At 38.4% G+C, this 144,179-nt stretch overlaps 2 protein-coding genes across 2 annotated transcripts; both read left to right on the forward strand.

Moving 5' to 3' along the window:
- The first annotated feature begins 526 nt into the window (after positions 1 to 526).
- Positions 527 to 44,051, forward strand: LOC130834617 (cGMP-specific 3',5'-cyclic phosphodiesterase-like). The gene is made up of 4 exons (XM_057704965.1): positions 527 to 967; positions 22,386 to 22,974; positions 42,840 to 42,960; positions 43,959 to 44,051. Exons 1-3 carry the CDS (start codon positions 846 to 848, stop codon positions 42,876 to 42,878), a joined length of 750 nt encoding a protein of 249 aa, XP_057560948.1. The 5' UTR covers positions 527 to 845; the 3' UTR covers positions 42,879 to 42,960; positions 43,959 to 44,051.
- LOC130834500 (rho GTPase-activating protein 20-like) lies at positions 43,998 to 90,100 on the forward strand (the record flags this gene model as incomplete). Its single annotated transcript, XM_057704644.1, has 13 exons — positions 43,998 to 44,062; positions 62,030 to 62,197; positions 66,524 to 66,673; positions 69,090 to 69,131; positions 69,763 to 69,847; positions 73,597 to 73,674; positions 76,115 to 76,181; positions 78,711 to 78,911; positions 81,589 to 81,764; positions 83,153 to 83,314; positions 86,752 to 86,861; positions 87,405 to 87,594; positions 88,818 to 90,100. Coding segments are annotated over 13 exons (1,764 nt in total), but the record flags the coding sequence as incomplete, so codon positions are not given.
- Positions 90,101 to 144,179: the final 54,079 nt, after the last annotated feature.

Consider the following 144,179-nt stretch of genomic DNA (forward strand, 5'->3'; position numbering starts at 1 on the left):
CAAGAAAGGGGGCTTAATGCAAATTAAGCCTTTGATGCGAAGGCACATAATTTATAATCATGATTGTTATTATTAACATTAAATCGCGGGAATGGCTTTGTTGGAAGTTACCCACCAGGACCCGCAAATCTATTTCGGTGACACACGCCCCAACTCTCCTCACCGAGGCGTGGTGCTTGGCTGGGGCGCTCTGAGCCACTGCGCTGGCTGAGCTCCGAAGGAGGTGGTCCCCGCTCCTCCCGAACCCACGCGCTGGGCTGGGAGAAAGCGAGGCGGGACAGTCATTGTTCTCCCTGGCCCGGGCTACCAGCACCTCTCACTTTCGGGAGAAACTTCCCCCGGCTGCCGCTCTCTGGGCTTGGGATGGGTCTCCACGGCGCGCCCTTCCCTGTCCTGGAGTGGGACGCTCAGCGAACACACACCCCCACAGTCACCTTTGCGCGCTCGTCCGGGGCCGGCCGGCACACAGCGCACCCCAGCGGCCGCGTGGCTGCCTTCTCGTCCTGGCCACTAGGCTTCCGCAGAGCTCGCCAGTCGCCGCCGCGCGCGCCTCGGAATCTGGGGACTCGAGAGCCTGCGAGAGCCAGTCTCAGCCAGACCCCAGGGAGAGCGCGGGGCTGCGGCACCCCGCCCCGCCCGCCACACCTGGGAGCGGTGAGGACCGGGAGAGGCGGGGCGCGGCAGGAGGCTGGCCCGGTGCCTGAGCAGCGCCGCCGAAAGCCGGCCGGACTGGAGCGGGGCGAAGGGGGAGGGTCTCGAGGCCGAGTCCAGCTCCTCCGAGGGAGGGACCCCAGCTGGGGTGGAAAACCTGCACGGGGGAGCCGCAGAGACGCGCCGCGCTGATCATGGAGTGGGCCGGCCCCGGCTCCGCGCGGCCGCAGCAGCAGTGGGACCAGGAATCGGTCGAAGCGTGGCTGGACGATCACTGGGACTTTACCTTCTCTTACTTTGTTAGGAAAGGCACCAGGTAAGAAGAGGACCCGTGGAAGACCCGGCCGGGGCATGGAGCGTAACCTGGGGCTGATCTCTGTCCCTTATTGAATTTTCCCCTTCGTTAACCATTAAACAGTCTCCACTCTCAGGCCCTTTGCCTTTGAAGTAGGGCCGTGATCCTGTTACGGTGTAGAGACCTCGACTTTAAGGCGAGTACAGCCGAAAACCCCAAGCGTCGGATTCGATCCAACTTGCACAAAGTTCAAATCCAAAATTGAACGTGCCGGACCCCCCTCTCCCTCCCTCCCTCCCCCCAACACGCTGGCAGCCCTGGTATTCCCTGGGAACAAGACTATTTTCCTATGCCTGCGCTCACGGGCCTTCCTCTAGCCCTTCTCTAGCCTCCTGGTTCCCCTAAATCTCCTTAGCGAAACCAAAAACAGTTTTTGAGCCCTTTCCCTGCCGCTCCGGAAGCACCCTTTCCAATGCGGTCCCTGTGGCTCCGCTCCTCCCCCGTCCCCCTTCGCCCCGGCCCTGGCGGGGCGGGGAAGCCCGGGTAGGGCACGAGACCACGAAGAAGCCCCAAGAGCAGCAACATGCCGGAACCTTCCCAACGTGAGTGCTGTCGGTTTTTTGCCCCCTTCCAGTCCCCTGGTTGTCCCGCGCTCCTCCTCTCGGCCGCTTTTGCGCGCAAGGCGGCGCCGCCGAACGGGCTCTGTGGAGGGGTTCGCGGCGCGCACACAAAGGACGGCGCGGAGGCGCGGCGGGGAGCGGACCCTGGGGGGGGTGACAGGTCCCGCGGCCCGGGACAACCCCAAAGGCCAGCTCTTCCTGGTCCGGAGCCAAGCGCCAGGGCGGCTGCTGCGGAGGGCGGGGAGGAGAGAGAGACTATCCTTCGGGAGGCGGCTGCTCAGCGGGCAGTCGGGGCGCGCGTGGGAAACGCTCGCGGGAGACTTGGAGAGGAATCGCGGCTGAAGCCGAGGGGCTAGGAGGGCGAAACGCAGAGTGCCCGGCGGCCGGGTGCCCCGAAGCCGGGGGAGTTGGTGCGAAGCCCGGCCGGCCGCTGCGCGCGGCGCGGGGCTGACTCCAGACGCACCCCTTTGAAGGAGGGGCCGGGATCTCGGCGTCGCCGGCTCCCGGCAGCGGCCCTCGGGCAGCTGGCGCTGGCCGCCTCTCCGGGAGGGAGACGCGAGCGGGGCGGTGATGGTGAAGGGGCCGGCCGGGGCTGGACGCTGGGCTCCCACCCGCCGGTGCACCGCCGCGACTCGGCCGGGCGCTCCCCGCCAGGGGGCGGCGCAGCGCGGGGCTAGCGGGCGGCGGCGGGCGGCGGCGCGACGGCGGGGGCGGTAGGGGAGCCGGCTTGGAGTCGCTGGCCTCACCTGGGCACGTCGTCGGCCCCCAGCCCCCACCCCCACGGCGCCTCCTCTAGTCCAGGGTCCGCCGACGCCGCCTCATCTGCATCTCCAACTCGCCACGTTTGCTATGTTGCCTTTTGGAGACAAAACAAGGTACTTCCTTAAGCATCCTCCCCCTCTTTCCCCACTTTCCCCGGGGGCGCGGTGGGGGCCGGGTGCAGGGTGCTTGCACCCAGGTCACACCGGCGGGGCGATGCTTCGTTGAAAATGTGCTCTGTGACATTTCTGTCTTCCTCTACCTTCCTGCAGATGTAATACTTTGAGGTCTTAGATGGGGCGCTTTTTAACTCCGTTGCTCCTAACGAATGTTCAGTGGGTGTCGAGTTGATCACTTTTGGGGGGTTTTAACAGAGGCGATGGCTTCGGGACAGATCTTATCTCCTCTGTTTAATTACTCAGCCTGCCTTTTAAAATCCTCTTCCCGCTTTCGCCTTCTATCAAAATACTAAATCTGGAGCGAGCCAGGGGATAAATCCTGAATGGAAAGTGGTTCCCTTTCTAAGGGCACTTTTCTGCGGGGTTGGGGTGAGGCACTAAGACCATCTAGGTCTGGAATTATCGATTGCTGGGAGCCAGCAGTTTTGAGAGGTCTCCTCCTCCGAGGCCATCTGTCCCCGTTTTCCTTTCACCCTTGCATACTTCCACCCTTCCGCCCTTAATGAATTATAGCGCATAGTATAATGTGGAGTGGGCAGGAGAACGGGGCTGATATTTTAAATGTGTAGAGGGATGTTCTTTAGGCAGATTATTAAGAAAGAACAAAATTATTTATTTTAAACTCAGCGTAAATGTCCTTTTTCTTTTTTTCTCCCCTCTCCCTTTAAAGACATAAACTTGGGATTGTTTGGTGGCAGCTTTTAACTCATACATAACAACACTTCACTTTGAGAGCCCGCCAAAAGTTTGAGTAACGTTTTTTTGGTTTTTTTTGTTGGTTTTTTTCCGGAAAATAAATTGAACGAGTTGTTACATTTCTTTTCACATTACTTTTTTCTCCCAAATAGCATAGGATTAAAATCCCAGTTCTCAAAATTACACTGCTTAGCGTAAAATGTAGATCATTGAGACTTTGTTAAAGGTTTTCTCTTCAGTTAGGGTTTTTATATCATAGTTGATGTGGACAATACGCTGAAACGCTTTCTGTGGTATATATATATGTGTGTGTGTGTAATCTTGGGAGAAGAGTTTATGTTGAGTTCAAGTTGAAAAACGAAAGTGTAAGATAATCAAGAGTAGTGTAGGCCCTCAGTTTTAGGAGTTATACATAAAGCGCTGAAAGTAGTCAGTGTGAAGAATATAATCTGTCTTGTCTGTAGCCAGAGATTTTTCACGGAACAGTACTCCAGTTTGGGCTTCTATTTGATGGCATGACCTGGAGACACAGAATGAGAGGTTGAACATTAGCAAATTATAAAAATGCCAACCTGCTGAACACAGTGTGATTCACATGGTTGTGGTAAAAGCTTATTGGAGACACTTTGTTTACAGCTGTTTTTTGTTGTGGTTTTTGGTTTTTGGTTTTTAACGAAAAGCTCACATTACTTTGCTTTTTCCCCTTTTGTTAGACTATGTATAAAATGAACACTGTATGTGATTTGGGAAACCCTTGAAAGAGAATAGTTCTGTAGAGGCATTTGGTGTGTTTTAAGATTTAAAATAAATTTGCATTCACTTAGAATGGCCAGCTGTGCCTGTAAACAGGCTGGTTGGTAGAATTATTTCTACCTTATTTGATTTAATTGTTGTTTGACATTCATGCATGCTTCTCTGTTCTCTCCCCAAACTGAATGGTCTGCACTCAATAGTAAGTCATTGAATAGAAGGAAGGTTCTGGCCCTCCTTAACTCTCATGTAAACACCTGTGAATTTTGGTTGACCTTGAAAGCAATTATCGCTGCTATATTTTACATTATTTCCTATAATTATCTTTCCTTAAAAGCTATAGCTTGTAGCACACAAATAGATGCTTTTTAGCAATCAAAACCTGTTTCAGTGAATTTTGAGAGTGTCAGTTGAACATTTCATAATATAATCTATTGGCATAAAAATTAACTTGAGACTAGTAACTAAAACCTATGGAAAACTTCCACCCTCGCTATTATAGAAAACTTTGCAGTCCTGCAGGTTTGGGATGCTGTGTTCATTAAGGGCTTTAATGCTTGTACATTCACAGATGGAGCCTTTTTGGTGCTAATGCCACTTTAACAGCTGTTGTTATTCTTGACAGCATATTAGAATAATTTATCTTTCATTAGTTACTAATCAGCTCTGTGATTGTGGGGGATGTTTTTGATCCTTTAGTATTGTAGGGGTAATATGATTGACTTTTATTGCTTTGTTTTGCACTAGGCAAAAGCTTGAGAATATTTGGCATATACTGGAAATAGGAGATATTAAGTGAGGACAACTTTTTATGACTACTTGGATCAAAGTCCAGAAACAGAAGTTTTACACTCCCATGTAGTTTTCTATGCTAGACTTTTTATTTGACATTGCAAAGCTGTGGTGAATTAGTTGATGTTTCAGGTCCTGTGTTTGGGATTTTCTTTTTCTCTTTCTTTCTTTTTCTTTTTTCTTTCTTTCTTCCTTCCTTCCTTTCTTTCTTTCTTTCTTTCTTTCTTTCTTTCGTTCGTTCGTTCGTTCGTTCTTTCTTTCTTTCTTTCTTTTTCTCTTTCTCTTTTTCTTCCTTTCTCTTTCTCTTTCTTTTTTTCTTTCTTTCTTTTTCTTTCTCTTTCTTCCTTCCTTTCTTCCTTTCTCTCTTTCTCTCTCTCTTCCTCTCTATCTCTCCTTCTCTCTCTCTTTCTCTTTCTTCCTTCCTTCCTTCCTGTGTCTGTCTCTCTCTGTGTGTGTCTCTAAAAGCTATAACCTTTTATTTGCATGATATTTATCTTCAAGTCAGATGATGGGTGTAAAATAAATCTTGCTATTCGATCTTAAAAATGATTGTTTCTGTGATCATATAGGAATATAAACTTTTCACAATTTTCAAACGAGTTGCTAAGCATATTTTGTTAAGCAGTCACTAATACTGAAGATAATAAAGTCCTGTGGGCATTGACTCAGTCTGGCTTTGATATTATTTCTATTTTCATTATGGTAATTCTGGTGTAATAATGTCCTTTTATCCGTGTATTGCTTATGACCAGGGTCCTTATAGCCAGCTCTAAGACACCTTTTAGTGCCCTAAAAGTACTCATGTGGATTGAATTTGCATAGGATTGAATCTGGAAGAATCCATAGGAGCCCCTGAAATGTTTCTCATTGCTCTTCTATCACCAGTGTTCTCAGGGTTTCATATTCAGTTCCATTTTGAAAGCCCCCAATACAAGATCATGATTCCTAAAACTGTGGCAGAACTAATCAGTGGCAATTAGTCATTCAAATCTATTTGCTTAGTGTAACACTTAAATAGGCTTGTAGTACAATTCAGTAGCTTTTTTTTGTTTTTGATCTGAAGATCTATAGAGATTGCCAGTATTTTCTTAATATTGTTTTCAGTACCTAAAGATGAGCAGTTTTTAGCATTTTGATTATGTTGTGCAACCCAATTTCCTTTCTAAATAGTTCCACCTGAAGAAATGACTTGAGTCTGGTTTCTGATACGATTTCTTTTAAAATATGTGAAAATGCTTTCAAGTTGTATGGGTAAAGTTTGTACCTTCACCCTTATCTGATTACAGAGAGTATGTCTTACTAAGATGCATGCTTCCCTTCTTCTAGATTTGAAAACACGAATTAACCTAAACATGCTTGAACTTCCTAATACTTTTTAATAATGCTTGGGAAAGAGTTCTTTCGTATGAGAAAAGTCTTTAAAAAAACTGCTTGGTATTTATTAGTTTGTCCCTCAAATATTTTTCAAACTAACAATTTATTAAACCCCTAACTGTTGCGTTAAGTTAGATTTTTTCTTTGTTCTCAGGGCTAATTGTAGGATAAAAACTCTTGCTTTGGTAAGGGCTTCAGGGCAATTAAATAAATCACTGAGTTGATTGATAGTGGACGGTTGAAAAATGACTAATTTTTGAATTTAGACTGCACACTAGCTACTGACTTTGCAGGACTTCCTATGAGATTACTTTAGCTGGACAGATGTTGATTCAGTTGATCAATGTTACAGCTGATTGATGTGGCCTTGGAAATATCTGTTAAATCAGATTCTCAGTAAAAAAAAAAAAAAAAAAAGTGCCTATGAATTACAACCTAAGAATAAAAATTGAAGAAACTCTTTCCACATGAGTCATTCGTTTGATATTTAGCTCTGTAATCTTATTTACTGACTTGGTATTCTCACTTTATTTTGAATCATATTTTTTTTCATGGTGTGAGTGCTTTATTCATTTTCTCTAACTGGTAGGAATTTCTACTTATTGCCAACTAAATATTTAAGGCAGGTAAGGTAAACTAAGTGTTACGTTCATAAGAATCATCCTGATGAATAGTCTAAAAAGCTTTATAAAAAGCCTTCTGTATATGGATGTATACATAGATGTATATATACACATACCCCATTTTGTAGTTTGTAGTGAACATGCTTTTTAAAGTCTTAGGTGCCATTGTTAGCTTCTGTATTCTTTGAGACCTTTCCCTTATTTCTGAATTGTAAAGTAAAATTAACTTTTTGCAAATTGTCTTCTCGGAATAATTTTATTATATCTAAACTTGAGAAAGAAAAGATCCCTATCTGATCTCATATCCCTGGTAATAATTATTTTTTAAAAAGTCATCATTTCTACTTTCTGTTGAATAAGTATACTGAGGTTATAAGAAGAGAAAAAACCCTGATTTTTTAAGCTGATGAAATAATTAAAACACACAGGATCTTTGAACTGTAGAGTTAGAGGAGATCATGTCCAGTGTTTCTCAAATTTAAGTAATGTTTACCTTGTAAGAAAGACATTCTTATTGATCTCCAGTATCTTCGTTAAAAAGCTTTTGGTCACAAGTGACAGAAACTCATCTTAAACTCATACAAAATTAACTGACAATTGACATTCCTGGAGTTTGGTTTGGGTGTGAAATTCACCTGATGAAATAATCTTGTCAACATTCTTTTTGTCTGTATATCTATCTAATCAATCTTCCTTCCTTCATTCCTTCTCTCCTTCCCTCCCTCCCTCCCTCTCTCCCTCCCTCCCTCCATCCCTGCTTCCCTCCATCCCTTTGGCCCTATGCAGCTTTGGCTTTATTCTCAGGCAGGCTTTCTTTGTGCACTGGAAAAGTTTCTCCTTGGCAAGTTTATGTGGGTCTTAAACTTCTGATGTTTGAGAAGTACCTTCTTATCCATATCAGTCATCTCAAGATTACTTGGCCTTGCTTGCATGACTTGCCTGCTCTGGACCTGTCACTGTGTCGGGAAGAATAGGGGTGTCTCACTACTTTTCTGGGGCAGGTCGCCCATAGTGTGATTCGTCAGTGGGGGAGGAGAAATTCCCCAAAGAAAGTGATGTCAGCACCTCCAGAGGTTCCAGAGATCTGCCATACCTAGTACTGACTTTCTCTTATTTTAATGTTAGTTAAATGTGGAATTCTTAAGAGTAGGTATAAGTTAATCCTAGTTATACCAATTATACAGCTAATACCAAAAAAAGTGTATAAGTTAATTATGAATTAAATGATAAAACTCTAGCCAAATGTAAATTGACAGGCTTCATTAAATCATCCTGGTAAGGGTGACTGTGGCCCTGATTCCCCTGCGGGGGTCTGGTGAGGTCCGCTTGCCTTGGCTGCAGTTGCCTCCTGATGATTGTTTCTCCCAATGGGGCCCTCTTAACAGTCGTGCAACTTTTAGTGCCATAGCACAGTACACCAGCTTTGGGGTTTTATTTGGCTTGAAAGCATATTTGCATATTAAATCTACTTTTTTTTCTCTTTACCCCCGAACCATTGGGCTGCAGTGTGATTGTAAACAGAAATATAAACTTGACTGCTAAAATTGCAGGATAGTGTTTGGTTATAAGGTGGTCATCCCAATCATTTAAAGTATATGTCTTGTACTTTTTTTTTTTTAGGTTTTAATTGTCATTAGTGTGAAAACGCAAAACTGAAGCATTTCCATAGAAAAACTACAGATCTTCAAAACATACTTGCTTTGGACTGTCCCGGCTTCTCGTACCTTAGATTGAGACATGCCAATCTAGTCCAGTCTTTCCCATATCTAAGCTGCAAAACAAATCGGTTTACATATTTACAGTATAGATTTTGCTTATTAGGTTTTCTTTCAGATGTAAGTAGGTTTTCCATGAAAGAACATTTTTCATATATGTGATTGTGAATGCATGGAAAATTATAAAACATGTCTCTTCCAACTCTTGGTCAAATTTGAATGTAAAAATATGAAGCAGTTGTGCATTTTATTTATATTTGGTCCCAGTAAGCGTCTCAGATGTTTTCATAGCTGGAGAACACTTGGGAACATCAAATAACTTTAGGCAGCATTTGTTTCTAAACCATGCCAGAAGCAAAGGAACTACTCACTGTAACATCAGAGTAGAGATTATTGGAGGAATCACTTGGAGGTGTCCCAGATCGCCCCTGTTTCATTTAATACCCTGTTATAGTATGTTAATCTTTTATTCATCCAAACCATTGCTTTTTTTTCTTTCCTTTTTTTTTTTTTAATTGAAGTATAGTTGATTTACAGTGTTGTGTTAGTTTCAGGTTTACAGCGAAGTGATTCATCTTTTTCAGATTCGTTTTCATTGTAGTCAACCATTGCTTCTTAAAGGGGATGCTGTTTGGCATTCGGTAGTGATACTTTTTGTTGTTGTGAGAAACTGTTCCGCGTGTTGCAGGATGTTTAACATCCCTGGGCCCCAGAAACTAAATGTCAGGAGCACCCCGATTATTGTGACACACATTTCCACATGACCCCCAAAGGCTGGCACCACTACTTGGTTAGGAGCCACTGTTCTGAACCCTTTAAAATTTACTTCTATTTATGGTGGTTAAGGGCCCCAGATAAGATAGATTTAAGCTTCAACCCCAGAACTACCGCTTTCTTAAAAGTACCTTTAGGTACTTTATTTGCTTTCTCTGCAAAATGGGAATAATAGCATTGACTTCTAGTGTTCTTAAGGAATTTAAAGGAACTAATACATATTTCCTTATCTTTTTTAGACTGATTTTCAGTAGGTTACTGTTTATTTTACTGAGAATCATCAGTGCCTTAATTATAATTGCAAACTTTGAGAGTCACCCCCTTATTCTGATAAGTGGGAATTAGAACAACAGAACAGGGACTTAATAGACTTTGTGTCCTTCTCATTTTTTAGATGAGTTTTTATTAATGGTTGGAACAGAACCTTTTGTGGATTGTGTAAGGTACTGGAAAGGGAATTGAAATGGGAGTCCAGACCTCCTGCCTGTGTTCCCAGCTTTGTGACTGGCCCAGGTTAATAAATCTTGGCTTTAAAATGGGAGATAGGAGGGGGTGAGAAATCAAAGCAGAGAAATTCATAAATGAGTTTAACAATCTCTTTCAGCTCTAAGCTTTCTTGATTCTCACCAGGAGAGCAGAATATCAGCTTCTCAGATTGAATAGTTTCCTTCTTTAAGTATTTTCCAAGTATGAGTGGTGGATCTAGGTCAATTATGCAAACAACACAACTAGAACTGTGTAAAATTAGGATCCAAGAGCAGAAGAAATATCTAACATTATATTTTATGTGAGTTATTTTTACGTGTTTCCTACAGATCATTTTATCACATTTCCCTATGTTATCAACCATCCCTTTTTAGACAGGAAATTAGTGTACTCTTTGTAATTCTGGTTTTAAGTGGTTAATTCCCATCAGTGATGGAAAAAGGCACTGGAGAGAAAGAGAAAGGGGTCATGTTTTAATAGTAGACTTAAAAACATGATTGTGCACTGTGTTTGTGGATCATTCAGGGCCTGTAACTGTTTCCTTTGTTTTGTTTGAGGCACCCTGCAGATCTCTGTAATGTTACTCAAGGGTAACATCCTTGAGGCCCAGATATCAGCCTACCTATAGAATTCCCCCAAGTAAGCCCCCTTGGGTGGGAGCTAAAGTGGACCAATTTTAATCCCCAAATCTCCTGTAGCAGAGTGTTAAAGCATTGTTTTTATCAAGTGTTGATATTTAAAACCATTCTCCAGTTTAGAGGTATGGTTGTTATGAAATATTGCTATGGTTTTTATCATAAGTAATTAGTTGTATATTTTATCACATTTGTTGTCAAACAGTTTTATTATATCTGTGATGTTTTGAAAAACTCATCACCGAAATTCTAACTTATTTTTAAAAATTAAATTCTGAGCAGTAATAGAAAGACAGTGATTTTTCTCAAGAAACAAAACACAACACTGTTCAGCTCTTAATCTTTGTGCATTATTCAGAAAATTATGTCATATGTAAGTGTAGTTATTGGTCTAGGGAGTCTATGTTTTTTCAGTTCTAATTTGAGAAAATACCAACATTGAAACAATTGTTTTTTTTTGCACAAGTGTTTCTATAGAGAAATTAGTGCTTTTAAACTAGGAGCTTAAAAAGAAACAAATGGGTAACATCTCATTATTCTGTAGAAACCCATGAATACATTATTTTTATTTTTACAAAATAAATTTTGAAAATATATTTCAGTTAATGTTCGATTAACTTGGGAATTTCCTGGTGGTCCGGTGTTTAGGACTCAGTGCTTTCACTGCCAATGGCCCGGGTTCGATCCTTGGTCAGGGAACTAAGATCCCACAGGCTGCATGGCGTGGCCAGAAACAAAAAATTCAGTTAACTTAAAAACAGTAATGACCACATATTAAACACTGTGTACTAGACTCTATGCTATTACTTTATAGGCATCATTTCCCTTAATTTTCTGAAGAACGCGATGAGGGTTAATGCCATTATCTCTATTTTATAGAGAGTGAATAATGCACCTGAGGTCTTATCTCAGAAGCAGCTCTGGGGTTGAAGCCTCAGTCTGTCCCACCAAGAGCCCTTACCCACCAATCTCTACTGAAGTTCAATATTCAATATTAACGGAAGCAAAGCAAAGACTCATAGATTTAATGTCGTGAGGAATTTAACTCAGGAAGAGGCTAAAGTTTCTCCTAGGGCCTCTTAATGTGCAAGCACGTTACTAAATGAGGTGCCTAAAGACTTTGCCCAAGTGGGTTTCGTTTCCATATATAATTTTAGAGTATGAAAAGTGGGACCTCGCCAATGACATTTTAAAATAGAACGGCAGAAAACTTGGGTACTGGACTGTTACCATTGTATTTTTAGTATTAGAACACAAATACCCTAAGTACAGTATATTTTCAAAGAATTTTTATCCTCTGATACATTATTTTAGGCAAGAGTACGAAACACATTAAACTAGTTGCTCTACAAGTAGATTTCATCTAATTATATTTTTAACCCGTGAGAATTATGTTCACATCAGAATTTTACACTGCTTTGTAAATTTTTCTTTGCCTTACTTTTCTAGATGCCAGGAAATAGTCTATAAAACCTAGACAAAGTATTTAAATTATTTTTCCCTTTCAAGGCATCTGGAATACTGAATATGTACTTTAAGGTATTTCTGTCTTTTTAAGATGAGTGAGCACAGTAAAAGCTATTGCTTCGTGGAGCCCCTTTGTACACAGTTGCGAGTGCATGTGTGTTTGTGTGTGTGTGTGTGTGTCTCCCTTTTGCTAACCGTATTTGAAATGGTATGTGAGAATTTGCATCCCACTATGCAGTAAGTTTTGCATATTCTATTTAATACTTCTAGATAGTAAGCATTTGGAAGAAGCTATGACTTGTTTAGATTAGTGGGAAATTTCTAGAACACAAATTATAAACTGTAGTTTTCCTCCCTGGGATAGGTAATAATATTGAGTGAAAATTAGAAATTGCAAAAGGGGGAAAGTTGTCATTCATAACAGAGTATGTGCCATCATCTGGTGACATTCCATTTTTTCAGTGGATATTACTAATCAGTTTATAAAATTTTTGTAGAATATGAGATGAAGCATAGCTCATATCTAAAACTTAAACCTATTTAAATATCCCGTAAAAAGATATTCTTAGCTTGGTACCATTAAATTTAATCATTAACTTAATTGAATCTATCATTTTAAGAATGATACACTTTTCATCTTCTTTAAAAATATGAGCACACAGGATGTGTAGGAATGAAATATGTAGCACTTTGTTTCTACCATGTGTGTAATTTTGATGAGATAACTCTTTGTTACAACCGTTGTAAAAATGACAATTTACCTCCTAGGCTTTCTACCCCCCAGAATTTCTTCGATGCTTTTTTCTTATCATTCACGAATGAATTTATTCTTTCCATTTCTCTGTGTATTACCAAAGATCCCAAATGCCCGACACTGGAAATGTCAAGCTCAGCCTTTTCCTGCAGCAGCTGCTAGAACCTGGCCGCCTGGCCTTTTGAGTGCATGAACTCATTTAGTTTTGTAGGGTGCTCCAGCCACAATGAACATTGTCTTGAAGGATGCAGTGCCGTTGGGGCTTTACAGAAGCCTCCTGAAATCAAAATATGTTAAACGTTATTCCTCATGACACTGATTTTTGTATTAAATCATCATTGCACGGGTGGGACTCTTGAGCTGCAAGCGTCTTCAGTAAAGTAGAATACTAAGATAGTAGACTTCTGATTGGATTCATTGTTTTAAGAGATTGGGGGTTTAAAATCCAAGTCACATTTATGATAACTCATGGCACGTTTTGATCAGCTTCCAGTGGCTGTATTTCCAGCTATCTAATTAATTTCAATCTTTTGGGTTCTTTACTTGCTCAGGAAGGGAAAGGATCCCTTCGTGAGCCCTGAGCAGCATCTCTGGTACCTGTAAGTTTGAAAGCACAGATGGTATTCACATTCATGTTACCTGAGTGAAGTAACTCCCAACATTGATGTTGGCACCCTCCAGGGTTTCTCCAGTTATTTTAAGACATATTGTAGAAGTTTAAAAACAAAACTACATCGAATTTACCCATTTTAAAAAGGTGTATAATGCAACTCATTTATGAGGTGAGAAATTTTGTGTGTAATAAAATGTGGAAGGAAATAACTGACTGGAGAATAATAAAACAGATTTCGGTGAGGAGAGAAGGAATGACTTAGATGGGGTGTTAAACCTCGGGATCTTGTCATCGATTATAAATTCTTGGCGTTAATTTTTATTGCATTTCCCTTGGCTGTGGGTTTTTTTCAAGGGTCCCGGGCCTGTTGTCCTTCATTAACCAGGGCCTGTTGTCTTTCATTAACAGCCTTGTAAAAGTTAAATCAACTCAAAGACTTCAAGAGGTCTGTTCTGCTTTCGATTGCAGGGCAGTTAGCAAGGACTTGCTGATACCTGAAAGCAGAGTCACTAAGTTATCAGTGCTTGTAGGAGAGGGTAGAATACCTTTGTGGAACGTGCATCCATTTTGTTCTTTTCGTTCAAATGGCTAGGATGTAATTTATGTAGAATTATGATGTAACTCTTCTTTTTAGAGGGAGAACTCAGTGGGATTCTATAATGAGTGACAATCTGCAGTATCTGCTTTGGACAAGTACTCTGGATGCTCAGGGTGCAGGTAGTCAGCCTGTTTCCAAACCCTCTTAGGCCCACTCAGCCTGTGGGCCTGTACCACCAGGAATACAACCTTTTTCTCCCTCACTTTCTCTGATTCTCTTGGCTGGACTTTAGGAGGGAGTGAACAGCCATGGCTCCTTACCCCAGCCCTACGTCTCCACTGGAATGAATCCTAAGGGTCTAGGAGATAGCAACATCTTCAATATATGGAAGAGATTTTGAAATGCTTCCACGTGCGTTTTCTAACTTGACTCGCACACCAACCCTGTGCGGTGAGTGAAGGAGGAAGAAGTCTTTTGCCTGTTTAAAAATGAGGAAGCTGAGGGGCAAAAGGAGATGATAAGAGTTGACCAACCTAATCCTCATCACCTACTGGCCCGTTCATCATGTAAGCAGGCTTCATGACCTGTTCATATGGCTGACCGTGTGTACAATGAAGAACTTGTACTCTGGAGAAAATGAACTCCAGAGAAGTTGTGATTGGTTCAGCCTCACGTCTGTGTATTCTTATAGTTGGAACTAGAGTTCTCTCCTGATGGCCAGTTTGGTATTCTTGACTTCATACTCTGCTGAAGAAAGTCAGCACCTTGCGCTTCATGAAGAAGTTAGAATAGGCAGTATTTCCCCTATTATACAGAGGATGAAATCGAAACTCAGAAGAAGGAAATTGTTTGCCACTGGTCACAAATCCCATTGGTAGCAAAAGCTAAGATACAGATTGGAATTTAGGATTTATGGCTGAAAAACACAGCTTCTCGGGGTGTGGTTGTAAGTCCCAAGAGTTTTTAGTACGTAGTCAGCCTCCCTTTTATAAGTAGATTGCAGTTTGTTTTTTTCTCTATTAAATATATGGTATAGTTTGGACAGTAAAATGAAAAAGCTTGATTTTAGGAAGACTTTTATGCCACAAATTATTAATCCAAGAGCTTTCAAAAGGTTCAGTTATCTTACACAGGATCCTTTGTGCTCTTTCAATGATAAAATTAGTATTAGTGATTTGATAGCCTGGAGCTCATTAGCATGCTGCATAGAACCTGCTTTTTTCTTTGTTGTCTACCTGCCAACAGTGTCACTTGGGAAAAATAGAATATCGAGTGACTAGTGTGGCCAGCTAAAATATAGGACACCCAGTAAAATTTGAATTTTAGATACTGCTGATATTAAAAAATTATTCATTGTTTACCTGAAACTGAGTTTTAACTGGATTATCCAGGATTTTTATTTGCTAAATCTAGCAGCCCTGAGAATTATTCTTCTCTTGAACACATTTATTATATATTCTTTTCAGTGAATCATTTTCGGTTTGTAAAACATTTTATGCTTTCAGAGAAACATAGGCATGGGATTCAGTCAGATTTTTTTTCAGGACACTATCCTTAAGAATCTTGGTTCTCTGAATCCCTTGAGGCAGTGTTTTTACCTCAGTGGTTAAGTGTGCTGTCCTTTTATGATCTGGATGGAAAGAATTTAGTTAGAGGATGTGTATTATAGGTGATTTTATTTTCTCTATGCCTTGTGTGTTTAAATTTGATCTTTGACTCTTTCAGATGCAGCTAGACATTATGAAGTGTCTTCGTGACAAACATTGATGTTCTGGGAACTTTTAGGTTCTTGTAGGCCGTAAGACTTGGATTAGGAGACCCAGATTTGATTCCAGGTTTTGTTACCAGCTTGCAGAATGTGTTTGGTTCAGCCATTTAATTTAGCTTCATAATTTAGAAACTGGGATTGTGCATGCCTGCTTCAGGAGGTTTAAATAAAATGGTGCTTTTTTTTCCCTTCCAATATCACTAATGTAAATACTTTTCAAAATCTCAGAGACTCAAGGAAGAGAAAGAAGGGAAAACAGAGATCCTATCTCAGGCCAAAGAAGTGATTTGCCCCATCAGAGCTACCAGCCAGGTTTCTTGAATCCCATCTGGTATATTACCCTCATATCTGACATGTTCATCTTTCCATCTTTTTTCATTCACATGCAGTTACATATAACTTCATATGACAGCAAATTCAGTGTGTGTGTAAATTAGCTGCTGGACACAATATAAGCTTCAGTTTGGGGAGGAGAGGTCTGGGCTTGCTCACTCCTGTATCCCTAGTGCCTGACACACTCAAGGACCTTCATGAGAATAATTTATTCTAGAAAAAAAAGGACACAGAAGTGAATCCAATTAAAACGGAAAAATATCAGTGAAAAGGCTTTGATTGGAACTTTATCTTGAAAAATGGAACCGCGGGTTATAAGAGTAAATTTACCTTATTTTAGATTTAAGAAGATTTAGATTATAATGAAAACGCCAAGCTATTAAAATAAACAATTTTCTGGCAAGGCTGTATCGTAAACACAAGTATCTTTACTTCTTATTTGGCATTCTCAGCAGGATCCTAAAGAGAGTCTTTTTTCCTCAAATATAGTTTTTTAAAATTAATATTTGACGTTTTTCCAGCAGCCTTTCTTAATCTAGAATGCAGTTCTTTGAATAGAATTCTCTTTTCACGTGTTTGTTATATCATGATCCTTGTTGATTTTTTCCAGTTGTTAGCTGTTTTTTAATTGGACTTAACCCTTAATTATCAGTGGCTTTATGTAATATTAGAATAGTTCTCCAATATCACCTTGGTTTCCTTCTAGAAATTCTATATCTTACATAAGAGTGTAAAATTTCAGTCTCCAGGTGATTTGTATTTGCAGAGATTAAAGTATTAAAAAACAATCAACAGGAGATGATAGATATTAGTCTTAGGAAGGAAGGCCCACTTCATACAGCCACGTAGGTCATGCACTGCAAAACCTCAAGGGATGCCTAAAGAGAGAGAGGTGTGAGAGAGGATTTAATTTCATTTATGCTTGGTTTATAAGTGATTGTTTTGATGTTATGATAACATATGTTTTCCTACGCAGGGACATATCTACAGGGACTCAGATAATCAATAATGTGGTCGTGAGAAAACCCTTCCCTCCATGACTGGTAGTTAATAAAAATTGTTGATTGACTCACTGAATATACCAGATCTATTTTTCCTGTGTCATTTAATACTGAGTTCATCTCTCCAAGAAAATATCTAGAGGTAAAACACTTGTGACACAATTAAATATAATACAAAACACCTAACAAAGAATTTTTGGACACTGGCTTAGTTTAAGACATATATTAGGCCCTATAGGATATCCTATAGGGTAAATTAGCCATGGTCAGTTATGAGACTCACATCCAAAGGAAGATGAACATTAATAGCTAAAACACAATGTTGATTTTCTGTAACAAATATACCAGCATTCACATTTTCAAAGGACTATTGTCCCTTTTAATGCAGTTAATTTAGGAGGCTTCATTTATTTATTCCTTCACACAAATAGTTATCAAGGACTTAGTATGTGCAAGGCATTTTCTAAGTACAGACATGCAGCCGTGAACAAGACAGACAAGTATGACATTTACATCTCCTCAGAGGAGGCAGACAATAAACCAACAGATTGGTAAACAAGAAAAATAGACGATAGTAAGAATTCAGATAGCGTGGGGGGAGAACATAGTGTGTCGAGGCCACTTGAGGTGGAGTGATCAGGGAAGACCTGTCTGCGCAGGGGCTGAGGAGCTGCGATCAGCCGGGTGCAGGTGAGTAGAGTGGTCCAGACTGGGGGCAGTTAGAGTTTGATGTGATGAGGAGTATCAAGGGGCCGGCATGGGCGAGAGGGGCTATGGTAGGGGATAGAAAGAGTTTGAGTTTGAGTCTCAATTCAGTGAGAAGCCAAGTAGGGTAGTTAAGATGTTAAGGTTTTCTTTGTTCAAAGATGACTCTGGCTGCTGTGTGGAGAATGGATTGAAGGGAGGCTAGTATAATATCAGAGAGACCAGTTAAGGGGCTGTGGCCACAGTCCCAGGTGAGAGGTGGTGGGCTTGGATCAGGGAGGTAGTACAGGAGATAGAAATGAACAGACTAGAATATAGGGTTTTGAAAGTCACGTAGACAAGACTTGGCTGCTGGATTGGACGTGTGAGTTGAAAGAAACAAATTCAGAGTAACTCCTAGATGTTTGAGTAGCTAGGGAGATCATGGTGCTACTTATTAATATGAAGAAAACTGTCAAGGAGTGAGGTTGAAGCAAGACGAAGGATGGGCCATTAGGAATTCTGATTTCACGATTTTAAGGTGTCTGTTTAGATGTTCACATGGAGTTGTCAAGTAGGTGGTTTGATTAAAAAATTTAAAAGTCGATCACCATTTTTCAATGAGAGGATAAGAAAAGTTGAGGCTGTGTTTCAGGTTTGTAGCTGAAATAGTTAAAATGCCTATTTTTTGTATACATTTGAGAATTTAAGTTACATGTACACACTTTTAAATCACAAGACGAGACGTTAAGTTAAATGTATTCTTTTTTCTGTCTTACATTTTATGAAACAGCTTATTCAAATGCTTCCTGTGCATTTTTCACATACATGTCTGACATCAGTGTCTTTGGCACTGCTGCTGTGATTCTGGAGGTAATGCAAGCATTTCCCAAAGTATGTCCCCCTCATTTCTGTCGAAGTTTTTGAGATACAGCATTATTTTATTATCAGTGTATGTTCTCATCACTGGAAATTTTGTCCTAAGCCTTGTCATGAATTTATAAAACATTAGGCAATTATATTTTAAAAGATTCTGTGCTGTAGATATACAACGGGGATCTGTACAGTATACTTACTACATTGCTTTTCTAAAAATAAATTTATTTATTTATTTATTTATTTATTTATTTATTTATTGGCTGCGTTAGGTCTTCATTGCTACGTGCGGGCTTTCTCTAGTTGCGGAAAGCAGAGGCTACTCTTCGTTGTGGTGCCATGGGCTTTTTAGTACAGTGGCTTCTCTTGTTGCAGAGCATGGGCTCTAGGTGCATGGGCTTCAGTAGTTGTGGTGCACGGGCTTAGTTGCTCCGTGGCATGTGGGATCTTCCCAGACCAGAAATTGAACCCGTCTGTGTTCCCTGCACTAGCATGCGGATTCTTTTTTTTTTTTTTTAATTTTTTGGTTATCTTTGTGTCATTTTTTTAAATTTAAGCTCTTTTTTGGAATATAATTGCTTTACAGTGCTGTGCCAATTTTTAAGGTACACCAAAATGAATCAGCTGTATTTATACACATATCCCCAACCTCCCGTGACTCCCTCCAACCCTCCCTATCCCGGCCCTCTAAGTCATCACCCATCATCGAGTTTGTCTCCTTATGTTATGCAGGAACTTCTCATGAGCTATATATTTTACATTTGGTTGTGTATATATGTCAAAGCTACTCTCTCACTTCGTCCCAGCTTCCCCATTCCTTCCCCCTCCCCCAACCCTGTGTGCTCAAGTCCATACTCTACATCTGCATCTTTATTCTTGCCCTGTCACTGGGTTCATCAGTACCATTTTTTTTTTTTTAGATTCCATATGTATGAGTTAGCATACAGTATTTGTTTTTCTCTTTCTGGCTTACTTTGCTCTGCATGACCGATTCTAGGTCTATCCACCTCATTACAAATAACTCAATTTCATTCTTTTCTATGGCTGAGTAATATTCCATTGTATATATGTGCCACAACTTCTTTATTCATCTGTTGATGGGCATTTAGGTTGCTTCCACGTCCTGGCTGTTGTAAGCAGTGATGCAATGAACATTATGGTACATGTTTCTTTTGGGATTATGGTTTGCTTTGGGTATATGCCTAGTATTGGAATTGCTGGGTCATATGTTAGTTCCATTTTTAGTTTTTTAAGGAACCTCCAAACTGTTTTCCATAGTGGCTGTACCCCAACTTACATTCCCACCAGCAGTGCAGGAGAGTTCCCTTTTCTCCACACCCTCTCCAGCATTTATTGTTTTTAGTTGTTTTGATGATGGCCATTCTGATTGGTGTGAGGTGATACCTCATTGTGGCTTTGACTTGCATTTCTCTAATGAGTAGTGATGTTGAGCATCTTTTCATGTGTTTGTTGGCCATCTGCAGGTCTTCTTTGGAGAAATATCTATTTAGGTCTTCTGCCCATTTGTGGATTGGGTTATTTGCTTTTTTGGTATGAAGCTGCATGAGCTGCTTGTATATTTTGGAGATTAATCCTTTGTCCGTTGCTTCATTGGCAAATATTTTCTCCCATTCTGAGGGTTGTCTTCTAGTCCTGTTTATGGTTTCTTTCCCTGTGCAATGGCGGGCGGATTCTTAACCACTGCACCACCAGGAAGCCCTACATTGCTTTTTTAAAAACTAATTATTATTATTATTATTATTATTACTATTTTGGCCCATGCTGCGTCACATGCAGGATCTTAGTTCCCCAATCAGGGATCAAACCTGTGCCCCCTGCACTTGAGGGCATGCAGTCTTAACCGCTGGACCACGGGGGAAGTCCCTACATTGCTTTTTAAAGAGAACTTTAAAATTTATAACTGTATCTAACACTTGGAATTATGGGGTAATCCTGATCATATCTGTGTTATCTTTTTTTTGACCCATTTCATTCTAGACTGGTGTCATTTCAGGGTAGTACAGTATTTACCAAACAATAGTTGCTGTTCAAAATAAAATAATTAAGGGAACATTCTATAAGTGAAAGACTTAGTAGAGACTCAGAAAAAAGGCTAACTCTTCTTTCTCCCTTCTGGATCTTCTTTTTTCACTTAATAAATTGTGATAACTATTCACATCAGTACCTATGACCATTTTTAAATGTCTGCCTAGTGTTCCCTTTATAAATGTGCCATGATGTGTTTGTTTTTTTTTTTTTGGCACACGGGCTTAGTTGCTCCGTGGCATGTGGGATCTTCCTGGAGCTGGGATCGAACCCGTGACCTCTGCATTGTCAGGCGGATTCTTAACCACTGCGCCACCTAGGAAGTCCGCCATGATGTGTTTTTGCCAGGCTTCTGTTTGTGGTATTAGGTTGCTTCTTATCTTTGCTATAACAAAAAGTACCACAGTAAATAAATACCCTGGTACTTCTTTTCCCACATGCGTAAAATCTGTGGAACAAAGGATAAATGCATTTTAAAACTTGTTAGCTATTGCCTACTTGCCCTCTGAAGAGGTGTTATCAATTTCTATTGCATCCAGAAGGATTAGAGAGTGCCTGTTTCCCTGCACTCTCCAAAATGATACACTGTCAAACTTTTTTATCCTGGCTCCTTGGTGAAGATAATCAGTAAGTCATTGTCAAGTGGAGATTGCATTGCTTTTATAGGCCAGTTCTTTTAAGTATCCTCAGTGGTAGCAAGTTTCTGTCTCTTGAAAGTGAATTTGAGTTTCAGAAAAAGTCAAGTCTAATGCATAAGATATACATTAAGTTAGCTTTTACTCTAGGTTTTTGTGGTTTTACTTGCTTGTTTTGAGAGGAAGGCTTAGTGAAAAACAAGATCTAACTTTAAGATAAAACAAATATTCTTTCTACTCAATACTCTGTAATGGCTTACATGGGAAAAGAATCAAAAAAAGAGTGGATATATGTATAACTGATTCACTTTGCTGTACAGCAGAAACTCACACAACATTGTAAATCAACTGTACTCCAAAAAAAATTAATTTAAAAAACTAATATTCTTATGTGGCTCTTGAAAATTTTTAGAAGTTAGTTTCAAAAGAAGAGTTCCAAAAATGTCTAAAGTAATGGCACCATCCGTTGGCATGAGAATGCAGCTTCCCAAGAGGAATTATTTGACCTGAACAACAATCATTTGGATGCGTATGATCTGGCATATTTGTTTAAAAAAATCACCCACTGTGAAGGCTTTAGCCCAAATGGGTTTTTTTCATGGGATGGCACATTAATAACATAAATAACTTAAGTTTTCTTGGACTGAATTTTCTATATTAGTTATTACCTACCTTTTTTGTTTTCTCCTTTATACAAGGAGTAGATACTCTAGAAGAAGAGATCATCTTTACCATTAATTGAACAAATCTTATTAGGATGATTTTAATGGAAATCTATAATCTTTCTACCACATACCAGATCAAATGGTTTATATTTTCCATTTCCCTTTCTAAATCTAATCTATATGTAGCGATATAGATTAAAACAACTATCTACAATTAAGCATATTAGCTAGCCAATTTTATATAAATTTTTAAAAATTTTTAAATATTTAACTTCAGAAAAAGTTGTATGTTTTAAATAGCAGATACATTTCCATATTTATATTTTCCTAAGACTCTTGTCAAATTTAGTGTCTTTTACTTTAACACAAACTGATTTGAGAGGAGCAGACTTGACAATGTGTTACAAATCAGATATCTGAAAATACACGTTATAGGAGTTAGGCTTTATTAAAATGTTCACTGAAGCAATTGTCCTCTAGAGTTTTTCAAAATAAAACTGTCTTAAATAAACCATCTTGTTTTTATTTTCTATGACAAATCAATCATTACCACATCAGTTTACCATGAGCGGCTTTTTAGAAGCTTTCGGGGGTAGCAATATTTAAGAAGGGGTATTCCTCAAACATTTACTGTGTCTACATGTTCTTTTCTGCAGAGAAATGGTCAATGCATGGTTTGCTGAGAGAGTTCACACCATCCCTGTGTGCAAGGAAGGCGTCAGAGGCCACACGGAAGCTTGCTCTTGCCCCTCGCAGCAGAGTCCCCGTGCAGAGAGCAGCGTCCCTGGAACACCAACCAGGAAAATCTCCGCCTCCGAATTTGATCGGCCTCTTAGACCCATTGTCGTCAAGGATTCTGAGGGAACTGTGAGCTTCCTCTCTGACTCAGAAAAGAAGGAACAGATGCCTCTAACCCCCCCAAGGTTTGATAATGATGAAGGGGACCAGTGCTCAAGACTCTTGGAATTAGTGAAAGATATTTCTAGTCACTTGGATGTCACAGCCTTATGTCACAAAATTTTCTTGCACATCCATGGACTCATCTCCGCTGACCGCTATTCCCTGTTCCTTGTCTGTGAGGACAGCTCCAACGACAAGTTTCTTATCAGCCGCCTCTTTGATGTTGCAGAAGGTTCAACACTGGAAGAAGCTTCAAATAACTGTATCCGCTTAGAGTGGAACAAAGGCATCGTGGGACATGTGGCTGCTCTTGGTGAGCCCTTGAACATCAAAGATGCATATGAGGTAAATAAGAAACAGAGGCGGGGTGGGAGGTGGAGCGTGGGTGGGGCCTTGGACAACTGCTGTGAATTGTGGAGATATTTGAAACTGAGATGTAAAAATGTGCATACTTGTTAAAAATGGGACTGTCTGGTAAGGACCTCCCCATCTTTTAAATGCCAGAGTTTCTTCACTGGGGGCTGAATCAAGGATAGAGGCCTGAGGGAAATATTGTCTTGTTTTCCTGCTTAATGATAATTTAACATAGCTCATCTCACAGTTGTATTCTTTCATCTTTTTACCTCATCACTATACTTATCCCCTATCTATGTTATCTCCACATGAACCTCTGGGGACTTTACTAAGATTCTAAAATGATAGGTCCAAAAAGTGTCAGAAAGCCAAACCCATAGTCTTTTTAAATTCATTCACTCAATTCATCATATTCATTCATTTGAAGTCCCTTTGACACCAAAGTCTGAGTTTCTTTCTTTCCACTCTTTCGTTTCATTAAACAAATAAATGTGTGGATAGCTCTAGAAAATGGACATTTTTGCCCTACAATATTTCAATGGAAAGATTTGATATTTCTTCCACTTTTGCTTCCATTATGAACAGATCTTTATTATGGACTTAAAGTTTACACTGTATGATTTTTCAAATTTCCCATTTAAAATGATTCTTTTATTAATTGAATTAGAGGTTTTAAACAAATCATCTTAATTGAATGACACTTAGTATGTTTATGAATTATGTTCTGGCATCATGCTAGAACAATTATGCTAGTTACTTATCATGTGGTACACTTTGAAGATTCCATAATAATACCAGCTTGAGGCTCCTCTGTGTCATTTGAGGGGTCATAGATGTTTTATTCACTCCTGTACTCCTGATGCCTAATACAGTGCCTGGAACATAGATAAGTGTTAATAAATATTGATTGGGAGAAAATTATAGTAGATGAGATAAATAAGTAGACTAGATAGCAGGTCATAATTGATCCAGGGAAAATGTGTTAGGTTCAGGGAAGCAGGAGATCACATATAATTGGGGAGATGGAGAGAGGTTTCTTTGAGGAAGCAATGATTGATATGGACCCTGGAAGATGGATAAGATTTCAGTAGATTGAGTCGTGTGCATATTGAGATCCAGTTGCAAAAAGAAGTTTGAGGAAGAAACCGGAAGTTGGACCATGGGGTGCTTGTAAGGAAATGTGTGGGTGATAGTATAGACGTTGAGGAGCTACTGGAGATTACTGGGGTCTTAAATGCCAAGCTGAGGAGTATTTATTTGATTCAGAGCCATGAGGACTAATTAAAGATGGTTTGAAAGGGGGACTGGCATGATTCAGACTGTGCTTTAGAAAGATGAATATTATGGTGGCCATAAAATGAATTAGAGGGAAAAATACTGGAAACTGGGAGGACAGGTTAAATAGCCTGAGGGAGTAAGCACCTGAACCAGAGCACTGGCCTTTGAGACCAAAAGGAGGGAATGGATTAAAGATGAAGAAGCTGAATCTGCTAGTCTTGGCAGCTAACAGGAGGTGGAAGTGAGGAGAAAAGAGGAGTTGGAGAAGACTCAGGTTTTGAAGTTGGGTGAATAAGTAATAGTAACTGGTGAGAAATACTGAGGGCAGGTATCTGGGGAAAGATGTGATAGTTCAGATTGGCTAAATCCTGAGATAGCTTTCAGAATCCACTCTATACCAGCAGTCTTTTCAATTTTGATTCTTCACGGAGCTATCTCCATGACCTCTTTGAGCTCTGTAAGTAATGTCACAGCATAGCAGACTCCAAGAGGGGTATTAAGGACACAGCTGAAGGATGGCTGCCAAATTTGCAGAATTCCCTTCCTGTCTTAGGTGACAGCTGGGTTTCCGCTTTTCAATGGCACTATAGTCCCAAGTACAGTAGGACCATAAATATGCTACAGCTTTGCTGAGAAAGCCTTCATCTGTTTGCATGGTCCTAAATTTCTCCAGCCCTGAGAATTTCTTCACTTATATGCACGTTATTTAATCTGTTTACCATCTTTAGAGTTTTGATGGTGTAATCTTTGTTTTGCAGTTAGTAATGATTTAATTCTTGTACTGCCATCTAAAATAGGCTCAGTGTCCTTGATTTGCAGTGACCCCAGACTGAAGCCTCTTAGTCTGTGGATTTCTCATGTTGCTGCTTCACGCTTGACACCCTTGATCTGTGTTTATAGAGGCCTTGCAGAAGTTATTCCCATCCCAGGAATTTCATTAGAAGTTGTGGGATTGATCTGGGCCATAATTTACATTGGTATTAACAGTGGAAATCAGTTGGCTAGTGGGTAATTCATCACTTAGCCCACTCATAATTTGAATAGTCAAAATACTGTCTCATAGCCGTTTATGAAAATAGTCAGACTATGAAAGTACATTCTATGTTTTCTGAGTCCTACTGCTTTAAATACGTGTCTGTGAAAATGACACATTTCTTCAGCTTATGAGACCACAGAACACTTAAAAATTAATAATGTAGCAGTAGAAAACCAAGAAGTGGCCGTGAAACAAAGTAGTGCTCAGATTGAAGCTAAGAGTAAAAAAATAGTCTCCTAGATAGATTAATTGTAAGAAATGGTCAACTTTTGATTCACTTTTTAAAACTTTGTAACAGAATGATATAAATGTAGGGATTCAACTATTTTGTTATTAATAAAATAATACATTAATATGTTTAAAATAGAAGACAAGGTCCACAGTTTAGACCAGTGAGTTTCAATTAGACCACAAATACCAATGGTGTTCAGTCACACATCATCTCCTCCTTCATCAGCCCCATCATTTGTGCAGATTTCTTGAATGTGGCACAGTGTTTATTAATAATAAGATATTAACACATAATAATCAGAACAACTATATAAATGTGTTGGCATTATCCTCATATGTGAAAACTAGATATCATCCAATATCAAGATTGAATTGTGTATTAGTCAGTGTTCTTCAGAGAAACAGAACCAGTAGGATATCCAGAGATAAATAAGTGATTTATTGTAGGGATTAGCTCACTTGGATATGGAGGCCTAGAAGTTCCACAATCTGCCCACCATCTGCACAATCTGGAGAACCAGATAAATTGATGGTATAATCAACTGAAGGCCTAAGAATCAGGGAGGGGTCAATTGTGTAACTCTGGTTTGAGTCCAAAAGCTTTAGTTGCAAGAGCTCTGATGGACAGCAGGAGGGCAAGAGAAGATGGATGTCTTAGTTCCGAAAGCAAATTCGTCCTCCCTCTCCCTTTTTGTTCTGTTCAGGTACTCAAGGGATTGGGTGATGCCCACTGCGTTGATGAAGATCTTCTTTACTCATTCTCCTGATTCAAATGTTCATCTCTTCTGGAGACGTCCTCATAGACACACCTAGAAATTACATTTTATCAGCCACTTGGGTATCCCTTCGCCTAGTCAAGGTGACACAGAAAATTAACCATCACAAATTGCTTTGAACCCCTGGTTCCATGACCTGTGGAAGCCATAAGCCTCCCCAAGATTTCCTATGTCAAAGGATTTACATTGTGTAAACAACCCTTTTTCCTAAGTCAACTGGAATGCAAAACTTGTACTCTTCTCTTGTTTCCTGGAGACAGCCTCTCCATGGATACCATGATTTCTAGGGAGGAAACTTGGAAGGTCTTAGGGAAGGGTCACATTGCCACTCATGTGGCCTTCACCCACCCCTACTTTATTCCTCCCTTTTCAGTCCTTCTCCAGATAAACAAATCTTCACCAGCTCTCATCCTACAGGTCTCACTTGCTACTCAAGTGAATTTCTGATGAATGAAATTATTTCTAAAATGAATTTTCAGAGGAAAGAAAGAACAACAGCAACTGTTTTAATTTTGATAAGTCTTTAATTTATCAAAATTATTAATTTTGATAAATTTGTCATGGCATAATTGTACTCCAGGAAACACAGTTCGGGAACTGCTCTATCTTTGTTCAATGTTCTAATAATCTTTAGGTATTCCACTTTGTGGAAGAAAACCGACATATAATTTGGCAAGTCTACTGTGTTATTTCCATTTTCGTTTTCTTTTATCTTTTATTTTTATATTATTTCAAGCTTACAGAAAGGTTGCAAGACCAGCATCACAAACTTGTGTATACCCTTTACGCAGATTCTCCAATTGTTTATATTTTGTGCCATTTGCTTTATTATTTTCTTTTTCTATGTATAATGCATGTAAGTAATATATGCATATTATTTTTTTTCTGAGCCATTTGGAGACTTTTTTATGAGTATATATTTTCTAACAAGAATATTCTCTTACACAATTGTGATACATTAATCAAAATCTGGAAATTTTATGATACAGTACTCTTATCTGACATTCTATAGTCAAATTTGGTCAGTTGTTCCATGATGTCCTTTATAGTTGTTTTTTCCCTCTGATCAAGGCTCTAATTCAGGACTGCATATTGCATATACTTGTCCTATCTCTTTAGTCTCCATTAAATCTGGAATAGTTTCTCAGGGTTTATCTTTCTTAACATGTATTTTGGAAGAATACAGGGCAGTTATCTTGTAGAATGTTTTCCTTGAATAGATACAAGTTAGGCACTTTTGGCAGGAATACCACAGACGTTGACCTTGAGACCTTGTTTGGTTTTACAAACAACAGTCAGTTCTTCACTTCTCCTGCACCAGCTTTGAGCTACATTGCAGCTCAATTCAGACACTAGCTACGTGGAGTTAGTGCAGACCCCACAGGTTAAGGACTCAGTGCCACAGTATTGTCCCCGCTTCAGATGCCAGCCATACATAGGATCCCCACATCCATGTCTGGCTAGCTACAGATTCAGGAGTTCCCTGCTCAGATTTAATGATTTCTTAAAATGACTCAGAACTCAGAAAGCACTATAATTAACACTACAGTTTTATTATAAAGGATACAATTCAGAAATAGCCAAACAGAAGAGATGCATAGGGCAAGGAACGAGGTGGGGGACACAAAACTTCCATGCCCTCTCGAGTGGGAGGAGGGGCAGTGCATCACCATCCCAGCACACAGATGCCATCATAACCCAAATCTCTGACAAACGGGGCAAGAATATACAATGGATAAAAGACAGTCTCTTCAGTAAATGGCGCTGGGAAAACTGAACAGCCACATGTAAAAGAATGAAATTAGAACATTCTCTAACACCATACACAAAAATAAACTCAAAATGGATTAAAGACCTAAATGTAAGACCAGACACTATAAAACTCCTAGAGGAAAACAGAAAACACTATAAAACTCCTTAACATAAATCATAGCAATATCTTTCTGGATTCATTTCCTTATTCTTTATATATGTGTGCATGTGCTCAAGCCATGTTCCAAGCTCTTTACTCCTCTCTGTAGAATCTCTTATCTTTCTCTTCAAGCTGAAGAGCTTTCATTAACTCTTCTTTAGTACCCGTGTGGTGGTGACCAATTCTCTGATTTCGTTTATCTGAAAATGCCTTTATTTTGACTGTAATCCTAAAAGATATTTTCACTGCCTGGACAATTCTTAGTTAATAGTAGTTTCCTTTCAACACTTAAAATGTTCTGCCACTTTTTTCTGGTTTTAATTTTTCTTATGAGAAGTCAGCCAGCCTTCATTTTTCACCTTATGAGTTTCACAATATATGTCATTTTCACACTATGTGTGTATGTTTAAGGTTTTCACTAATGTTGGGAAATTTTTGGTCATGTGTTTAAATATTTTTTCTGCTCCATTCACTTCTCTTTGAACTCCAATTGTATATATGTTAGACCATTTGATGTTGGACTCAGAGAACACTGAGGCTCTGTTAACTTTTTTATAGATTTTTTTTTTGTCCTCTCAGTCCTTTTGACTAGATATTTTCTGTTGATCTGTCTTCAGGTTCACTGACCCTTCTGTTGTTTCCAGTCTGTTGTTAAATCCATCAATGAACTTTTGTATTTTTCAGTTCTAGAATTTCCATTTGGCTTTTTTAAAATACTTCTTTCTTTCTACAGAGATGTCCATCTGTTCATTATTACCATATTTTCTATTCAGTGCTTAAACACACTTATAATAGCTGCTTTAAAGTCCCTGTTTGTTAATTCCAACCTCTGAATCATCTTGAGGTCATTTTCTATTGACTGCTTTTTTTCTTTACTGTGGGTTTCAATTTCCTATTTCTTCACACATGTTGTGATTTTTTTAAATTTTTTTTATTGTAGGTTGGATATTGTGAATGTTTTGTTGTGGGGCATTTGGATTATATCAACTTCCTTTAAAACAGGACTGACCTTTGTTCTTGTAGGCAGTGGAGTTACTGGAAGAGGCTTTCCGTCTTGTCAGGTTTGGTATTATTATTTGTTAGGATGGATCTACTTTAGTTTTAAATTTAGTCTTAGGAAATGTTGTCTGAATCTAGGGTATGGTCCTTACTTCCAAGGAGTGGCCCTTCTGTGTCTCAACTGAATGCCTGAGGTGCCTAGTAAGGTATCTCCTCTGGTGGGTGGGACCCCAGTGTCTTCAAACATTGTTATAATTGGTATCACCACTTGCTTCCAGGCTTCAACAGGTAATTTTTGCTGCTTCTCTTAGAGTCTTGCCAAATACATGTCTGAAGTGACTAGCCACTCAGTCTTCTGCCACTCCTTTACACTCCCTACCCCCACCCACAACACTGCCTCTCTTATCAGGTACTTTGCCTTGCACATTCCAGCCACTTTAGAAGCCCTGAATTCAGTTCCATTTGGAACTATTACTCTGGATACCAATTGTCTTCTCCTCCTGGGGGAAAAGTGCCCCCAGGAAGAACCAGATTAATGCAAGTCAGTCGTGTGTATTCCCCTCTTCACTGTGTGTGTTTTAGTTATTGCATGTATGTGGTCTAATCTTATATTTTTCAGCTGGAGGGCAAGTCTGGTACTAGTTATTTTATTATGAGAGATGCATATCTAAGCTTTGTGTTTTTTTTACACTGTCATGTTCTCATAAACAGTGAAATAAATAATCACAATAATAGTTGTGCTCTATTTTTCTTTCGATGGGGCTTAGAAGTTCTCTATGTGTTTACAACCCCTGCAGTGGGTGCATTGTTAAAGGAGAATTCTTTGAGATGCTAAAATTCGCTTAAAGTGATTTTGAAGCATACATTCCTCCTACCTCCTTCAATAAAGAGTGAAATCCAGGGCTGCTGTTTATTTTAAACTTCCAGTATGCACAAAAAAATTCTGTGAAAGTCCTTCTAATTTCAGACTCTTGCTTTGCTTAGATAGTTGGGTTGAATCCTCTTTTCTATAAATTGGTCTTGTAATTCAGATATTCATTAACAAAATAATTGCTGAGGATGCATTACTATTCATATTTTGATTATTAGCTTGTAGAATAATTCACTATATAAATTCATAATTTTTAACTTCTTTTACTTCATCCATGTCAGTATCCTGTCTGCTCTCTTTAGATACCTAGCAATATAGTATGTTATTTAAGAACTGCTTTTTGGAAACATTCAGCCAAGGTTTTCTCTGTCTTTCAATATAACTTTGAGCACTTTTGCAGAAAAATTAAAAATGCAATAGTGTTTATTTATAATATAAAATATTCATATTGATTTTCCACCATTTTATAACTTTTCTTCTGAAATTTTCTTTACTGCCAGAGTTTGGCCCTCTCAGGGGAAAATTGGCCTCATTTCTGACCCTAGTTGATGGAATCTAGTGTAATCATTTACTTCATTCACAGCTTTGGCTTTGCGTGACTTTAGACTAATTAAAAAAAAAAACAAACAGAAATGACCTTCAAAGATGAGGATTTTTCCAGTGTGACTATTCCATATTCTCTGAAGGGAATTCCAAAAGCAGAGTTTTTAGAACAATAATGCTATTATTAGGTTGAGCATGTAAGTTCCCAAGGCAGTTGCTTTGAAGGGAACAATATGCATTCAGATGTTTATGTTCTGGTATGTTTGCTTCCATTCTAATTGTAGCTCATATACTGGTGTCTGTCCATTTCCTCAAGTATATTTTTCCTCCTACCTATAAGATTTGCTTTAAACTATAGTAAGCTAAAAATGATCACACTGGATAACTGTGATATCATTTGTTAATGATATCATGATTTCCTTCATTTATTGAACAAATGTTTCTGAGTTCCTGTGCTAATATTGGGAATACAGTGATGAACCAGAAAAAGCCCCTCGTAGAGTTTACAGCCTACCTTTAATCTTCTCAATCTGGTTTAATGGAAAATAGCCTGTATCTTTCTTTCTTTAAGCCACATTTAGAAATTTTACACTTTTCAGAAGTCCTTTGTGATTATTGAATGTGCAAGGATGTATTTTGTAAAAGGGGAGAGAGATTCAAAAGATTGAGAAATTGATTATAGATGAAGGCCATGCAGTTTTATTAGATACAAAAAAGGTAAGATTTTAATTCTTATGCACATCTGAGATAGAAATACAGAACAGTGAGGAAATATATAAACAGTCATTATGAGGGAAGTCAAGTCAGTATTGGAATGGTCATTTTGGAGGTGATGGGTTTTATAGGAAAACTTTCAGACCAAAGATGCGTTTCTTTTTCAGAAGAATCAGTGAGATGGGAATAGGCAAACGGTATTACAGAGGGGGAGAGTTGCCACTTTCCCCCGAGTTTAAGTGAGGCTGTCTAAATTGGTTAATATTTTGAATTTCCTTTATTTCTTCACATTTGTTTCCATCTGTATTTTTTCATTAATACTAGCTGCTAAAAAACCCTTAAATTTATCTTTGTCCAAGATGATGTGTACTTATATGCTTTGATGCCTCTTACAATGATAAAATTGTCATTCAGAACAACAAGGTGAGTCAAAGGTTAGATTTCTCTAATCCTATAAACCAGAAAAATCAAATCAGTCTTTGAACAGGTCAGTCACTAAATTGAATTTCTTCTTCCTTACTAGGATCCTTGGTTCAATGCAGAAGTTGACCAAATTACAGGCTACAAGACACAAAGTATTCTTTGTATGCCAATTAAGAATCATAGGGAAGAGGTAAGCCAGTTTTCCATTTTATAAAAGGTCATTTGGAAACATTTTTCTTTTTTGAAAATAATTTTTTCACTTTGCGCACTTATGAAATAACGCTATAGTGACAAGTTAACTATAAAGTGCTTAAATGTTCTGCTTGATGTGTTTTATTTAGACTTGAGTAATAGGGTTGAATCCTGATACTTTACTTTGACCTAGAAATAAATTTTAGACATGTCATTTCTGTACCTCTCTTTCCTGAGGACCTTACTGACTCCTAAGATACATAATTGCTATTGTGGTTGTAATCAGTTGATTTCATATTATATTTTAAACATCTCAAAAACGCTTATTTCATAAATGGTTATCCATTGCAGTGGTCGTCAGCTGATTTTTTTGTTTGGATGCAAAATGAGGTTTGAAAAAATGGAAATTGCAGCCAAGTCCAAGCAAAATTTATTGTGAAATTATAACAAGCCATTGAAAATGTTAGTTTATATTTCATCTAACTAGAAGGTTTGGATTCTGTAAGCACTGAATTCTCTCTTCATTTTACATTTATTTGAAAAAAATAGTTACTACATTATCATTTAAACTGAGCGCTTCAAATGAATGTTCTCAGTCCTGTCTGCACATTACAATCAACTGTGAAACTCTAAAACATTACCAATTAAATCAGGATCTCTAAGAGCTGGGTCTAGATACTGATACATTTTTAAAGCTCCCCAGATAATTCTGAAGTGTAGCCAGAGTTGAAAATCATTTCTTTAAGTGAAAACAAATAGATTGGAAGAGCCCATGTTTGTGGTTCTTAATCTTGGCTACACATTAGAATCACCTGTGGAGCATTTAGAAGTTCTCATGCCCAGGTTTCACCTTAAATCAGAATCTCTGGGGTTGGGACCCAGGCACATCAGTATTTCTATTTTTTTTTAAGCTCTTTATTGGAGTATAATTGCTTTACACAGTTGTGCCAGTTTCTGCTGTACACCAAAGTGAATCAGCTGTATTTATACATATATCCCCGTATCCCCTCCCTCCCACGACTTCCTGTCCTCCCTATCTCACCCCTCTAAGTCATCACCTATCATCCAGTTGATCTCCCTGTGTTATGCAGCAGCTTTCCACTAGCTAGCTATTTTACATTTGGTAGCGTACATGTCAGTGCTACTTTCTCACTTCGTCCCAGCTTCCCCTTCACCCCCCACCCCGTGTCCTCGAATCCGTTCTCTACATCTGCATCTATATTCTTGCCCTATCACTGGGTTCATCAGTACCATTTTTTTTAGATTCCACATATATGAGTTAGCACACAGTAATTGTTTTTCTCTTTCTGGCTTACTTTGCTCTGTATGACAGACTCTAGGTCCATCCACTTCATTACAAATAACTCAATTTCATTCCTTTTTATGGCTGAGTAATATTCCATTGTATATATGTGCCACATCTTTTTTATCCATTCATCTGTTGATGGGCATTTAGGTTGCTTCCATGTCCTGGCTATTGTAAATAGTGCTGCAGTGAACATTGTGGCACATGTTTCTTTTTGGATTATGGTTTTCTCAGGGTATATGCCCATTTCTCCAGAGAAGACATGCAGATGGCTAACAAACACATGAAAAGATGCTCAACATCACTCATCATTAGAGAAATGCAAGTCAAAGCCACAATGAGGTATCACCTCACACCAGTCAGAATGGCCATCATCAGAAAATCTAAGAACAGTAAAAGCTGGAGAGGGTGCGGAGAAAAGGGATCCCTCTAACACTGCTGGTGGGAATGAAAATTGGTACAGCCACTATGGAAAACAGTATGGAGGTTCCTTAAAAAACTAAAAATAGAACTACCACATGACCCAGCAATCCCACAACTCGGCATATACATCAGTATTTCTTAAAGCTCCCAGGTGGTTATCATGTGCTGCTAGGGTTGAGAACCACTGCCAAGAATACAAGAAACACTTTGCTGGTTCTACTTGATTTATATTCGGATTCTGATATCTTTCCTTTCCCTCCCCCATCCAGTCCTTTACCAAGTCCCGTCGCTTTTTTTTCTGTTAGTGTTTCTCATTTTGATTTCTTTCTTTTCATTCCTGCTGCCTGTACCATAATTCAGATCTTGAAGTAATGCCTAAACTTTTAAAATATTCTTGTAAGGGGTTTTTGTACTTTAAGTCAATTTTCCTTTAATCCACCCTGCATATGCCCTTGGGAATTTTCCTGAAACACAGCTTTCTAAATCAGTGCTTCTAAAACAGTAATGTGCATATGACTTTTTTTATTTATTTATTTATTATTTTTTTGGGGGGTACACCAAGTTCAATCATCTTTTTTTATACACATATCCCCATATTCCCTCCCTTCCTTGACTCCCCCCACCTCGAGTGCCCCCCACCCTCCCCGCCCCAGTCCTCTAAGGCATCTTCCATCCTGGAGTTGGACTCCCTTTGTTAGACAACAACTTCCCACTGACTATCTATGCATATGACTTTTAAAATGCAGATTCTGAGTTCAGGCGGTCTAGGTGAGACCTGAGTGAGGTTCTTTTCTAACAAGCACCAAGTTGATGCCAGTGTCCGCAGATCACAATTTGATGAACAGGATCCTAAATCAGTCACTTCTCAGTCGTCTAAGATAAGTTCTCAGTGCCTTAGAGTTGCTATGTGGTTTCTTAAGAGGGTAGTTACAGCCACAGTTACTGAAAATCCCTGTAGCTAAAACATGCAAATGAGCTTAAATAATTGATTAGCTAATTAATTGTGAATGAATAAATAAAATTGAAAAGGCCATGCATGGACCAGTAGTGTTCTTAATCGGATCGCCAGATAAAGCAAATAAAAACCATGTCTTATGCAATATTGGGGACATAGTTATATTAAAAAATTATTTGTTGTTCATCTAAAATTAAATTTGACTGGATGTCCTATATTTTATCTGGCTGCCCTAGTTATAAACCAAGGACTATGATTGTGTGCACTTAAGAAGATGATGTTCAGCTTTTAATTTGTAAGTATGTTTTAAAACCATGGCCTGAAAAAACAACTTTGTACTGGCCGAGAGACTCAGCTTGAATCACACTCTGGTGAAATATCTCTTCCTAAGTAGCATGAACGGTGGGGATTGGGGGGAGCCATGAGCAACAAAAACCCCAGGGTGAAGCAGGTGAGACTGCCCTTCTGTAAGAGAGCGTCCTCTGGATCCGTGCACTTCTGTCTTTATGGTTACCAGTGAGGGTGATGTAAACTGAAACACCAATAACAAAACCCCCTGCTGTAGTGAGGTGTAAATTACGTACCATATAATTCACCCATTTGAAGTGTATAATTTGATGAGATTTTGACACATGCATGTGTAGTCATATAAACACCACTGTAATCAAGATACAGAACATTTCTGTCACCTCAGATAGTTCCCTGTACCGCTTGGAGTTGATCTGCTCCTCCTCCCTCAACCCCCAACCCCCACAATCACCGCTCTGTTTTCCATCACTATTGTTCTGCCTTTTCTAGAGTGTCATAGAAGCCATATACGTGGAATCATACAGGAGGTAGTCTTGTATGTCTGGCTTCCCTCACGTAGCGTAACGCTTGTGAGACTCATCCATGCTGTTGCATGTGTCCATGGTGTGTTCCTTTTTATGGTGGTTATTCCATGGTATGGGTGTGCCACAATCTGAATATCCGTTCATCCATTGACAGACATGGAGTTGTTTCCAGGTTTTGTCTTGTTAGGAGAAAAGCCGCTGTTGATGTTTGTGTGCAAGTCTTTTTGTGAACATGTTTTCATTTCTCTTTGGTAAATATATGAGGGGAATCTCCAGGTCATGGGTGGGTATATGTTTAATTGTATGAGAAACTTGCAAGCTCCTATCCAAAGTGGCTGTACCATATACTTTCTTACCAGCAATGAATGAGAGTTCCAGTTGCTTCACATCTGAGGCAACACATGGTATTGTCAATTTAAAAACATCGTAGCCATTCAGTTTGATTACGTGAATGAATAACCCCACTCTCAGTCAAGAGCCGTCCGCTCACCTACAGACCTGATTAAAGTGGATTCAGCTACAGGTCCCCAGATTGGGATTGTCCAGAGCTCTCCCTAAGCGTCCTGCTGGGTTCCTCAGGATCCTCAGGGCTGTCTGCCTCCACACTCCCTCATCCTCTCCTGCTGCCTCTGTTTTACCCTGTGATGACTTGATATAAGGCTGGGCTCTTCACTTGTTTCCACAAAAGTTTTTTTCACACCAAGCATTTCATGAGATTACAAAAAAAAAAAAAACCTTCAGTAACTTCACTGGAGTCTTAGTAACTTTACTGATGGGAAGGTTTCCAAATACAGCTTTTTAAACATCTTGCTGACCCTCCCCATTCTGTGTCCTCTCCCCCTTGTTCCCTCTCCTCCCACGCTCACACTGCCCGGTTTGAAATTATTTCCTGTGAGAATTATTTCTTCAGAAAAAAGGAATGAAGAGAAACAGTCGGAAAAACAGGCATACGCTCAGCATGGCTGTTGTAGAATAAAAAGTAATCTGGCTGACTGAGAACCACGGCCCCTAAGAAGATGCAATATAGGACTTCCAGAATTATCTTTAAATTTACAGCTACGTAAACAAACTCAGGGCAATGTTTGCTGTTGTGTACACACAGTAGAAAAGTACTCTTTCTCCCACGAGCGTTTGAAATCAAAATAGAGAGTCACAGTAAGGCTTTTGGGAGTAATTCTTAAGATTGCTTGCTGTGGGCTTGAATCCCATCTTCACCACTTACTTGATGAGTAGCCAGGATGGAATTGGTGAATCCCTTCGTTCTTCAGTTCCCTCATCTGCACAATGAGGGTTATAAAAGGACCCACCTCCTAGGGTTGTTGTGAAGATTAAATGCGTTTGTGCATGCAAAGGGCTTAACATATTTCCTGGCACACTGGAAGTGATTGATAAATGTCAGCTGTTACTTTTGAAAGGAGATCTAGAACTAAGCAAACTCTTAGGAGAAACAAGGAATGATAAGTTGTATGCAGAGGTCATCAGCCACATTATAACCAGTCAGCTGAGATCAAATGACAACCCAGCACCGTCCCTGACTTCACTGGTCTGTTACCCTCTAACACACTTTACGCTTAAAAGAAAAAGACTTTTCATTGTTTTTCCTCATAAATGAGGCAAAGTGAATTTGGTTTCTTCTCTCTGTTGTAGTCCAATTGTACTCATTCCGACTAATTACCAAGGAACCTAAGATGAAATGTGGTTGTTCATAACATGTCTTGGTACCTTTTCGTGACTCTAATTTCTTAAGGTGCCACCTCTGAAGAGCTGCTTGAATGGAGCAGTTGACTATTGAATGCTAAAGTCTGAACTACAACACAGTCCAGAAAATTCAGAAAGATTTTTAAGATTCAGTAAAATCTGTAATCACTGCATCTGCCTCTCTTCTTGGGAAGTATTTCAACTAATTAAAATTTTTCGAGAGTTCTTTTCATCCGTGTTATAACCATAAGTGTAATAGCACAATGCCTTTTTAGAAGTCAGGATCATAGATATTCCTAAAACCTCTATGACAGAATTATTTTTGAATCATAAAGGATAAGCTTTTGCAATTTTCTCCTCTCTGTACTCCCTTCTAAGACAGTGGAATTAATGGGCAGTGTGGTGGGGGTAGGGTGGGGACTGGAGAAGCTAGAGGAAGCTAAAATAATTTATTTTGGAAAGGTCACAGAGCTATTGGCTAGAGAAAATGAATGAAGACAAAAAGTAAAGGGGTCAAGGGAGAGAAGAGAGACAGCCCAGGCTGTATAATAGAATAGTTAGAGGAAAGACGGGGTAGGACTTTGGAAATAACTGCCTATCCTGTGGAAGCTATTCTAAGGACTTGACATATATTCTTTCATTTAATCTTCATAACAACCATAGGAGGTAGTTATTATTTTATTCCCACGTAACAGATGATGAAACGGAGACACGGGACATTTAGGGAACTTGGCCAAAGTCACAGAACTAAAAACTGGCGAAGCTCAGATTCAAGCCTAGACAAGAGGGTTTCTTAAAATTCTGCCGTGGATGACGACTGCACTCTCTTTTCTTCCCCCTCAGTGTTTTCTTGAGCCACTGCAGTCAACATTTAGATTCCTGTTGATTTGGGGGTGGGAGGTACACTGATGGGAGATGCGGCTTCACATATTGTAGAAGCAGGGCTCGAAGGTGGAGACAAGGAGAGCTGGCTGTATCCTGATGGTTCTTCAACGTCAAGTGTTGAGACCACTCTGCAGACAAACTTTTTAAAAAGAGAGAGAGGGGTAGCAGGGAGAAAGAAGGCAGGGGAGCAGGGGCGGGGGAGAGAAAGAGGGATCAGAGTCACATCCTCTGTAATGTCTTAAGAGGACTCCATCTAGTAAACAAGAAGAAATTTTTACCAGGGATGAAAGAGTTACAGGAGCATGTTTCATGTTCATCTGGGCCAGTGTGCTCTGTGATATGCACAGGAAGCATCATGAAAAAAATGTGCAGCAAGTGTGTGAATGTTTAGGGCTGCTGTTAAATTTCTTTCAGGCTTAACGCTGGATTTTTCAGACCTGGGCACTTGGATCCGTTTTTTATTTTTGTCACGTGCGTTACTTATTTCTATAAGCAGACGTTTCTTTTATGTTTAGTAAAGAAGTGCAGGGAAACTCAACTCTTTCTAGCTCAGATGACCTATTTCTGAAATCCTGCCCTCTCTTGAAGTATTGCTTGTTATGACATGGTAGCGATGAGTGCTTTTTTTTCTTTTTTTAATGTGTAGGGGCTGCACCAATGAGGTAGAAGCCAGGACATTGTGAAATAATGCAAGTTCTATGAAAATTTTGTATTGATCTGAGGTAGAGATTCTATCCAATAATATCAGGCTAGGCATAACCTGTTTTCTCTTGGTTGAATGTCAACTCCAATTTTTATTAAGTAAAAATCTAATTTGGAATCAGAGCTCTTATCCTCCTTCTCTGTTTTTATCATTTTGATTTTATTTTATCATATTTGATGATATACTTATAATTCTTTGATGAAATGTAACAGTTATAATAAAAGATTTATGGTAAGTTTTTTTACAGTATAAGGGAGCATTTTTAGCTAAATATCCAGTTGTTTATATATTCTTTTAAAAGAAAACTGACAAACTTCAAAAAATATCAGCTAATTTTATGAGATTTTTATGAAATAAGTACAATACTTTGATGAATCAAAGAGATTTAATGTCTGCTGAAAATCGTAAAGTAAAGCATTAATGGAATCAAATGTGTCATTCTAGCTGCAATATACAAAAGTAAATGTTTTCTAGAATTTAAGGTACATAACTTTATCTGCTAATCCCCTCCTAAATTATCTTGCTTTGAAAGTAATTGTTGAATCACTGCACTAAGTAGAGCCCTGGTCTAGGCAGTGAGGGTATGAAAAAAAATGAAGCAAGGAAGATACTTGAAACTTTTTTTTCAATTTCAATGAGAGGGAGACCTTATATACCAAAAAGCAAATATCAATGCAAGGTAGCAAGACAGATGTTAAATAAGTTCAATATTCAACACATAAGTTCAAAGGAAAGTCTGTGGATTTCAGGAGCTGGAGGAATCACAGAGGAAGGCCGAAAACTGTGGTTTCATACAGCAGATCCCTGCTGTGTTTATCCCACAGGCTTAAGAGAGGAAGCTGGAACATGCTTTCTGTGAGAGGGTGGATGCTTGCCTATGATCTTCAGCTCGCAGTACTGACTAGGGCTTTTCTTAAACTTGACCCGTAAGCTTGGAACAGATAAACGTTACAGCTTTATACATAATCCTACAATTCGAAGTCAGACTAGATGAAAATAGAGCTACAAGAATAAGCAGAGTTTAATTGCAGACTGTCAGTTGATCTAGATCTATTTTAGTCTTAAAGAATTGGCTACTTATGTGTTTTTTTGAAAACTTATAAATTGTGCATTGCATTTATTCCCCTGTGATATTTGTTTTAGAAACAAAACAGAAATACTCCGAAAAGTTTCCATTGGTTCTGGACTTGATATGGTGATGGTGAAGATCTTTTCCTTTTTTTTTTTTTCCACGTTACCCTTTGAATAACAAACAAGTGTATTTTACAAAAAGAAGAAGATGGTAACCACTTTCCTAAGGAAAATAACATTTCTTAAGAGCATCAGATGAAAAACATAGTGCTAGTAAGTTGAATCCCTGAGGCTACACTACTGATCCAGGAGAAGAAAGAATGAATAAAAGCTTGAGACTGAAAGTTAAGTTAGTGGTAGGCTATATTTACCCAAATCTTATTTTCAATGCTCAGAAAATTTGGTTCAGACTGAATGCTATGTTTTATTCAATATAAAGTTAATCTTCATTGGTACTTTTAGAATTCCAGCAGTTGTTGGAATGCCTTGCATTTTTCATTTGATAGAGCATTTGTAAGTTTAATTTTGAGAAGTTTTATATAGATTCTGAATTATGGCTAGTAGAGGTCTGGAACCAGCTGCAGGTAAGCGAAAATAATTTCTTTGTATAATATCTGACCCAGAACCACATAATGAGACCTTGGGATGGATTTTGATTATTAAATAATGTTCATGCATTCTTAAAGAGTTAAGGTAGTTGTCAGTGAAATTGCTGCTCTCAATAGATATATGTATGCAAACATCTTTATTCATCTAAGAGCTAAGATTATATAGGCAAAGTGCTTTAAAAACTATGTACTCTGTATTCCTTCTTATTAAATCCTCACCTAAAAGTTCTTACTTGTTTCTCTTCTACCATAGAGTGAAAATTAATATTCTGGGTGGAATTCAAATAAAAGTATAGAGTTGGTGATCTTATAAAATTTTTGAATCATATCTTATCTCTCTCTTTTTTTTTTTTTTTTTGCATCACTTGGTAGCAGTGAAATAAAGTGAAGATGACCTGGATTTAGAACTTCCAGATGCATTTGATTATTACACATTATTTGATGATCCTGTGTATGACATTAGTGATCTCTTACAGCATAACAGATTACCCTAAGCTTAGTGATTCTGAACACGAGCCTTTCCTATCTCGGTTTCTGTGGTTCAGGAATGCCAGAGCGGCCTAGCTGGCTGGGTGGTTCTGGCCCAGGTTCCCTGCCCGTGGCTGCACTCAGGATGCAGCAGGGAGGCCTGACTCACGCTGGAGCGTGCACTTCCCAGAGGGCTTGCTCGCGTGGCTGCTGGCAGGAGGCCTCAGTTCCCGGCCAAGCAGGCCTCTCTGTAGGTCACTCTGTGTCCTTGACACACGGCAGAGGGTGAGCAAGGAGGAAGCAGCAGCGCCTTGTACGTCCAAGTTGTTCACCTTCGCTTCACGGTAGCTGTTCATTAGAAGCCAGGCCTCACGTCCGGCCCAAACTCAGGGAGGGCAGTTAGGTCCCACCTCTTGAAGAGAGCAGCATCAAAGGATGTGTGGAGATACTGTGAAACCACCAAAAGTCCTAAGAGTACTTTGAGGCTTTAGTCTCTTTCCTTAAAACTGGTCAGATGATAAACGAGGAACTCTGCTTGTTAATTAAAATAATATCTTAAACAATAAGGACCTACTGTATAGAACAAGAAACTGTATTCAATATCTTCTAATAACCTATACTGGAAAAGAATCTGAAAAAGACTATATGTGTGTGTGTGTGTGTGTATGTGTGTGTAAAAACTGAGTCCCTCTGCTGTACACCTGAAGCATTATAAACCAACCATTCTTCAATTAAAAAGATCTTAAAAAATAGTGTTTTCTCAACCTTTCATGTTCTAAAAATAACATCAGCTACCAGAGACAGCATAGACTGGATTTAAAATAAGGTGGTAAGTTGGAGTGTGTGCCCTGCCGGGTTGGCTTGAATCAAAGGGAAAAGAGCAAGTAGAATTACAAGAGGAGAACTGAGGAGGAGAAGAGGAAGATCCCTGCTGTTTGAGCTGCGACAAATGATTGGGGTATTAAAAGTCTTCTAAAATATTATGTCACAAATGCAGGTCTTCGTGAGGTCACTGTTTGTGTGTAGCTTAAGTACTTTGCTTCTTAATACCTATGGAAAATGCTCACTGGTATATCCTTATTATCTCTCTGCACCATTGATTTTCGCCTCCCTCGTGGATCAGGATTGGAGGGAATGTGTCTAGTATTTCGGCACAGTGTTTGCTTGGGTGTAAACTGGAGGCGAGGCCATGCAGGCAAGCTGAGGCGGGATTGTGAAGAGTCGGCAAGTTGCCATGCAAAAGAGGTGCTGGATTTTTTTTTTTTTTTTAAGCCAGGAAACATTTGCTGTCATTTAAAGATCTGTGTGGCCAGAGTGTTAAGGATGAACAGTTTTCTTTGTTTAATCTCTAACCCAGAGCCACATGATTTGACATGATAGATTTTGATTTCCATATTTGTTCATATGCAGGGAAAACCCTGGGTGTGGAAGCAGGGAAGCTGGTAAGGAGGCTTTTGCATAATCCAGACTAGGGGTGGATTTGTTACACTTCTGTTTGGGCAATTGAGGGATTGATTTGATGGAGGGTTAAGTAGAAGGAAGAATCTAGAATACTTTCTAGGTTTTTTAGATAGATGTAATGGGGTAGAATTGTGATATTCCCTAAAGTAAAACATGCTACAGAGAGAATTGGTTTGTGGGGATCAAAACCATTAGCTCTTTTTTGGGGGGTATGTTTTGCTATCTGTTCCTTTCTCCTCTCTCCTCAAATCTCAGTGCTGCATCCCCAACCTCACTTTCAGCCAGTGGTCTTGCTTACTGAGAATTTGAAAACAGGAGCTAGGTTATTGATGGGGCAAGTTTTCTGTATAATTTGGAGGAGATCCATAATAGCAGTGGTAGAAATTTGCTGAGGATCGGAAGTAGGACCTAAGAAAAGAATTGCTTTGTATTTCCGTGAACCAAAAAAGATGCTTTGTTATGTATTACAGAATGGTTATACAAGTGTTCAGTTCAGAAATTGGTGGTAGTCATCTCAAATATTGAAAGTGGGGAGGTCCTTGAAAGATGGCAGTTTGATATTGAGTGTGACAAGACTGCAAAAGATGACAGGTAAGTAGGAATTTAAATTATTTCCACCTTAATATGCTTGTTCTAAAACTTGTTGTCTTTACTAAATGAGTTCTAATGATATTGAACAAGTTTCATATAAGGTATAGTTTTTTCTACAATGTTTAATTTGATCTTCAGTCTCCTGTGGAAAAGAATTGTGCTTATGACTTTAGCATGTCATTAACTTCTAGTACTTTTAACATAATTGCCTTTAGTCTAAATTGGTGAATTTCAGATTGTAGTATTTATGGTGGTATATGCAAAACTACATATGATGTACTAGGTGGCCCATTTAATGAATTGTTTAAAACTGCTTTTAACCATAAGGGATTATCCTAGACTCTCCCAGTTTAAGGTGCAACTCTGTTGCATTGCACTTAATGCCACAGATTTCCTGACACTTCATAAACCCTGAAGTTTCCAGACCATGGGAATGGGAAATGCGCATCATTATATGCTGATGTCTAGCATTGTCCTAGGCATACTTACCTGTAAATTCAGAACCATTTCTCATAATGAAATGTAGTTTGCTTCTGAAGCCTTTGGTCTATTTTAGGAAATGTTTAGCTTATAAAAATAATTTGATATACAATTTAATATCTTATTTTAGACAATAGGGAATTAGACATTTAGGCATTACTAAAAATGCCAAAATGACTATATCCGTTAAACATTTTAGATACCACTGTTATTTTTATTTTTTAAGAGGTGCTGAAGCTTTCCTAACTTGAAGCACTTGGCAAATTTTCTGGTCATCTGATACAGAATGACCTGATACTAAGACCAACCCTAAAAAAATGATTAGAAGGATAAATGAAATAATAAAAATACATAGTATGTCTACTGTGGTATGGGTCCTAATGATACACTCATTTTTTAAAAACACTCCTTTTTAATGTATTACTTCTTTGATTTTGGAGTCATTAAATCAGATAAATAACCTTACAGATGTTTTCAGTAAGTCATTAAAACTTAAACTGATTTGATCTCTTTGATAGTGCACCCAGAGAAAAGTCTCAGAAAGCTATCCAAGATGAAATCCGTTCAGTGATCAGACAGATCACAGCTACAGTGACATTTCTGCCACTGTTGGAAGTTCCTTGTAAGTATTATACAACTTCACATTGACTTAAATTTGTTAGGGAAAAGACTAAGCTACTATTTTAAGAATTACCATTTTATTAAATTTTTTCTTAGTTATCAATATCATGTAATAAAACTAAGGAAGCATTATAAAGGAAAAGTAATGTTATATGCATTCTGTAAAATTTGGAAATGCTGAAAGGAAAGGAATTAAAGTATTCCACAGTACTCACCCTTGAATGTTTTAATGTAATTCCTTCCTTAATTTCTTATACATTTTTATGTATTGATATATATTTAAGACTACAGCTATAATTGTGTCTTACTTGTCTACCTTCCTTACTCCTTCAAACATCACATGTGTCCTGAATACCTACTATGTGCCAGACTCTGTTCTAGGCACTAGGATACTGCAATCACAGAACCAAGATGTCAGTTCTCCTGTAGGTTATATTCATGTTATCCCATGTTACTGATTATACACTTTCTACAAATATCTTTAACGGGTTTCCTCTTTAAAGTAAAGAAAAAAAACTTGAAGTTTTCATAAGATAAAGTGAAAGGAGTGCAATATTTTCTGTACTACAGTAAATTTCCATTGAGGAAAAGCAATTAACTAGTTATTACAGACCAGGCTAAACGACTTTTCTAACACTATGGGTGGTTCAAACTGTGAGGGAGATAGGGCAGGCAGTTTTACTTTTGAAAAAATAATGTAGTTCAATGATTTTATCTGCAATTTAGGTTCATTTGATCTCCTGATTTATACAGACAATGATTTGGTTGTACCTGAAAAATGGGAAGAGTCGGGACCACAGTTCATTACCAATTCTGAGGAAGTTCGTCTTCGTTCATTTACTACTACAATTCACAAAGTAAATAGCATGGTAGCCTACAAAATTCCTGTCAACGACTGAGGATGAGATAAAGACAGTATAATGTACTTGTATTCTCAAATGTGGTTTTCCTGAAACCAAATCAACTGTAGTTGATATGTTTTATTTCATTGGTTAATTTTTAGATGGAGAAAACTTAACATTATGCTTTACTGAATCTGTGCATAATCGTTCCATTCCTTGGTACCTGTTTCACTTTCCATAGGGTTGACGTAAGTTATTGCACACTGTTCCAAAGGGAACTAGCAGATTACATCAGCATTGTAATGTCAGTTCCTTTGACGATGGTAACTGTAGATGGAAAAACTTTTGCGATACAGCTAAATGTCTTTCTAAATCAGACCTTTTGGTCAAGCACCTTGACTCAGAGTATACAGAAATATCTAAATATAAAATAGAGCAAAAGAAATATGAATATTGAAAACATGTGTTTAGATCTTGAAAGGAACTAATGATAGTCCATAAGTAATGAAATATTGATCCTGTTAGGTCCCTTTGCCATTTATTTGTATAGTTTCCATATTGAAAAGTTTTCCAATTATTTGATTTTAATTTATATAACTCGAATCTATGAAGCCATGGATAGTCCTGCTATTCAAATTCCTGTGATACTGAACTTTTCAGAATGTCTTTTTATGTTTTATAAAATCAAGCTTTAAAGGACAATGATGAAATAAAGTTAAATGTGTATGTTCTAAATTTGTCTTAAAATATTCTTATATTGGTGTGGTGTTGATACAGTTAAATAGTTATAATGGATTCAGTGCAGCATATTATTTCTTGTGCCTACTATGGTTAGCCTAAGAATTCAAAGTTGAGTAAGTCTTGAGGTACTTTCACTTTAATGGACAAGCTTTTATTGTACCCCCTTCATCTCAACAGTACATTTAAAATAAATGTTCTTTTTATGAAATGATAAATGTCCTTTGGAATTAATTCAGTTTAGCAAATGTTGAGTTGTAGAACCTTTCTGTACTCTTAGCCTACTGCCAGTCTAATGTTCCATATACAGTTGACCCTTGAACAGGGCAGGGATTGGCTCACTGAGCCTCCAAGCAGTTGAAAATCCCAGTATAACTTATAGCCAGCCCTCCACATCCATGGTTACCCCATACCCATGGATTCAACCAACCACAGATCGTGTAGTACTGTAGTATTTATTACAGTACTGAAGCTTGAGATCTTATGAAGGAGAGGAAAATACACAGCAGAGGACTATGAAGTAACCAAACAGTTTACTTCATTATGTATTGTCTTTGTTGTTTCACCTGGATAATCTTCTCTCTGATCCAACAGTGTGCTTGTTAAGAATAAAGGGCAATGTCTTATATTCTTCCATCTCTTAGAGCTGCTGGACGAATAGGTGCCCGTTTTTGATGATGGGTATCATGAATGCTGTTGCAAAAGGCAGTCTCTGAAGTGTTGTTGAAGCTATCTAACAGGTTCACCCACAAGTCTTCCTAAATAAGAAAGTAGTTACTCGGAAATACTGTTGATTTAGGGATGGTCAAGAGTCAACATTTGAATTCTTGAGCTGTTCATAATCTGTTAACATTTGAAATATGCGTTGAGAAGGAAAGCAGAAATAGAACTTGAGTAAAAATATGGAGAGTGTTGAAAATCATGGTCCTGTTTTTAGGAAATACGCTTGAACGTTTTTATAGAAAGCAATGACTGCTTCAGGGAACGCCGAATGCGCCCTCTGTTAGACAGTGGGAATAATGATGTGGTTCTTCCCCTCCCCGCCCCCAAAAAAGCTCACCATTGTATATTACTGATGACGCTTAAATTTCTATCATGGGTATTTTTGACAAATTAAGTGACCTTTAATATTAGTACTTTTCATTTGTGATTTATTATGTTACTTCTCCTTTAAGAGTTATGTCCAAAAATTAATGCTCTGGATTTGAAACTCTCAATAACAAGCTTCTGCCATACAATCTGTTGCCCACAGGTTACGCTATAGTATCAGGTCTGCATCAGCTAGGCTCTTCTTTTTTTGAAAACAGCAAAAATTGGTGCTGAAAAATTTAATGGAATAATATTAGCTACGTAAAGAATCAAAGGGAAGGCTGAAAACCAGAGGACTAGGGCAGCCCCAGGGATTTTCAGTGACAAATTTGTGCGATCTGTATATCTTTATGTAATAAATGGGTCACTAGTGTTACTCAGTGATCTATCCAAATGACTCAGGTTGATGGTTTAAAAAAAAGTGACAATGAAAAGCTTTATTTCCATTTTAACAAGTTGAGATGTAAGACTAAGAATTCTGGGAAATTGCATTTTAAAATACCTTGATCATTTCATCTCGGCCAACATCCTTAACATGGTTAAATTAGACTTACCACACCATTTGCATGTTAATATTTACTCTTGTGAGAATTCTGAGGAGCTAGTCATGATCTCTCTTACCTCTTATAGATTATATGTCAGTTCAGAATTACACATATTTGAGTTGAGTGGGAGCCAAGCTATAAGCTTTAGTGATTAAATGAGATTGGGAAAGCTTTGGTCTAAGGTTCCAACTGGACTTGTTCCACCCTCTTTCTATACCGTGAGGCACACCCTGGGAGGGAGGTACTTAAACCAACAGATGAAAGAATTGTGACTGACTTCCACACCGTGTTAAATGTAGAGAAGCTAAGATCCCAAGAGTCTGGTGGGCCTCTAGAGCTGCCTGGGCTCTGACTCAGTTTTGCTTACCAAGGAGGTAGAGGAATGAAACCAGGTTCCAGGGGAGCCCATCAAGTTCTGAAATAGAGCCCCAGAAGGGACTGAACCATACCTGGTCTTCAGGATCCTTCTCCCAGTACCATCAATCCGACAGAGAAGCCAAGCCTGTGGGAATTTTTACACATAGGTTTAACAATCTCATGTATCAATTGGCTTTTGTTGTAGAGCAAACAACCATACCATTAGCAACAATAAGCATTTTTTCCTCAAGTCTGCAGGTCAGCTGGGGTGTTTATCTCATTCTCAGCTAAGCCTGCAGGTCATGTGTCTTGTTCTACCACTGAAGGGGCAGTGACTAGCCAGAATTCTCGAAGCTTCGGTTCAGAACTTGCACACTGACACTTCTCCACATTCCACTGGCCAAGGCACGTCTTATGGCTAAGCCAAACGTCAGTGGGGAAGGGAAGTGTACTCCTCCCAAGGAGATGGGGGGAGAGGTATGACAATCCCATGACAGGATCTAATAGACCAGGGGTTGGCGAACTTTTTCTGTAAAGGGTCAGATACTAGTTTAGGCTTTGCAGCCATATGGTCTCTTGCACCCACTCGAGGGATTCAGTTGTAACTTGAAAGCAGCCTTAGACAACAGGTAAATGAATGAGCATGGCTGTGGTCCAATAACAAAAACCAGATGGCGGGCTATATTTGGTCCATGGGTTGTAGTTTGCTGACCCTGTAATAGATCTGTTTGCTGTTTTGTTTACAAATATTCAAACCCCTCCCTGGTTCAGAGCAATTGATTCTATGATATTCAAGGCTCACATTTAAAACAGCATCATTTGTTTTTTCCATCCATGGTACCTCAAATGGGACAGCTCTCTGTCTTATCTCAATCCTGTATTCTGTGAAACACAACTGGCTATTTCTTTAAGGTACTCCTCAGGACACCCCACAGTGAATTATGATCTGAAAACTTGGGAAGGGAGGTTCTTTAGCACATGATGCATACAGAGATTCCAAATAGCATAAAGACATAGACATTACCTTCTGCTACCATTTAATTGCTTCATCTGTGAAATTTACCTTAATTTTATCTGTGAAAGATCAGAATAGCTACAATGCTATATTGTAATACCTGTATTTTCCACCAGGTGTCACTAATGTTGGGATCCTTAAAGTGAATTTCCTCTAACTCTAAAGACTACAATATTCAGCTTTTCTTACTGGAAGTTAACACTGGTATTTCTGTCTACAAAAATGTAAAGATATTGGGGGGGGGGGAACACAGCATCTGTCTTTTGCTAGGCACTTCACATGAACTATTTCATTTAATTCTCATGCTTTAGTGCACAAACAGAATTGCAGAGTCAGTGTGCATGCAAACGGCACCATGTTTTTTAAAGTTTAGATGGTCTCTTTTGACCACAGCCAAGGAAGCTCATTTGACTCCACAACAAGCACATCAAAAGCAATTCTTCTTCCGCCTTTTCTTAATGGTTCTTACCTTCTACATCCTTTGAGCAATTGAGTGTCCTGAACAAATTACTTTTTCTTTACTGGGCTTTAAGTTTCATTGGTGAGTTTGTATTTATGCTTTCCTCAGATGACTTTGACCAATGAATGGAAAGAACCAAAACACAGAGGACTTTATCCTATACCTTATCTATACTGTTTACAGAATAAATCAAGTATGAATTTTCAAGCATCTGTGAAACAGTTTTCCAACTAATCAGGAGAATTGTTCATTTAACCATCTCAGTTACTCCTTGGGGAATTAATTTTTTTGCTTAACTTGTAAATAATAGTTTCTCATTCTTTTTCTATTCAGTGTATGAAGTTGTAAAGTTATTTTGTTCAATGTAACCATGATAAAGGTTTGTGTTGGAATAACTATGAAATAGAACCTGTCTGCTAAACTTCAAATTTTATGAGTTATATTTTCTAAAAACAGATCTTCAGTGATCTTTCCGTTCTTGAATGTGGCTTTGAAAGCCAGCAGTATTAACCTACGCTTATTAAAAAAAAAAAATCTAGCTGGGAAAGCTACTTAATCTCCATTAGAGTTGACAATCCTGTTCCAATCTGGCAAAAACACTGTAGCCCTAGCAACAAAACTATTAGAAAAGGCCTAGAGAGAAAAATGTCAGAGTTGACCCTCTGATTTCACAAGTCAGTTTATGTTACCACTTCACCTATTTTTGTCCTCCTGCCATTTGATCTATTTTTATACTAGAGAAACATAATATAGTTTCATTTATTTGTGTAAAGTCCGTTTTCATCCACGTTCATCTGCATCATTTTGCTATGCAAGCCTGTTTGCACCTAGGAACTTGCATGAGATCAAAATCTTTATTATCTTGGAATTTTATCTGTGCTGGAAAAGGCTGCTGAGCATAAGGAGGCAAACCATACTCTTTCTATGCAAGGGAAAGATCTCAAAATGTCTTTAAAAACTATCTAGATATGAACATATTGAGTGGATGCCTAGACATGGATATGATTTCTGTTTGAATGGCAGTCTCACTAAGTGCAGAAGTTAGTGGTTTTAAAGATTGAGTCAGTGATATCCAAAATATTTCATTTCTAAAATACAGTTCTTGGATCACTGTACTCAATCATAATAGTCAATACAGCTCTGTAGAAAACAGTTCAAAGCTTCCAGATCTAAGAAAAGAAATTTATAGGTAATGAGCATCTACTGTGTGCCAAATACCAGTTCGGTGCTTTACACCTGTTCAGCCTGGTTCCTTCTAGGTGGGGAAGTGGGAGACTTGGGCTACAGCCTGTGGTCTTGGAAACTGATGATGGGACATAGGCAGAGCCACGAAGCAAAGAAAATGATGAAGTCTGAGTTCCAAATGACAAGTCCTCCAGAGTAAGGAATAGCTCCAGAACTTCAGGTCTGTGAGGGGAGAAGAGTGTGGAAAGAGAAGGACTGGATCCAGAATGAAGGTTGTATAACTGCTGATCCCCAGTAAGTCCCAGAGGATAACCGTGAAGGAACACTGAGTAGGGAGAAAGAATCCTTCCTAGAGTATCTTTAGCTCAATTTGTGGGCAGGGAGGGGATCCGGCATCAAGTTAGTACATTACACATGCATTATCTCAGTCCTCTCAACAACCCAATGAGAGTTACTATCCCCATTTTATACCTGTAAACAGTGAGATTCAGGAAGGCTAAGTAATTTGCCCAACTTGAAACATCCAGAATACATCCCCAGACCCGACTCCAAAGCCCATATTCTTTCTACTGTATCTCATTGCTTCTCAGAGACTGGGGAACAAAGAAGGGTTCCCCTGTTTCCCTGTGCAGACTCAGCCAAGGAGACTACAATACCACACGACTCTAACCCCAAGCTGGAGAAGTGAAAACTCACAGCCACAATATTTGAGTGTCAAGGAACATTAACTTTTTAAAAAACTCTTTTGCATAATAAGCTATCACTAAATGTTTATTAACACAAAACATTTTGTTGTGTAACAGGAGCATTCGTTTTCTTCAGTCAACATTTTCTTCTCTCATTTCTTTCACTTGTTTTTGTAACTAAATGCTGTGTTGGAATTTGGGCTTCTGCTTTATGGACTTTAGCCAGGTTGAGAAATAGACCCAGGAAGCAGAGATTGAAATGTATGTCTTATCATCTAAATTATGGGGTTCCCTAGTAAAGCTGAGTAGGAGAATGAGGCTTAGGCCTAAAGCAGAAATAGGTTTGCTCCAGTTCTCCACAAATGAACTTCAGTCTTCCTCACTCAAGCCCAGCTCCAGCATGGGAGTAAGAAGTACTGCTCCCTGAACGCCAAGGGCAGATTTAGAAAACGCTGTACCTGAGCTCCTGCAAGTCTTAGAAACTGAGTTCTTCTTTGTTGCCTGGGAAGGTGTGAGAGAGAAGGTGTAGAGAGGGGCCCCAAATATTTATCCAGTACCACTTTCCACCAACAGGATTAGAACAGAAACCTGAAGAGTGAAGCAACACGCATCCCTCCCCTTCTCTGCCAGGTTTCTCATCTTGTAGCATATTACAGTGTGTGTCCCACTGGCATTATGTCAGTTGATTTCAGGTAGCAGGGTGATGGTGACAGGCATTTTTTTTAATTTTAGTAATTATGCATTTTAATCTGTATTCAGAAAAAAATATATTTTAACATATCATGAGCTCAAGAATTTTAAAGTACACACAATATTTTTAAAAATGTATCAGTATTAGCATGGGTGATGCGCAAATAAATAAAAATCCCAAAGCAGCGCGTATATGAAGGAAGGCTGGGAAACGATGTCATAAGGCATTGTTCTTAAGCGAGTTAGAAGTCAGCCAGGGCTGCCGTCCTCTCAGCAGGGCAGGCAGCTGCTCACAGTGCTGCTGTGCTCTCACCATCGTACACTCTGCTCCTTTCTACACAACGTTCCCCTCTGGAACTGCTGATGGGCATTTCACCTTTTGCCCACAAAAGACTCTAGCATCATGAGTCAGCCAGGATTCCATGCGGCACCCTAAGCTCAAAATTCACTCCCTATTCTATTCTTATCAGTAATTATCTCCTGTCATGTTGTCCAGAATAGATCCACCAGATTTTATGAAATGAATACAAAGACTGGATCAACAACATAAACATGTCCCAAATTTGAACAACAGGAAACTCTTATTATTCAACGTCCTCAAAACGAAATCCCCTTGCAAATAAAAGCCCACAGAAATGAAAGTCCAAATGCCTTCATTCCCAATTTTATACGACTGGCTCCGTCTCAGCCAGAGGGTCTTACTTACTTGTCTGGGTTCCCACATCTGCAGCTGTGTCCCAAGCTGTCTTTCATAGGTATGTAGCTTCTTCAGCCTCTTTAAATTCAAATCTCTGGTTAGTTTTACTCTCCAAGGGGTCAGTAGCCACAAAGGAAACTGCAGCTCCACTGCAGAAGTTATCACAAACAAAATTATGATCCCCAAATTAAATGAATGGTGGAATGTCGTTCGATGTTGCTATTCTCAGCCAAAGAGCATGGCAGGTCACTTAGTGGTAGCTGTGTGGGAGACAGTGAGAACCTGAGAACACCTGGTTTCAGTCCCATGGCAGGCCAGCCAGCTGCACCCGTGTTGAGTCCACAGCCTGGGCATCTGTGTGTACTGACCAGAAACTGCCCAACAGTTGTATTTCTACGTGTATAATATATGTATTTCTGTGTTTCTTCTTGTTTTGTTTTGTTTGGGAGATGCTTGTGGGGATTCCCCCCGTATGTGTTGCCTACTTTCTCTCAGAGAGTGACATGCGAGACATTATTGCCTTCTTATTTAGATATTCTGGTTTCTTCATTTCCTCCTGTCTATTGTCTCATGCAAGACTGTGGTCTAGAGAAAACCTCTACTCCCAGATCCTTCCAAGTGTGTTCTCTGTAGGGGTGAAGTACACTATTCTCCATGAAAACGTGAGGAATGGAGTAGAGACCATCACCCTACTTCCTTCGCACTATGTTTTAACTTAATAATGTACACTGTTTTATTTACTCTGATACTAGTAATTGTCGTCACTTTTCCATAAACGTTTCCTTCCTACCTAGGCAGGCTGAGTTGGACCCAGGTGGACCGTAGGTAACTAGAGTCAAAATTAAAAAAAAAAAAATTAAAACACTAGGATCAGGACTTCCCTGGTGGTCCAGTGGGCATGACTCTGCACTCCCAACGCAGGGGGCTGGGGTTCAGTGCCTGACGGGGGAACTTGGTCCCACTTGCGTGCTGCAGCTAAGACGTCTGCATGCCATAACTACGTTCGCATGCTGCACCTATGACCTGGAGCAGCCCAAATAAGTATTAAAGAACAAAAAACAGAAACAAACAAAAAAACACCAGGATCACAATAGAGGCCAGGGAGTCAGGATTACTCTTGTGCACTGTTGGTAGGAATGTAAACTGGTTCAGCCACTGTGGAAAACAGTATGGAAACGCCTCAAAAATTTACTAGAACTTCTAAATGACCCAGCAGTTCTACTTCTGGGTATTTACCTGAAGAAAACAAAAACACTAATTTGAAAAGATATATGCACCCCTATGTTTACTGCAGCATTATTACAACAGCCAAGATATGGAAACAACCCAAACGTCCAAGGATGGGTGAATGGATAAAGAAGATGCAATGTATATAGACACAACAGAATACCATATAGCCATAAAAGAAGGAAATCTTGCCATTTGCGACAACATGGATGGACCTTGAGGGCATTATGCTAAGTGAAATAAGCCAGAAGAAGAAAGACAAATACCATATAATTTCTCTTTTATGTGCAATATAAAAACCAAAACAAACAAAACAAAAGCAAACTCACAGATTCAGAGAACAGATTGGTGTTTACCAGAAAGAAGAGGGTTGGAGGAAGGGTGAAGTGAGTGAAGGAGAGCAATTGTATGGTGATGGATGGTAGCTAGACGTACAGTGCTGATTATTTTGTAGTGTATACAAATATTGATTTATAATGTTGCATACCTGAAATTTGTATAAATGTTATATACCAATTTTACCTTGATTGAAAAAACAAAAAAAAAGAAGAAAAAGTAACAGGAGGATACCAAAGTTTAGCAAAACTTTAAGGAGATTCTAGATATCACAGATGTAAGTAGTCAAAAGTTAGTATTCCAAAAGGTTGGGCCACTGAAAAGACAGAGCACAAGCACAGACAAACAAAAAATACTTAAACCTAAACTTCAGGGTAGAAACTTTTCTGTTCTTACGCATTCCTGTCTCAGTAGGATCTGACCATCAGTGTAAGGAGAGAGACTGCAGCTGTGGAGGAAAATGGTGCCAAGAGCTGCAGCTGCAGAATTTTTTTTGTTTGTTTTGTGTGTGTGTGTGTTTTTTCACTTTTTACTTTAACCTGTAAAATTAATACATGCACAAGTTAAAAAAAATAAAACAGTACAGAGTGGTACTAAAAAATGTAAGTTCTCTACCTGACCTCGTTCTCCCACGGCCCATTTCTAACCCAGCTTCCTACTTTTTTAATTAATTTTTATTGGCGTATAGTTGCTTTACAATGTTGTGTTAGTTTCTGCTGTAGAGCCAAGTGAATCAGCTATATGTATACATATATCCCCTCTTTTTTGGATTTCCTTTCCACTTAGGTCACCACAGAGCACTGAGTAGAGTTCCCTATACTATACAGTAGGTTTTCATTAGTTATCTATTTTATACTTAGTAGTGTATATATGTCAATCCCAAAGTCCCAATTCATCCCACCACCCCTCACTCCCTATTTTTAAACATCTTTTATTCTGTTGCTGGTTATTACCATACCTCTGAAACTTATGCTAATTCCTCCACTTCTCATTCATCAACTTTAGATAGTATCTATTGAAAGACGATAAACTTAGTTCATATTTCCTTATCCATTACTGAGTTTTTCCAGTTATAGTGCTTTGGTTCTTCTGGTGGTTATCTATAATTTTAAAGAATATGCTTAAACCCCATATTTCGTTACATCAATTTTAGATAGTATATCTGATTCATTACTAGATAACGTGAGAAAAATCTGTCTGATATTACCTTCCACATATCTCTGCTGCCTTAAAAGTCAGACTTCCATTTTTATACATTATCAATGTTATTAATATTAGATTCTCTTTTATAGCTACTATTGTCTTCCAAGTTTTGTTTATATGTTGATTCTACAAACTGAAATAGCATTTACATTATTCCGATTATTAAATTACTCCTTGTTGAAAGACTGAATAGCTCTACCTATTGAGGAAAAAAAGGTAATCTATATCATTAAAATGGAAAGATGAATGTTCCAAGTGTCAAGCTCAAATGGGATTCCTTAAACCCAATCTTCAAGACTTCCTACTAAATTATTCATTTAGCCAAGGATACCTTTAATTTCCAAGAAATCTTTCTTCTTTGATTATTCTCATTTCCCAGCCACCTATTCTTTGGCTTCTTGACTCTGAAGATGTTAGGGTTTGGGGGTTTTTTTTTTATCAATTTTTTCTTCAGTTCTCTTAATTAACTGTTTTCTTCAGGAGTCAACTGTTATATCGGTTCCACTTGGACCCTATCATTTTTGCTGCTGGTTTCTACTACACTTTCTGGGGTTTTTTTCTCATACACATGCATGATGAAAAAGACTGATCAATACTGTTAGCATGATTTTCAACTCTGCTATCAGACCTGTCCCTTGAGTGAAAAGATGGATGGTAGGGTCTATGTACATATAAGATGGTACAGTCAGCCCTATGCATCCATGAGTTCCACGGATTCAACCAACTTAAGGTCCAAAATATTCCAAAAAAAATTCCAGAAATTTCCAGAAAGCGATACTTAAATTTGCTGCACACTGGCAACTGTGTACCTAGAATTTACATTGTATTAGCTATTATAAGTACTCTGTAGATGATGTAAAGCATACAGAAGGATGTGCATAGGTTATATGCAAATACTATGCCATTTTACATAACAGACTCAAACATCTGTGGATTGTAGTATCCACAAGGAATCCTGGAACTAATCCCCCACAGATACTGAGGGATGACTGTATTCTTTAAGGATACATTGAGATATTTTGTTCATCATGTATTTTTTTGGAAATTTGAAATATATTTTAAAGTATTTTTTTGAAATTTGCCTTTTAAAAATAATGCATGAAAATATCACTTATTTTATTTACTTAGTTTTTTTGTGTGTGCCAGGATTCACTCACTCTATTAGGAATCTGGCTTGGACCAAGGGCCTGGGGGTTAAACATAATTCCCAGGTATGGTCAGCAGGGGGCAGAAAAGGGTAGTGGAACAAGTACTCACTGCCAAGGCCTGGGCATCCCTCTTTCCCCTTTCTGCGGAGGTAAAAATCAATTAGTAGGTAGTAGACGGTCCAGAGTGCCAGAATCAGGAGAGAAATGACTCACAGAGACAGTGACCCAGAATGGCGAGTAGGCTGAGGAGGCAGGGGAAAGGTTTAGCCACCATTCACAGCCTGGTCTCTGTCACAGAGACGTGGACAACCAGACATCAGGAGGTGAATCATCAGAGCACTTTCACAGTCCTGACTGCTACTCCCAGCCTGCCGGAAGCCCAAGGTCTGGCTCCTTAAAGTAACAGGAGTCGACGATCCACCTTGGGAGCTGATATAAACTTCCTGTCTGAGAGCTAGTCCATGCTGCCAGCCAAGGGTTCCACAACCAGCCACTTTAAGGAGGACAGAGTAGGGTATGGGCACCAAATGCAAATGCTGACAGTTAATGAAAACACTTAGATACATTCCAATTAAATAATTTGGGAGCCAACCTAAACCTGATGTGGCTTAAATATATTCTCTTCCCTCCTCCAGAGGGGAAACATTGTTCAGTTGTGCAAACATTTTGACTTTGAAATGAGACAAACGTGACTCTAAACTGTTCGGTATATGGTTCTCAGTTACTTAACCTTTCTGAGCCTCAGTTTCTCCATCTCTAAAACTAGAAATAATGATTCTCACCTCACAAATCTGCTGCAAAGAAATGAGATGATGTACATAAACTGCATGGCAAAGAGCTTGGCAACTTGTAGTCAGTCAGTCAACATTGGTAGCTGTTCTAGCTCCCTGTCTTTGTCTTGGAAGAATATCCACCATGCTGCTTGCTATCTTTGAATACAAAGTTTCAGTCTCCTAAAAGTATGACTAACATTAACTGAGGGATTACTGTGTTAGGTACCACAGTAAGTTTTCTGAAGTATAATCTCACTTAATTTTCATGATGTACTTTTATCATCATCTCTATTTTACAAATAAGGACATTGCACACCGATTTTCCTAGTCTTTCCACATGGTAAAGAACAAGGAAGGATTCAAAACTAGGTAACTGGATTCCAGAACTCATGCTCTTGACAATACCCAATCTGTTTTCCAATACAGACATTTAATCAAAGAGTTAAAAATCTAAAGGAAAAAACAGAATAGTCTCGTCTTTGCAACGTGTTGAAATGTTGGTACTATTGTCATAGGATCACCTCTTCTATTTGATACTTAGGGCAAAAGTTCAGTGTTCAATGAAATAAATGAAAACGCGCCTTGTCGCAGACACAGAGAATGGACATGTGGACACGGAGGGAGATGGAGAGGGTGGGACAAATTGGGAGATTATGATTGACATATATACACTACCATGTGTAAAATAGATAGCTGGTGGGAACCTGCTGTATAGCACAGGGAGCTCAGCTCGGTGCTCTGTAATGACCTAGATGGGTGGGATTGGGGGTGGGGGTGTAGGGAGATCCAAGAGGGAGGGGATATATGTATACATATAGCTGATCCACTTCATTGTACAGCAGAAACTAATACAACATTGTAAGGCAACTATACCCCAATAAAAAAATTAAATAAAGTTAAAAAAAAAAAGAAAACACACGTCACTGTTTTTCCATTTAGAATTCTTTCATAAAATTAAAAGAACTAACAACGGTATTTTGGAAGAAATTCAGCTTTAGCTATTACATTTAAAGATTACTATTACATGACTAAGGAACCCTTCCTTGATCTTTCTGAGAAGTGTTCTCTCTTTTGCTTCACTAGAAAGGGAAGATGGTGTAAGAATACTTCTTCCTCAACTGATGCCTAAAAAAACAATCACAGTCCTGGTCCTATGTAAGGATCACGCAAAACACTTTTTATAAATACAGGTTTTCTGGATCTGGTAACTCAACATTTCTGGGAGAGGACAGCCTAAAAAGCTCCTCGACGAATATCAGAACTGATTACCAGTGACTAGATTCTAGAAGAGGAGACGTCTTCCTGGCCCCTAACCTCTCCAAAAGGGAGAGGCAGAGAATGGAGATAATTTGGGAACTGGGGAAGGTGCAGAGATATGTCTGCCTACATTTCTTGCCTTAAATAGATTCTGCCAAATGCTTGATGAGAGGCCAGAAAGTGTTGCCCAATGAGCCTCCACGGTTCTAATCACAGTCAAGCATGTCCAGACCAGCACTGTCCCTTTAAAAGTGCTGAATAGTCTCTGGAGGCCACTGTCTATATGCCGCTTCTATGCTAGTTCATTTTAAGAGTGAAGACCTTAACAAAGTCACAAAGGACTAAAAAGACCCGTGCTTCTGGCCTCCACCCACCTTTCCTGACTTACTTCACCTTCCCGTACCTTCTGTTAGTGTCTCCAATCTACCAAACTCTTTCACGTCTCTGAAATGTCATATATTCAGATTCTATCCCTTCAGCAAGAAATATGAAACATCCTCTCCCAACACACATTTTTCTCTTCTCTTCTCTTCTTCTCCCTCTTTCCCTCTCTCTCTTTCCGCTCCTTCCCTCCAACCCTCTTTACCTCTCTCCTTTCCTCTCCACCCTCCTAATTAATTCCAAATTATCTTTTTAAAAAATCTATTATTTATTTTGGCTATGCCGGGTCTTAGTTGTGGCATGTGGGATCTTTAGTTGTGGCATGTGGAGTCTTAGTTGTGGTATGCATGTGGGATATAGTTCCCTGACCAGGGATCGAACCTGGGCCCTCTTCATTGGGAGCACAGAGTCTTACCCACTGGACCACCAGGGAAGTCCCCCAAATTATCTTGTAAAGCTCATTTCACAGGAGCTGTTCAAAGAAGCCTTCCTTGCCTGCCCTCTCCACAAAGTCAGGTGTCTGGTCCGTCTTGTAATTGCTCATCTCACTCTTTAATTTTTCTTTGTAGTACCTACCAGAGTCTGACATAAGAGTTATTGGTGAGATTCTGTTTAATTTCTGTCTCCCCCATTTAAATCTAGGTTTTGTGAGAGAGCTGGGCCAGAGTCCCTTTTGCTCCCTGCTGCCCACACCTAACCAAGTGCCTTTCCTTCAGGAAGGGTTCAAATACTCTCTGTTAAATGAATGAAGTAAAAGGAAGAGAGACTTTTAGATTCTCTCTTTTTTTTCCTTCATCCAGGGCAGAAAGCTATATCATTGATTTACTCAATAAAATGTTTTGAATTCCTCCAATGTGCCAATGCCTGTGAGAATTTAATGATACATCAAAAAATAGACTCATTCCTTGAGGTCCTTAGAGTCTAGTGGGGAATAAAAGACATGTATTCAGATAACTATTACAGGAGCCTGCCAGGGAAACCACAAACTTTCTTACATAATCAAATTTCAGTCCTTCACTGTTGTCAGAGCAAAGAGACCATCCCTGTGAGAAAAGATTAGGGGCCTCACTGCCCAGAGGCTGTGTGACCTCCAGAGTCAGCGGGATTTGAATCCTTCCGTTACACTGTGGCTGCTTGGGTTCATGGTACCTAAACTATCTGTGCAGCAGCCTCCTCAACTGCACAATGGTCAATTTTCTAGTGGAAAGAGAAAGGTGTCTTTACAGGAAATGTTTTTAGCAGATTACCGTAGGTTCGTAAAACTGAAGAAGATATACAGATGGCAAATAAGCACATGAAAAGATGTTCAGTGTCATTAACTATTAGGGAAATGCAAATTAAATCCACAATGAGATGGAGCTACCCAGCTATCAGAATGCCTAAAATAAAAAATGACACCACCAAATGTTTGTGTGGATTTGGGGAAACAAACACATACAGTACTGGTGAGAATGTGAAATGGTACAGCCACTCTGGAAAATGATTTGACCGTTTCTTTAAAAACAAAAGGTACAACTACCATACAACCAGACATTTGCACTCCTGGGCATTTAGCCTAGAGAAAGGGAAACCTATGTTGACACAAAAATGTGTACACAAGTTTTTGTTGTGGCTTTATTTGTAACAGGCCAAAACTGAAGACAACCCAGTTGGTTAAGCAAACTGTGATACATCATTATCCTGGACTACTACCAAGAGTTACAAAGAAACGAACTATTATACCTGCAACAATCTGGATGAATCTCCGATTATGCTGAGTGGACAAGAGCAAATCCCAAAATGTGACATACTGTATGATCCCATTGGTATAACATTCTTGAAAATGGCAAAAATTAAAGAAATGGAGAAAGATTAGTGGTTGCCAGGGATTAAAGAGGTGGTAAAAGTTGGAGGGAAGTCTACATAGCTGTAGAAGGGTAATTTAAAGGATTGCTGAGGTGATGGAAATGTGCTGTATCTTGACTGTTTCAATGTTAATATCCTAGTTATGATATTGTATCATAGCTTAGAGACATGTTACCATTGGGAGAAACTGAGGAAAAGGTTATAGACTCTGTATGATTTCCTATAGCTACATGGGAATCTACAGTTATTTCAAAATAAAAAGAGTAATTTTAAAATATGAAAAGGTGGAAGCAAAGTCAGCGAAACAAGTATGGCGTTTGTCAGTTATAGCATAAACCTCAAAACTCTGACATCATAATGGCCAGTGATCTTGACTACTACGGAATCCTGAGCTTTCGTGGATTTGTCCACAGTACTCTGCCAAGTGCTGTAGACATACTCTGGTTTCAGTGCCAAGAATTGGAGAAAAAACGATGTTCGCGTCAATCAGAAAGCACTTTGAGCTTTTTGGTGGTCATTCAAGGTTTCGCCGCCTCAGGTAGTCTTTTAATATACTATTTTTGATCATCAAAACAGATGGTGGTCACAGGAAGTGTTTTGTTTTATTTCCTCAAAGACATATGAACTAATTTTTAACTTCAGCACTGGTTTCATGAAAAGCTACTGGTGTTCATAGGATTCAGTGCTGCTGAACACAAGTGAGCAGCTTTACATTCCTGGGGTGGAGTGGGGAGTAGGAGACACTTTTTTGGCTCCACGGGGGAGAACTTTCTGTAGATCTATGAAAACGTCTGTTCTATTTATCAAAGAGTATTTTCTGTTCAACTTAGTTGTTTTACCTATCATGACCTGAGAGTTATGTTAGAGCGTAGTCATAGCTCAACCAAATAATAGCTAAGCACTACCATACTTAGAAACTTTTTGATGTTTCCAGCATTATTTGCTGATCTTTGAGAATTTTCCCCCAAATTTGAATACTTAGATAAGATTGGGGTCAATCTTCCAGAATCCTCAGTTATCTAAAGTTTTATGTTCACGTGAAACTGAATTGTAATTACTTCTTTGCAAATCTCCATATCCTTTTATTTTATCTATATGAGGCCACAAATTGTCCTGTTTTGGTTGGTTGTTGTTGGTTTGTTGGTGGTGGTGGTTTTTACCTTCTTGTCATACTCTCTACCTTTGGCCTCTTGGTTCTCCTCTTCCTAACAGTTCCTGAGCAGCTTTGCTGCTTTCTTCTTTTCCCCACCTTTAAGAGTCCACATGCCCCAGGGTTTTGTTCCTGAAACTGTTCTCTGTCCATATCAACTCCTTAGGTGACCTCATTTCTTTCAGTAACTTTCTATAACTTACTGACTCCTGAGTTTGAGCTATGAAGCCCTGTTTGGGAGATTGAGTCTAATTTTTAGAGGTGTGTCGAGCTTGACATTTAACATAAACTCCATCCCATATCTGACCAGCGACTAGCTGTTCTATGGTGTTTGTGTTTTGCAGGAGAAGCCCTTCCGTTGAGGTGGACACCCACAGCCAAAATACTACATCCTCTGAGGGAGCCAATCATACCCTGCTGATCCACAGCCCCGTAGAACTCAAAAGAGGCTGGAGGAGGCAGAAGCAGCACCTCTTCTTATACAGTGATGTGTTGCTTATATCTAATACCAAGTGCGTATACATGACATGCTCTCCCGAGGATCATAAAATTGCACATTCGCTAACCCTTATTGTAGGAAAATATGACAGTGTCTCTCTTGCCCGGGGCTTGCAGACAGATGATAAAAATAAGAGGGGGAAATTACAGATTGTGATGAGTGCTTCTGATACAAGGGAGATAGGGTACCGTGTAGAGGATGGGACCATCTTAGAGAGGGGTTGTGCAGGAGAACCTCTCAAGGCGGCAGCCTCTAAACTGGACCTGCGGGGTGAGCAGCAGCCACCATCCCCAGCCAAGGTGCATGAGTCTCCTAGGCGTCTAGGCCCAAGTGGCTGCGGCTCAGTCCCCTGGAGGGAGGAGTTCAGGGAAGGCCAGTGTGACTGGAGCCTAAAGCAGGGGGCGTGACATTAGATGTGATATGGTAGTCAGGTCACAGAGGGTCTCCACAGGCCTGGAAGGGGTTGAAATACTCTGCTGAAGGGTGTTTAACTAGGATAGGAGCCATATCTAGTGTATATTTTTAGTAGAATTTTCTAACTATTGGAAGATGATGGACTTTTGGGTAAGCAAGAGTGGAAGCAGGGAGACTAGTTAGAGGAGGCAACAGTCCTGATGAACAGGAACAAAGGCTCCATCGTGGGGTTGACAGTGAAAATGAAAGATGAGGCCAGACAGATCTGGAATACATGTTGGAGACAGAACCAACTGGGTGCACTTTGCTCTCAACCCTGAATACAAATGCAACTAATACCATAGACTTGATGGCTTAAACAACAGAAACTTATTTTCTGATAGTTCTGGAGGCTGGAGGTCCAAGATCAGGCACCAGCGTAGGGAAGTTCTAATGAGAGCTCTCTTCCTGGCTTGCAGATGGCTGTCCTCTCACTGTATGTTCACATGGCATTTCCTCAGTGCATGGATGTGGGGAGAGTGGAAGAAAGCTCTCTCCCTCCTCTAACAAGCCCACCCATCCTACTGGATTAGAATCTTAGCCTCATGACCTCATAAGCCTTAATTACATCCTAAAAGCTCCATCTCCAAATATAGTCGTGTTGGCAGTGAGGGCGTCAGGGTGTGAAGGTGTTGGCAGGGAGCGGGGGGAACACAATTCTTCCATTGCAATAACTAGCAGGACTGAGTGCCGCCAACCTTGCACACATTTTCTCCACAATTTTTAGAAAACGACCTACAAGATCATTCCCATAATACATTTAGGTATAGTCATGATCATTATTAATATGAAAGAAAAATTGTTTTTTTTTATTCCAGAAAGAAACAACAAAAAAGAAATAGCCGTCTGTGATAACAAACGTACTTCTTCCCTGTCGTGCCTCATCTTTTTAGATGGAGGACCATGTTATGCCCTGAATCAGTCTGTTCCAATTAATAATCTGAGTTTAGCACCCAGTTTTTCCACTTGCCGTAAGAAGGGGTGGAGGGACTGAATGAAGTTTCCTTTTACCTCAGCTCACCTTCAGACTTCAGGTGAAAACTCACTCATCTTTAGACTGATGCTACAGAAATCAACACAAATGGAATAAACAGCTGATTGCTACCTATGTAGTTGGTCAGAATAAGTAAATTTTAGCTTGTATGTAATAATAAGGGGGATTAAAATGTTTATTTCTTCACAAAGAAATTATATTTCTCCAGTTGTGTGGGATGTTAATATTCAGTGAAAATTGTTTTGAGGTTTTTGTCCTTTCTTTTTCATACTACATACACTAGAAAATTCTGTTCTCAAGAATTAAACTCAGATGAAACCTTCAATATCACTTTTGATATTCATTAGAATGCTTAATAAGTTATTTTTCAAATAAAATTATTACCTCTGTTGTTTAGAACAGGATCTGCTTTGTAAATACTAAGATATTAATACTAGTAGAGGTCCATGAAGAATTTACAAATGGGAAGGGACTGTACGTAGCTCACACCGTCTTTAGACATCACTATCCTCATGTTTAGTTACTGAAGAATACAGAAACAATGAAAAAATGAATTTTATTTAGGTCAAAAATGACGATTACTATTAATTTACCAGTGAAATGACAGATACTTACAGAATACACCACAATCCCTTCTCCTAAGCATCTAAGGGGACACCCCTGTGTAAAGAGAAATCTCCCTAGACTCCTATAAATTCCACAAACCATTGGGGCTTACTCCCTGGTATAAAGGTTGAGGTAAAGGAAAGGAGAGGGGTATCCATAGTAAGGGACACACGATAGAAATTAAAACTGCAGCCCTCCTCTCCCTTCTTCTCAAGTTAGTTTACATTAGCTTTGTTCTTTCTGACTTCTACTGAGAAAATCTCACTGAGTTGTGACTGAGTGTGAAGAAACACAATGAGACCCTAGGAGAATCACTGTAGTATAAAGCTTTGTTGTGATACAGTTTAAACATTTCCAAGCTAGCGTCTAGCTCTGTTGGTATAATATCATGAGATATATCATCTCACTCCACAAATAAAAGAACAATCCCATCAGAAAGCCTGGTGGCTCTGTGGGAAGAGGTTGGGGCTGAGGACAGGCAAGAGGAGGAGGCTTCTTCAGGGACCCACAGGTCAACACCCATGGAGGCCAAGTGGTTACGAGCACAGGCTCATGAGTCAGGTTGTCTGAGTTCAAACCCTGTTTCTGCTGCTTTTGGCAATTCACTTAACCTCCCTGTGAGTTTCCTCATCTGTAAAATGGGGCTAAAAAAGACTGCCTGGTGTGGTTGTTTGACAATTAAAGGAAATAGTGTTTATAAAATATTTACAACAGTGCTTGGCATATGCTAAGTGCTCAATGTTATAGGAGAGTGGAAACCATGCTCTGGACTTTTGGATAACTCCTAGGTTTGGTTTCAAGGGAGTGGATAATTTTGGCACTTCATTTCACTAAGAAGAGAATTACTGAAATGACTTTTGCAAGGTCAGTGTATTGGGAAGTTTCTGCACAGTACTTTGGGTGTCAATACACATGGATATCTACATCAGAAAAAAAAATCTATAAAATCCAGCAGATATGTGTCTATCTTCCCCATTGGCCATATATTTTTAGCTTCATAATGTCTTTAGAGTTACTATGTAGAAAAAGAATTTTATCTGATAATTGTGTTTCATAGAAATCTTAAAATACACAGACATAGGGTAAAACTGTTGAAATTAAGTGTAGAAAAAAGCCACCTTGAATTATAAGGTATGTTTCCATATATATATATATATTCATAGTGCCCACTGAATCTAGATTATCCTTCAAGTGGGCTTCCTGCAAAATTATTTTCATTTCATAAATCCCACTGAAGAGTTGTAGCTTTAACTGTTCCATGAATCAGTGGAATCACAGGGATTTCTGCACGTGAGGTGTCTTTGATCTCATTCTACCTTTAGTGTTTCTACATGTGGTTCTGGCTAGTGGGGAGTTCCAGAGCAGTGTGCCCAAGTCCCCTAGGCATCTTTCATAGGACTTGTAAAGATCTAAATCCTAGGCCCACCTAAGTGTTCAATTTGTGAATTAACCAAAAGATATGGTAGTTTCCATATCAGAAGTCAAAAGAGAATCAGCAGAAACTGTCAGAAAGCAGTTTCACTGGTGACAATCACCTTCTGACTCCCCAGAGATAAATGGGAAGTATGTCTATCACTTACACATGAGACACCCTAGCCACTGGTCTGAGATTGACTGACTGATTTTTCAGTTGGGGTTCAGCCTGTATGCTAACAGTTTTTCAGTTTTAGCTATAATCAAAGAGAAAATTGTATGAACAACATCTTAAGAAAGGAAACTTAAAATAACCTATACTAAAAAATATTTTTAAAAATTAAGGTTGAAAATGTATTTTAAATCTCTCAAATCCCAGCTTTTATTTTGCCTGTCTCTGCTAGGAAAATGACTGTATAATTATTTTTACAAACCATGTACCATGTATCTTTGTTCAGCCCCTCAATACTTTTTGAAGTAGGCAAGACGTGAGTGTATAATAAATTATAATTACAAAAATACATATATAATATATAGTGTCATAAATAACAAATATAAGAATGAGTTAATGGTTCTCTAAAAAAAGCTCTAAAATATAAACGATGGTCCATACTCAACACTCAACATTCAGAAAATGCCTATTTCCTGCCATCGAGGAAGTGTTTTCAGGGCCTTCCTGGACCAGCCTCTGCTCAGCACACACTTTGAAAAGGTCTATCAAACTACTCGCTATGCTGTGCACACAGAGTAACAGAGATGAAGGAGACATGCTTTGCCCTGGAGCAGTGAGAACTAGCATCCTTAGCATGAACACAGCTTCTCGCATTACATTTAAGAAACAGACTAACAGAAGTGTTGTTTGGTTCTTTCCAGGTATAAAAAGAACTTGAAGGTAAAAAATGAAATACCACTGAGCACCATGTGGACTGCCAACTGTACAGACAAAGTTGCTGAAGCCAACATTGGTGCCAGGAAGGCCTTTGTCCTAGGCTGGCCCACGGTGAACTTTGTGGCCACCTTCAGGTAAGACCTACAGCTTGGTCCTGTATTTGTAAGGGTTAAAAAAGGAAAACATTTAAATCTGATCGTATATCACGCCAGTGACTCACCTTTTGACAGCCCATGACACTTGTATGCCTTGTACTTTCCCCAAAAACAGTTTTTATGTGCAAATACGTGCATATTGATCATAAATAGTGGGAACTACTGGAATAACTTCCTTTGGTTTTGACCAGCGGTTTTTCAATGGGCCATGTGAGCTTGGGAAGTTGCATCTTCATGTGTTCATGGTGTTCGTGTATCGGGAAGGAGGAGCATGAGAGCAAGACCCTAGGAACCCGCTCCAACTTCCTGCCCCCTAATCTCAAGGGAGTATCTGTGTCTTTAAATCACTAGAATATCTTTCTTGAGCAAGTACAATTACATTTGAAAAACTGACTTTATATTCCCAAATTAATTCCCTTAAAAACAGGATTTAATTAGACACATAACATTCATCATTTCATCAAATACTAGGTCGCCTAAATTGCTGTGTACAGGTTATCTTATTTGGTGTCTGCAGAGGGGTGACAGTCTAAAACAAAGGTATGATTTCATGGAGTACAGGTCAGTTTTCCAAGATGCATCCTTAGGCTGGAGTGAGGATGGGGAATGTGGACATCCTAGGTCGACACTGCTGGGTTCCCAGGGGTCACGCAACACTTATGCCTGCCCTTCGGGAACAACCACACCTCAAGTCTCATTCTTATGCACACTGAGTGCTCATCACAGGCACTCAACACTCCTCTTTCTTGTCCCCCCCGCCGCACTCCACCAAAATCTCTGGCACCATCACAAAGACAGGACAACGAAAATGTTGCCAAGTTGTTAATTTATACTCTATTCTAGAATGCAGCTGTTGACTTCAGGAACATTTTCAAAGCTTTTTGGGAAGAAACATGTATTTGTGTCATTCTCTACATGTCTACTTTCCATGACTTACTTCTCGAAAGATCATCAGCTCCTATGGCTTAACATCCTTTCCATGTTGCAAGTGAAAGGAAGCAGTTTCAACTGGGAATATTCAAAGATTATGATAAGGGAGGGTCCAAGATTCTTGTTTTCTAGTGAGGGGGGAATGCGAAAGGCAGGTTCACACGTGTCATACTGGCTAAAAATCTGTGTAAGAACATATACGGCATGTATGACAATGCCTGGCACCTAGCGCTTTTGCCATTGGCTGTTTTGCTCTCCCGCAGACTGCCATGAGTAATTAGAAGCTGTGTCATGTACATATGTCGGTTGCGGAGATAAGTGGGCATTTCCACTTCCTGATTAAAACACGTCCTGAAATGGTGATGGAGGGGGCAGGAGCAGCGTTGCGGACAGGAAAATAAAATGTGGCAGCCCCTGGAGAACATATATATTCTGGGTATATACCCAAAGGAAATGAAAACACACATCCACACAAAAATCTATACACACATGCTCACAGAAGCATTATCCACAATAGCCAAATAAACAAGCCTAAGTGTTTATCAGCTGATGAATGTATAAACAAAATGTGGAACAGGGCCTGAGGGTGGGGGGATGGGGAGTGACTGCTTAATGGACACTGGGTTTGCTTTTGGGTGACGAAAATGCTCCAGAACCAGATAGTGGTGAGGGTTGCACGATACTGTTAATGTACTGAAGGTCACTCATGGTCAATTTTATGTTATGTGAAATTTACTACAATAAATAAAAGCTAGTAAGTGATAAGTCCACACATGAATGAGACTTAAAACATTTTCAGCTTTGGATAGTAAATGCTGCACAAACTTTAGCAGACAAACTACTACTCTTTAATAACTTAGCAGTAGGTAGATTGATCTCGATCAGAGGATCACAGTACTGAAAAACGTGTTTTCTAGAAACTAATTTAATGTATTACAATCTGCTATACGCTATACATATAAAGGAATAAAATACTGTAGGGTTTTTTCCCTAAAAAGATACTCTTGTTTCTGGGACAAGACAGTTCCATCCAAATGCCAGTTCCTAAGTATGATGTAATCTGAATAATAATGTTCTTTATACCTGAATCGCACTTCCAGCTGCAAGAACACTCTGAGGTATAATTAACCCTTCTTCAGTTCTGAAAACTGAAGCTCAGAGTGGTTAAGCGACTTGCCCGTGATGACACAGCTTGCATCACACAGCTGCAATCAAGTGTTTAGATTCCAAACCAGTTTCTCTTAAGATCTACTTGCGATCGCTGTAATACTGCTTGAAAAAGAGCAGAGTCCATCCATCAAAAGCCCAGTTATGAGGAAGGTACAACTTACACATGCATACACATCGGTTAACAACTGGCTGCTGATATTTTTATCTGGAATGGCACTTGATATGTTAGTACAAGTCTTAATATGTTAGTGTAAGTATTTCATGTAATTTTTTCTCCCACTTTTTAATATTACAGTTTTTCCGAACTAAAGGAAAAATGGCGCTCTTTCCTTCAAAGGTATTTTGCATACGTATCTTAAATCTTTAATCCATGATAGAAGAATACAAATCTCTTCAAGGCAGTGCCCCCAAACTTTTCTCCCTCTCTTTGGTAGGAATTGTTAGACTACCCTCTTGTGTAGATTTATCATGGCTCCTGCTGCAAATACTGTTCTCTCATTTACATGTACGTTCTGCTTATTTTTGAGGAAGTTCTGATGATCACTCTCATCTTTCCCTTTTCTCCATCCTGATGGCCGGAGCTAACATTATTCTCAAAACATATATTAAATTTCCATAAGTGCAGGTTACTGACTGTACTGAATGATTCTCAAAGCAACTGCTACTTCCTACCCTTGAACCCAGGAAGGCACTGGGCCTGCCAACCTAGGCAGGAAAGCTTTGAGGACTGGATCTGCTGCCCACATCTCACATGACAAAGGAGACCTGTTATTTTCTGGGTCATATCTTATTTTCCGGAAACATTTTTGCATATTTTCTTCCAACCCCTAATTTGATTTTGTTGAGTCTATCTATATGCTTTGAGAATAAAAAAGACTATTTAAAATATTAGCAACACAGATTGATTTGAAAATAAGCTAATAGCTAATTCGTCTACTCTGTTTTGGGTTATTACTGAATTTTATTAGGTACATCAAGTTAGCCAAAGAGAAGGACCAGCCAAAAAGCATTCCCCTCAAAATCTTCACTGAGGACATCAAGAACTGTGCCTGTGTAAGTGTTTTTAAGATCAAACAAGAAATTCCAAGTTCTTGGCTTAGCAAAATGAAACTGATAGAGATATACAGGAGAGAGAAAGAGAGAGAGAGAGAGATGGGATGGGTGGGAGGGAGGGAGAATGAAAGAGAGTGGAAAGAGAGAGGGAGTATTTAGAAAGTACTATGTGGGAACATGTATTTTCCTATAAAAATGTGTGTCTTCACACACACACACAAGTGTGAGTCAGAAATGATCTGCACTCTGGCTGTAGAATTTAACTTTCAGAAAAGACAAATACATCATTTTTCGATGTAATCTCCTCGCTTTTCAACACACTTTGTCCATCTGTCAACAAGCTTTCGTATTCCCTCATTAAAAATGTTCAAATGCACTGCTGTCTTCACTTCTTCATCAGAAGTGAATCTGGCTCCTTCTTGATGGCTAACACTTGTGTGACCTTCCTTGAACTCCTCTATCCATTCATACACACTTCGTCACAACAAAACACTTTCTCCATACTGCGCACAAAGTCTTCGATAAATATCGGCACCGGGTACACCCTCAGAGCACAAAAAACAAATCACTGCACGCTGCTCTTCTTTTGTGCAGATCACAAGTGGGGCATCCATTTTTGCTTGCACTGCAGTTACAAATGAACTGATGTAACACGTTCACACCTCCACACCAGTGACTGGGGAGACAGTAGCCTTGAACAGAAAGCGCTGATAAGACAGTACAGCCAACAGAAGTTTTAATATAACCGGAGTGCGGATAATTTTTGACTCTCCCTCATAAAAAGTGAATCCTAGGCAATATGAAGCAAGAGGAATCCACGACAGCTACACTGTTTAAGCATGGAAAGAATACTGACCGTTAAGTGTCCATAATATTTCTCTGGATTCTTCTAATAACGACTTTAGTGGTTCACTGTAATAAAGTAATTTTCATAAGCAGGTATTTCCTATCGAAATTAAACATTTTTTCTTCTAATTGTTGCTACTTACATACATTGTGGTTTGGATTGTTTCCACAGTTTTCTTTCTTTCCTGTGATGTTTTTATTTGGAATAATTGCAAACTTACAGAAAAGCTACAAAAATAAAAACAGTGCAAAGAATACTCCATATACCCTTGACCTAGATTCATCTATTTATGAACACTTTGTTCCATTTGCTTTATCATTTCTCCCTCCCTCTCTCTCTCTCTCTCTGTAGGTGTATGTGTCTAACTATTTTTGAGGGTCATACATACACCATGGCCCTTTATGCTTAAATACTGAGGTATCTCCTAAGAATGAGGATCTTCTCTCATATAACCACCACACAGTTATGACCTTTACTAAATTTAACATTGATGTAATACTTTAATCAACCATTCATGTTCCCATTTTGTCAGCTGACCTCAGTGCTGTCCCCTTTCCAGTACAGGATCAAGGGGATGGTGTTGCTTTTAGTCATGTCAAATGCAGAAGACTTCTGAAAGGTCTTTCATTCTGAAGAATGTCAGGATCGAATTGAGCTGAAAGGGATGACACTCTGAAATTACCAGCATATTTCTACCTGATTTTGTTTACGCTGTTGGAGGAAAAAAAAAGTCACACCATTAGCCCCAGTTATCTGTATATAATTTAATTTCTGAACGTGTACTGTAGTAGCCAAAACATTTACAGTGACAAGATATTCTGGGTACTTTTTATGACATTCTGTTCTGCTCCAGTTTACAGTAGCTCTAGATCACACAAAATAGTATTTGCAGACAGAAGAAGAGGTAGTTTAAGACAGTTATTTCCTGGCCAACAGCAAAAGCCATGCAAATATTCTGATCTGTTTCTGAGCACCAGATAAATGCAATGGTTGAGGGAGATGAGACTAGAGAGTTCTCCTGTAGCAAAGCCCACTCTTTATCTCTGCCAGCTTTGATTTGTGGCAGCAGGTTACACTCAGAATTTTTCACAGAAAATCACCTTGAAATTTTAAAAAATCAACTTTATATATAATTTACACAAAATAAACATTTCTGATGTTTTTCATTCCTGAAGATCCAAGTTTCCCTCTGGTACTACCTCATTTCATCCTGAGGAAACTGTCCTTAGCTTTTCTTGTACAGATCTGGTGCTAACAGATTTTCTTAGTTTCTTTTATCTAAAAATGTCTTTACTTTGGGAGACTTCCCTGGCAGCCAAGTGGTTAAGACGTTGCCTTCCAATGCAAGGGGTGCAGGTTCAATCCCTGGTCAGGGAGATAAGATCCCACGTGCCTCAGGGTCAAAAAAAAACAAAAAACATAAGACAGAAGCAATATCGTAATAAAGTCAATAAAGACTTTTTAAAAAGTCTATCTCACCTTAACTCTTGAAGGCTATTTTTGCTGGCTATAGAATTTTGTTTGCAAATGTTTTCCTCTCAGCACTTTAAAGATGTTCCATTGTCTTTTAGTCTCTGTGTTTTCTGATGAGTATTCTGTGCTCAAACATTAATCCCCTGTATGTGATTTGTCATTTTTCTTTGGCTGCTTTCAAGATTTTTTCTTTATTTTTCATTTTTAGCAGCGTGGCGATGAAGTTTCAAAGCATGGTCTTTTTTGAATCTGCCTGTTTGGCATTTTCTGAACTTCTTGAATTTGTAAATTTATGTCTTTCACCAAGTTTGCAAAATTTTAATCATTATTACCTCATATTAATTTTCTATAAATTGTCTTCCTATTTTTTTGGAGCAGCTTCTTAATGTGATGTGTGGTAGAGCTATTATAAATACCCTATTCACGGGCAGAGTTCGAAATGGAACTGGAATCTTTAAAATTTACAATCTCATTTCCTAGATTCATTGATTTTATTTAATTGACTCAACAGATTTCTTTTTTTTAATTAATTAATTAATTTGTTTGTTTTTGGCTGCATTGGGTCTTTGTTGCTGTGCACGAGGGCTTTCTCTAGTTGCAGCGAGAGGAGACTACTCTTCATTGCAGTGCGCGGGCTTCTCATTGCGGTGGCTTCTCGTTGCAGAGCACAGGCTCTAGGCGTGCAGGCTTCAGTAGCTGTGGCACACGGGCGGAGCAGTTGTCACTCTCGGGCTCTAGAGCGCAGCCTCAGTAGTTGTGGCACACGGGCTTGGTTGCTCCTCGGAATGAGGGATCTTCCCTGACCAGGGATCGAACCTGCGTCCCCTGCATTGTTAGTTGGATTCTTAACCACTGTGCCACCAGGGAAGTCCTCAACAGATTTCAATCATGAAAATCTTAGTAACCATGATACCTGACACAGAGAAAGTACTCACTAAATAGTAGTTTTTTTAGAAATATATTTTATAGCCAGCTCTTATTCTAATTTTACTAATTTACTTTACTATGTAATTGCAAAGCAATAAAACCATACTATAAAAACACAACTCAGGAAGAGAGAAGAGGGTCCAGATCCTTCTTTTTAAACTATCCTTCCTCTATTATAGACACAGCCTTAAGGTGCTGAAGACCAGCCCATGTGCCCTCTCAGAATTCTGTCTTTCTCTTTCTTACTTAAGCTTCTATATTTTGTGTGCCACAAATCCTTTAAGAGAAATATCTGTTTTACTGAAATGCTTTCTCCTAGCTAGCTTCATGTTATATAAAGAAATGGAAATCAACTATAATTAGGGGTTTGTGTTCTACATGCGCTTTACATTGTCATTACCTGAAAACAAGCTTTGCCTTTAGAATATGGATAATAATTTGACAATAGTTATTACTCACCTGTTTAAAACTTATTTATAGCAACTTTTCTTGCTTCTTGCAGTCTGTCACTATAACAGTAACAAATTCAGACACAGTGAATGATGTTATCAACATGTCACTTTCAAAGCTAGGAATAACTGTAAGTACCTGAAAGTTATTTTTAGTTAAAAACCAACTTTGATTTTTGAGATTCGTGTGTGTGTGTGTGTGTGTGTGTGTGTGTGTGTGTAATGTACCTACCATCATAAGACAGCTGATTATTACAGATATGTAAGTCATATTTTGTCCCCTAAATTTAGAAGTTGAAGGCAGCAAAGCTATATTATTAGCCTATGCATGTTATTCTTGTATTCTCATTTTAAATTTTGTGTGAGTTGAAAGTCACAGCATAATGAAATCGGGCTATAATTTTAGAGTGCTAATGAAAACATGTGCTTTTTATTGTCTATATTATATATATAGACAATAAAATCTTATAAGATTCTAAACATCTCCTCCTCTCTAGGACTGTTCTTTCTGTATCTTCATTCCTGATTCCTCTAGTCCCATCCCTATTTATCCTGATTGCCACCTGAGGACTCAATCTCAGCATCAGAAATCCTAAATGATATGTTTTGTTGTAAATTTGACATAAAGACCACCTGGCTAGACACTACATCCCCTTGATGCAGGTCCTGAGAACTAGATGGCTAATGCCACCTGTGAACTGGTAAAGAAGAGAAGTTCTGAGTAAGACCATGGATCTGCGGGCATCTGTGTACACATCACTTTCATCTTGTTTTGCTTTCAAGTGTCTGTTCCTTTTTTTTTTTTTTTTGATATTTTGATTATTTTATTTGTTAAAGCTCTTTATTGGAATATAATTGCTTTACACTCTTGTACCAGTTTTTGAGGTACACCAAAGTCAACCAGCTGTATTTATACACATATCCCCATATTCCCTCCCTCCCGCGACTCCCTCTCCTTTATGTTTTGATAGGACTGTTATGGCTTGTAAGAATTTTTTGGTGAAAGAGATGGCTATGGGGATGAGGGTGCATAGGGGAAAAGAGAGGGAGAGGGACATTCAGATGGACAGAATTGAAAAAAGCACTTGTAAAGCACGGCTTCTTATATAAAATTTATATATACAAATATGAATATATATTAATATATATATATATATACATAAATGCGAAAATGTCTTGCTATTGTGAAATGACATAATTAAAATATTTGTATTTAAGTTTTGTCTGACTCAGTGGTATAATATAGCCCCTTAAAAACTCAGGGCAGCCAGAATTTGATATAAGAAAGCGTTGATTCTGTAAAAATGGAATTTAATAATACATTATAAATAAAATTGAATTTATATGCACTGGGTGAAGTACCCCTCTGCATTGATTTCTAACCTACTTGATACGTATGTCCTGAATAAGAATTAAATCTTACAAGAGAGTGGTTTTAGGGATAAGGCTGGGGAGACTCATTAATGTTAGAGCTCATTTTATTTCATTTTTGTAATTTTCCTTTGCTTAAAGTGATCAATCTCACTAGACAAGAAAAAATTTCTATTTTAATGAAGAATTGGGGTTATTTGCCTATATGTATATGCCTGATTTAAGGGATTCCAACACAGTTTTTTCAATCTTTACCTTAAAAGAAAAGATTTTTTATTAGCTTTCACTTCTTATTTGCAATACAATTTTGAGCAGGTTTAGCTGTGTGTGTGTGTGTGTGTGTGACTGCTTCCACTACCTCGGACCTTGCCTCCTTCATGGCAAGGCCATGGTTTTTAATCAGAAGTCAAGGGCAAGCATAGTACCTATCACCAACAACTCTATTTCAAACATTTTTTTGCTTTATCCTCTCCTGGAGGACTCTTTAATTCAGCATTTTTTATAATTTAGGCTTGTTTCAAATGGGATATCCAATATTCCTAGGCAGTGATTGTTTTCTGCATCTGACACTCTCTAGGCTACAGTCCTTGTCCCTTCTCTCCCTTGAATGGCACTCATCTACATCAGAGCCAGTGGGCTGACTTGATTCTGCCATCTACTCAAAGCCTCTTGGGCATCTGTCTCCTTTTGCTCATGGTTGCTGAGCTTATGATGCCTTTCAAGTTGTACTTTGCTCAGGAATGGTCATGGCAGAGTGTGTGGCTCTCTGCACAACATGCTTGTCTGGGCTGGGATATTCGAAGCCAAAAGCCAACATTCTCCAAGGAATCTAGAGACAGCAGAAAGCAGGACTCCTGAGATTAGACTTCTCCTCCACAGTGAAGGGGCATTACTGCGATTTTTTTTATGCCATGGGCCGCCCACAAAGTGAGGGGCTAATTGCACTGTGGTACCATAGATCCCCACCCTTTACCAAAAAGGACAAGAATCTCAGAAGGTCCACTGGAGGCTGTGAAAGAGACAGGAGATCCTGAAATCAGCATTGTTAACTCAAAAATTGTAGCCACCCCCATGCACCACATAGCATTTATACTGGCCCAAGTTCTTTCTCTTTGGAAGTATAAAAGTGCTAAGGAAGTGGGTTCTTCAAGTACCTACTGGGAAGATTTGCTGTGACACACAGTTCTTTTTGTCTCCAAGGGCTCTGAGAAAGATTACCAGCTGTGGGCCAGTTCTGGTAAGAAAGAGGCCTCATACCCACTCATCGGTAAGTGTCAGGGAAAACCTAAGATGGGGTTGATTGGGTTCAAAACTGTAACTCTAAAGTCTCAAAGTAATAGCTGATCAGTCTTGAACTTAAATACCCTTAAAAATGAAAATCTCATGCAATATTTATTCATACATTTATTAATGAATTCCAAGCACTTACTCTATCCTGAGCACTAATAACATCTCTTCATTCAGCAACTTACGGTCTAGCTGGGGAGAGAAATGGGAATTTTTCTTCTTTACTTTTTTCACTTGACAAACAGACTTGTCTTGAAAACATTGATTTACCTCCCTACGTACTTACTTACTTAGGTATGAAAGCAACACAAACTGGAATTTCTTTTTCTCATACATTACTTTTCTTTTCTTAAGCTCTTTATTGGAATATAATTGCTTCACACTGTTGTGCCAGTTTTTGCTGTACAACAAAGTGAATCAGCTGTATTTATACATATATCCCCATAGCCTCTCCCTCCTGCGACTCCTTCCCACCTTCCCTATACTTTTCATATTCCAGTCTTGAAGTCCTCTGATCCATTTCCTAACTACTAAGCAGTCTCTATTTTGTGAGACTCTTCTAAAATCCAGCCATGCCTCTGTACCCGAGTACATTTATTTAATAATCTGCTCTGTGCCCAAAACTTTTCTCAGCATCATAAAGAGAATGAGATAATCACACTCAGATTCTTCAAGTCTTCACTGACTAAACCACCTGTACTTTGCTGTTTCTCAAGCTGTTTACCAGCATTGCTCTTGAGGTTTTTGATACATAGATTCCATCTTTCCTACAATAGTTATTATATAATAGTTAGAAATAATAATAATATAATAATAGCTAAAAATAATCTAGCTTTTCTAAAGCTAGGAAAGACTTGCTTTTCTTAGATCAGCAAGTCTGTTCAGTGTGGTCAGTGAAAAAGGAGGGAATAAAACAAAGGAAAGGACAAAACCTGTAGCAGAACTTGCAATACAGTAACGGTGACAATGATTTCTGCTAGAAATCTTAGAGCATTCCCTCTTTTTTCTTTTTTTAATCTGTTCAATAATCCTGTGAGGCTTTTACTCTTTCAAGTGACCTGAAGAACGTTTTCAAGTGATCTAGAAAATCTAATCAACTGAGCTTTTTCTATGATATGTATATTCCCAGTCTCAGAAATACATGGAGTCACCAAGCACCAAGCTGAGGACAAACTCCCCTCACCTATTTCATGTGTTTTTCTTGTTTAATGTTGACATTTTTGTAAAAGTCCACCAGCAATAAGGTGAAAAAAATCGAATACTTAAATATATTTATTTTAATGAAATGCATTCATTTAAACAAAACCATGTAAATGACAATCTTTAGGCTTAGAACAGCTTCACGCACCGTGGCTGGCTCTAAGGACTCCTAAGAGCCTGGCCTTCATGAGGCTACCTCAGCAGTCACCCTGAATGCATTTCCTAACCTGCTCTCAACTCACAGTTACGGATTAGCTCCTGGTTATTCTGGTGATTTGGTTGCATTTTATTGCTGTCATGGAAGCTTCTTTTGCTTTAAAGGATGGAAGTCACTGTGATTCTTGCTCTGAACAGAACGCTGACATTGCACTTATGTTAGATGAAAAGCAAAAGCAAGAGCTCCCCAAGTTACATTCAATAATAAATCAGAAACAAAAGAAAAGGAACTTTCCTTCTATTCTTAAAAAATGAAATCCACGTCACAACACAGGGTCTTTGGGCATTCTATGGAGAGGAAGCACTGTAAAGCATGAAAGAGCAAAACAAATCACTTGGCAGGCAACTCCTGAGGATTTCTGATGTGGTTTTCCACTCTGTAAACACTGGTTTGCACTTTGCTTCCGGGTTTCCACCACCGCGCAGCCTTGCCTCTGATCACTGCCTCGCAGGAACCCCCCCCACGGAGGGAAGGCAGCAATGGGAGGGAAACATAAAGGCAAACCACCCCGCTGCTCTGGAATAGCTCTGGCTGTTGAACTGACAAAAGGAAATGAAAAATCTGTGTGTTAAACTGACATGTGTGAGAGAACAGTGATCATAGCAATTCTTAACGTATATAGTCCAATCATTTTAAAAATATTAAGCACCAATGTTTATTCATATATTTACTTTGCTCCTTATCAGTCTATGTGAGGGTGAGCATTTCAAAGGAAGAACGTAAGGCTTGCCTGAGATGTACAATCTAGTGAGTGTCAAGGCAGAAACTAGAAGGCCTTCAATATTCTCAGATGGAAACACAACAAAAGTCAACATTGTGCAGTGCAGGGATGGATATATACATTCCAAACCAAGCAAGGTGTCTCAAAACATTCTTCTCTTTACTATTTAAACTCATTTGCTTGGGCACCTGCTTTTTGCAGGGTGTCCCCCATGACAGTGCACATCCTACTCAGAAAGTACAGCCTTCTCTACCCAGAAGCCCCAGAAGAACAGCAGCCACACCAGTGTGGGGCACTTGCTCACGGTAAGGTAGGTTTGACTGTACCCATCATATCAGCCTGAATCTATATGTAGATTTTTCTCCACATAGGGCATGAATATCCCTATGGAATTAAAATGAGCCATCTTCCAGCTACTGTGCTCCTGCAGCAGGGATCGGAGGACTCCACCTCTCCTTCTGCCCTCCAGGAGGCCTTCCCACTGCAGCAGGAGTCCCAAGAGATCCAAGGCCGGTTTATCCTGAAACCCAAGCACACAGCCAGGAACCAAGCCAGGAATCAGCAGGGGAAAGGTGAGCCCCTTCCTTTCCTGCAAGTGTCTTCCCTTGGCTCTTGTCTCTCCTGCTGTAAACAAGCTCATGACATACAGCCGATTCTCCATGTGGGGTTAAGGGAACCGTATAGGTAGGCCCCAATACCCACAGAATCAAGCTCAGAGAAACACCAAAGGTCTGAAATCAAGATCCAACTCACTTCCAGGAAGGTTTTGGCTTTTGGTTTTTTGGTTTTGTTTTGTTTTTTAATTCCTCCAGGTACACATCTCCCTTCTCTGTATCCCCAGAGCACTGCCTACATATAATTACATCTGTACACATCTGTGTGTCTTATTAGAGTATGAGCTTCTTATGGCCTGGAAACACATGTTCCCCATGTTGTGTCTAGCATCTCGTGCCTTCACAGGAGGTGGTTAGATGACTGTATGGCTTAGAAAAGACTTCAAATCTATTCTGGACTTAGGCTGAAGTGGCTCTGGGGGTTCTGGTTAGAATTGAACTCTTAATTCTACCCCCACAGCAGTCTCATTTCCACATTTGCTTCAGACCCAGGTTGCGATTGGAACTGAACGTTTATGGCTGGGGTTTTTAAAAATCTTCCCTCTTGCAATTTTCTCCCCCTACCATTCCAATATTGTCCCACTGATATTTCTTTCTCTGAATAAAATGTTCTTAATTAATCTGGGAAGTACTGGGGCCAGAATAGAATTCCTACTTAAAGTATTTTTATTGTTATGATTGTTATTCTGTAAGCAAAAAGTTTCAAAAATTATATATTTTTTTAATATTCAAACCCTAATCTGAGCATCAGGAAACACTAAACTACATCTTGCCAAGACTGTGTAAGGAGGATGAGGTTGTAAGGTTAGCTTGTTTACTAGTCTCCATATTTTTCATGGCTATAGCATATATTTTTATTGGTCACAGAGGCAACATGAACTTTAAAGTACATTATGAGAGGTCCAACTAAGCCTGAAAGTATCTTTGAGAAAGTATAGGACTCAATGTCTATTTTGCTTTCTGTCTATGCTCATAGAGTAGCTGGATATATAGCTTTATAGCAAGGGATAGAGCACTCTTCTTAGGAGTATTCTTATTAAAGCTGAACAGTGAATGAATACGGTTGTAATACATGAGTACATTTGGATAGCTTTAAAAATAATACAGTCAGGTTAAGAATAGGGAAACCAGGTTGCATAAAACAACTCAACCTATCTAAACATGTATCTTAAATTTCTGTACATGTTAAGGTAGAAAAATCTCCTCCTGGATTTAAGAATGTATTTGCTTTCTTCATTCTCTCCTTTTAAAATGATGGAGGTATACATGCCAGGGCAGGAAGAGCCTAAGGTGGACTGGTGGCATTCGTTCATGAGTGCACATCTGCAGGCTGCAAAATCAACTGAAGAATGGGGGTGGGGTCTGCTTTGCAGGGAGGAGACTGATGTCTAGGCTGCCTTAGGCTCTCTGAGGCAGGGGCGGGGGGGAATTACCTCTGCTAAGGCTGCTATGAGCCATGTCTTGTGTTGAGTAGTACATTACATTATGTAGTTCAATGAAGTGTAGGTAGCATCATTTATGTTAAATTTGAGCAAACCAAAGCTCAAAGAGTTTAAAGTAACTTATCCAACTAGCTGGCAGAACAGGAGCCTTCTGGTTCTCTCATCCAGAACCAGAAGTGTTCCGTCCACATGAGTGGACATGGTGATGCACTCACTATGTCTCAGGAAAGCCAAGTGGATGGGTGTTTAAGGATATTTGGTAAAATGTTGCTCATCTGTTTATTTTCCTACAACTTGGCACCTCTGTTGACTTTTTTAGTTGGTTATTTCAGCAGGTTTTTTAAGTAAATGTTAAACAGGTTACTTAAGCAAATATCCAGAAAATACTCACAGTTAGGCAGTAGAAATGTTGAACTCAGCTTTTCATTGATGATCACTTTTTCTTTAAAAGCCTGTCTTCAGCTTTCCTTTGACAGGGGCCTGGGTAGCTGGGTAGGGTGTTACAGGAAGATGGCCACCTGGCATCTTACCATATAGCCAGCATTTAATGACTACTTCCCAAGGACCCTGACTGCAGAAAGTCATCTATAGAGCTGCCAGAGGGTTGTGGCCACCCAGAAGAGAGGTCCAGAAGCTGGCTGAGAAGTGGGGTCAGGCAGGATGTGTCATGACAGGCAGATCCTTTTGACGGGAGAAAGTTGACCATGGTTGGGTACTCAGCCAAACAGGAAATCTAAGAGTGGGAAGAAACCTACTACAACAGTAAATGATTACCAAACTCTGCTTGATTTGAATACCAAATCTTTTTGGCTTTTAAAATGAGATCTGACACCTGAATCCACTGATAACACTTAACATCAGGAAATGTGTATAATAGAGGTTAAGTGCCTCAGGACACAGTTAAGAGGCAGTAGATAGCACTGTCTGGGGAATACTGTCACTGGGAGAATCAGTCCTGAGTCTAATCAAGCCTCTAAGTTTAAATACTGGGTTGCAGGGTACGTTGAAGAAGAACACATGAACACCACAAGGATGCAAGTAGCCAATTTCAGAATGTGGGAAATTCTGTACAACAAATGACTCAGTTGTTCTCTCTTCCGGCCACTGCAATGAATATGCTGTAAAATGTAAACCGTGGAAATCAGGTTAAATAAACTACACTGCTATTCGTAATAATCTCACTTCTTCCTTAGATGCAGGCCAAAAGACAGTCAAGAAGAGTTCTGCCAAAAACTGGGCCTTCTGGCGGAGCTTCAGGACTCGCCGGGACAGCCAGGGCCCAGCCCCACCACCCACAAAGCCAAAACAGCTCTTCGGAGTTTCTCTGGAGGATGTGTGCGATGATGGCAGCCTGCCCACCCCAATCCGAGTAGGTCTCATTTTGGGCTTCTGCAGCCCTCCTGAGGAGGGGAGCTCTGAGAGATCACGTGTTCTCATCCAAATCCACCCTCAAATGGAGACGTCATTAGACAGCCCCTGGCTCTGACTGAGAAGTTTTGTTAACACTATTTCAAAGAATAGGATCTGATTTAGGGAGCGCAGAGTCATAAGGCAAATACAACATGGAAAAGATGTTCTTGGCCATTCCACTGGTTTCAGCAAAGACCCACCTGCACCTGGTCAGATCAACTGTAACGGGCTCTGTGCATATGAATCTCTGAAAACCCACCTCATCCTCATAGTCTCATCTCCTTCCTTGAACTCCATACAAGTCTCAAGTCTCCTTCAGCTGAGTCTACTCCACCTTACCACTCAAAACATCTCACAGAGATTTCATTTGTAATTCACATGCTTAAGCATAAAGATATCCTCTGGCAAATACGAATCATTTAATCCTGACAGAATGTGTCCAATGAAAGTCACAGAGTTTGGCCTCTGTTATCTCAAAGTAGTGTATTGAATTGTCAGTGTTAACATCTGTTCACGATCCACTATCCCTCCAAGCACTGTCCTAGATGCAGGGATTCTTACGCTATCTATGAAGAAATTTATCACGCTATTAATAGGTACATGCTAGCTCCTACCCCAGTCCTTGCACCTTTCACAGCAAATTTGGGGCTAACTATGATAATTACCATCCCCACTTCATAAATGAAAAATAAAAAAGCCTCAATAAAGTATGTGCTGTGCCCATAGTCACACAGCAGATGAGTAGCATAACAGAGTTCAGAGTGCTTGGATTACCTGACTCCAACATCTGTTATCTCTCTACCCTGTAAGTACAGGACCTGAAGACACAGCAAAAGGAAATGAAAGACTGATGGGAAGGGAATGTGATCAGAGAAGGAGGAAAAGGGTTTTGAGCCTGTTTTAAGAGAGGGGAGGAAATACCAGAAGTAGAAATGGGGTGTACAGTCACGGAAAAAAGAAAAAACAAATGGGAAATGAGTATGGAAAAAGATTTCTACACTTAGGAAGGAGCATCTATATTAGGTAATAATGAGAAAGGAACAGTGGAGGAGGAGAGGATGATTCTACTAACGCCTCAAAGCAGAGAAGTTTGACTTAGTGTAAATTTACTAAAAAGGAAAATCTGATTAAGCAAGTGTGTCAAATGTTTCAGTGTATGAATGTAAAATGGATTGTTGGGTAGAAAATATATTTAGAGACACTGAAAAAAATTTCAAATTGACTCCAGTCCTTGCAGCTCTAGCACTGTACCCTCATACACCTCAGCTCTGTCAAAAAGGGGGCAAGCTTGTGCTCTGAGCTTGTAGATATGAAATGCTGCACAGTTTTCTTTTTGTTTCTCTATAGGATATACTTTACTTTATCAATCAAAAAGGGCCACTCACAGAAGGCATCTTCAGAAAACCAGGCAGTATAAAATCATGCAGAGCCCTAAAGGAGAAGATAAACTCTGGGGACAAAGTGAACTTGGATGAGGAATCCGTTCTTGTGGCAGCATCCGTCTTCAAGGTAGGGAAATTTCTAGCATTATCCACACAGAGTAACTCTGAAGCTATATGACTGGTCCTGCATCATGACTGCCCAAGAACCCTAACAGGCGTAATATAAAAACACTTCACTCACCTCACCGGTTAGAATGGGGATCATCAGAAAATCTAAAAACAGTAGATGGTGGAGAGGGTGTGGAGAGAAGGGAATGCTCTTGAACTGTTGGTGGGAATGTAAATTAATACAGCCACTATGGAGAACAGTTGGGAGGTTCCTTGCAAAACTAAAAATAGAGTTCCATATGACCCAGCAATCCCACTACTGGGCATATACCCAGAGGGCACCATAATTTAAAAAGACACATGCACTCCAATGTTCACTGCAGCATTATTTTCAATAGCCAGGACATGGAAGCAACCTAAATGTCCATCAACAGATGAATGGATAAAAAAGATGTGGTACATAGATACAGTGGAATATTATGCAGCTGTGAAAAGCAACAAAACGGGGACATTTGTAGAGACATGGATGGACCTAGAGACTGTCATACAGATTGAAATGAGTCAGAAAGAGAAAAACAAATATCATATATTAACATATATATATGCGGAATATAGAAAAATGGTACAAATCAACCGGTTTGCAAGGCAAAAATAGAGACACAGATGTAGAGAACAAACATATGGACACCAAGTGGGGAGGGTTGGGGGGAATGAACTGGGAGATTGGGACTGCCATATATACATTACTAAGAAAAAAAATACCAAATTGTACACTCTAAATATATGCAGTTTATTGTATGTTAACTATATCTCAATAAAAGTTCTTAAAAAAAAAGAAAACTTCACCAAGTCAGAATTGGAGGAAGCTACTTTGGGTGTTAAAAGCCCCACATGTTAGATATACTTTCCTTTTTCATCACACAACACCCTCCCCCATTTACTCCTGAACACTCTATGCAAAAGAATAAAAATAATAAATTTCAAAACACACACTTATACACACAGAGTGTTTACCAAAACAAGCTTCCTGCTTGTAATGACTTCCTCACCACTAATGAAGGCAAAGTTCATAGTAAAGAAAATTCATATTAAGCTTTTGGAAACAGTTACAGAAGTTTACCACAGTAAGTAAATATTTGCCTTACCATAAATCAAAAAATGCTCAGTGAGGCCACTGAAATCGCTGACCATTTCATCTTCCTTCCCCTGTCTCTCAATGCCTTTTACTTTAAAGTTAGTGTAGGGATGACTCCACCCTTTGTTCCTCCTTTTTCCTCCTTGTACCACCTTTGGCATCCTTTGTTAATACTTGTTATGTTTAACCCACCACCTGCGGTTATAGTTACATGGTAACCAGCTCCTACCCACGTGCCTTTTCCTATAAATCTGACTTTTAAAGTGGGTGCAGCAGTCAGAATCAGTTTGGAATTCTGAAAATTCAATAGATTCATACAAAAATAGATTGAGTTTGAAATGATACAGCTGAATTACAAGTGTCTAGTTACATTCTACTTGTTAGTAGCTCTGAACAAAAATATGTTAATGTAGTAAACAGGTTATTAAAATTATCTTAGGAACTCAGTAACATGTGGTCTTTCCCTGTCCCCTATTACTGTTCGGTCATAATTCAATTATATGATAAAGTGCGACAGTTTAGAAATGACTTAGAGTTGACTGCTACTACACTCGCACCATAATAATACACACTAGGTAGGCAAACAGCAAGCTAAGTGTTGCCCTCTGTAAGGTACACACATGGAACTGACTTGATTTTCTAGCAAGAGTTAGTAGGCTCTTACCTATTTCCGTGTTATAAGCACAGACTAGCAAGAGGGTGGCTACTCATGGGTACGGTTCTTAGACATTCCCAAAGTTTTCTCTTCCTAAAGTTGACAGACCTTGGTGGAGGATCAGACTTTGCAACCTTGACCTTGATGATACCACGTGTCAAACTAACCAGAGAGTTGGCCTCAATCAGAAATGAATGTATCATGCGTACCGCACCGAGTTTGCCATTAAACTTTCTGTAAACAGAGGTCCAACAGCAGATACCCTTGGCATATTCTGCATGGGTCATGTTCTGGCTTAATGACACTCAGCCCCACCAGTGGACTCTGCAGCACAGGGTCCAGGAAAGAGAGGAGACACACACTCCAAGTGCGTGCAGTTTGGTACACATGAGGCAAAGGCCCTGCTGCACCCTCCCAGACTCCCAGAACCAGCCAAAGCTGGAGTGCTGCTTCTCTCCAAAGACACTGGGGTCACTCCGTAGGAAACAGTGAAGAACTTAAAGACCGTGAGTGGGTATTGTATACCAATAACACAGTGAAGGTTTGAGAGAACTGAGACTTTGTCCGTTGTCTTCACTGCTCTATCCCCAGTACTCAGCAGAGTGTCTGGCACAAAGAGTAGCTCAATAAGTATCAGAACAAGTGGACAGTTACTGGATTATAATCATGATAGTTGCCTAGAAGCACTTCCTGGACAAACTACTACTAAGAGAAGTCGGGCTATATATTAAGATCAGTGGAAGCAAGGTGTGCCTTTGAAACTAGCAAGGCAATGCAATAATTTCCCCTCAGTCTTGCACAGAAGATTACAACTTCATAAATTTTAATGGGCCCAATTCTATGATATTAAGACTTGTTCCTCAGCCCTCTAAAGGGACAAATTTTCCAGGCCTCCACTTGGCAAACTTACATTTGCATATCACTAGCCTGATACTCAGAGGCCTGAAGCTGCTATATATCTAAATTTTTAATTTCCTTTTTTTAGGAGGATGTGTTCCATTCAAGGAGGTGTAAGAGGTAACATGTAGTTACCCACTGGGGATTTGGATATATTTCAACACCTGCTGCTTAGAAGTCTGCAGAACAAACTTTTATATAGCTATAAAAAAAAGGAAGACTGAAACTATTATTAGAGTAGTTTTTTCCCAAGGAGCACACATACCTCAAGTCAGAAAGCCCAGTTCTCTCTTAAGATGCAAGAGCATGTGGGAGTGTGTTTTTTGGTTATTTTTTTGTTTCAGAACTTCTCTTGCTTGAATTAAGAGCAAGCACTGTGTCTAAAGTAAACAAGCAAAATGGATATGTGCATTTCTTTCCAAAAAACTAATACGATTTAGGATGAGCTATCACCAGACCTTGTCAGTTTGTACTACTGTGCTAACATGTACACAAAGAGTAAGTTCCAGGTGATAGAAGGGGCTTTAGCTTCACTCTCTCTACAGCCCCAACTCTACTTTATGCTTCTAATTTCAGTTGCAGAAAATCCAAGCAATGCTTCTGGATGTGCAAGTCTATGGAGAATCAGAGCCAAGCTCTGTGTGGATCACAGTTTGTGTAGTTGTGAAGGAAATGGACATTGAACTCAATTTTGCAACTAAATGTTTTCTATGTAATTTCTCCAACATATTTAACTTAAGATTAATATACAATTTTTTACCCATGTAAGGATTTTCTTCGAAATATCCAAGGAAGTATATTTTCGGCCAGTCTCTATGATAAATGGCTTGGTGTTATTGACCAGGGGAACGAGGAGGAGAAAATAGCTGCAGCCCAGAGGTAATGATGCAATAATTACTCAACCCTGTTCACACCTCAAAAATGCAACCAACATACACTCAGGAAAATCGTAGCTTATAGTTTACAGCTTTGTCCAGTAAAATAATGACCAATGTCAAAGGGTTCCACTTGATCCTAACCATGGCAGCCAGTATAAAAAATAGACACATGCCTTACTGCTGATATTGAATTCGTGTTTTTCTCCTAATCTTATTAATATGGAATCCTTGACCCTTTTATACCTTCTAAATACATGAAACTGCTGGAGATGAAATCCACTGGTCTAAAAAGAGATGCTAAAGGACCAATCTGCCAGGGGTATATGATTTTAACTTTGTCAAACACATAAGTAACCAGAGGAGTTCTTATCTGGATCAGGAATTAAATTCAATGAAACATTTTTGTATGCATTCACGCCTGCAACTCTGTGAGAGTGGAATGTGTACATAGTATACAAAGAAGTCCTCTATTTTCTGTCTTTGTATTTCCACTTCCTAAGCAAAATGACTTGTTTTATTTAGAAGTGCATTCTTCTGCCTTTAGTCTTTTAGGCCAGCTGCCAAGAGCTAATGTAGTTCTCTTGCAATACCTTTTTGGAGTGTTACGCAACATTGAGCAGAATTCCTCATCCAATCAGATGACAGCTCACAATTTATCAGTGTGTATAGCCCCAAGCATTCTTTGCCCACCTCATTCTGGCAGCTCAGCATTAGAAAACGACTTCAGAAAAAAGGTAATAAGATCTCTCATTTTTATGCCTTATGGGAAGTGGTCCCTGCTTTGAACCTGAAGTTTGTGGTATTAACTCTGATGGACCAGTTTTTTAAAGTGCACATTTTAATTACACTCCCCTGGAGTGGCAGAGTCCTTCTCTGGTGGGATATGGGAAGGTGGGCTATTAAGCGGGAAGCTGAGAGCAGTTGAGTCACTTCTCCTTTTCCATCTAGGAGACCCAAACAATAGAAAGATGAGAGTAGGATGATATGATAGAAAAGAATCTGGGCTTTGAAGTCTGAGAGCCAAGGTTCAACTCTCAGCCTAATCACTGAAGGATGTGTAAACTTGGGCAAAGTTTCCAAGCCATGGTTTCATCATTACATAGTGATGCCAACACCTTGCGGCTCCGGTCACTGCTGGCACATCCTAGGTGGCTCGGGCAACGTGAGCACCTGTGGCTCCACACATGCTGGCCTCCCGCTGGCTCGTTCAGAAAAATACTTGGCTGCTATTTCACCTCCACTACAGGATGAAGAAACTAGCAAAAGATTTCAGAACATCCTAACAGAGCCACAACATGCCTAATAGGATCACAGCTCTTCCCCCAAGCTTACCCAGAGCAAGCATGAGGCAAGGCAATGCAGTTAGACAAGCAGACATGTTTTCTCTCCAGCTGCTTCCTTCTTTCACAAAAAACCACTGAAATCTCTGCTTCCCATATTTCAGATATTTCTTAACTGAAGTAAACCACACAAGTTTTTCTGTATTGGATACTTTATAAATTTTAATAAGATGTTATATATAAATTATATCTCAATAAAACTGGAAAAATTTTTAAATAAAAATAAATAAAATTTAATAAGAGAATATACACCTTGGCCCCAAACATTCTATGTGGGTTACTTGAAAATTATCCTAGTATTAAAGACGTAACCATCATTACAAAAATGTTCGCTATTTAAACTAGCCCACAAATTATAACTTTAGCCCACTGATTGAAAGAATTTTAAAATCTGTGCCCAAAGTCCTCTTGAAAGTATTGGTTATTTCTTAGAGAAAACTGGTTTATAAATATGTATGTGTGTGTGTATATATATATATATATATATTTAATCAAGTCTGAATTTCTCTCAGGATTATTTTGCTTTTTTGTTAGAGCCAAGATTCATATATGAAGTGTGATTTACCACTATGCCATATGTAAAATAATACCTTGTTTTTGGCCCTTTTGTGTAACAGATTTCTTTTGTACAATTTCTCATTGAAAACTGCCTCAAGATATTTGGAGAAGATATCACTTCCCTCTTTGAAGAGAGCTCAATGAGTTGTGATAGTAGTGATATCACTGACAGCCGTGAGAAGGCTGCAGGTACTGTGAATAATTTAACTGGCCTTGATGAGAAAGACAGCAAGGCTGCCAGGGGTCACGGCAGATCCTTAGACTGTGCTGTCCTGGAGCCTAAAGCACATCCCAAGGGCAACGATTTCCATGTGCTCCAGGTCAGGTGAGGTTTCACACTGTTGTGAGAGCAAAGAAAGGATGAGACAAATCTAACTGCAAGAAGTTGCAAGCACAGCATTAGGAGACATCATGGCATAATACAGCATTTGGTTTTTCAAACAAAACTTTAAATGGGACTGATATATGTATCACATGTGCTCTGGTTGAAACCAGAGTGAGAGGCCCAGAGCACTGCTTGGTTTATTCCCCTCTCTCTCCTTTTTCTGGTCAGTGGTTCCTGACGTACCACAGGTACCCCGTGTCTTTGAAATAGGTTGAAAAGAACCAGCATCACTGAGAGAAAAAGGACTTGACTTCACGTCAAACAGCCTTTCCAGACTATAACCTCATGTGCCTCTATTTACCAGCTGCGTTAACTTCAGCCAGTTATTCTAGCTCAGTTTCAGTTTCTTCGTCTCTAAAATGTGAATAAAAATAATGTCTAAATCTTAGGATTATTGAAAAGATTAAATGAAACAATGGATGTAAAATAAATTTGTAAAAAAGCAATTAATGGGGCCAGTAGACGTTTCCGTGAGATCAGAGCTAGTTCTAACTGAGCCTAGCTAATCACAGCTAACGGATAGCAGTCCATTTTATGCGGCAGCATTTAGATTCAGAACCTGAGGACATGTGTCATGCGTTCCTTCATATTTTTCACATTTCTTGGTTTTATGACATTTACCTCACTGCTTTGAGGAAACCGTTAGGAAAAGCCATTTAATCAGGCATTGAGATGAGCCTAATATCTGAGAAGATGCTTATACTTAGATAACTGTTTGTTTTTCATTTCATCAGTGACAACAGAACAACCTCTTGAATCCAAGCCAGTGAGAGAGACAGTGATTTACAAAAAGGCACAACTGCAGGATGATGCCAAGACCCCGCCTAGCATGGGTCCACCCAGCGGCCTGTCTACAATTTTCAAAGTCACTGAAGATTAGAATTCCCCATAATCACACCTGACCCTTCCTTTTTGTGTATTTCCTATAATACCTCATTTGAATTTTATTAAAGGCTTTTTCTGCATCTATTGAGATGATCATATGGTTTTTATCCCTCAGCTTGTTAATATGTATCACATTGATTGATTTGCGTATATTGAAGAATCCTTGCATTCCAGGGTATTCATGGAATACTTGCATTCATGGTATATGATCTTTTTAATGTGCTCTTGGATTCTGTTTGCTCGTATTTTTTTGAGGATTTTTACATCTATATTCATCAGTGATATTGGCCTGCAATTTTCTTTTTTGGGTGACATCTTTTTCTGGTGTTGGTATCAGGGCGATGGTGGCCTCGTAGAATGAGTTTGGGAGTGTTCCTCCTTCTACTATACTCTGGAAGAGTTTGAGAAGCATAGGTGTTAGCTCTTCTCTAAATGTTTGATAGAATTCACCTGTGAAGCCATCTGGCCCTGGACTTTTGTTTCTTGGGAGATTTTTAATCACCATCTCAATTTCAGTGCTTGTCATTGGTCTGTTCATATATTCTATTTCTTCCTGGTTCAGTCTTGCCCCCAAATAGTCAAAGCAATCTTGAGAAGGAAAGATGGAGCCAGAGGAATCAGGCTCCCTGACTTCAAACGGTACTAAAGGCTACAGTGATCAAGACAGTATGGTACTGGCACAAAAATAGAAACATAGATCAATGAACAGAATAGAGAGCCCACAGATAAACCCACGCACATATGAGCACCAAAGGAGGCAAGAATATACAATGGAGAAAAGACAGCCTCTTCAATAAGTGGAGCTGGGAAAATTGGACAGCTACATGTAAAAGAATGAAATTAGAACACTTCCTAACACCATACACAAAAATAAACTCAAAATGGATTAATGACCTAAATGTAAGGCCAGACACTATAAAACTCTTAGAGGAAAACACAGGCAGAACACTCTATGACATACATCAAAGCAAGATCCTTTTTGATCCACCTCCTAGAATAAAGGAAATAAAATAAAAAATAAACAAATTGGACCTAATGAAACTTAGGTACCATTTGCACAGCAAAAGAAACCATAAACAAGACAAGAAGGGATTTCTTAGGTGGCGCAGTGGTTAAGAATCCGCCTGCCAACACAGGGGACACGGGTTCAATCCCTGCCCCAGGAAGATACCACACGCTGCAGAGCAACTAAGGCCATGCGCCAAAAAAACAAAAACTAAAAACAAACACAAGACAAGAAGACAGCGCTCAGAATGGGAGAAAATATTTGCCAACAAAGCAACGGACAAAGGATTAATCTCCAAAATATACAAGCAGCTCATGCAGCTCAATATCAGAAAAAGCAAATAACCCAATCCAAAAATGGGCAGGAAACCTAAATAGATATTTCTCCAAAGAAGACATGCAGATGGCTAACGAACACATGAAAAGATGCTCAACATCACTCATCATCAGAGGGATGCAAGTCAAAACCACAATGAGGTATCACCTCACACCGGTCAGAATGGCCATCATCACAAAATCTAAAAACAGCAAATGATGGAGAGGATACAGAGAAAAGGGAACCCTCCTGCACTGTTGGTGGGAATGTAAGTTGGTACAGCCACTATGGAGAACAGTATGGAGGTTCCTTAAAAAACTAAAAATAGAACTACCATATGAGCCAGCAATCCCACTCTTGGGCATATACCCTGAGAAAACCATAATCCAAAAAGAAACATGTACCACAGTGTTCACTGCAGCACTATTTACAATAGTCAGGACATGGAAGCAACCTAAATGCCCACCAACAGATGAATGGATAAAGAAGATGTGGCACACATATACAATGAAATATTACTCAGCCCTAAAAAGGAATGAAACTGATTTATTTGTAGTGAGGTGGATGGACCTAGAGTCTGTCATACAGAGCGAAGTAAGCCAGAAAGAGAAAAACAAATACTGTGTGCTAACTCATATATATGGAATCTAAAAAAATGGTACTGATGAACCCAGTGACAGGGAAAGAATAAAGATGCAGATGTAGAGAACGGATTTGAGGACACGGGGTGGGGGGTGAAGGGGAAGTTGGGACGAAGTGAGAGAGTAGCATTGACATATATACACTACCAAATGTAAAATAGATAGCTAGGGGAAAGCTGCTGCATAGCACAGGGAGATCAACTGGATGATGGGTGACGACTTAGAGGGCTGGGATAGGAAGGGTTGGGAAGGAGTCACGGGAGGGAGGGGATATGGGAGCATGTGTATAAATACAGTTGATTCACTTTGTTGTACAGCAAAAACTGGCACAACAAGGTAAAGCAAGTATATTCCAATAAAGAGCTTAAAAGAAATATCTCTTTGAGAACTCTTTTCACGAAACATGTGCATGAGTTTGTTCAGTCTGGATTAAATCCTCAGATCCTGTCCAGAAATAAATGAATTTCCTGGCAGAAGGATATACATGAGGCACCTTAAACCAAGAAAACACTGTAGGTCACTGAATGAAAGTTAAGACCTTACAAGGTCGCAGCTCATCCCATTTGAGTTTTCTTTGTCTTGATCCCATGTATGCATAGTTGAGAAAATCTTCCCACAAAATATCTCCTCTATCTTCTAGTCCTGCCATATTATGTTTTTTGTATTTTACTGTACATTTTTATATTAATAAAAGTGGGTTAGACAACCATTTTATTTGCTTATGATTCATATTAACACTGGTGGTGGCTCATCTGGCAGTCTGGGTCTCAACTAAGATCACTTACGCACCCTGCAGTCAGCTGGCAGCTCACCTGGAGCTGACTTACATGTCTGCTGGTTGCTGTTGGCTCTGGGTCGACCCCCATTGTCTTCAACAAGCTAGCCAGTCTTCTTCACATGGTGGAAGAAGAGTTCCCAACAGCACGAGAGGCTTTTCAAGAGTCAATGTAGGAGAGGACTCCACAAAAGACCACAAAGACAATGAGTTATTCATTATTTACTGAGGGCTATTCCTGTAGTCTACCAGACATGAAAATCATAACTCGACAGCATTACTACCACACACCTCCCTTTATTCATCCACTTTCCACCCTCCGTTCTTCAGAACAGCACTTCCCAAGGGGTGTTAGGAAGTGTGGTAGAAAATATCTCTGAAACAATAATTGATTTTTTTCCCTCAGATATTTCTTGCCTCTACCCTTCTCCCCGTCTTAAGCTGTCTTAAGAGACAGCTAGAACATTTCCTCAGGGAACAGAAGTTGCAGAAGAATATGAGGGGAAAAGAGCTCTTTGTTGCTTATCAGTTTTGAAAATTTATTTCAAACAAAACAAAACAATTCATGGCACAGAGTAAAGATTTAGGTGGAAACCTCATGGGAAAAGCCCAAAACCATTCGATGTACGGAACATGTGACCCATTTCCTGAACAGAAACCAAGAGGAATCAGGAAGCCCTCACAGAACAACTAAATGACATGTCTAAGAAAGATGGGGTGTTGTACATTCATGCAGAATCTCTTGTACCTCAACATGGAACACATCAGTGAAGTTATTCCCATCAATCTGAGAATGGTATGGAAGGAACAAAGCCACTGGAATTGAATGACACGTCTCAGCAACAGTTGTACAGACCAATTCCCTGGGACCAGATAGGAATTAGGACATCTCAGCAGATGCCCAGCATACACAGATGACACAGAGGATAAGTTACATGTCGTCTCCCCGCTCCATAACCTCCTAACTCCTTGGCACTAGAAGACTCCAGCACATGGACACACTCATGGAGAAAACAGATCTTGAATTTCTGCCAATCTGGGAACAAAAGATTAAACTAGAAATCAAATGAGTTATTTCAAAGTATAGAACAGTACATATCTTACATATATCAGTTTGTAGACTGAGATTAGTACCAATACATGTTGAATACTTGATCCACACATTGTTTTCCTAGAAGGGGTTCCATGATCACATAGGTTTGGGAAATGCTGTATTTTCTTTTCAGAAATCAAAATGCCCATTAACATATTAATGTCTTAGAGAAGACCCACAGTACAGAAAACACAGTATTTTCCACATTTATTTGACCTGGGAGATCCTTTGGGAGGAACCCTATTAATGAATGAATAAATAAATGAATATATTAATAAACTTTGCTCTACATTTATCTTCTTAGGTCATAGAAGATCCTCCACAATGCAACCTGCTCCAGTAATCAGTTTTCTCTTCACTATTTCCCAGTGTAGAACCTTTTCTTTAGCTAGGTCAGACACTCCACTGTTTCCCGAACAAGATACACTCATGTTTCTACGTACAATTATCAACTACCCTTGGTCTCTACATATCCACAAACTAGGTAGCCACTTGGGTTCTACTCTCCTAGAAATTTCACAAAGCTGTCCTTGACCATTCCAGCTCAAATTAATTGTTTTTTTTTAATAATGCACAAGCATTTGATTTCATTAGACATTGGCTCATATGCTGCTTTGCAACATCAGGAATTATGCTGGTATGTTTATACATAGCTCAACAAATCCAAATTCCTGTGGTAAATGGTTATACCTTGTGTTAGTTTTATATTACTTTTAACGCCTGGCTAAATGTGTACTAAAAAAATGTCTGAATTTGTGAGCTTTTCTAAGAATATAGAAATTTTACATAGATTGGTAATGACTGCAAATTTTAAACCTGAAGAGGTAGAACACAGCACAAATGGAATTTCAGTGGGTGGCAATAAGACATCAGTTTGACTAAAGTGTTTTAGATATAGTCATATCTTCACAGTCTACTATTCACAGGTTCTGGGATATACTAGTTTTATTCATCTTGCAACAAATGGGATATTGGTGTGATGTATTTGGGAATAATTACATGCTTGTGTGAAATTTCTTTTAAATAGCAACAATTCCATAATAAAAGGGGCAAAAAACATAGTTGGGCAGTGCAACTGTGAGTTTTTGAGCCAATAAAGATATACAAAAGTCCCTCAAATTTGAAAAGAAGAAATAATAGGAGGTAAAGAAAAGCTGAAAATAACTAATTTGTCAATTGTAACTCATAGAGGAGATTCTTGCCATGTGGAAATGGTCAATAAATGTTTTTCCCCCTCAGGATGCTCAAGTATAATGTATCATTGAGAAAGTCAATTTATTAAATTTTAGAAAATTTAGGAACTGATAAACTATAAAAGGACCCAGTTGTCTGATCCAGAATGTACAAAAGGCAATTAAGACTTTCTGATATTGGTCTTTACCAGCTGGTAAGATCTGTATAATCATCAATCAACCTGCATTTAATGATGTAATTAAGATGAAACATTTTCAAAAGTAAAGCAGATAGTGAGGATGAAAATCTTATTTTATCTCAGAAACAAAGCTATTCATAGGCTACCTTTATGAGAAAACTTATCCTCTTTATGGTAATTAATTACTATGATATATTGAATGGAAAAATATATATAATATGTATAATACATATATTCAACTTTTATTCCACAAAAGCAACATGTAAGAATTGGGGGGATGGAGTATATATTTGTACAAAAAGCCATCTTTTTTCAGAAAGGATTGGGCAATGCCTTTCATATTTCTCCATCATTCCTCCCATGCTAGCCAAATGAGCCAGTAGGTACTCTAAAGATCTGTAGTGAATGGTGACTGTATTTTCCACTTTTATGCTTTACATGTCCACAGCATAACTGGTGCTAGGAAGACAACTGATTTCTTTTTGGCCTTGGGTCTAAATGTCAGTATTCATTTGGTTGGCTAAGTCTTTCCAAAGAATGAAATCATTCCTTTGTCATGTAAAAGAAACTACTAGAAAACAAAATTGTCAAAGGAGGAGTTATAGTTTCCTAAAATGGGAAAAGAGAAACTACTTTGTGACAGTGGGAGTTTTTCTGAAATGCAGAGGTATAAAACGAGTTGGAAAAGTAAAATAAAACAAAACGATACTGACTTCAGGATAACGGATACCTCTGTGGATGAAAGGAAGAGAACGGGATATAGGAAAGGTGAAAAAGAGACTTCAAGCATATGTATATTATTTTATTGCTTAAAAGATTTTTAAATGCTAACATTTTGCCATATGCTTCCATTTTTTTAAGAAATAGAATGTTAATAGGTAATTTTGTTACATAAATACCCGCAACACACTAATGCACGCGCGCGCGCGCACACACACACACACACACACACACATACATTTTTATATATAACATAAAACTTTATCCAGTGAATAAATAAAACAGAAATTTTTATCATTCAGCAACTTTATTCTTTTCCTTAACATATGTTTTTGTGATTTCTGTATACTGATACATGCAGGCCCGATTCACTCAGTCTAGTTGCTGTATAGTAGTATTCCATGATAAGAATCACGCATTAATCTGCGTACGTATTGGACTGGCCAAAAAGTTCATTCGGGTTTTCCCATGAGATGTTACTTTTGGGCCAACCCAATATATCTATCTTGCTCAAACTTTCTAGAGCCTTGACTAGTTTACTAGCTTTCAAAGGAATAGATTTTTAAAATTATCTCCATTAATGTTTTTCCTAGATTAATGTGTTTTTATAATTTCATTGCTTCAACCTTCTTACTCTTCTTTTGATTTCTTCATCTAGCTTCTTAGATTAAATGCTAGCTCATTTACTTATAATAAATACATTTAAGACTATTCATAACTTCTAGGTACTGCTTTAGCTACATCTCATAAATTTTTTATTTTTATTTTTTTAGTAATTTAGTTTTTTTAATCATCAGTTAATACATTTTATAATTTCTTTGTGAATTTTTTTAATCCATTCATTGTTTAGGCTTTTTATTTTTTCAGGGTTTCCATTACTATTTATAATACTTCATTTCTAATTTAATTACATAGTGATCAGATGATATGTGAATCACTGTGATTCTTTATGACTGAAAGTATACAGTAAATTTTATACATTTAAAATGTTGAATGCATTCTCTGTTGGGTTCTCTTTTGGATACAGAGACATATACGTTCAAAATCATGCTATATGTGTTATTCAAATCCTCTGTTATATATTCTCCAAATAAGTAGTTTCTAAGAGAGGTGTTAAATTCTGCCATTATGATAATGAATTTGTCAACTTTATTTTGTAATTCTGAGTTTCTGTAGGTTTTGTGTGTGTGTGTGTGTGTTTTACAGCTTGTCTACGTTAAGTATACATAAATTTATAATTTTTATACTCTTTTCATACATATTCTTTATTCATGTTAATGCTTTTGCTTCATCTTGTATTTTGAGCGACACTGTTATACCAGCTCTTTTTTGGTCCATATAGCCTGGCATATCTCTTTTTCTTTTTTTCTTTTTAAATGTTCTGTTTTAGAGTAGTAGGTATGCATGGGTGTGGCAATGTGTGTATGTGTGTGTCAGTGTCTCCTATAAAGAGCATATAACTGATCTTTTTATATGCAAGCTACTAATTTGATTTTTAATTTAATCAGAATCATGTACTCCATTTACATTTACTGTCACTATAATGTATTTGGAGTTACACTCACCATTTTATTCCATGGTTTACGTTCATCAGCAATTTCTCACGGCTTCATTTCTCCTCCTTTCCTAACTTTTCTTGGATTGGTAAACTGTAGACTAGTGTTTTCCCTATTGATTTTTATTTATACACATTAAAATTTCTCAGGCATTATCTCTTTGAATATGCTGCTATAATATTCCTCTATTTTGCTAGAATCCCAGTAAAACTTTACGAAACAAGGATTCTTGAAGAACACCATATCTCAACAACTTTTTCAATTTTTTTCTTTATGCTGCATCCTGGGTATAATTCTTAGTTCTCTCTTCCAGTTTATTAAGTCTTTAACTTTGTTCATTCCAGAGTTTATACTTTCAGTTTTATGACTTTTTTAATGCTGATATAGTTTCTGGGGTTACTAATTGGATCTTTTTCCTATTCACATATATGATTTTATCTTTTTAAACAGAGGTCATTCCTTCCTTTTCCTCTCTGATCCTGGTACCAAGAAGTAGGATGCTTCTGTAGTAAATAACTAAAAATGTGGAAGGGGCTTTGCAACTGGGTAGTGAGTAGAGGCTAGAGTTTTTGAGATGCATATTAGGAAAAGCCTGAATTGCTGTGAAAGCAGTATTGCCTTCTGAACCTCACCAGAAAGATCTTTAACATCCATATTTCTACTAACATTCTGGTCATGATTATTTATGTATTCTCAAACTCTCCTCTTTTCTTTCTGAACCCTTGCTAGAATCTAGAGACAGTCTGTATCTTCTTCAAGAATACATAAATAATCATGAACAGAATGTTAGTAGAAACATAGACGGTAAAGGTCATTCTGGTGACGTCTCAGATGGAAATGAACATGTTACTGGAAACTGTAAGAAAAAAATAACCATGTTATAAAGGGCAAAAAATTTGGCTGATCTGGTCTTCTAGTGTTTTGTGGAAGACAGAACTTGCAAGCAGTAAAAATGAGTATTTAGTTCAGTGGCAGGATTTCCACTACTCTGTCTTCCAGATCACTGATCCATTCTTCTGTATCATTTAGTCTACTGTTGATTTCTTCTAGTGTATTTTTCATTTCAGTTATTGTAGTCTTCCTCTCTGGCTGGTTGTTCTTTATATTTTCTCTTTGTTAAAAACTTCTAACTTCTCACTCTGTGCATCCATTCATACTGTGGAAAACAGTATGGAAGTTTCTCAAAACCTCCAAAAACAGAACTACCACATGACCCAACAATTTCATTTTTGAGTATATATCTGAAAAGACCAAAAACGAATTTGAAAAGATACATGCACCCCAATGTCCATAGCAGCATAAATCACAATTGTCAAGACATGCAAGCACCTTAAGTGTCCATCAACAGATGAACGGAATGTACATATATACAATGGAATACTACTCAGCCATAAAAAAGAATGAAATTTTGCCATTTGCAGCAACATGGATGGACTCGGGGGGCATTATGCTAAGTGAAATAAGTCAACAAAGACAAATACTACATGGTATCACTTACATGTGGAATCTAAAAAAATACAACAGACTAGTGAATAAAACAAAAAAGAAACTCACAGATACAGAGAACAAACTAGTGGTTACAAGTAGGGACAGGACATGAGGGAATTAATAGGTACAAGCTATTAGGTATAAAATAAGCTACAAGAACATATTGTACAACACGGGAAATATGGTAAATATTTTATAATTATAAATGGAATATAATCTTTACAAATTGTGAATCACTAAATCATATACCTGTAACTTCTATAATATTATATAGCAACTATGCTTCAATTAAAAAATAAAATTTAGGGACTTCCCTGGTGCTGCAGTGGTTAAGAATCCACCTGCCAATGCAGGGGACATGGGTTCGAGCCCTGGGACAGGAAGATCTCACATGCTGTGGAGCAACTAAGCCCATGCACCACAACTACTGAGCCCATGTGCTGCAGCTACTGAAGCCTGCATGCCTAGAGCCCATACTCTGCAACAAGAGAAGCCACTGCACTGAGGAGCCCCAGCACCACAATGAAGAGTAGCCTCTGCTTGCTGCAAGTAGAGAAAGTCCTTTCACAGCAACAAAGATCCAACTCAAAAATAAAACATAAATTAAAAATAATTTCTTTAAATAAAATAAAATTTTAAAAAATGGGTATTTAGCTGAGGAGTTTGCTCAGCAAAAACGTTAAAGGAGCAGTATGGTTCCTCCTGACTGCTTACAGTCAAATGCACGAAGAGGGAGATGAACTAAAGAAAGAATTGTTAAGCAAAAGGGAACCATAACTTGAAGACTTAAAAAATTCTCAGTCTACCCATTTTATAAAAAATGAGAAAGCTTGTACTGAAGAAAACACGGAGGGTATGGCTAAACAACCATTTGAAAGGAAGATTAGCAGGGATTAGAATCACAAATTTATTCAGCTACCTCAGCAAAAACGAGGGATAGAGATGGGATTCTACTAGCAGAAACACTGCCAGTCAAGGAGACTGAGACAGGATGAAATGAAAGAAGGCTGTCAACCTTAGATTCTACAAGACAGGACCACAGAGCTATTTGGGTGCAAATGTACACTATTCTTTAAGAAAAGGGAAGCATTACTCCAAAGGCCATTCAGAGATCATTGGCGCTGCCTCTTCAGCTTCGAAGGGTAGGGCCATCACCTTGGTTTCAACAGGCCAACCAACCTCCAACTGAAGGCTTGGAGATGAGACCCCACCCAGCAGAGAGCCACAGGACTGCCACCCCAGTGGGTCCAGAAGGTGGGGCATGGAGCCAAAGAGGATTATTCCCAAGCCTTAAAATCTAGTGGACTTTGCCTACTAGGTTTTGGACTTGCCCGGGACCTGTCACCCCATCCTTCTTTCCCATTTCTTTCTTCTGGAGTGGGGAATGTCTATGCCTGTCCCACCACTGTAGTTCACAAGCACATAAACTGTCTGGTATCACAGGTTCACAGCTGGAGAGGAATTTTTGTTTCAGGACAAACTGTACCTTGAGTCTCATCCATATCTCATTTAGATGATATTTAGATTAGACTGTGAACTTTAGACTTAAGAGTTGATGCTAGAATGAGTTAAGGCTTTGGGGGTTGTTGGGACAGAATGAACGTATTTTGCACATGATAAAGACATGAATTTGGAGTGGCTAGAGGCATATTTGAACTGAATTGTGTCCCCTCCCCAATTGTATATGTTGAAACCCTAATCCCCTATGTGACTGTATTAGAGATAGAGCCTTTAAGAAGATGATTAAGGTTAAATGAAGTCAGAAGGGTGGTAATCTGATACACTGGAACTGGTGTCCCTATGAAAGAGGAGACATCAGATTCCACACCCCCTCCCTCTCGACATATGAGGACAAAGTGAGAAGGTAGCCCTCTGCAAGCTAGGAAGAGAGCCCTCACCAGAAGCAGACCCTGCGAGCACCTTGATCTTGGACTTCCCAGCCTCCAGAACTGTGAGAAAATACATTTCTGTTGTTTAAGCCACCCAGTCTTTGGTATTACATTATGGCAGCCTGAGCAGACTAAGACAGCATTTTAAACAGACAAAGTCATTTTAAGACTGCTCATTTTTTTCATTTTTATCTGGAATGAATTCATCTTCTGAATGGTTATTTTTTTACTGTCTTCATATCTCCTATATTTTTAGTTTGATGGCTCCCCTTGAATAAACATTTTTAAAGCTCTTTTCCTGCCCTTGTCATTCTCATTTCATGTTCTTCAGCTGCCCCCTATCTAGCCCCTTGAAGCTACCAGCCTAAAGAAAGACTTTTATATCAGTAGCACAGAGCTTCATCAGCACGAATATTGGGAATATCAGAGTCAGTCCCAGTGCTTCAAGGCTAGGTCTATTTCATGCCTTATAAATGGTTCCCTAGGCAGTTTTTCAGTGTTTTGGGCCGACTTTATTTATAACAACTTAGGATTTTCTGGTCTCTAGTTAGTAGATCAGAGCTATAGACTAGGTGGTCACAACTCCTGGACTGCACACGTGCATCATTATATGACTGTCTTAATCACGTCTTTATTTTCTGCATTCTGATGCTTTGACATCTGACACCTTGCTAGCTTGAAAGAACTGCCCCTCCCAGTGTTAGCCAATTCTTAGGAAACCAAAAACAAAAACCAAAAAAAACCTCTCCCTTGCATGCACCTTTCAAATGTAAACCAAACAATCCAGAGCCCACATCCCCAATGACTTCCTTTATTGGGCTCTTACACTCCAGACCAATATCCCCTTGTCCCAATTCCTCCAAAGGCTAGGTACAGTAAGTCCCCTACATACAAACCTTCAAGTGCGAACTTTCAAAGATGCAAACATGCGTTCACACGTCCAATCATGTACGTTAGTTCACGTGTCTGGCGTACATTTTCAGGTGCGGGCATCCTCTACAAGTGGTTGTACTTTTGTGTACCTTACCATACAGTACTATATAGAGTACAGTAGTACAGTATCTTTATTTCAAGCCCAGGATGTCCAGAAGCAAGTGTAAAAGCGATGGTGATGTAGCTGGTACTGCTAAAAAGCGCCAATACATAACGATGGAAACAAAAGTGAAAAAAATTGAGTGGAGTGAGATGAAAAGATGGTAGACGTCGCTCATTTTTATAACATGAATCGTTCGACTAGCGGCACAATTCCAAATAACAAGGACAAGATCATGGAACATGTGACGTCTGCTGTGCCGATGATGTTGACAATAATACCAAAGAAGTGTGGAAAAGTGATGGAGGAGATGGAGACACTTCTCACTGTGTGGATGCAGGTTCAGCATCAGCATCGAGTCCAGCTCAGCTTAATGCTGATTCAAGAGAAAGCTAAAAGGCTTTATGAGACTCGAAGAAGAAACACGGCGAAGAATCAGAGGGCCCATCTTTTGATGCCAGCCATGGCTGGTTTCATTGGTTCAAGGCTACAGCCAAACTTCCCAATGTAAAAGTAGGTGGTGAGGCAGCAAGTGCAGATACTGTAGTTGCCCAAGAATTTCCTGAAATGCTTTGAGAAATTATTGATGAAGGCACATATTTACCTGAGTAGGTTTTTGATGTGGATGAGAGAGGTCTGTCTTGGAAGAGAATCCAGACCACAGTTACATCAGTAAGGAGGAAAAGCTGATGCCGGGCTATACAGCAGCAAAGGACAGGCTAACTCTGTTTGGTGGCAATGCTTTCAGCGATATAGGAAGCTGAAGCCTCTCTTAGTTCATCATTCAGACAATCCAAGAGCCCTTACAAACATAGCCAAGGGCTCTCTCCCTGTTGTGTGGAAGAGTAACCCCAAAGCCTGGGTTACACAGGCCATTTTCCAGGACTGGTTTTTCTACCACTTCATCCCAGAGGTAGAGAAATATTGCTTGGAGAAGGACGTCCCATTCAACATTCTTCTGCTGTTCAACAATCTCCGGGCCACCTCCCCCTGCCCCCCAATTCATGGACAACTTTCATCCCAATGTCAAAGTACCGCATCTGCCACCGAATGCTACATCACTCATCTAGCCTATGGACCAGGGAGCTATAGCGACTTTCAATAAATATTATTGATGTCACGCTTTTCGTCAGGCAGTAAAGGCAAGTGATGAATCGGGAACAAACCTGTGATAATTTTGGAAGGACTATAACATCTACAAGGCCATAAAAACACTGACTTTGCTTGGCGTGAGGTTACGGCTGTTGCCATGAATGGGGTTCGGAAGAACCTTTGCCTGCAGTTTGTTCACTATTTTCCTGGATTTGAGAAGGTGGATGAGGAGTCCAAAGAGGTCTTCAGCAACTTAATGACCCTCAGTGAGAAGCTGGAGCTAGATCTGCAGGAGGACAATGTCACTGAACTCCTTGCTGTGCAACAGGAAGAGCTTACTAATGAAGACCTGATGGAATGGGAGGCCCAGAAAAAGGATGAAGAGACAAAAGAGGAAGAGGTAACTGAAGAATTGAAGAGATTCAGGACACAGGAAATGGCAAGGGGGTTTTCTTTATTTGAGGAGGGACTGCTCGTTTTGGAGGCACAGAACCCAAACACAGAATGGTACACGAAGGCTGCAGCAGCTGGTCAGAATGCAATACAGTGCTACCGTGTCATCTATGATGAGAAAAAAAGAGCTGTTACCCAGACGTCACTGGATTGTTTTTTTAAGAAGGTGGATAGAATTGAATCCAACAGGGAACCAGAACCTGTGCCATGAACATCAGGCATGAGTGAAATTGCAGCTTGCCCTCCGTCTTCTACTGCGGACGATCCTTCAGCTCTACCACCTCCCACCTCCTCTCCCTCCTCCCGTCAGTAACTCTTCTTGCCTGTTCACGCGATGCCAGTCCCTGTCCGCCAGCTGTTGTACTGTACTCCGGTACTTTTCAAGCTACTGTACTATACGATGAAAAATGTCTCATTTTTTGTGTTTGTTTTTTATATATTATTGGTGTGAAAAGTATTATAAACCTATTACAGTACAGTATTATGTTAGTTGGGTACCTGGGCTCCCTTTGTTGGACTAACGAACAAATTGGACTTACAAACGCTCTCTCAGAAGGGGACGCGTTCATAAATAGGGGATTTACTGTACTAGACAATGAAGCCCTACGCCCCCAGGGACTGCTGAGCCTCTTCAAACTAGCCAATCGTGAACCTGTTTACACGGCCTCACCTGTGCCTTCCCTTGGAAACCACAGTAAAGGCTCCTGCCCATGATGTCCTCCACACCCTCTGCCTCCTGACCAACTGTGCGGTCCCCCTGCAGGGTGTGCTGTGCCTCCTCTTTCTAGGGATCTGTGAGAGTTCTTGCTTCATAAACATTCATTTCCTATTCTGCATGTCTTACCATACCTTATTAAAATAAATCCCAAGTACCATCAAGGCTATGATGAACTACTTGAATGACAGAAAAATAAAGTAACTTGCGGTAGTGGAAAACACATGTCTCTGTACTTGGTTAACTCTAGTCCATTTAACACCATAACTGCAAAATTTTGGGGGTTTGGGAATGTGTGCTTTTATAATATTGTGAACCCAATAGTTCAAATCAACATTGGATTATTACTTTAAAAACATAATTGCATTGGAACTTTCCTGGTGGTCCTGCGGTTAAGACTCCGTGCTTCCACTCAGGGGGTGTGGGTTCAATTTGTGGCACAGCCAAAATGTAAAAAGAAAAAAAATGTAATTGCATTAACAATACATAGTTTAAATATGAGGTCTATAGGAGCAAACAGCACAGGGCGTTTTTCTAATTGAAAAAAAAAAAGCTCTCCCATTAACTCCTGAATCCAATAAAACTTCCTCATTTTACACTGAATTTTAAACACCCAATATGTATTGGGGAAAGTTCTAAACGCTTAATGTTCAGAGGTGATCCAACACGTCCGGTGTCCTGCCCCCAGTAATGCTTCTCAATCTATCCAATTATTTCAACTACTCATCACACAGCCTCTTCCCTCCACACTGGTGAGTCTCCCAATGTCAATTTCTGTCATTCCTGCTCCAGCACGTATGCTCACGCTGTCACCACTCCTAGATGGTTCCCTTCTTGTCCTTTTCCTTGTCCGAATCCGACATATTGAGTGCTGGCTTCCCAGTGAAGGCTGTCTTGATTTGTTCAGTCACACTGTCATTTACTCTTCTGAATTTCTATAGCCTTGTAATCATTTTCGCATAATTTTTGTGCAATGGAGTCTTTAAGCCACGCACCTTTTAATTTAAAAATTTCTGAAACTGAAGTACTTCTCTGTGTATATATGTGTTTTTGTTTTTCTTCCCCTAGTGATTCAACCAAATGTGTTTAAATGAAATAACACACGTACAATTCTTGGGTTCTAGAAATGGAGAAAATAGGAAATACTGATTTCTCAATGGTTCTCAGGTAGCCCCTCCACAGCACCTCCGGAGCCCCCAGGAGCAGGGCTGAAGCAGTAGGAAATTGAGGGAAACCAGTAGGGCCCTGCTCTGGTCGCTGCTACAACCTTGAACAAGCAGCTCAACTTATTCTTTTTTTTTTTTTTTCTTTTGGTGGTTTTTGCTTTACTATTTTATTCATGCATCTGAACAAAAGGTTCTGTGAGCCTGAAAATATTTATGTAAATGCTTAGTATGTGTTAGCTTGGTCTCTCTCATTAGATTCCAGGCTTCTGCACCCAAAGAGCCTGGCACAGTTATGGCCAGATAATTGGGTCAGCTTGTTCCTGACGGGTTCATGTGCAACATGCAGACTACATCCACAGTGATCATTTCTCTTCATCTTTTCAGACAACTCTATGCCAGTCTCCTAAATGTTAGTTCCTTTCTGTGTTCTCTCATTTTCTTAAAAAATGGTGTCTTGGGCTTCCCAGAATGAACATGAATTATAGCTTCATTATGTCTTTATAGATAGCAAGTTTGGCTTTCTTGCCAAAGCACACAAATAGATTTTAAGGAGATCTGCAAATGGTTATAATTTAAGATCAGAGGTTACTATCCTTAAGATAAGATTAGAATTTGGCAGGAAAAAAACACAACTTTTATTTAGAAACTTGGCATCTTGAACATAGAATTTTAGTGAGGCAGAATTTCAAGTTAGACACTTGGGATGCAAGAAGTAAAGGTTGGAAAACGAGAAGTAGATGAAATTTGAAGAGACTATGTAGTGAGTGAATTTACACCTTAAACTGTTGTCTACTTTCCCCCCTTCATTTTGTTGTACTGAAATTTGTTTATTTATGTGTTTATTTCAGGCAGAGAGAGGGAGAGAGAGAAAGCACACACAAGCACTTCATCATAAGAAACTAGTTTAAATGTTCATGAGGGCTGGCAAGTCTGAGATCTGCAGGGCAAGCGAACAGGCTAGAAATTCAAGTAAGAGTTAATGTCACAGTCTTGAGTCCAAATTCTGAAAGCTGGTCAGGCAGGTGAGAAACTCAGGCAGGGCTTCTACACTGGAGTCTTAAGGCTGAAATCCTTCTGCTTGGGAATCTAGACTAATGTTGACCAAACTACTGTACACCACAGCCTAGTCAAGTTGACATAAAATTAACCATCACTGTGGCTTGTTACCTGTTAGGCTCTGTTTTCTGAAATCTTTTCCTCAGTCAGCTCTGCTCAATTCCACCTTACTCCACAAAGTAAAATGCAACTTAATATTAGCCTTTTAAGGGTCTCCAGTTTGCTATAGACTTGAAATCACTGAATCCATCTGGATTTCAGAGAGCTTCTGGATGATACAGCTACACAGACCAAATCCCCGGTGGCCTTGTGCATCAGAGGCTTTCCTGGCTTGTATGTTTGGTGGAAGAGAAAACAGAGACAGAAATGGGTTCTGTGAGGCAGGTCGACCCCCCAGTTTTCATACAGACTTGTCACTGAATCACTATGATTATGGACGGTATGTCACTTATGTCATTATTGCTGTAAGTAAATTTTCATGAAGCCTTTGAGGCAGTCCACTGGTAAGGTACATACGTCAAGAGTGGGGGTAGGTGTGGATCCGAACGGCTCTTTCATCCTGTGTTTGGTATCTCAGTGGTCATCTCCATGGATTCGTTTAGAGCAGAACTGAGGTATTCAACACCATAATTCAAGCTCCCAAAATGACATTTGTCCAAATGAACACAAGCGGCCTCATAAAATGAACACTAAAAAATGAGGTTAACCATTGTAGCAATGCTTTATGAGCCTTTGTGTGCTGCTTGAGTTTTTCTTCTAGTGCCATGGTAACAGGAAACTTACTTGTAGCATTCATGTCTGTTTAAAAAGCAGCACATATGCATTTCCACATTTGATTCTCCTTCCAAATAACACTAAGACAAAATACTGTTGTCCTACAGATACGTAACTGGAGGTTCGGAATTCAGATTTCACATGCTGAAGGACGAACAGTAAATACTGGGGTCAGAACTAGATCAGAGCTTTTTCCACTACATCATCTAGTCTGTTAAACATTCATAATTACTGTTCTGGGAAATAGAAATCATTATGTTTCTAAAGTAAATTATGGACAAGCAGCACTGAACTACTTATTCTAGAGGTAGGGGTTCTGACAGGAAAAACAAAAAACAAAAAAACAAAAACTGGCATTACTTTGAAAGTCTCTTATAGTGAATTGCCAGAGGAAAAATAAACTTTACATGAATCTCACTGATTTAAAATGTAACATTAAAAAAAATGGAAGAAGAAAGAAATGATATTTTTCAGTTATGATAATAAAGGAAGCAATTTTCTTTTGTGCCTGGTAATTACAGTGAAAACATGACTGCAGGTCAAATTTAGCTGGATCTTTGAAGAAGTAGAGCGGGTAAGAGATTCATTTATGGATTCTGAGGATCAACTTGATCCTCCCTTCTTTCATAGAGATCAAAAGAGTTATTGTTACTTGAGAAGGAGAAGCAAGATTCAACAACGGCTGAGATGAAAGACACCAGGAGCAGAGTAGCTGCCTTTTCAATATTCCTAATTGGGTACCATGTCTCCAACTAGATACTCTTTTAATTGATTCTTCAAAATCTTTTTATTATTATTATTATTATTTATTTATTTATTTATTATTTTTGGGGGGTACACCAAGTTCAATCATCTGTTTTTATACACATATCCCCGTATTCCCTCCCTCCCTTAACTCCCCCCCACCCTCCCCCAAGTCCCCCCCACCCTCCCCGTCCCAGTCCTGTAAGGCATCTTCCATCCTCGAGTTGATCTTCAAAATCTTAATTCCAATAATTAAGCCATTTGGGACACTGGAAAGATGTTAACAGAGTCCAGTAAGAGCAATACAACTCAAAGCCATTGCAAATGACAAAAGTGGAAAAGTGACAAAGGAATTGGAAGATAATTTTTTTTTTCCTAGCCCTCCAGAATTAATCTGCAATGCCTCAAATTTATCTTTCACAGGACAAATAATATGTCTTTGAACTCTCAGAACTTGTTTCTCTTTATCTGTATAAATCCATCCTGTGCTTTACATGCAAAATCTAATTATTCCATCTTGGTTTTCCATTCTATCATCGTTAGCACTCTGACCTGGAGCTCTGCACCACTCAGGAAATCTGCTGATTGTTGAATTCAGCAGTAAATTCCCACTTCTGGATAGTCTATAAAAGGTTCATTTAGTTCAGTTTAAGATGGTGGTTCACTATTTTTTATACTGTAAAAAAAATTTAGAATTTTTTCCAAAAAAATATTTCTCTTAAGAAATTACCTACTGAAATTAATCTATGTATAAATATAATATGGATTTCATACAAAAATTCCTAAAATTTTCCCCAAAAGTAGGTGATAAAGCCCCAAATGCATTTACTTTGTGTAACATGATCAATTAAATGTCCCCTGTTTCTAAAAGAAGATCATGTGTTCTAAAAAAAACCTCATCTTGCCTTGTTTCATTTACTTCAGAGCTTTAGTCACTGCCTGAAATGACCTTGAGTTGTTCGTGGTTGATTTTCCCTTACTAGAATTAAGTTCTGTGAAAGCAGAGCTCTTTTCTGTCATGTGCTCTTCTAGATCCTGAAGCACCAAACGTGGGTGCTTGGCACGTAGTAGGTGTTCACGTTTTTTTTCAATAAATTCCAGGCACAAGTCTACACACACTACGAATATTACATCATATATTCTCAAAATCATCTTGAAATGCAAATATTATTATTCTTCTTTTACAGTAAGAAATCAAGGTTTAAAGGAATTAAGTAACTTGTCAAAAAGCAAGCGATTAAAAAGAGGGGATTTAAGCTTAGGGCTGATGCACATTCTGTCTGTGCACCATGTTATAAGGTATGTTTCCCAAAGTGGACGATGGCTGGAAACAAGACGATTATGGGTATTTTTTAAAGTGGCATTAAATAACATAGCATTAGATCATAAGAAAATTACTCCTTTAAAAATTTCCTTCTGACTAACCTTATTACATCAAAGATAAAGTCTCAGCGTCAGTGTATATTTAATGCTTCTCTGATAATTGCTACTCTCTCTCTCCTCATTTCAGTTAAGGGCAGGTAAGAAAATAAAGTCAAAGTTTTGTTTTCAGTGTATCATGTTTATCTGATTATCAGATAGATGATTATATTTATAAATTACATAAATATGATCTGTTTATAAAGGAACGATATAACTATTGCAAATGGGAAACCAGAATTACCTGCCTTATTCTGGCTTCCCATTTGCAGTAGTTACATCATTCCTTCGTAAATAAATTTTAGATAAAAGTCTTGAATTTGTTTAAAGAAAATATTAATTAGCTAACAGTATAGATGACATATTTGGCAAAAACTGTGGAGGTGGTACACAACGTCTAGTTTCAAAAATACTATGGCGGAGCAATTTATAGGCCCTGGAATAGAAACAAGCAATAGAAGGCATTGTTGTGATAGGGAAACAGACATGGAAAATAATTACCCCCAAGCTACTGTAAAAGTGGTGTACTTGATGCACAAAAAATTAAAGACTACTAACTCGTGGCATAACTTGGGAAGATGCCACTGATACAAATGCTGGGTCTACAATTAAGTTATAGTCCCTGGCTAATTGTGCCTAAAAGATAGTGGGGGAGATACTCAAATAATCCGAGTACAAGTTAGGTTTCAGGAAACACAAAATGCGCAAAGGGAAAAAAATACATGGGATGTGAAAATTCATAGTTCTACAAAGTATTAATTACCTTGTTATTATTAAATTCATTAATTGTAATTAATAATTACATTAGTTATATATTTTACTTAAGCTATAATACATAAATTACAGAAATATCAAATTCATTAACAATTATAATTTTATCATTAGTAATTTTATTACACATGCTCAGAACAATAATGAATATCCTTGCTGATTCTAATATATAGAAATAGAAATGAGAACATATAGCTGTATCCCCTGTTTTGGATAAGCCTACAGATGAGAACTATTCACACTTGCCAAAGCATGAGGCACCCTTTTCTATAATTGCAAGAGAAGCCTTGAGGGGTTTGGCAAAAAAGATCTGCTAAACTGCCAGCCATTTAAAAAATAATCAAATTCATAACCCCAGCAAACTTACACATCTTTAATATGGCACAAAGTTAGTGTTTCACTAAGGTTGGGTGCTGCCTGAGAAACTGTCATCACTTAGTATACTTTAGGGTAAACTCTTAACAATGAAGGGACTGGTTTTCCTCTTAAATTCTTTATGCTGACATCTGTTTATAGGGAAAATCAGAATAAATACACATGGTCCAAAAGCTTGGGCTTTCTGTGAGGCCACTTCAGTGAACTGGAGTAAAGTACAGTGCTTATCTCATTAAGTTATTTTGAATGGTAAGTGAAATAAAGCAAGAGAACGTAGGTATCTGGCACATAATAAGCCCTCCGTTATCATTAGCTACTATTAGCCTCTGGTATGAAGCACAATGTTCTCTCCTCTGTGCCCTTCCAGAGACCTCAGGTAACATGATCCTTTTAACCTTTCTTGGACTGGTACCTACTATAGTGCTTCAGGCCGGCTCGCCCTAGGCTCTGTCAAATCCATTTCCCTCTGCTAGTACAAATAGAAAGGCGGCGTTAAAACTCAAACACGGACTTTTTGATTTCTCCAAACTGGGAGCTCTGACTTTTCATCATATCCTTTGTAGTCTAGAACATCCCTTTCTTTTGTCATTTTCTTCTTCAGCTAGATCTACTGGCTAAGGGTAACATTCAATATGACGCTTCTCTTAATCTTTTTATAGCCACTAACTGTAGCTCTCTGGAAACTTTTGCCTCTGACAAACACTATGTCCGACATTTTCCCAAACAAAATATAAAGAAAATGTTGAACTCAGCCTGTTCTATTTTTGTATACTTTTTTCTTTATAGCCAAGTACTAGGATAAAGAGGATGCATAAGTTCGGTGAGTTTTAAAAAAAGGGTATCCCCTTAGACTCATTCACCTGTGTATAAAACAAAATGTTTTAATTCTTTGGAACATCTATTTGGAGGAAGGATCATTCCTGAATTTTATATTTTCACCCATGTACACTGATTGTGAAGTAAGCCCCTACTGCTCTGTTCTATAACCTGCCAGGATGACCATATAGATCCAACAGTCAACTGGACTCTGAGAGACAACTGGAGCTAAGAAACCACAGGAGATCCCTCGAGTTACCCTGGTGTTCACTCTTCCTGAGGCTTGGTTGTTCAAATCTCCTTGCTTTCTCAACATATCTGAATAGCCTCATTGTAAATTTCCTCTTTCAACTTAAGCAAGCAGAAGTGGATATCTGTTGCAAATAACCTAAAGATTCCTAGTTTATGATTTAAATGTAAAAATTAAAGATATTAAACTTGTCAGTAATATTAGGCTTTTATATGTTTCTAAACATATTAAATATGGGATGAGAAAGATAGTACTTTTTTTTCACTATAAAACCCACGCTACTTGCTTCAACAGGCAGAGTTAACTACCTATAAAAATACCAGCAAAGAGAAACACTCTTATTCAGTGAATTTCCAAAGGAAGTGGAAGATCTACACACTGAAAACTACACAACATTAAGGAAAAAACTGAAGTAAACATAAACAAATGGAAAGATATTCCATGCTCATGGAGTGGAAGAATTAATAATGTTAATATATCCATACTACCTAAAGCATTCTACAGATTCAATGCAATCCCTGTCAAAATACAGTAAGTCCCCTACATACGAATGAGTTCCCTTCAGAGACTGCGTAAGTCCAATTTGTTCATAAGCCCAACAAAGTTAGTTAACACAGTCAGCTATATAGTACTGTACTAACTTATGTGATGGGACATGCGAACACGTTTGCATCTTTCAAAGTTCACAACTTGAAGGTTCATATGTAGGGGACTTACGATACCAGTGGCATTCTTCACAGAACGAAAACAAAAAATTATAAAAGTTGTATGGAAACACAGAAGACCCAGAACAGCTGAAACAATCTTGAGAAAGAATAAAGCTGGACGCGTCATGCTCCTGATTTCAAACTCTATTACAAAGCTGTAGTAAAACAGTATGGAATTGGCATGAAACAGACACATAGATCAATGGAACAGGATAAACAGCCCAGAAGTAAACCCACGCATGTACGGTCAGTTAATTTATGACAAAGGAGCCAAGACTATACAATGGGGAAAGGACAATATCTTTGATAAGCGGTGTTGGGGAAACTGGACAACCACATACAAAAAAATGAAACTTGACCACTATCTTACATTATACACAAAAACAAACACAAAATAGATTAAAGATCTGAACATCAAGTCCCGACCTCAAAACTCCTAGAAGAAAACATAGGAGGTAAGCTCCTTGACATAGGTCTTGGTGATGATTTTTTGGTTTTGACACCAAAAGCAAAGGTAACAAAAGCACAAATAAACAAGTGGGACTACATCAAACTAAAAAGCTCTGCACAGCAAAGGAAACCATTACCAAATCAAAAAGCAACCTACCCAATAGGAGAAAATATTCACAAATATGTATTTGATAAGGGATTAATATCCTATATACATATATATACACACACACACACACACAAAGAACTCATACAATCCTATAGCAAAAAAAACAGAAACAGAAACCAAACAATCCAATTTTAAAAATGGGAAGAAGATCTAAATATTTATTTTCCATACAGATGGCCACAGGTATGTGAAAAGATGCTCAACATCACTAATCATTAAAGCAAATCAAATGCAAAATGCAAATCAAAACCACAATGAGATATCAGCTCACACCTGTCAGAATGGCTCTTTTTAAAAGGACAAGAAATAAGAAGTGTTGTCAAGGATGTGGAGAAAAGAGAACCTTGTGCACTATTTGTGGGAATGTAAATTGGTGCAGCCACTATGGAAAACAGCATGAACATTCCTCAAAAAATTAAAACTAGAACTGCCATGTGATCCAGTAATTCCACTTTTGGGTATTTATCTGAAGGAACCAAAAACACTATTCACAAAGATATCTACATACCCATGTTCATTACAGCATTATCAACAACAGCCAAGACATGGAAGCAACCTAAATGTCTACAGATGGATGAGTGGATAAAGAAGAGGTAGTATACATATACAGTGGAATGTTATTCAGCCATAAAAAGGAATGAAATTTTGCCATTTGGGATAACATGGACAGAGCTTGAGGGCACTGTGCTAAGTGAACTAAGTTAGGCAGAAAAAGGCAAATAAATACCATGTGACCTGTCATATGTAGAATCTAAAAAATATGATAATAAAAATTTAAAAATAAAAATCAAGCTCATAGGTACAGAAAACAGATTGGTAGGTGGCAAAGGGCAGGGGTGTGAGAAATGAGTGAAGGCTGTGAAAAGGTAAAAAAAAAAAAAAGAATGGAAGGAAGGAAGGGAGGGAGGGATGGAGGGAGGGAGGGAGGGACCGTGAAACAACCGGGAGCTTGATGTTGTTAAGCCTCTAAACTAACCAAACTGTAGATTTTTTTTTAGGTGAGCTAATCAATGTCCTTACATTTAAGTCACTTTGGTTGGAGTTGTTCTGTGCAGCTGAAAACAATGTATCTAATAACCTACCAATAAACTGTCAGTTGAAAATAGAAATATATCAGTATTTGCCAACAGTTGAGTCCTTGCACAATATATAATGGTTCTGTCCCTCAAATTTAGTTTAATTCAATGTATCTCAAAAAGAAACTTGAATTAGTATCATGGGGGTGGGGAAAGGAAAGAAGTTGTTAAAATGCACATCCCTTGGCTTTACCATAAACCTACTAAACTGAACCTTGGGTATGGCAGGGAGAACAAAAACATGTATTTTAAGTAAGCACTTAAGTGATCCTAATGTATTCTAAAGACTAAATGTCACTGACTTATTTAAGACTGGTCACGTGAATCAGTGAATAATATAAGGCAGGATATATAATAAAGTGTTGAAGTGTGAAATGTGGAATATGAGCTTTCAAGTTATGCAGACATTCAGAAGTAGCTTGGCAAGTTGGAAAGCAAGATAGATTGAGGATAGAATACAGGTTCCACCACTTACCATCCAAGTGTTTCAGTCAATTCATCTTTAAACAGGGCTAATAGGGTCTACTTTGCTGTGTGGTTGTAAATTCTGAGATTACATGTTTGAGAAGCATGCGGGGGGTGTGCTGAAACCAATGCAAAAAAAAAAGTTGTATTCAATTAAACTGAAATATAATTCTAACAGACTTCTTTTGTCAATAGTAATTATACTCAGTGGCATATCTGCTTAGACATAGTTTCCAAGATTTTTAGTTAACTTTAAAACCCTGTACTAATATTACACTGGATTAATTAATAAATAATCTTTGAATACTTGGATAATTTCTATATAAAATAGAATACTGAAATATTGGTCACCAGTATTTGCTTATTAGTTACATATTTATGTTTTCTTATTATTCACATATTCTTTCATATTCACATAAATACTTTTTCTTTACTTAACATGTTCATTTTTGCCACTTTCTGAAGGTGTAAAAATGGTGCTTGTAGCTGTAGGTAGTTGTTTTTTGTGTGTTCATGAAATTTGCTGGTATGCTAACAAGATTGTGCATGAAACAGTTATTACTTATCTTTCAATTTTCTTTGCGAAAAATAAATCGGACATTTTGGTTTAAAATGAGTGTTGAAGCTATTCTGGGAACAATGATTAAAAGATTAAATATGTAGACAAAGTAACGGGATGTATTTTTATTTATCAGTGGGAAAAAAGAGTAGTTTCTTCTTAAAGCAAATATTCTGTACAGCAAGTTAAAGAAGGCAGTAGAAAACTTGTATGGGCAGAGAAAGTTTCGACGGTTTCAAGAAAATTAACTGTCTTAGTTTATAATAACTGCAAATGATGAGTCGGAAGAGAAGCAATGAAAGCCATTAAAATGTTGGCAAAGTCGGCTCAGCTTTTATGAGTTTATTTGTAAGATAAAGAGAAAAACCTCATGAATTCTTCACTGCTAAAATATTACATTAACACAGTACTAGAATGTCATTTTCTCTCTATTTAAAATGACAAATTTGTGTAGCAGTATTCAGTCTGCTCTCAGAAGAAGTAGTTGTTTGTTACCTTCTGTATAACCTGCCCAGACAGATGAGATTCTTTTTCTTACTAGATTAGGCAGCATATAGGTGGGTCTTGTTTTTTTATCCATTCAGCCACCCTATGTCTTTTGCTTGGAGAAATTAGTGCATTTACATTTAAAATAATTATTGATAGGTATGTACTAATTGCCATTTTGTTAATTTTTTCCCCTGGCTGTTTCATAGTTCCTCTCTGTTTCTTCTCTCTTGCTTTCTTCTCTTGTTGTTGATGATCTTCTGTAGTGTTATGCTTCAATGCCTTTCTCGTTACCTTTTGTGTATCTATTATAGGTGTCTGCTTTAAGGTTACCATGAGGCTCACATATAACAGTCTCTATATATAACAGTTTATTTTAAATTGATAGCAAATGTGAACACATTCTACAAGTCTACATTTTTACACTCCCCCCCATTTTATATTTTTGATGTCACATTTTACATCAAAAAATTTTTGTGTATCCATAATTAACTAATTATTGTATAGTTTTTACTATTTTTCTCTTTTAACCTTCATACTAGCTTTATAAGTGATTAATCCATTTCCTTTACTACATATTACCTTTATTAGTGAGATTTTTACTTTCCTATGTTTTCTAGTTACTAATTAGTACCCTTTCTTTTCACCTGAAAGAAGACCCTTTAACACTTCTTGTACAGCCAGTTTAGTGTTGATGAACTTCCTTAGCTTTTGCTAGTCTAGAAAACTTTTGATCTCTTCTTCAAATTTGAATGATAATCTTGCTGGGTAAAGTATTCTTGGTTGGAAGTTTTTTCCGTTAAGCCTTTTGTATACATGATGCCAATCCCTTCTGATCTGCAAGGTTTCAGCTGAGAAATCTGCTGTTAGTCTTGTGGCAGTTCCCTTATACATAACAAATTGTTTTTCTCCTGCTGCTTTTAAGATTCTCTTTGACTTTCGGCATTTTAATTACAACGTGTCTTGGTGTGGGTCTCTTTGGGTTCCTCTTGTTAGGAACTCTCTGGGCTTCTTGGATCTGGACATCTGTTTCCTTACCCAGGTTAGGGAAGTTTTCAGCCATTATTTCTTCAAATAAGTTTCCTGCTCCTCTCCCTGCCTCTTGTCCTTATAGGACCCCTATAATATGAATATTACTTTGCTTGATGTTGTTCCACAGGTCCCTTAAGCCATCTTTTATTTTTCCTTGCTGCTTTGTTTGGGTACATTCCACTGTCCTGTCTCCCAGATCACTAATTTTTTTCTTCTGCTTCATCTAAGCCCACTGTTGAACCCCTATAAATGTATCTTTTCAGTTCAGTTATTGTATTCTTCAGTTCTGTGACTTCTGTTTAGTACTTATACTGATATTTTCTATCTCTTTGCTGAAGTTCTCTCTGTTCTTCCATTCTCCTCCTGAGTTCAGTGAGCATCTTTAGGACCATTACTCTGAATTCTTCATCATGTAAATTACTTATCTTCCCATTTCATTTTTTTTTTCCTGGAGATTTATCTTGCTCTTTTGTTTGGAACCTATTCTTCTATTTCCTCATTTTGCTTGACTCTTCATGTTTGTTTCTGTGTGTTAGGTAAGACAGCTATCTCTCCCAGTCTGGAAGAGGTGGCCCCATGCAGGCAATGAGCTTTAATGTTAAATCCTGTCCTAGTTATTGGCTGTCTCTTGAAGTGTCTCTGTTTCAGAACCATGGGCTCAGAAATGCAATCCACCCAGCCACCAGAGCCCGATACTCAAGGGGCATCCTCTGTGTGGGCTGCGTGTGCCCACTGGCTTTGGGGGTTTGTGGGGGAGGCAGGATATTCACCCACCACGTCCAATGAAGTGACAGGAACATACATGGAGGGGTGGGCACTCGCCCACCACCTCCAACAGGATTATGGCAGTGACACAGGGGATGGGGCACTCACCTGCTGCCTCTGGCAGGGCTACGGCAGGAGCATGGGGGTGTGGGTGCAAGTTAAAGTGAGAGTACACAAATGGCACCCACTAGCATGTCCGTCCCTGGAGAGAGTCCCAACAAGCTTCTGTCTTTCTGGCAGATGTTTTAAGAATAGCAAATGAATCCCCTTCACATATGGCCTAGGCTCTTTTCAAATTGCTGTTTGTAGACTGAGTCCCAGGGTAAATGAATCTGCGCGTCAGCCCTTTAAGATCAGAATCACCATTCCCTACAGCCCTATGGTTCCTTAGGAGGTAAGCCCTGTTGGTTTTCAAAGCCAGAGGTTTTTGAGGGTTTGGCAGTGAAAACATAAGCTGGTTTTCTTATGCTTTGTTTCTATTCTATTGGTGAAATAAGGTCAATAGATGAGAGTGAGAAAAGTGGATAGGATTTTGGATGTTTGAAGTAAGAGAATATTTTATAGGGAATCTTTTGGGGAATGTGAGGGAAGATTGACAAAGGAAATATCACTGGACTGCTGGCCTTAACTGAGTGTTCCTTTGAGACTTGTCATAAATTTAACGTTGTCTTGTAGCTATATATAGCACATAATGAATGCAGCTGTGATCGTGTAATTTTTTTTCAGGTTCACTGAGCTAGTCTGTTGTAGGTGTGCAATATGTCAAGTGGCAGGTTTAACAAAGGTGAAATTTGTGCCAGGCAACTAGGACTTAGGGACAGAGGAGTAAGACTGTCAAGGCTAGGAGAGAGAGATGGAGTATAATACCGGATCATTAGGGCAGGTGAGTAGGAAATGAGCTATCTCTGGTGGTACTTGAATTTATGTCAGAAACTTTACAAATATGGGCAAAAGCTTTGACAGTAAGGATCAAACCAAATGCTCAGGCAAGGAAACCTAGAATAGTCTTACCAGCAAAGAGCAGGAAGGTAGAATAGGTAGGACAAAAGCAGGTCAGCGATGAAAGAGAGAATAAAGCAGCAAAATGTATCAGCCTTGAAAAGGCAGTGAACTTTAGTCAGCCAAAAATCAGCTGGGTTTGGACCGGGGACAATAGCAGAATAAAAAAACAAACCACGGGATGTGTTATGCTACCACAGAGAGCTATCAAATAATATCTTTCGGTGGGGTGGCCCAGGGCATCTCTGAGACACTCAAGTGGCCCACCCTGGCCCTAAAAAGGCTAATCCATCACAAGCTCAATCCCAATGAAGAATACACTTAAACTCAGTTCTCTCATGCTGGCTCACAGGACAGCCTTCAGCTTTCACGGTAGATCAAGGACCTTGCCACAAGCTTAATGGGAGCTAAATTTCCAAAATATCTGGGGTGGTAACACTGTGCCCCCAAAGCTGGGCCAAGGGTTCCCATAGCTGTGTATTTGACTGGGTTGCCCACAAGGCTGTTCTTTTCTGACACAAAATGTAGGTACCCCCAAAGCAATTCTTTTTCCTATCATTTGCCTTTGAGGATCCATTACTATATTTCATCTTTTTCATATGCACTGTTAATTGCCAGAGTGAATGATTTTGTGAAAAATAATTTTCCTTTCCTCGGTAATGGGAAATTCTTTTCATGCCGTCCAGGCATAATAAGTACCATTTATTCAGTGTTTATATATGCCTGACTACACTAAATTCCTTACATAGTCTCATTTATTCATCTCAATATGCCTCTAAAGTCAGTATTAGCATGATACTATATTTTTACATATGAGGTAACCGAAGCCCAGAAAGTATAACTGACCTGCCTAGAGTCACATGACCCATAAGGGCAGAAGCCAGTACTTAAACCTAGAACTTTCCCCAAAATTCCTGCTCTTAAACTGATTGATATGCATAGGCAAGAATATGCAGTGGGAAGCAAGAGGGGACTGATATATTCATACAAGATGGGAGAATATTCTAGCTTCCACCTTCTCACTCGCATGTTCATTCAAGTCCATTATAGGTAAATAAAAAATCCCCCATTACAGATTTGTGGGAGTCTTCTGGGGACTCTTTTACCTACCAGCAAACTTTTCAGTAATGGTGGGGATTATTTTTAAAAAACAAAAAGGAGGAGAAAAGTGAGAAGTGGAAATGATGGAGAATATTTTCCCCTCCGGGTCCAGGCAAATGCATTTGTTTTATTAACTATCTTGACTCCTGGTGAAAATACAGACACTCAGCAAGTGAAACTAGTGCTCTTTCCTAGTACCTGTCCTACCTGTGTGAGGACTAGAAATAATCAGGGGAGAATATCCTATTCAATCTTCTGCATCACATGCTTATTCGATTGGCATTGCTCCAGAGCAAATAAATTACTATGGAAGGAGCAGCTTTACTTGAGTTTCGACTAAACAATAATAACATCAACAAAACAATAACAATAATAGCAAAAAATAACCATATTAACCACTGTGGATTTGTGTGCCACCTGGATTTTTCAGGAATATGAGGTCCACAGCCCTGATGTGTCTGTTGTTTAATGCCTGGTCTTCTGTGGTACATACAGATCAAAAACTCTTCCCTGAAAACTCATGAGAAATTTACATACAGTGAATTCACAGAACCCTCAGTTTTTTTGGTAACAGAACCTGAACGATCATACTTTATTCCTTTCTACTTGACTTTCAAAAGTAACATTTTATTATGCAGGGACATCAAATGTCACATAATTTGCATATATTTGAAGAAATTAACAAGTTACATTTTGTATGCATTTAGTACCTGGCTCAAAATACCAACCTTGAAACATCTCAGAAGAATCCTTATTAATTAGAACTCTCAGTTTTTTATTATGCATTTGGTCAGGGACTAATTGCCATATCATAAACACTCTTTGAACAGCTGCTTTTTTTAAAATGTGTGTTGGTTTCTCGTTTAATCAAACAATACATTTTATTTCCCTTGAATATGGAATTCTAATTCAATATTTAACCTTGACTCAAATTTTACCCTTTTTAAAATAAAGACACATTAGTTTTGTAAAAATATTTTTTCTAATTATCTGCTAAGTAAACTTCTTTTCTCTTCTTTTACCTCTAATGGAAACAACTCAATCTTTATGCAAAGATATTTGATGATATATATAATATTGGTTTTACAGAATACCATGTCATTTCATTGCATAATTCATTTTAGTGCTTCTATCTATCAAAATACAGTATTTTGATATTCATCAGAAGTTTCTCTAATAATTTTCTTTCTCCTTTCAAATAGGCACATATAAATGAAGGAACTGCTTTACAACACGTAATTGGGCTGACTTATTTACTTGTGTTTGGGGATTTATATAGTGATTTGTCTCCAAAGAGCAATGGAAGTAATTTCTAAAGATGGGAAACATAAAAATGTTAATGTGAAGACGAGAGGGAAGGTTTTAATTAAGGAGAGGGCTGATGAATTGTGCTGGTGATGACAACTCTGACATCATTGCCTGTCTCCGCGAGGACACGAGAGACAAAACAGGAGGGTGCCTTTGGAAAGTCGTAGTTATCATCACCCAAGGCAATGAGCTGTTCAGTACAGCTTAATTACGACTGCTGTTTGTCACCCCGATACTTGACAATGCACCATGTGCACTTTCCTTGCTCTGTCAACTGCCCACTCTGTCAGCCGACGGAGCATTTGCTGCCAAACGTGTGGCCGTCTTCCATCACCAGAGAAGATGGATGGTTTACCCACATCTAGCCTCCAGGCAAGGGCCAACTCATTTTCTTCTCAAAATATCTTGTTTCCTGGGACAGGTTCCACCAGAAATTTGACTGGAAATTTGTTTGCTTACTTACCACATCTTAGGTCAGAAAAAAAGGGAGGGAAAAAAATCCCTCGTTTCTGACTGTTCTCATGAAAAATGACTGAAATTGGTCAGATGACAGAATAATTTTAAAAGGAAAACAGCTGAGGTTTTCCAGAAGCTCAGTGAGCTCCAGGAGCTAATGAAACAACTGTATCCTCCACAGACACAGCAAAGGAGCACAACGGATTCAAGGGCTGCTCTGCAGCTAACAGTTCTTTGAAAGTCTTTCATTTATTTCTCAGAAGAGATGAGCTCAAGTTGAATAAAGAGTTGTTATTTTTTTAAAAAGACAGAGAATGGGAGGTTATAAAAAAGAGTATTTTAGATTCTTATACATGGAAAGACGCGCATTTTTTAAAATTACAATCTATCTCTCACTAATGAAGAATACAATTCTCCAGTTTTCAAAGAGTAAAAATTAATGTTAAATTCCAATTTTTTTTACAAATTGAATCATCCTTCAACTATTTCATGTGCTCACCATTGTTTTATTTTTGGTTTTTATAGAAAATTGATACCATAGTTTAGGTAAATCAGCAGCCTTACAATTTTTTGTTTTGTTTTGTTTTAGTTAGGTAAAGTATTCTTTGCATGCATAAGTCCAAGACTCAAGAGTTAGTTTTCAGTGTTGGGCTGACAAATATGGCCTAAGTAACCTTTGCAATTATTTTTGCCTTTCAGAGTAAAAGACCTTTGTTCTTTAGCAGTTACACCACACACACACACACTCTCTCTCTCTCTCACAACTTGAAAACTGAGCTTCTGCCAGGCCCCTCTGCCACCTGCCCATGTATGAAATCGGTAATTTGATAGGCTGTATCACATAGACTGACCATCTGCAATCCTGGTAACAGTATTTAAGCTCTGAGATCCCACTAGGAAATCTGTTCAAATATAGATCATCCACTGCTTTATGTTTTCAACTATTTTAAAACTAGATAAAAGAGAAACCTTGGTTATATTCATAGAAATTTCCTTTCCCCAAAGAGAATAACCCAAGTAAGCACTTTTGAAGTTTATATCCAGTTGCATACAATTAGACATTGTGCATTTCTGCAAAAATAGAAGGTTAGTTGGAGATATCAATCAGTAAACAGAGTCTGTAACATGTTCAACAAATACAGACATTGACTTTGGCATATTCATAGAATTAATGTCTTTTTGGATATAATAGTAGATAATTTTTGTTCTTTAGAATTAACATAAGTTTACATAGTTACTTTCAGTAAATTTAATCACTGGAACTGAAAGAAAGCTGCCTATGCAGCAGTATTGAATGGAGCACTTACAATGTATCTGTAGCATAAGTGGAATGTGCTAGGGAAAAGAAAATTCGAAGATAACTTCAGGAAGAGTTCCATGGCAAAAATAATTTCTACAAATCACATAAAGAACTATTTGTTTCCTCTCATAAATGTACAGTGAGAATATCTGGTTTAAGTTGTAAAAGATACACACAAAGGCTATCCACAAAGTATTTAATTAATTATACATTTTATAAAGGTATATTTCTATGTCTAGTTACTAATAGTATCAAAATGCCTTAGTGTTCCCCAATCTTATAAAACTTAATATTCAAGAATGGGTTTGATTTCACTGTTTGTTGTCCATTAAAAAAAAAAAAACAGCTTCAATTAATCCAAACATATTCCTTATATTATTAGGCATTAGAGAAACACTGAAGCATCTGTGGCTCCAACAATCCTTCTTTCTAACTCTGGGCACCTACGTGCCAACAGACAACGCAGAGTGGAGCAGACAGTAAACACCTGCTCTTCAGGATCAGTGATCATTAACCCTGGAGCTCTTCCTAGCAATTCTCTTCCACTCTGGATCTTACCTCCTTACTTCTCTATTCCGCCCCCCCTTAGCCAACTTCCCTGATCACTGCTGTTTGTTTCCTTAAACCTTTAACATCTTCCAGCTCTCTCCTCTCATCTAGATTTCCTGTGGGAGCCTCCTGACCACCTTGCTCAATTGTCACTTAGTACCTCAGGATGACAGTCTGTGTCTTAACTCTCCTACAAGATTCAAAGCTCCTCAAGCGTATACACATTTTATGCTTCAACCATACAAAGTATTTTGCTAATTACATTACTCAGTAAATTTAAGTCAGTCTCTAGGGCCATCCGATTTCAGCATCAAATTCGCTGGACTAGATCAAAAATAGTCAGAAGATTTTAATCTGCAGTACCCTCCGGTTTATTGGAACTGGCTGCCTGAAAAAAGACTGCATAGCAATACCTGCCATGTCTGTGGGAGGCGGGAATAATGACACACGTGCAAATGTCTGCTCCCCGAGACTAAGTGATCTTGGCACGAATTAAATACAAGACGTTGCAGCTTCTCACCCAATTGTTTTCAGAAGATTCTGCAGAAAAAGAATCTTTGACTGGACTTTTATAGGATAATACATGTCCCTGGTTATATGCTCTGCTTCTGCTGAAATGAATATTTGCTTCAGATGAGTATTTATTTCCTTTAGACCAGTGGGTCAGACTCTGCTCAAGAGTCTGAGAAACGTGTTGGGTGCAGCCCAAAATGAATGCTTGCTTTTGGGGATGCAGATCTTTGGGCCTGCATAATATTATCCTTTATACATACCCTGCTCCTACTCTAAGGATGGGCCGTGTGCAAGGATGTTCAGCCTCCACAAGGGACTGACTCGCCACTGTTTCAGATTTTAGTAGTAACAGCCATAACAATAGTAATTTCCTGATTTTATTTGCTTTAAGTTTTATTTTATCATATTTAATAGCAATTGTTGAAATTTTTACGACATAAAAACAGAGGCCAAGGGAAGTAGACTTGTATAAACTTTGAAATTAAAATAAATGGTACTCTGCTTTTCCCAGAACATCCTAATCCCACAGACACTAAAGGATCCTGAGTGTCACTGAACGTGAGGCTTGGGCTCTCAGCTCTCCATCTCACATCCTCCACTGCACTGCCAGAGCCAATCTTGATAACAGTTCCTTACTAGTGTGATCTCATCACAAAACACCACACACCACACTAAACAGCTAAGAAGTCAGCCAAGTTGCCATTTGCCTTTCATCACTGTCTTAAATCTTAGAAGTTTAGATTTCAGAAGACCAAACAGTACTTCTCTTGGAATTATAAAGCATTATGTAACCAATTCCATTACCTAAGAAAGTAAAAGCTAACGTGACAGTTGCCTACTTGTGCCAAATGACCTACCTGTGCTTTAATTTCACTCAATTTACTCTTAGGAACTCACAGCTGCTATGTCTCAAGAGCTGCTGGGGATGCTTTTTCTACTAAATCTATAGAGGTCTTAATATATGGGGGTAATTTTCCTCCTGCATGGAGCGTAAATAAACTAGATAATCAAAATCAGGCTCTGTACTGATGGAAGCAGTGATACAAAAAAAATATATAAAAAGTTTCACACTTGGAGAAATAATTATGAGTGAAAGAAAAGAAAAACCAAACACTTAAAAAGTACAAAAAAAAAAAAGGACACAAATTTAAAATACTAACAGCATGTATAAACAAATGGGTTAGCCTGTGAAGTGGTAAATGGATTGAGCAAAATGATATGTTCCACTTTCTCTTATCTACACTCATCAAAGTTAATATTGTATAAAGACTTTTGGCTAGCGTATATGTTCCCATTTGTAAAAAAGACCTCTGCACACTCTTCGTATCTTTTCCCCCCTTTTTTGTTGATAGGCAGGAAATTTCATATATACATTTTGCTTATTTTTCTCTGTCAATAGTTTCTTCAGGTCAGTGTAACATTAGAATGATTTGATCTTTTAAGAAAAAGTGTGCTACTGTTTTAAATAACTTTTAAGTAAAATTTTTATTTCATTTCTTTATGACGGAGTTGGCACATAAAGTTTAGAAGATTAAACATACTTTCTTTGATATACTGGTGTGGTTTTATTTCTCTTCTGTTACACGGGATTAAGAGTCACTTAAACACTCAAATGGGGTGATCTGTGGATTGTACAATGACAAATGCATTTTTAAATAAACCTCTCGCTGGTGCTTAGCTTTGCGGGAGAAGAACTAAATTAAAGGCAGAGAAGTGCATTCCATTTTCAACATACACATTAAGAAGAACTGTACATCATATCCTTCAAAGTCTTTCCAGTTTCATGGCCCTGTCGTTAAAAATGTGCTGAGTGTGGTTTCTCTTCTTAGCTTACATATAAGACATGCATATACTTACTCATTTTTGTCATTACTTTCCCACTCATGTCATACCTCTCCCACTAAACAGCTTACATGAGGTTAATTTTTACCCTGAACTTCAGAATGTTAGTACTTTGTATTCATATAACTTTAATTTTGTAGAAAACAAGATTATTTAACATTCTCTCTAATGGAGCAGGGAAGGGGACAGGACATGTGAAAAACACCTTTTCCAAAATGGATTTGAGCTTATCTGGCACCTTGGAATTTACCAAAGCATCTTGGGAACTTACCAAGTCCCACTTGCATTTAAGGGACCTAGATATTCTCTGCTGAGGACGTGACAGGTAAGTTTGATTTCAATTCAAATACATTTTGCAAGTGAGTATTTGCAAATGTGAATGACTCCATAAAATGAAGAGTTACACCAGATACGGAAGAATTTTTAAAGCAAGGGATGCAATACACTTTGATATAACTATCAGAACATTTGTACACTGGGTTTCAACTTTTTCAGATTTAACAGCATCTATCTTAATAGCTATGATTTTAACTATCACTAAGAAGACTGAGCAAATGTTGTAATAAAAATGTTAGAAAAATTGTTACACTTTTGTATAAACAATGTAACTTGTTTTAGATGTATTTTGCACATGCAGAAGATGTTTAACCTGTCCCCCTTTTATTGATCCCACTGTTTTAATCCTGAGAATGCTTCGATATTTCTTTATAAATGTAAATATTTAAATAAGAATTTTGTCTTCATTGAAATTTTATTTGAAAATATTCACCAGGTATCCATTACTTTCTATAACATTTCACATTAAGCTTTCCTTTGATTAATCAGTTTGTTTTCCATATCCACTTTTTATTTTTTGGCCATGCCATGGCACATGGGATCTTAGTTCCCCAACCAGGGATTGAAACTGTGCCCTCTGCAGTGGAAGCATGGAGTCCTAACCCCTGGACCACAAGGGAATTCCCTCATAAATCCACTCTTTTTTTTAAATGTATTATTTTACTTATTTATTTATTTTTGGCTGCATTGGTTATTTGTTGCTGCCTGCGGGCTTTCTCTAGTTGTGGCAAGCAGGGGCTACCCTTTGTTGTGGTGCACAGGCTTCTCAGTGCGGTGGCTTCTCTTGGTTGCGGACCACAGGCTCTAGGCTCTCGGGCTTCAGTAAATGCGGCACATGGACTCAGTAGTTATGGCACATGGGCTTAGTTGCTCCACAGCATGTGGGATCTTCCTGGACCAGGGCTCAAACCCGTGTCCCCTGCATTGGCAGGCAGATTCTTAACCACTGCGCCAGCAGGGAAGTCCTATCCACTTTTATACTTTGTAGCTTTTGCCTTTTCAAGTGTTCTTTTGCAGACATAAATCTATCAAATCCAAATTTCTCCATTCAAATTTTGTAGTTTTGCTGTGTGTGGTTTTTACTGTCAATTTAAGTTTCTGTTGTTTATTTTCACTATTAATATTTACTGTGAATCCTCGCACATAATTAATTGAGGATTTCCACATTGGTCTAGGATAAATCTACTATAATACTATTTAATACAACCTACCAATTCTAAATACAAACTTTTGGAAAAAAGTCTTTTTTTTTCATAGTGACATAAAATTTAGTTGTCTTAGATTGACTCTTTTTAGAGTCAATGGAGCAGTAATTTAATTTTCCAAACACTTATGCTCACTTTGGATATAATACACAAACTTACTATTGCAGAGCAAATGAAGATTAAGAACAGGCACAAGGTGATTTCAAGATCAAATCACTGGGTACAAATTGGCATGTGTCATTTTCCCTGTTCTCTATGACTTCTGCTATGCAGCTAGGAGAGGTATTTTCCCTCTTGCATGTGCCCTTTAGGCCCCCCTCAAATTCACATCAGCCAACTAAAATAATTATCAAATGGACTTCCCTGGTGGTGCAGCAGTTAAGAATTCACCTGCCAATGCAGAGAACACGAGTTTGATTCCTGGTCCAGGAAGATCCCACATGCTGTGGAGCAACTAAGCCCCTGAGTCACAATTACTGAGCCCTTGCACCGCAACTACTGAAGCCTGCACACCCTAGAGCGCGTGCTCTGCAACAAGAGAAGCCATCACAATGAGAAGCCTGTGTACCACAATGAAGACCCAATGCAGCAAATAAATAAATAAATAAATAAATAAATAAATAAATAAATAGCAAATACTAAAGGAATCACCTTTTTGCAACCTACTGGGACTATTTTCTTCTGGTCAATTATCTAAAAGAAGTTACTCTGTCCCAGCCCAGTGCCAGACACAGAGCATGAGCTACATAAATATTTATAAGTCTATTCTTGAGATGTAAGGGAATACAGAAACCAGTAGTTTTCGAAAGCAAGGTACATTGTGTACATTTATAACATTAGACATCAGTCTGGAAATACCACATTATCTCAACACTTTGCAAGTCTTTAAATAAGCATTTTGGACGTCTTAATGCTGATTTCCACACTCCCAGTCTATTGATGCAGCTGTGAAAAACCTTTTGACAAAGATAATCTACATTTTATTTGTGTATCGCTTAAAGTAAAATTAAAGGAGTCGTTCAACAGCAGTAGAGAGCTCAACCAATACTCTAGAAGCAGCTGGAAGGCACCCAGTTGATACCAAGAGCATCCTTTACGTGGGAATTCCTCCTTCATGGCAAAGAAAAGAGACAGAAACAAGGAGAGATGATAGAAAAGCCCTCAAACTTGTTGTCTCTGGAAGATTGTAAAAACTGTTTAGACCCAGAACATTTAAAATCAAGTTAGACTATTTGCAAAGAGTAATAACAAAGAGCTCCTAATGACACACATCCCTAGAGGGTTAATGTCCCTGAGTAAGTGTGGACAGAAACAAACTGGACAAACCTTGAAAGGTGGAAGAATGATAAGTTAAAAATTATGGGTGAGAAAGATGAGGAGGAGGAGGAGAAGCAGTTGAGAAAAACCTAAAGTAAATTAGGCACATGTTAGATTTCTGTTATTTGTTGCTTTCTTTTTAAACTAGAACATTTCACAGATAATATGTATATAGGAAAGTTAGTAGATGTATATTAGTTTGATAAATCACTTCCAAACATTTTATTATATTATTACCTCCACATTGTTTTTATAAAGACAAGATGTACTGGGGACAATATTTTAACATCTATGTGGACTTTGAGTTCTGGCCATGATAGAATACAGCCAGAAAAAACTACAGAACTGGAAAAACCATGTCAAGCTATTGCTTTTAGGCACTGGACAACAGAAAGAACGGGATATAATCCTTCAGAAAAGAGAAATGCATGAGGCTACACATTCACTCTGACTTTTTCCTGGGAGCCCTCTTTCCAAAATGAAGTGGAAGCAAGCTGAGTCCAAAAAGAAAACAGTGATCATACTGATTGGAGGAAACAGAAATCAATGTTTGGGGATGCTGAGGGAACTGGAATTTGCTGGAAAGGTACCAGAGAGGAATAAGATGTTCAGAAAAGGAACAGAAATCTTCACAGGATTCCACTGAGTCTGGGCCAAATACTACTTTATACTATGTACAGGGCAAAATGTTCCAAGGACTAGAACAGAACAGTTACTGGGGGGCTGTGAGTTGAATAATGATTCTGGAGACAATATGATGCTAGGAAAAACTGGAATTCCAACTATCCACGGTGGAGAGAACTTGCTGAACATTCTGGGCATTTAGTTGAGAGCCCAAAATGGATCTGCTTCAGGGGAGTTACACTAAGGCCATCCCAAGCGAAACAAAATAAAGTCTTAAACCAAGCCTCAATAGGATCAAGCTGACCCTCTAGTACATTACCTGCCCATAAGTATGAAACTCAGTGATCTTTATATGAAAACAAGAAAATCTAGATTCTCAATAATATAGCATCTACAATTCCCTGCAGACTATAAAAAATGACTAGATGTGTGAAGACATAGGAAGGTATAATATGTAACCATGAGAAACAATAGACAAAACAAACAGTCTCAAAGATGACACAGATGTTGGCATTGGAAAGTAAGGTCTTTAAAAACAGCCATTTATAAACACATGAAGGGTTAAAAAAGTACATGTCAAGATGCTAAAGAGTCAAATTATCAAGAAATCCTATACAAACAGATGAAGGGACATACCATGTTCTTAGATTGGAATAATCAATATTGTGAAAATGACTATACTACCCAAAGCAATTGACAGATTCAATGCAATCCTTATCAGTTTACCAGTGGCATTTTTCACAGAACTAAAACAAGGAATTTTATTATTTGTATGGAAACACAAAAGACCCCGAATAGCCAAAGCAATCTTGAGAAGGAAAGATGGAGCTGGAGGAATCAGGCTTCCTGACTTCAAACTGTACTACAAGGCTACAGTGATCAAGACAGTATGGTACTGGCACAAAAATAGAAAGGAAGATCAATGGAACAGAATAGAGAGCCCAGAGATAAACCCACACACATATGGGCACCTTGTCTTTGACAAAGGAGGCAAGAACATACAATGGAGAAAAGACAGTCTCTTCAATAAGTGGAGCTGGGAAAATTGGACAGCTACATGTAAAAGAATGAAATTAGAACACTTCCTAACATCCTACACAAAAAATAAAATCAAAATGGATTAAAGACCTACATGGAAGGCCAGACACTATCAAACTCCTAGAGGAAAACATAGGCAGAACACTCTATGACATAAATCAAAGCAAGATCCTTTCTGACCCACCTCCTAGAATAATGGAAATAAAATCAAAAATAAACAAATGGGACCTCATGAAACTTAAAAGCTTTTGCACAGCAACAGAAAATCATAAACAAGACAAGAAGACAATCCTCAGAATGGGAGAAAATATTTGCCAACAAAGCAACGGACAAAGGATTAATCTCCAAAATATACAAGCAGCTCATGCAGCTCAATATCAAAAAAACAAACAACCCAATCCAAAAATGGGTGGAAGACGTAAACAGACATTTCTCCAAAGAAGACATACAGATGGCTAATGAACACATGAAAAGATGCTCAACATCACTAATCATTAGAGAAATGCAAGTCAAAGCCACAATGAGGTATCACCTCACACTGGTCAGAATGGGCATCATCAGAAAACCTAGAAACAATAAATGCTGGAGAGGGTGTGGAGAAAAGGGAACCCTCCTGCACTGTTGGTGGGAATGTAAGTTGGTACAGCCACTATGGAAAACAGTTTGGAGGTTCCTTAAAAAACTAAAAATAGAACTACCATATGACCCAGAAATCCCACTCCTGGGCATATACCCTGAGAAAACCGTAATCCAAAAAGAAATATGTATCACAATGTTCATTGCGGCACTATTTACAATAGCCAGGACATGGAAGTAACCTAAATACCCACCAACAGATGAATGGATAAAGAAGATGTGGCACACTTAGACAATGGTATGTTACTTAGCCATAAAAAGGAATGAAACTGAGTTATTTATAGTGAGGTGGATGGACCTAGAGACTGTCATACAGAGCGAAGTAAGCCAGAAAGAGAAAAACAAATACCGTATGCTAACGCATATATGGAATCTAAAAGAATGGTACTGATGAACCCAGTGACAGGGCAAGAATAAAGAGGCAGATATAGAGCACAGATTGAGGACACAGAGGGTGGGGCAAAGGGGAAGCTGGGACAAACTGAGAGAGTAGCACTGACATATATACACTACCAAATGTAAAATAGATAGTGGGAAGCTGCTGTATAACACAGGGACCTCAACTCTATGATGGGTGATGACTTAGAGGGCTGGGATAGGGAGTGTGGGAGGGAGTCGTAGGAGGGAGGGGATATGGGGATATATGCATAAATACAGCTGATTCACTTTGTTGCACAGCAGAAACTGGTACAACAGTGTAAAGCAATTATACTCCAATAAAGTGCTTAAAAAAAAAGCCGTAATCCTCTTTCAATGCACAGAGTTTCAAACCACATACTTAAAAAAAATGAAAAAAATGAAAGGGGAGAACTGACAAAGCCACAATTATAGTTAGATATTTTAACATTCCTCTCTCAGTCACTGACAGAATAAGGAAACTGAAAAATCAGAAAAAATATAAAAGATGTAATATTATCAACCAATTTCATCTAACTGATTGTATTTATGGATACTACACCTAGTATCTAGAGAATACATATTCCTTTAAAGTGCACATGTAATATTCACCAAGAAAAATCCTGTACTGAGCAAAAAAGAAGTCTCAAAAAATGTAATAAGATTAAAATCGTGCAAAGTATGCTCTCTGACCACAATAAAATTAAATTAAAAATCAATGAACACGGCTTCCTAGGTGATGCAGTGGTTAAGAATCCACCTGCCAATGCAGGGGCACGGGTTCGAGCCCTGCTCCAGGAAGGTCCCACATACCGCGGAGCAACTAAGCCCGTGCGCCACAACTATTGAGCCTGCACTTTAGAGCCTGTGAGTCACAACTATCGAGCTCATGTGCTGCAACTCCTGAAGCCCATGTGCCTAGAGCCGGTGCTCCGCAACAAGAGAAGCCACAGCAATGAGCAGCCCGCGCACCACAATGAAGAGTAACCCCCACTCACTGCAACTAAAGAAAGCCCAAGCACAGCAAAAAAAAAAAAAAGACCCAACACAGGCAATAAAATAAGTAATAAATAAATAAATAAATAAATAAATAAAATTTAAAAAAAATCAATGAACACAAAATATCAGATATCAAATATTTGAAAATATCAAAATATTGGAAAATTAAGCAATACATTTCTAAATACTTCCATAGGTCCAAAAAAAGCATAGAATAATTAGGTAATACTTTTAACTAAATGATAATGAAAGCAAAACAGGTACAAATTTGTGCAATACGGCTAAAGGGAAATTTATAGCTCTATATTAGAAGAGAAGAAGTAAGTTCAACTTTAGCTTTAAAAAGAAAACTAAATTAAATGCAAATAAACAAAAGGAAGAAAATAATAAATATAGAAGCAGAAATCAATGAAACAGAATTTAAACAAACACGAGAGATAATCAACAAAGTCAAAAGTTGATTCTTTGAAAAGATTAATAAAATTGATAAACCTATACCTAGACTGACCAAGAATAAAAGAGGGGGGAAAATACTAGCATCAAGAATGAAAGAGGGTGTCACTAGGGAAACTGCATACATTGAATATCAAAAAGTAATATTATTAAAGATTTTTTGCTGAAAAACTGGACAACTCAGGACAAATGCAAGAAAAAAACTGAGGGGAGGAGACACAAATTGCCAAAACAGACACAAGAAGTTAGAAAATCTGAGTACTACAACATCGCTTTGAATTTGTAATCAGAAGCTTTCCCTCAAGGAAAATTCCAGGCTAATCTGGAGTCTCTGGTGAATTCTACTAGCATGTAAGGAAGAAATAATACTAATTCTAAACAATTTTTTTCAGAAAATAGAAGGAGAAGAAATACTTTCCAACTCATTGTATGAGGCTCGGATAATCTTGATACCAAAACCAGATAATGACATTACAAAAAAAAAAATTTACAGACCAATATCTCTCATGAACATAGACACAAAAGTCCTTAACAAAATATTAGTAATTAAATCTAGCAATGTATAAAAGAGAAAATATACCACAACTGAGTGAAATTTTTCACAGGAAGGCAAAGTTAGTTCAACACCAGAAAATCAATTAATACAGTTAACCATATAAACATTAAAATGGAAAATTGTATGATCATCTCAATAGAGATAGAAAAAAGTCAACATCTCTTCATGATAAAAAAAAAAAGTTAACACTTTAGGAATAGACTCTTATAAGAGATATTTGTAGAAAACCTACAGTTAAAAGTATATTTGATGGTAAAGGACTGAAGGCTTTCTTTTTAAGATTGGGAACAAGCAAGAGATGTCCACGCTCACCACTTCTATTCAACATTTTTCTTGAAGTTCTAGCCAATGAAACAATATGGGAAAAAAAGTATAAACATTGGAAAGAAAAAACTAAAACTCTCCCTTATTTACATATAATTGTTTATATAGAAAATGCCAAAGAATCTACAAAACAACTTCTAGAACTCTTATGTACCTTTAGCAAGGTTACAGGATACCAATACAGGTCAAATACAAAAATCAAGTGTTTTTCTAGATTTTAGCAATGAGTACTCAGAAAATGAAATTTAAAACCATCATATATAATAATATTAAAAATATAAAAAATACAATACTCAGAGATAAACTTAGTAAAATATGTGCAAGAGCTCCTCACTAAAAACTACTAATCATAGCTGAGAAAAAATTAAAGAACACCTGCACTAAAAGAGAAATAGACATCTATGAATTGGAAAGCTCAATATTTCTAAAATGTTATTTTTTCCCAAATTGATCTGTAGATTGAATGCAATCCCAATCACAATCCCAGCAGGCTTTTTAACATTTGTTTCGCTTTTAGAAACTGGTAAGTTGGTTCCAAAATGTATATGAAATGCAAAATATCTAGAAAACTAATCTTGAAAAAGGAGAAATAGATTGGAGAATTTACAGTACTTGTTCAAGAAATACTATAAATTTATAGTAATCAAACTAGTGCAGTATTGGCATAAGGACAGACAAGTTGATCAAGGGAAGGCATAAAAATCGCAGAAAGAAACCCACACTTACTTAAGATCATGAACCTAAAAGCAAAAGCTAAAATGTTGATACATCTAGGAAAATTTTAGGAGAATTTCTTTGCCAACTTGATTTAGGCAAACACTTCTTAGAAGACAGAAAGCGCTAACAATAAAAAAACAAAACAGAAAAAAAACTAGATTTCATTCAAATTAAAAACTTCTGCTCACCAGAGACACCATTAAGAACATTAATAAGCAAGCCACAGACCAGGAGAAAATCTTTGCAAAATATATATCAGACAAAGAACTTGTTTCCAGAATACATAAATAAGTCCTACAAATCACTAACAATAAGACAACCTCATGTGAAAAAAAACTGGCAAAAGATTGAACAGATACTTTACAAGGGAAAAATATACAAATGACAAGTAAGACATGAAAAGTGCTTAACATGTTTATCAGGGAAATTAAAATTAAACCCCAAATGCAATACCACTACACACATACTAGGATGACTCAAATGAAAAGCAATGACAATACCAAGTGTTGGTGGCAACAACCAGAACTCTCACACATCGCTAGTGAGAGGGTAAAATGTCACGAGATTTGGAAGACAGCTGTGAGGTTTCTTATAGCCTTAAATTCCTACCTATGTCCCATCAATTCCCTGGATATATACCTGAAATTAACGTAAATGTATGTCCACAAATGTGTGTACAAGAATGTTCATGGCAAGTTTATTCACAAGTTGATATGAAGTTAATATTTATAATTGATATCATTTATTCACAGTAAGCCCTAAATGGAAACAATCCAAATGTATGTCAAAAGGAAAGTAAGTAAACAAACTGTGCTATATTCAGACAACAGAATACTGTGAAGTGACACAAAGGAATGAACCACTGCTGTATGCAACAACAGGAATGAATCTCCAAAATACTCTGAGCGAAAGAAACCAGATTCATTGATATGAAGATGCAGAACAGGCAAAACTACTTTATGGGTTTAGTCCACAGCAGTAGTTTCCTATAGGAAAGGGAGTTGACTGGGAAGGGACAAGAAGAAATTGGGAGGAAGGAAAATTTCTATTATCTTGAAAATGATGTGGGTTAGATTTACGTGAATTTGTCAAAACTCTTCAAATTATGCTCTTATGATCTGTGCATTTCACTGTATGTAAATTTTACATTAATACCCTTTTTAAAAAAGGAAACCATATCTACTCATGGTTTGCTCTAAGAATACAGTTCTTTCTGAAAACCTAACAATGTCAATGCATGCGTAGACAAGGTGCTTTGTTCATTTCTGTCAAGGCTTTGGTTTTGCATTGGTACTTGATCTGGACCATATTTCATACAATCCACTAACAAATACATTTGAAACATTACTAATTGTTTCTCTAAATGATTCAACCTTTGGTACACTTTTCTACCACTTGAAAAACAACCCATTTTTGTTGTCAAGAATCTGGTCAGTAGCAAGGAGTGTTTTTAGTGAGGATTAGCTGCTTCCTGCGGCATTAACTCCTTCCCGTATACCCTGCAGTTCAGTAATAACTCTCTGCCATTAAAACAGAATTTCCTGGGGGCTTTCCTGGGGGCGCAGTGGTTAAGAATCCACCTGCCAATGCAGGGAACACGGGTTCGAGCCCTGGTCAGGGAAGATCCCACATGCCGCGGAGCAACTAAGCCCGTGCGCCACAACTACTGAAGCCTACAGGCCTGAAGCCTGTGCTCCACAAGAGAAGCAACCGCACTTGAGAAGCCTGTGCACTGCAAAGAAGAGTAACCCCCACTTGAAAGCCCGTGCGCAGCAACAAAGACCCACCGCAGCCAATAAATAAATCAATTTATAAAAAAACAAAACAAAACAAAATTTCCTATGTCCTTAAGCTTGGGCAGCTCTTTCCACCTCTGTATTTTGGTTTGCACTTTGCCCATGATGTGAACAACTTCTGCTTTTCTGCATTTCTCATTCATTCAATAAATATTTATTGCATAGCAACCAGGGGTCAGGTGATGGGTGACTGTATTCAGGCTGGTAAGCATCCAATCCAAAAAAAAAAGCAGATAAGGTTTCATCTCTGAGTTTATAGTCTGGAGTATCTGGGTTCAGACAAATCAAATAATCACACAGGAACGTGTAATTAGAAGTGTCAAACAGCACGACACACACACTGGGAATAGAAGTGAGATGGTACATGACAGCATTTAACAAGTGGATCTCATTTATAACATAACAAGTAGACTTTGATGAGATAAATTTTTAATTGACATCAAGAGACTTTAGAAGAGCAAACTGGGAAATACAGATGAGATGGTGGGTGAATGGGTTTCAGGCAGAGGGAGTGAGTGGCATGTCCAAAATCGTTACAGCAGGAGGGAGCACGGCATTCTACAGGAGCCAAAAGAAGACCAGAGTACTAGAGGGCGCAGGATCAATTAAAGCTGGAGAAACACGCATGCTAAATACTCTAGCCTTTTTGTTCTTGAACAGTAGGAAGCCACCAAGGGGGTTTAAGTATATGTGTTGGGGAGAAGAAAGAATTTTTAAATAGATTTGAAAACACTGCTTTAGCAGTCACAATTCTTCAAGGTTGTTTTACATACTACCTCCCCCATTGTCTTTCCCCTCTAGCAGAGGTGACTTCTATCTCCTCTGAACACCACAGCCATTTTCTTCATCCCTTGTAGAATCCTCACTTACAAAAGTCTCGTACTATTGCTTACTTGTTTACTCATTTCTACAGTATTAAAATGTTGGCAGTCTGGGAATTTCTATTTCACCTTAACTCTCTGCCGTCCTAACAGTGTACTAGGGGTCCAATGTATTTGTTGTCAAATCTATGAAAAACAGTAGGGGGAAAGGTACTGATTTATTCTCATCAAATGACCAAACACAGGATGAGCCAGAGCATGTCCATACTTGGCGTAATAAGTGTTGCAATGAGGATACAACACATGGCAGTGAGGTCAGTTACCTCTCAGGAGAGATCTGTTGGCTTCCCAACAGGCCCACGCAGTCAGGAGAACCTCAGGAGCATCATCTCATTCCAGTTCAGCTTTGGATGTCTGGGATTTTGATTTCTGGTACATGTAAGGAAATCAGACTCTGGGGAATTGATTCATGGTAACCAAATTCAGAAACAACTGGTATTTTTTTTAAAGGATGTTACTTTCATTTTACAGAGAACAATTATGTCTTGTGTTCAAATTATGATTTGTAAATTATAGGTGAATATAGCTATAGTTGAAAACATCTCTTGAAAAAGCAAAAAAAAAAAAAAAAAAAGCAAAGATTCAGAGCAAGATAAGTTGTCTCCCCTGGATGACCAGAGTTACCCAGCTACCCCACTAGGTATGTAGCAAGGGCCACATCATCAGATTTGTTAGCCAAGGCAAGCTTTTCCTGGTTAGTGCTAGGGACACTCTGGGAAAAATTACTTAAAAACTTTCCTTTCCTAAAAGGGGCATGATATTCTTTGGTATGATAGTCTTTTCTTCAATGTATTAAAATTTTCAAAAAGGTTATGGGTAAGCCTAACAGTGCAGTTTATGAGTAAAACATTTAAAACAATGCCCAGTAAATTATTATCTGATTCATTTAAAGTGAGTTCTTGAATATCTCTTTTCTTATTTTTTTAAGCTCTTTATTGGAATATAATTGCTTTACACTCCTGTACCAGCTTATGAGGTACACCAAAGTGAATCAGTTGTACTTATACACATATCCCCATATCCCCTCCCTCCCGCGATGTCCCCCCACCCTCCCCATCCCGGCCCTCTAAAGCATCACCCAACATCAAGTTGATCTCCCTTTGTTATACAGCAACTTCCCACTAGCTATCTATTTTACAGTTGGTAGTATATATATGTCTATGCCACTCTCTCACTTCATCCCAGCTTCCCCTTCGCCCCCCACCCCCCCAACCCCATGTCCTCCAGTCCATTCTCTGCATCTGCATCTTTATTCTTGTTCTGTCACTGGGTTCATCAGTACCATTTTTAAAAAAAATTTTTTAGATTCTGTATATATGAGTTAGCATACAATATTTGTTTTTCTCTTGGAATATCTCTTTTCTGATCCAGTATGAACTGATGTAATAATTTATATCTGGGACTTCCTAGATGGAGCAGTGGTTAAGAATCTGCCTGCCAATGCAGGGGATACAGGTTCGATCCCTGCTCCAGGAAGATCCCACATGCCACAGGCCAACTAAGCCCATGCACCACAACTATTGAGCCTGCGCTCTAGAGCCCATGAGCCACAACTATTGAGCCTATGTGCCACAACTACTGAAGCCTGAGTGCCTAGAGCCTGTGCTCTGCAACAAGAGAAGCTACTGCAATGAGGAGCCCGCGCACCACAATGAAGAGTAGCCCTGCTCACAGCAACTAGAGAAAGCCCGTGTGCAGCATCAAAGACGCAACACAGCCAATAAATAAATAAAGTAACTAACTAATTTAAAAAAGTATGGCATTAACTATTAAAAAAATAATAATTTATCCCTGAGAGGCAATCGTATTTCTTTACTTCCACGTTCTTAAGCATGGAGAAGGTTCCTCGCTATTCTTTATTGGAAGCAAGCTACATTTATTTTGAATAAGTATAACATCTTTACAGCAGTCATCCAAACAATATTTCCTAACGAGTGCAATAAAGCATCTCGATAGCTCAAGAGTTAATTAAGAATCCTAGGGTGCCTAAATTACTTCCCCCCAAATTAACTCAATCTTTATTAGGGAGCATCTCAGTGGGAACATAAGGCTGTGAGAGCCACAGTTTTAACCTTCAGCATTATGCAGGTTAAATTCACACACTTTATGAAATATCTGGCATTAGTAAGAGTGCCGGCATATCCGTAGGTCAATCAGAACAAGCTGGTTTATTTTGTTGTTCACTTGTCTGAGAACCTAGTAATTATACACAGATACATGTTAACATATTCCACTATGTGGTAACATACTTTTCTAAGATTATGAATTTGTCAAATTTGTTTTTTTATATATCTAGGGGCTAATTTATTAGGTACGTTAGAAGTTTAGGGTTAGTAGATGCTCTCAAAGAATATTACTCATAATATTGTTATCCTCTTTATCTTCAGTAATACATTTTGCCTTAAAGTTTGCCAAGCCTGATTCTAATACACATGCATGTTTTTTGGTCTATCTTTTGTCACCCTTGTACTTTCAACTTATCCTTATGTTTAAGATATTTTTCTTAAGAACAGCACATAGCTGTATTTTTAATGCAATCATATAATCTCATTCTCAAAGTATGATTTTCAAATTGCGGTCTGAACCCATGAGGGTCCCCAAGAACCTTTGGTGGTGGTGGATATCTTAGTCCATTTGGGCTGGTATAGGGCTGGATCATGTCATAGCTGTTTGTTTGTTTTTCAGGAACCTCCATATTGCCAGCTTTCGATAATGGCTGTACCGATAATTTACATTTCCACCAACAGTGCACAAAGATTCCCTCTTCTCCACATCTTCACCGTATGTATTACCTCATCTTTTGGATAACAGACATTCTAATAGGTGTGAGGTGATATCTCATTGTGGTTTGGATTTGCATTTCCTCAATAATGATATTGAGCATTTTTTCATGTACTTGGCCATTTGTATGTCTTTGGAAAAATGTCTATTCAGGCTCTCTGCCCATTTTTTAATCAGATTTTTGCATCTTGCGATTGAATTGTGTGAGTTCCTTATATTTTGGATATAAATCCCTTATCAGATGTATGGTTTGCAAATATGTTCCCCCATTCTGCAGGTTGCCTTTACATTTTCTTGATTGTTTCTTTTGTAGTGCAGAAACTTTTTCACTTGATGTAGTCCCAATTGTTGATTTTTACTTTTGTTGCTTGTGCTTTAGATGTCATATCCCAAAAAATCCATTGCCAATCCAATGTCAAGCAGATTTTCCCCTATGTTTTCTTCTAGGATTTTTATAGTTTCAGTTCTTATATATAAAAGTCCTTAGTCCATTTTGAGTTAATTTTTGTGAATGGCATTAAGATAGGGGTCCAATTTCATTCTTTTGCATGTGAATATCCAGCTTTTTCAACACCATTTATTGAAGTATCACCACTATCCTTTCCCCATTGAGTATTTTTGGCTGCCTTGTTAAATATTAATTGGCCCTGTATGTGTGGGATTATTTCTTGGGCTCTCAATTCTGTTCCATTGGTCTATGTGTCTGTTTTTATATTAATACCATACTGAGAAACTCTTTTTAATATTACTAAGACATTGTTTCTGTCATTCTCATTCATTCATGAGTGTACTGTGGTTTTCCAGAGGCTAGATAGTGCATGATATTGCATGAGGTTGAATGCAGAAGTAGATGTGTAAATCCAGTCAGACAGTCAAGTCAGACAATAAAGAGATTTGTAAAAATGCAAAAACACCTTTTAACAATTTGAAACTCTCAGATCTTACTGACAGCAATAAGATCTTATTGATGACAATAATTCATTTTATCTTGACACTTGTGTGAAAATTTAACTGAGGTAGAATTCCAGATTACAGTTATATCCTCTTGATATTCTGAAGGTATTCTTCCATTGTCTTCTTATTTCTTTTATTACGTTTGAGAATTAGTTGTGTTGGCTGAAATTCTTAGGGATATAATCTTGATGTTTTCTGATCTGTTGATTCTAGCTCATGGAGTAAATATTTCCTCATATGTTCTACAATTTAAATTGTGGGTTTATCTTCATTGAGACCTAATACCTGCACAGTTCAAAATGAGAGAGGAAGTCCCTCTGAGGATGTTTTGTATATGCTCCCTTCAAGTGCTTCAAGGTGACCACCAGTCTCAGACCATTTTTTTTTTAATTTTGGTAAAGTATACACAACAAAATATTTATCGTTTTAACCATTTGTAAATATACAGTTCAGTGACATTAAATACATTCACAGTGTTGTGTGAACCACTTTTATGCCCAAAACTTTTTCTTCATCTCCAGCATAAATTTTGTATCCATTAAACAATAACTTTCCATTTTTCCCTCCCACAACCTCAGGTAATCTCTATTTTCTGTATCTAGGAATTTGCCTATTCTAGGTACCTCATATAAGCGGAATCATACAATATTTGTCCTTCTCTGTCTGGCTTATTTCACTTAAAATAATGTTTTCAGAGTCTATGCATGTTGTAGCATATATTAAGATTTCATTCCTTTTCGTGGCTGAATAATAGTCCACTGTATGTATATACCACATTTTGTTTATCCATTCATCTGTTGATAGACACTTAAGGTTGTTTCTACCTTTCAGCTGTTTTGGATAATGCTGTTATAAAAATTGGTGTACAAATACTTAAGTCCTTGCTTTTAATTTGTTTAGATATGTACCTAGGAATGGAATTACTGGGTCATACGGTAGATCTGTGTTTAACTTTTGGAGGAACCATCAAACTGTTTACCCCAGCAGCTCCACCATTTTACATTCCCACCATAATGTATGAGGGTTCCAATTTCTCCACATCCTGGCTAACACTTGATACTTTCCACTTTATTGATTATAACCATCATAGTAGGTGTGATGTAGAGACCACTCGTGATTTAATTCGTTAGCTTGGGGTTTCCTGGACCTCACAGGTAGTTCATACTCAAAACCCAAACTTGTGTGAGGGCTGATCCTGGCTATCAAATCCTCAGGGGATCAGATTATTTCCATACAATGGCCTAAGAGCCTATGCCTATCCCAACAAGCTTCCTATCATCTCATTGTCCAAGTAAGCAGATTTTTCTAAGCCACCCATTTCACTAAAGTGCAGACCTCCAATATATAGAATATGATTGCATGTGCCCATCATCAGAAGACACTGTAGCTGGATTACCATTAAAATCCAAACTACCCCACCCCCCCACCCCACCCCACCCCCCCCCTCCCACACACACACTTCTCCCTTAGCCCTCCGTTTTCAGGGCTCCAACAAAATCAGCTCACAGATTTTCTCCTAGGGTTCACCTACCCACAAAAGCCTGCTTCACGTGCCACCTTTATCTGTGACCCAAGAGGATTCTCCTTACTTTATTGCAATTCGGCGATGCTTTAAAATATATTTATCTTATTTTACTTTATATTTTAGTATTTTTATTGGGAGGATTTTCAGATTACTTAGTCCATCTATTGTCAAATTATCCTCCAAAATATTATGTTCAATCTTCTGGCTTTATTTTTAGAAACCAATCATACTATGTGATTGGCAAATTTAAAAATCTAGAAATAATTCTACTTATTCACCTTTTAAAGGTATGTTCAACATTTGATCAAAATATTTACTATCCTTAGGAGTAAAGTGCAAAAATATGTCATCATAAAAGTTTGGATTATTGACATATTGCAATATTTCTCAGAGTTAGGTAGAACAATTTTCAAAATCAACTAATATTTTAATTATGAAAATAACTATTTCAATATCATTAGCAAAGTGTTGTATTAAACCAGATTAAACCGCTTTCATAACTGCAAGACGTATATAACATACATGCTGAATCTCTAAGAATGCATTTCTCAAATTTATCTTCCTGGAGCATTTTGTGGTACTAAATATTCAGACACATCACTTCTGGGAACTCTGACTTCGACATTTAAAATTCAAATTTCCAATTTTTCCATCAAGTTATATAAATCAGGCCGTTATCATATCTGGATCATGACATAAATGAGTCAGTAGCTTTTAGAATTAATGATGGGCTCTGATTCTTGGTAGTGACAATATTTTTACCTTAAAAAAAGCTCAACTTTTAATTCTTCATTTTTAATATTACCATAATCTCTGATACATATTTTATATATCAATAATCATAATAAAAAAGTTTTAGAATACTTATAGTCTTTCATATGTTAGATTATGGGAATATAGAAAGGAATTAGAGATCTCAATACAGAAGGGAAAACACATATTTAAGGAGTAAGTTCTCCATAGCAACAGAATCATATATATTTGTCCCACAGTGATTGTACCAAAATAACTTATCTGAAGCCCTGGACACTTTAAGTTAATGGAAAAACTGAAGAGAACATTAAAGTCTCATTACTCTAGATGGTGATTTATGAATTAGGTTTAACAGTCTAAGTGTTCTCCCATCTGCTGAAAAATATATCTTTAGAGATTTAATATTAATTTTAATAATTCGGGTTTTGAAAGCAGTTTTTCATAGAACTTGTTAAAAGAATTTGTAATACTTCTTTGAAAAAAACCTCTAAAGTTTCATATGATTGCAATTGCTCTGAAATATAAAAACAAAGCCATTAAAATATATGTAAATATCAAAGGAATGGAAATAACTTCATAAAAAAATTACACGGTTCATTGTCTACTAAAGGACTGATTTTCCAGTTTGTAAATTGTGGTAATTCCTAGATTATTCTCCTGATTTTTTTTCTACTAACTAGTCATATCTCTGTTAATTAACTATATCAAAAGGTAAACAAAACTGAAAATTTTTTAAATCACAAAATATTTGAGTAGGAAAAGTCCCCAGAGAGGATCTATTGAAGCCACTTAATTTACAAATAAGGAAACTGATGCCAGTTTCTGCACTGTTTAAATTTTAATAAATTCCATTATCAAAATGACTAAAATCCCAAATAAAAGATTACTGTATTGTTCTAAAATAATTCCATATTGGCAAAACATATCACTGCCATTGGTCACATTCCTTTAAGGGAGAGCACTCACAATAAGAGTATCACAGTTTTGCTTCAGCTATTTGTTTCATTTTTATTTTAAATCTTAAAATGGTGGTAACTGACCTCTCTCTTAGAGCTATGGTGAGAACTGAATGAGAGAACGAAACCAGAGTGCCTAGCTCAGAGTCTGGGGCATAGCAGGTGGTCAAAATAAATATCGCTTTACTTCGCTCTCTGCATTGTCATTATATAATTATTCCATTATATAATTATTTTACCTTTAGTTCAAAGGTAGTAAAAAGTGTAAAACTCGATGGAAAACTATGGCCCACTTCAAATTACTTTTTCCAAGTTACTCAAGAATTCAAAATAAATTGATAAGACATAAACAAATAAGAAAAATAAAGAAATGTCCTATCTTGCCTGTGCTTACTTGGAAGATATAAGACAGGTTATACTAAAGCTCCAGGTTTGCCATTGAAAGCTCAGTCCACTTCTCTATCTTTTTTAGTACCAGAAAGTAACCTGAGGGACACCTAGACATAAGGAAATCACCCAGATGCAGTCGACTTTCAGCAGCTCTAGTTTTAATCAGGAATTCAACACACATACATTATGGAGCAACTGCTATGTAGTGGCCACTGGGG

Source organism: Hippopotamus amphibius, chromosome 13 (assembly GCF_030028045.1).
Source record: "Hippopotamus amphibius kiboko isolate mHipAmp2 chromosome 13, mHipAmp2.hap2, whole genome shotgun sequence".
Lineage (NCBI taxonomy): Eukaryota > Metazoa > Chordata > Mammalia > Artiodactyla > Hippopotamidae > Hippopotamus > Hippopotamus amphibius.

What these genes read in the sequence shown, in the direction of transcription:
- LOC130834617 (XM_057704965.1), top strand. Translation starts at nt 846, where the DNA reads ATGGAGTGGGCCGGCCCCGGCTCCGCGCGGCCGCAGCAGCAGTGGGAC. An exon ending in TTTGTTAGGAAAGGCACCAG is followed by an intron (nt 968 to 22,385) that starts GTAAGAAGAGGA and finishes TCTTTTCTGCAG; the next exon opens with AGAAATGGTCAATGCATGGT. An exon ending in ACATCAAAGATGCATATGAG is followed by an intron (nt 22,975 to 42,839) that starts GTAAATAAGAAA and finishes TATGTATTACAG; the next exon opens with AATGGTTATACAAGTGTTCA.